The sequence below is a fragment of the Staurois parvus genome, unplaced genomic scaffold, assembly GCF_062004578.1.
Source record: "Staurois parvus isolate SC_StPar_1 unplaced genomic scaffold, SC_StPar_1.0 ptg000232l, whole genome shotgun sequence".
NCBI classification, from domain to species: Eukaryota; Metazoa; Chordata; class Amphibia; order Anura; family Ranidae; genus Staurois; species Staurois parvus.
The window spans coordinates 1,161,075-1,282,970 of NW_028318028.1; the positions used below are offsets into that span (position 1 = coordinate 1,161,075).

Below are 121,896 nucleotides of genomic sequence, written 5' to 3' on the forward strand. Positions count from 1 at the left end.
AGATCACCGATGCCATTACAAAAACCTACATGATGCTTCCTTGTCTGTCTGCAAAAAATAGACTTCTAGTGTGCATGTGCTGCCATGTTGAATGACCTTTGTAGTGTGCAGCTGGGTGCAATCTGTCATTTAGCACCTACATGCCTAAAATGCCATGCATGTTCTGCATCAGCAACTCTTCAATGACAGCGGTCTCCTACATGGTTCAGTAAAGTAGCTACAGTATGTACGCAGTTAGCTGGATATATGGACCCCATAAACAGGGTGCATGCCCACTTTAAATATATATAAATCCTCACCTTGCAAAACAACCCATTCCATTTAAAATAGAAATAAAAGACAAAATATTTATGTATACATATAAAAAACGTTATAAATACCCTGTTTTCCTCTATGCTGTGCTCTCCTGCCTAGTGTGATCATTTTTTAATAGAAAAGCACAGGGACAGGCAGGAACACCAGGGAATTCACACAAAGGAAGCGATACATAGACAACAAAATACTTTTCCAAGTACCTGGTACAGCAGGCACATATCAGGAATATGAAATGTTGGGTTTACATATTATTTAAACAGTTAGCAAAGTTTAAAAAAAAAGATTTCCCCCTACAAGGTAAAGGCGTGTGCTAGTATGCATCGCACCACTGATAGGGCTTCCATCTTTACCCGGCCTTCCTTCTGGGTTCCCGGGCTGTGGCTGCATGAATGGGAGAGCCATGATTACATCACTGGGACTCAAGGCTGCGGCACAGAGTTCTGAAGGAACGACACAAGTATGCTGTTCCTTCAGAGCGCATGGGCAGTGATGTCACCGGCTGCCTCCCAGTAGAATATCTCCTAAATGGTGCATGTTTAGGAGATATTCATTTTATCTACAGGTAAGGAGTTTACTAAAACTTTAATGTCCCCCTCACATGTCACTTGATCAAGCACAGGGGAACGCATGGGCAGCATCACTGTGCTTGAACTCATAGACATTTTCCCACACAATTCTACCATAGAAGATCTTCTGCTGGCACCTCTCTCAGCTACTTCTCTTAACTGTGGTACTAATTTCCTACTGTAGAGTAGAGCCCAGCTTCCCTTCGGGACCAGGCATGGCTGTGACTGTGCAGTGCAGTAAAGGGGTAACAGTCATCAGCCCAGCTTCCTCCCAGAGTCGGGGCCCTGGAACAGCTGTGACTCTGATTCCAAGTCTACTGTTCTCCAACCTGCAAGTAAAGCCTCAAAAGGCTGTGCTCCATTGGGAGTTGGAACTGGAAGAGCTGTAAGATGATGACACTGGGCTGGGAGAGTGATTTTGGCACAATGGACAGAGGCAGGGCAAACTTTTACAGTAAAGTTAAAGTATAACTAAAGGCAAAACGTTTTTCTTCAGTTTTGGATAGAGTGGAGGTGGATTAGACACCTGTTTGTTTGCGGTCTGTGCCCCCATTAGGGAGATTTACCCTCTCTATTTGTCCTGTTTACCATTGTTCTCAAAAATAAAAGAACATCCCAAATGTTGGGTTGTCCCCAGAACAGTAATTGAGGGGAAATCTTCCAGTGGGGATCTTAGTTTTGGTAACCTGGAAGGCCCCAATGGATTCCTTTAATTTGCAGGGATTTCTTCTCGCTACCTGTTTTAGCTATGGGATAGGAAGTGAAGGTAAATCTTCCCAAATGGGACAAAGATGGCAAAAACAACTGGACGGGGTTATAACTCTCTCTTACGCTATCCAAAATTTAAAAAAAAAAAAAGTTTTGCCTATAGTTCTACCTAAAAGACCAGGACAGGCTGAAGGTGAACAGAGGTATATGGCGATGAGCCAATCACAGTGATGGAAAGCTGTCTGTTAAATGGCCATATGCCTTTAGTTTAGCTAGTTTACCCCAATCACAGAACTAATTTACTTTAATTTACAGGTAACCAAAGGTTTCCGCCAATCGCTGAAAATAATGGCTTTTTTTCCAGGAAACACCCAACAGACACTGGAATGATTGCAAAAAAATTGTTACTGCACTAACAATTGAAGAAAGGCCGGGCAACAAACAGGATGAGCAAAGCACTGGGAATTGTGGTAGTACAAGGGCAGTAATGGCAATATATGAACCACATTCTTTTTAACTCTACAATACTGCATCAGCTTTCTGCCCCTGCCTGCTGTGTTAATGCGAGCAGTGAAAATTAAGTCACTACTTCAAACAGTCAATTGGCAGGCTGGTGTTTTAATGATGTTTTACTATGTAATTATTAGTATACAGTGTTTATATGAGCATAGTCCTTAAAGTGTAATTATATTCAGACTATGAAATACTCTCATTACATGCTATATAACAGAGTGTGCATAGTCACAAAGTTACTAGAGCATTAATTTTGTAAGATCTCAATGGAGAAATATATCATACTGGATCTCTATACTGAGATGGACTGGGTAATGTGTTAAGAACATAAGGATGCCCCATCGTTTGATGGAAATGAAAATTATCAACCTACAGAGGACTGAATTCAAAGACACCTGAAAATCAAAGTGAAAAAATTATGCAACAGGTTAGTCCATTTTGCTGAAATTTCATTGCAGCAACTCAAAATGGCCCTCAGTAGTTTGTATGGCCCCCACGTGCTTGTATGCATGCCTGACAACATCAGGGCATGCTCCTAATGAGACGACAGATGGTGTCCTGGGGTATTTCCTCCCAGATCAAGACCAGGGCATCACTGAGCTCCTGTACAGTCTAAGGTGCAACCTGGCAGCATCGGATGGACCGAAACATCATATCCCAGAGGTGTTCTATTGGATTTAGGTCAGGCAAGTGTAAGGGGGAAATCAAGTGGTATCAATTGCTTCATCCTTCAGGAACTGTCTGCATACTCTCGCCACATGAGGTATTGTCATGCACCAGGAGGAACCCAGGACCCACTGCACCAGCGTAGGGTCTGACAATGGGTCCAAGGATTGCATCCCGATACCTAATGGCAGTCAGGGTGCCATTGTTTAGCCTGTAGAGGTCTGTGTGTCCCTCCATGGATATGCCTCCCCAGACCATCACTGACCCACCACCAAAACGGTCATGCTGAACGCTGTTACTGGCAGCAAAACATTCTCCACACCTTTTCATGTCTGTCATGTGCTCAGGGTGAACCTGATGTCATCTGTGAAAAGCACAGGGCGCCAGTGGCGGACCTGCCAATTCTGTTGTTCAATGGTAAATGCCAATTGAGCTCTATGGTGCTAAGCAGTGAGTACAGGGCACATAAGAGGACGTCGGGTCCTTAGGCCACCCTCATGAAGTCTGTTTCTGATTGTTTGGTCAGATACATTCATGCCAGTGGCCTGCTGTAAGTCATTTTGTAGGAATCTGACAGTGCTCATCCTTTTCCTACACAAAGGAGCAGATACCAGTCCTGTTGATGGGTTAAGAACCTTAAATAGAACTGTCCAGCTCTCCTAGAGTAATTGTCTTTCTCCTGGAATCTCCTCCATGCTCTTGAGACTGTGTTGGGAGACACAGCAGACCTTCTGGCAATGGCATGTATTGATGTGCCATCTTCGAGGAGTTGGACTGCCTGTGCAACCTCTGTAGGGTCCAGGTATCACCTCATGCTACCAGTAATGACACTGACCCCAGCCAAATGCAAAACTAGTGAAAAACAGTCAGAAAAGATGAGTAGGGAAAAAAATGTCAGTGGCCTCCACCTGATCTGTGAAAAGTGAAAAAAGAGTCTTGGATGCAGATGATGTCTGGAGAAAATGAAAGCTAGTGCCAATAATCTTTGACTCCACCTACACCAGATTAAAGGCTCCCCCCAAAAAAATAAAAGACAGCAGCTTCAAATACTGGATATGGGAAATAAGGACACTTACCTGTCCAGGGATCCAGCATTGTCCTCAGCCGAACAGATTCTTCAATTGGCTTCAGGTGCAGGAGCCGGCATCTTCAGTAAGGGAAACCAGACGTGAAGCATTGCGGCTTCACAGCTGGCTTCCTGCTACACATGCACGAAGCGTGGTGTGCTTTGTGAATGGTTCTGCAGTGTTCTGGGACCTGTGAAGTATCTCAGAAGGCTGCAAAGGAAGGAGGGGGGCCGAAATTCCAACTCAGTTTGCTGCAGTGCATCTGACCGGAAGTGGGAGCAGGTACCTGTGAAAAACAGGTACCAGCTCCCCCCCCTCAAAAAAGTGCAAAATGTGGCAGTGGAGGGGGGGAGGAGGCAAACAAGTGGAACTTCCACTTTCGGGTGAAGTTCCACTTTAATGCACAAAAAATACACATTTGATGTTTAATAAAGATTTATAGGGAGCTATAAAACAGGTTTTTTATATGTATAATTTAATTTGAATTGCTCCTCTGAAACAGTTTTTTTAGTTAAGTCACCGGCACAGCACCAATCAGGGCTGTGCAGATAGAATCCTACTGTAGTAATAGAAGCCCCTACCAAGGATCTGTCCCTTCAGATACCAAAGAACAGGGAAAACTGATGTGCCCAAACAAGTGTGCTGCAGGAATAAGGTACTTAGAGGATATACAAAAACAAAATACAGTGGCATGATACAGTATATATGATTTATGTAAATGAATTATGGCCATTAAAGCGGACTTCCACCCAAAAGTGGAAGCTCCACTTATCTGCCTCCTCCCCTCCCTCTGCTGCCACATTTGGCACCTTTTAGGGGAGCAGGTACCTGGTTTTGACAGGTACACACTCCAACTTCCAGCCCTGTGAGAAACTCAAGAGGTCCCAGAAGACTGCAACCCCATCACAAAGCGCAGTGTGCTTTGCGCATGCGCAGTAGGAAACCAGGCGTGAAGCCGCAAGATGGTGGCGCCAGCACCCAATAGCCAACTGAAGAAACGGCTTGGCATGAGGACACTGCTGGATCCCTGGACAGGTAAGTGCTCTAATATTAAAAGTCAGTAGCTACAATATTTGTAGCTGCTGACTTTTACATTTTGAGGGGGGGGGGGGGGCTTTAACACTGTTGTTGTTTAGTATCCCTTTAAGGTATATAAGCATAGCCCTTCGGTTTACAGCAGTAAGCTCTGAACACTTATCTACCAGGAAGCCAAGGTGCAGGTTTTTTACTTTTTACAACACTGCGACTGATCCTGTGACTATACCATCAGGCAGCACCTCCCTCTTAGTCTGTTAGAAGCGCTACTGCAGTTGTTTATATCCCAAGAAAAGTGAAATTTCACTGTAAAATGCTAGTTGGCCTATATATATTGGAGAACAGTGATTTTGCAGGTGCCAAGTTCTACATTCCTTTAAGAGAAAAAAAAAAAAAGGAACACAATCTTTAGAAACACTGTTCTGTAGAACATTTCCTTCCCTTTTCTCATGCTGTGGTTAAACAGACTGGGAACTGGCTGTTCTAGAACTGAATCATAGTAGACAAAACAGAGAAGTGTGATTGACAGACTGAGAAGTAAGGAAAATCCCCAGTCGTTAAGGACAGGATGAAAGCCATGTCTGGTATAACTTCTGCCCAAAGTTTGTACAGTGACCTATGGCACACCCTTTTCTCCTCATGACGTTTCTGGGTCTTTTTTGGGGTTTGTTGGTCCTTTTCTTAAAACTGGAGGTGGTGACTATTCTCTGCTCTGGTCTATAGAAAGGGACCAAAAAAGAAATAAAGTCAAAAGGGGGTTAATGAAACCAAAGATATGTAAAACAGCTGACATTATGAAGAAGTTCAAACCCATGCTCTGGTGAACCAGGCCTTGGTTCTATCAGTGCCTTATTACCTGTCTGCAACACATTCCTCTGTAGAGTAACATTATCATCTCCTGACATACCTGACACGTGACATTGTCAGAGCTTTAGACACACATTTGGCTGTTTTTAGTTTGTTTAGAATTAAAGGATAAGTTAATCTTTTTTTTTTTTTTAATTTCAGCTCCCCTATGTACCATTATACATTATATTGCCCCAGTGGTGTATTTTGGTTTTGTGCTGCCCCAGGCAGGACTAAAATCAGGCACCCCCCTCCGCATCTAAATTTGCTCCACCCCTTCCTGTTTAAGATCCACACCTTCATCTGTAATCTCCACCCCTTCCTCTTTAGGCTTCACCTCTTCCTATTAGAGTCCAGCCCACTGACAACTATAGGCGCTATTTCTCCCATTGACAACAACAGTGGGGAGCTTTTCCTCCCACTGACAACAATGGTGGGGTGCTATTCCTCCCACTGACGCCAATGATGGAGAACTATTCCTCCCACTGATACCAATGATGGGGCACTATTCCTCCCACTGACACCAATGATGGGGCACTATTCCTCCCACTGACAACAACGGTGGGGCACTATTCCTCCCACACTGACACCAATGATGAGGCATTATTCCTCCCACTGACACCAACTGGTCCCTCACTTGATCTTCTTTGATCTTTGCGCTGCTGCTCGACTTCTCCTCTCCAAGCTCCGCCTCCTCTCTGGTAATTGGCCGCCTGTGTGCCTTTTCTGAGCTACAGATCCGACAGCCAATCACTGATGAGGAGGTGGAGCTTGCAGAGGGAGGGACAGGCTTCCAAAGGCTGCCCAGTGATCCCAGGGGTGTGGCCAGATGAGAGGGGCTGCATGTCATCCCACCCACATCGCAATCAAGATCCAGGAAGCGGAAGACACCGGACAGACACCCTCTGCACCCCTCCTCCAGCAGCGCCTCGTGGACCGGATCAAAGTGGGCACAGAGTCACGGACACAGTTAAGACACAGAAGCCCCTGTCCCTTTCCCACGGAAGTGTCCCCTCTGTGGGAAAGGGGGGGAGAGTGGCGCTGCCGCCGTGCCACCCCCCTGAAAAGTGCCGCCCTAGGCAGACGCCTTGTTTGCCTCGCGGCAAATCCGCCCCTGTATTGGTACGCCTGCCTTTACACGCACATGAACTTTATTGTCATCCCAGTATTAGTCCGTAGGGTTCAATATTGAGTTGGCCCACCCTTTGCAGCTATAACAGCTTCAACTCTTCTGGGAGAGAGGTCTACAAGGTTTAGGAGTGTGTCTATGGGAATGTTTGACCATTCTTCCAGAAGCGCAATTGTGAGGTCAGGCACGATGTTGTCGGAGAAGGCCTGGCTCGCAGTCCCCACTCTAATTCATCCCAAATGTGTTCTATTGGGTTGAGGTCAGGACTCTGTGCAAGCCAGTCAAATTCCTTTACCCATAAAATCACTCATCCATGTCTTTATGGACCTTGCTTTGTGCACTGGTGCGCAGTCATGTTGGAACAGGAAGGGGCCATCCCCAAACTGTTCCCACAAAGTTGGGAGAATGAAATTCTCAAAACATTTCTTGGTATGCTGACGCTTTAAGAGTTCCCTTCACTGGAAATAAGGGGCCAAGCCCAAACCCTGAAAAACAACCCCACACCATAATCCCCCCTCCACCAAACTTTACACTTGGCCCAATGCAATCAGGCAAGTACCGTTCCCCTGGCAACCACCAAACGTAGACATGTCCAATGGATTGGCAGACAGAGAAGTGTGATTCGACACTCCAGAGAACATGTCTCCACTGCTCTAGAGGAAGGGTGCTTTACGCCACTGCATCTGATGTTTTGCATTTCACTTGGTGATGCAAGGCTTGGATGCAGCTGATTGGCCATGGAAACCCATCCCATGAAGCTCTCTACACACTGTTGTTGTGCTAATCTGAAGGCCACACAAAGTTTGAAGGTCTTTATATATTGACTGTGCAGACAGTTGGCAACTTTTGCGCACTGTGCACTTCAACATGTGCTTACCCCGCTCTGTCATTTTGCATGGCTACCACTTAGTGGCTGAGTTGCTGTTGTTTCAAGTTGCTTCCACTTTGTTATAATACAACTAACAGTTGCCCGTGGAATATTTAATAGTAAGAAAATTTCATGGATGGACTTATTGCACAGGTGGCAAGCTATCACGCTTAAATTCACTCCTGAGAGCGACCCATTCTTTCACAAATGTTAGTAGAAGCAGTCTGCATGCCTGGGTGCTTGATTTTATACACCTGTGGCCATGGAGGTGATTGGAACACCTGAATCCAATGATTTGGAGGAGTGTCCCAGTACTTTTGGCAATATAGTGTAGCATTAATGTACTTCTTTTGCACTAAAGAAAAAGCTTTATATGTATTTATCCTACACAGCCCTTACCTCAGTATAAAAAAAACTTTTTACTTCTTCATTACTTTCTGGACAGACCTCAGGGCATGAAAACTGCTAATGCAGGCCATAGACGGATCGTTTATCAGCTGATTTTCGCACGAAAGAATAATCGGCCGATTTTTGCACTGTTAGTGGGACAAGGGCATCGGCCCATTTTCGCGGTTCCTCCTCGCTTGGTTATCGGTCATCCTGGAAAATTCGTGTAAAACAGCCAATTTTCGCAATCATTGGTGGCAACATTGGTTTACAGAACGAACAATGTTTCGTTTTTCGGACAAAAAATGCAGCAAAACACACAGTAAAAAACGTGCAATCCGCATTATGGCAAAATGTCCCATGAGCTACTTTGCCGCATGTAGCGCAGCCCACTGAAATCAATGGGCTGCCCTATGCAGGTCACGGGGAAAAATTAGTCAACTACGCTAGGTGTGAATGAAGCCTGCAATGGAAATTGGTTTGTTTACACAAGAACAATGAGGCTCCATTCACATCTGTGCATTTTCAAACGCAGACTGTACAGAAAATGTACGGTTTGCCTTGTGCTTCAGAAATGTTCTGCAAATGCACCAAAAAGCACAGCAAAAAATTAACCACCATTAAAGTCCCACACTCCAAAAACATGCTGGTGGGTTAATTGGATCCTGTCTAAATGGGCCCCAGTATATGTATGAATGTAAGTTAGGGACCTCAGATTGTACACCCCTTGAGAGTTAGGGACTGATGTGAATGTGCAATATATATATGTAAAGCACTGCGTAAATTGACGGCGCTATATAAGTACCTGAAATAAATAATAAAATACCGTATTTTCCGGTGTATAAGACGACTTTTTACCCGTTGAAAATCTTCTCAAAAGTCGGGGGTCGTCTTATACGCCGGTAACGGCATGCTGACACTTTTTAGGGGGGCGGTGCGGTGCCGCCGCCGCCCCCCCCCCTTCCAACAGAAGGGACACTAAGTACAGGGGTGGGCAGGGGCTGCTGTCTCTTACCTGGCTCCGGTCTCACGACGATCCGGTCCAGGAAGCGTGGCTGCTCCTTCCTTCGGTTCGTCCACTGGATGTTCGCGCGGCTGCTCGGCTCCGCCTCCTCACCGGTGATTGGCCGCCAGAACTGTAGCTCAGGAAAGGTACACAGGCGGCCAATCACCGGCGAGGAGTCGGAGCTGAGCGGCCCCGCAAAAATCGAGTGGAGATGCAGGTAAGTGTGCCGTGCTTAAGTGCTGCTGCAACCACATATGCTGGCTGCAGCAGCACCGTACTGGAACAGGAGTCAGCAAGTGTCAGTGGGAGGAATAGTGCCCCATCGTTGGTGTCACTTATACCAATGATGGGGCACTTTTCCTCCCCCACACTGACACCAACGATGGGGCACTATTCCTCCCCCCCCCCCATTGACACCAACGATTGGGCACTATTCCTCCCCCCCCACTGACACCAATGATGGGGCACTATTCCACCCCCCACTGACACCAATGATGGGATACTATTCCCCCCCCCACTCACACCAATGATGGGGCACTATTCCCCCCCCACTGACACCAATGATGGGATACTATTCCTCCCACTGACACCAAAGATGGGGCACTATTCCACTGACACCAATGATGGGGTGCTATTCCCCCCAATGATACTAATGATGGGGCACTATTCCTCCCACTGACACCAATGATGGGACACTATTCCTCCCACTGATACCAATGATGGGGCACTATTCCTCCCACTGATACCAATGATGGGACACTATTCCTCCCACTGATACCAATGATGGGACACTATTCCTTCCACTGACACCAATGATGGGGCACTATTCCTGCCACTGATACTAATGATGGGGTGCTATTCCTCCCACTGACACCAATGATGGGGCACTATTCCTGCCACTGATACTAATGATGGGGCACTATTCCTGCCACTGATACCAATGATGGGGCACTATTCCTCCCACTGACACCAATGATGGGGCACTATTCCTCCCACTGACACCAATGATGGGGCACTATTCCTCCCACTGATACCAATGATGGGGCACTATTCCTCCCACTGATACCAATGATGGGGCACTATTCCTGCCACTGATACCAATGATGGGGCACTATTCCTCCCACTGACACCAATGATGGGGCACTATTCCTCCCACTGATACCAATGATGGGGCACTATTCCTCCCACTAATACTAATGATGGGGCACTATTCCTCCCACTGATACCAATGATGGGGCACGATTCTTCCCACTGGTGTGCACTGGAAGAGGGGTAGTCTTATACGGCGAGTATAGCCCAAACACTACATTTTAAACAGGAAAAGTAGGGGGTCGTCTTATACGCCCAGTCATCTTATACGCCGGAAAATACGGTAAGTGAATGGGCTGAATGGGTTATAATAATATAAAGTATAAATGGGATTGCCCCACTAAATTGCTGATAACCAGGGATAACCATCTATTGACTGTCAGCTCGGAAGAAGGATTCTGGCTTGCGGAAAAATGGGGTTCGTACCTACAGGACAGGAGCTGACGGCTGCTAAATCTTCCCCTAGGAAAGTTACTTTGGAATGGGACAAAGTGGCTGGATAGCCATTGTACTTCCATACTTTGCACATTGAGAGGATGCCTCACTATCCTAGCACTGCAAAATATTGTCTACCATTGTTGCTTGTGGTTCCCGGAAATTTCCCCAATACGTTAAAGTGATTTGGTTCACTTGCAATTATTTATTATTTGTTCACATTGTTTCTGTTCTATTTTTTCTGCTTTTTTTTCCTCAGTTTTTCCAACCGAGTATCGTCAACTGCTTTAACCCAACAATCTCTATGGGACACTGAAATGTTCTTGATATTAGGTCTGTCTATGTATCCATTTCAAGGAGAGTTGAATATCGTGAGTGATTTTATGCATGCCAGCCATAGAGGGCTGCTATTGTTCTTCAGACCACTATATAGCGAACATGCCCTATCTAATTTGTATACTTTAATATGGTACTGAATATTGTGTCTATGAATGCACATGGTCTCAATAGCCCTTATAAACATAGTATGATGTGGAAAGAGGCACAGAAACTACAGGGGGATATTGTCTGTGTAGAAGAGACTCATTTCTCTACAATCAAACCTCCATGCAGTTCACACAAATTGTACCCACAGGTGCTTACAGCTAATGCTCCTGTGAAAAAACGTGGAGTTTTGATAGCCATAAAAAAGTTCTGTATCATTCTCTCTCCACTCGCTGGAGAGCGACTGGTTGAACCAGGTTGAGATACCACTGAGTTGTGTTGGCGATGTCAAAAGGAATTGGGCTCCTTACTGCATTATTTTTGGCAATGCCCTCTGCTGAATCAGATCTGGAGGGGAGTGAGGAACTTAGTCTCGCAGCTGACCTCAGTGGACCTGGGAACAGACCCATTGGCCTATTTATTACATCTCAACTCTGTGCCCTTACGTCATTATAGACGCTCCCTGATGGTTCACCTTTTGAATGCGGCACAGGCATGCATTCCAGACCTGTGGATGCAAACCACTCCCCCAACTATGAGTCATTGGTTTGCAAAATTGAACGAAATTAGATTGCTTAAAAAAAAGCCTGGATTCTTTCTTAAATACACAGAATATAACTGGATACTAACATTTATAGGTAACATTGATCCAGGGAATATCCGATTGCCTCTCGGGGGATCAGGAAGGAATTTTTTTCAAAGCAGGAGCAAATTGGATCATGCTTTGCTGGGTTTTTTTGCCTTCCTCTGGATCAACTGTGGGTATAGAATTATAACTTTTTTTTCGTTTTATGGTTGAACTGGTTGGACTTTTGTCATTTTTCAGCCAGACTAACTATGTAATTACGAAAAGTCTAACTGCCTCCCTTAACAATAAGGAAGATGTATTTCGGGAAACGTGGTGGCCTTGGACGTTATACACGTGCTTAGCACAATACCTGGACGTAATGCCTGCTATCCCTGAGCACGTTTGAGTCCTTTCTGGCATTGCTTGTTGGGTGTTAATGCCTACTTTGAACCCATTGAGTTGGCTGGCTCTATGGGGGAGTGGGGGAGTAGAAGGAGCAGGGGATTCTCCAGTACTGTCTGCGTGTTCCCACTCTGTCCTGTCTGGTCACTTCCTTTCTGGCATTGCTTGTTGGGTGTTAATGCCTACTTTGAACCCTTTGAGTTGGCTGGCTCTATGGGGGAGTGGGGGAGTAGAAGGAGCAGGGGATTCTCCAGTACTGTCTGCGTGTTCCCACTCTGTCCTCTCTGTCTGGTCACTTCCTCCCTCTTTGGTATCTCCCAATCCTCCCAACTCCCCCCCCCCTTTTTTTTTATCCCATCTGGGAAATGCTCAGGGCGCTACAGTGTGAATTCCCCCCCACCCTGAGAGCTATTTTTCAAAATGTTGTCATGGTCCCAAGATTTATGTTATCGAATATGCCTTCTATAATGAAAAAGTCTAATCCAGACTTTGTGTATTTCAGGTTCATTACCCTACATTTCCAGTATGAGTGGCATTATTTCAGTTTTTGACATAGACAATTTGTATCTAGTCTAATGTTATTGGTTACTGGAACAATATTGACATGTTGTGCCTCAATGCGCTAGTAAGGGTTTCATGCTAAGTGCTTGCTCATGCTTTTTGTTTACTTGTGTGATGGTACTTCTTTGTAAATGCACAAGTTCTAAAGAAAGAATTATAAAAAAAGGCAAGAAATGGTTGGGTCCACAATGGTGAGGGGTAATTTTTTAACAAATGCCTGTTCAATAGGGTATTGTGCATTCAAATGCCTGGGAGGGGAAAATAGCTTATCAGGACCAGCAAATGTATTGGATAGGTTTAGATCTACAAGAGGCTGTGGGAGCAAGGAAACACCACTCTCACCTAGGCAAGAATGGCAGCAGGTGTAGGAGCCAGAGTAGAACTTAACCAGTTGCCAGCCGCCCTATAACAGAAATACTGCTGCAGGGCGGCAGGGCTGCACAAACTCATGTACAGTGGGGAAAATAATTATATGATCCTCTGCAGATTCTTTAAGTTTTCCCATTTACAAAGAAATGAAGGGTCTATAATTTTTATAAGTGTGTTTTAAATGGTAGAGACAGAATATCAAACAAAAATCCAGAAACAATACACAATACAAATGTTATAAATTGAGTTGCAGTTCAGTGAGTAAAATAGGTATTTGATCCCCAAGTGAAACATGACTTAGTACTTGGTGGAGAAACCCTTGCTAGCAAGCACAGAGGTAAGATGTTTCTTATAGTTGGTTACCAGGTTTGCACACATCTCAGGAGGGATTTTGGTCCACACTTCTTTACAGATCTTCTCTAAATCCTTAAGGTTTCTTGGCTGTCGCTTGGCAACTCAGAGTTTCAGCTCCCTCCATAACTTTTCCATAGGATTAAGATCTGGAGACTGGCTAGGTCACTCCATGACGTTAAAGTTCTTTTACTCGAGCCACTCCTTTGTTGCCTTGGAGGTATGTTTTGGGTCATTGCCATGCTGGAAGACCCATCCATAACTCATCTTCAGTGTTTTGGCTGAGGGAAGAAGGTTCTCATCCAAGATTTTACAATACATTACCCTGTCCATCGGCCCCTCAATGCAGCAAAGTAAGCCTGTACCTTTAGCAGAGAAACAGCCCCAAAGCATAATGTTTCCACCTCCGTGCCTGACTGTAGGGATGGTGTTCTTAGGGTCATAGTCAGCATTTTTCTTCCTCCAAACACGGTGAGTAGAGTTAATGCCAAAGAGCTCAATTTTGGTCTCATCTGACCACAGCACTTTCCACAATATTTCCCTGAATAATTTAGATGTTCATTGGCAAACTTCAGAGGGGCCTATACATGTGCCTTCTTGAGAAGGGGGACCTTGCAGGCGATGCAGGATTTCAATTCATTGTTTTACCAATGGTTTGTTTGGTGACTGTGGTCCAACTGCCTTGAGATCATTCACAAGCTCTCCCCGTGTAGTTCTGGGCTGATCTCTCTCTTTTCTCATGATCATCCTTACCCCATGAAGCAAAACCTTGCATGGAGCTCCAGACTGAGGGCGATTGATGTTATTTTTTATTTCTTTCATTTGCATATATTCTCTTGTCTCCTTCTCACCAAGTTTCTTGCTGATGATCTTGTAGCCCATTCCAGCCTTGTGCAGGTCTACAATCGTGTCCCTGATGTCTTTTGACATCTCCTTGGTCTTTGGCCTATGGTGGTGAGGTTTGAATGAAAGAAAGAGATTCTGTGGACAGGTGTCTTTTATATACATAACAAGTTGTAGTTAGGGGCACCTTCCTAAATTGACAGGACTAATCTGTGTACCACATGAGCACATAGCCAGTCTGCAGGAGCCAGAATTATTGTTGATTGGTAGGGGATCAAATATTTATTTTACTCAATGAACTGCAACTCAATTTATAACATTTGTATCATGTGTGTTTTCTGGATTTTTGGTTGATATTCTGTCTCTATTATTTAAAATACACCTTTGATAAATATTATAGACCCTTCATTTCTTTGTAAGTGGGCAAACTTAAAAAATCTACAGGGGATCAAAGAATTATTTTCCCCCACTGTATATACATGTGATTTGCATTTCCAGGTAGGGGGCTCGCGCGCCGCCATTGGTGGCTACAGATGTCAATCACCAAATCCCGGCCAGAGATTCTCCGCTTGCACCCGGCGATCACTGAGTAACACTGACAGGGGAGAGGCCTGTGTGTAAACAACACAGGTCTCTCTCCTGCCAACAATGACTTGCTGCTGTGTATTTCTCTGCACAGCAGAGATATACACAGCAGCATGTTTCCCAAGTAAAACACACAGCACATGCTGTAAAACACAGCACAGCACACAGTTAACCCTTTGATCACCCCAGATGTTAATCCTTTCCTGCCCACTGTCATTAGTACAGTGTCAGTGCTTTTTATTAGCGCTGATCACTGTATTAGTGTCATTGGGATGTCAGTGGCAGTCAGTTCCCACCCAGTGTCAGAATGCCCACCGCAGTCCAGCAATCCCGCTATAAGTCGCTGATCGCCACCATTACTAATATGAAAAATAAATAAATGAAAATTCCAGTATATATACCGGCATTTGTAGACGATATATATTTCATGTAAACCAATTCATTTACATGTATTGTGTTTTTTTTTTTTTCAGCAAAGACATGTAGCGGAATACATTTTGGCCTTAATTTATGAATAAATTAGATTTTTTATTACATTTTTTACTGTATATGTTTTATAGCAAAAGGTCAAAAACATTGTTTTTTTTTTCAAAATTGTTGGTCTTTTTTTGTTTATAGCGTAAAAAAAATGCACAGGTGATCAAATACCATTGACAGAAAGCTCTATTTGTGGGAAAAAAGAATATAAATTTCATTTGGGTGCAGCATTGCATGACCACGCAATTGTCAGTTAAAGTAACGCAGCGCCATATCACAAAAAATGACCTGGTCAGGAAGGGGGGTAAATCCTTTGAAGGCAAGTGGTTTAGAAAAAAAAAAAAACTGCTTTTTTTACATTACGGAAGGGGGAGGCATGAGGGGGTTGGAGTGTAGCAAGGGCAGACTGACAACTCATAGGGCCCCCGGCCTATAGGGGATCATGGGGCGCCTGTGTCCTTGCCCAAACTCAAAAAAGCCTATGAAAAAGGTACCAGGGGCATCTCATGGGGCCCCCTACTGACCCCGGGCCCTCGGGCAGTGCCCGAGTTTCAAAATGGTCAGTCCACCCCTGGAGTGTAGGGAGGAAAATGGGATTTTTGACTTACCAGTAAGTCCTTTTCTTGGAGCACAGTACAGGTACAGGGTCGGAACATGCAGTTCTGCACTTCTGCCCAAGTCAGAATCACATTTTTGGGAATGAAGGTCTGCTTTAAGGAAACCCAGTTTGACCCAAACACTTAAGCTGCTATTACTGTCCACCCTATGAAAAAGCTAGTAGCTGTAATGTCATGCTGAGCTGACTTTATCAGAAGGTATTGAAGCATGTCAACCAGCAACCTACACATGAAAGGGGTCCAAGAAAAAATTTCAGTTTAAAACAATGATCTCATGATCCTGAAGTCTGACGCAGCTAAATACTCCACAGCTCACCAGTACTGTCTGTCTACAGATTTTAGAGATGCTAAGGCCAAGAACAGCCTTCTGCCAGTTACACACTTAGCAATGTTTCTGATTCAGTTCACTAAGCTGGATATTTATAGACAGCCAGATGTGATAGTGTGGGTGGCCAGAGGACAAACAGCCTGTTGTCCATTCTGCAGCCTCTAAATCATACACAGAACTGTTACCATTTGCATCACAGAACAGGGGTTTTTTCTGAATGCTAAAAAAGATTCTTGTTATACTCCTAGTTCCCTTTTTCATGACAGTTTTATTGTATACTCAGTAACTGGCTTAGCATTTTACATTCCATGGAATACCAGGTAGAGCGTTTCTAAAGTACTTCTGCCAAATTACTAAGTACTTGATCAAAATGCATTCATATATGTGAACTTTTTTAGCTTTCAGAATACTTTGTTGCTTTGTCACTGTATATGACTAATGGCTACCTTCCCTGTTAGAGCCTACAGCTGCCATAACACCACTGGCAACAGATCAAAATGCCTGAAATATGTTAGGAAGACAACACAGTACACAATGTAGTAGAGCATGACTGACCATGAATAAAGGAAACAGGTCATGGGAGAATTATGAAGGCTGCCATTATGAACCTCATCTTTTGAAAATACTAGTTAACGGTTATTTTGCGATTCATTGATTCAGAACAAGCCAGAAAGATTTCTGAATTTCCTGCCTTTACAGGAAGTTAAAATACTGCTGTGGGTTCATTAAACCCTGCAAGATGACCTCTGGAGAAGACTACAGGCATCACCATATATTCAGTTTACTTTCAAAGTACCCTGGGAGCGCCAAAAACCAGAATGCTGTATTTTGGGATCACAGTTTGTATGGATGCAAACTTCATAGTCATAGTCAAGAAGGAAGTATGTGGGTTGGACAAAGCACAGCCACATGAACATTTTTAAAATATTCTATAATGTTCTGAAGTTGGCCAGTTAAGCTTCCTTTGTGATGGGCCAATAGAACAGAAAAGAACAGGTAGGTTTTCAATCAATAGGGCTGGTAGATATTCGCTTACCAGATTGTCCTTACATTTCAAGACACTCATATTTGATAGCCAAGTTGCACCGAGCCTGCTATGTGCTGGCAATGGCAACTTAAAAACCTTACTCACTCCAGATTCAATTAATAGCCAATCGATTAAAAAAAAACCTAGATACAATGCCTTATGGTTCATTGTACATTTCTTGTGTACAGCCCTGTCGAGCTGTATTGTTAGGATTCAAGTAGTTGATGGCTGGATGGCGGTAAACCATGGCCCTACTGCCTATTTTTACCACTTCCCCCTGGCCACCTGTGTGAAACAGACCTAATAGCATTTGAATTCTAATTTTTTTTTTTTTTTAACACAAATGTCATGAGACAAATGCATATTGACAATGACAGCCTGCTTAGTAATCCTTCCTCTAAGACTAGCTATATACGTTTTGATTTCTCTTGTTCAACCCCCTGCCCACCCATGTTAAAAAACAGGATGGAGGAATTCAAACTGCTGTATTTAGTCAGCCTCAGCACCTGCGGTTGTCCGAATACTGGATTAGTAACTGAATCTGACTGAATCAGGCCGGGTGGTGCCAACATGGCCACCTATTGCTCAAATTTCAGCCAATACAGCAGAGTTAATTACCAATAATTGTGGTAGTAGGAGTTCTGTCGAAGGACATCAATTATCAAAGGAGCAGGGTAGGTGGGGATTTACTTTGAGTTTTGTTTTAATAATAATTTCTCCATAATCTCTTACAGCCAAGCTTGAAATGGGCTGTGACAATGGTTCCGATTGGGACTGTAACCCCTTGCCAAGTTGCTCTGTTCTCTTGTAGAAATACATCTCCCAGAATACTGCAGTGGCAGTAAGCCAGAGGTCTTTGTATCAAGATCAGTTATGTATTATTAGATAGGGGTGATTCTCAACCATGCATACTTACTTTTGTAGGCAAGCAGATTAAGATATGTGTCACCAGTTTGTCTTCCGGGTGTGTTAGATGCGTCAGACTCTCTGCTCCTCAAAATCAAATGCTTGGGAACATGGAACCACAGAATGCCATGTTATCAGAAACCGTGACTGGACAATTTCATAGTGTAGGGTAACCTAATGTACACAAGAAATGTCAGGACAGAAAAAAAAACAAAAAAAAGCAATGGACAAGTAATCAGAGTTCACTATATGTGATTAAACAGTAAGGGGCTCTTATTTGAGAGTGCAAATCCACACCACGACCTGCATTCTACACCCTATTCAATAAAGGTGGGCTACAGTATGATGTGATGCTTGTGATGCCCAAAATAGTTCTCTGTAACTGTCTATGTCACAGGAGGGACTTTTTTCCAGAGCACATGAATGCATAAAGTGGGAAGGAGGCAAAGATAGAACTTTCAGCCTGTATTCCTGGGACATTATGTCCCGACCCAAAGATCAAAAATGATCTGAATCCAGGGGACTATTGACATCCCCTAACTTGTAAACATGGGGTTGCTCCTTCATTGTGAGGACTTGCCTGGCTTAGACATCCAGAACTTGCCACAGAACTGAGTGGAGGACTTGTCTTTTGAAGCCAAGGTCTTGATAGGACAAAAGGAACTTTTATGAATTCTGGAAGCAGCTGAGTTTGCTGTGGGCATCTTGGCTTTCTTCTTACAAAGTAAGAGGGTGTCCTTTCCGCCTGTGACTTCCTTTATAAAAAGGTATCTGTCACAGACGCAACCCGTACAGGGTCTTTTGGAGGGGACTGCAGGCTTGCCTACTGACTATGGGTCCTGGCACTTGAAGGGGGCTCTATTTATTAGGAGGTGTGTGCCTGGGGTACCTTTTGGAGTAGTTTTACTTCGGATTCAAGTCCATGTTTCCCAGAAACATAAAGCATCTCAGAACTGGAAGACTCAGATACAGATTTGGGGCCTCTGTGCCCAAATTGGCATTGACTGCTTCAATCCCCTCCTAGACTCAGAGACTCTAAGCAGAAGATTATAATCATCTCAAAACAACCTGATGCTGAGGTCTCTTGCTTGTTATGTATAATCTGTTTATTAAGATGTTATGTATTTACCGTTAGGTCTCTTTCTCCCATTGTTAATTGAGTTAATTAGGTAACCTATTGTTTATGTCTGTTTGCTAATCCTCCTGATGTGATTAGTCTTGTGTCAACTTTACCTCCTTACCTCAATGTGTAATACTTGTTTTTAGTTTTCATGTGGTGACTGCCCCTATTTTTGAAATGTATAAAAATCTGTATTTCTGTTCAATAAAGCAGTTCCTGTTAGCACCTAAGCTAGTGTCGTCTAGTTCTAGGATGCAATTTCCAGCTATAATACCTTGTTCCTTTTTTCCAGCAGCGAGGAAGCAGCTGACAGAGGCACCCAGGCGAGATGTCAGGTGGTCTGTCACATTGGTTGCAACAGTGGGATGCTTCCAGCAGTCTGAGACATCCAAACCATCCACAGGATCTGAGGTCCGGTTAGCAGAAGAGAATAGGTACAGATACCAGCTGCCATGGAAGAGGAATTCGGAATTAGGCTGTGAGAGATGTGGATGCAGCACAGGGGACCAGTGCCAGAGCAGGTCCTGCTGGGAATGGTATGATTCTGTCCGCCGGCAACTCTGGGAGGAAATGCTAGGCCGCGAACATCACCACCAGGGAAAATTTCTCTCCTCCATCCATCCAGGAAGGTACTAGTCACAATATGAAGTGCGGGTGCTGTTATTGGGGGAACAGCCACACAACAAGTGAACAGGTGGGTTAAGCAGGCTGTTCTGGGCAGAGATACGGCTGGACGAGAGCTATAGAGTCCTCCCCTGGTATGAAGCCCAAGTGTGCCCGACGATGAAAAGCTTTTAGCCGGCGGCTTGGGATTGTTGTACAGGAGGCTGTCAAAGGACCTTGACTTTGGGAATGATCTGGGGTGGCATTTGGATGAAATCATGATTACAAAAACCAGATGATGAACATCTCGGAAGTGCTCTGGGCACAGAAAGATTTGGAGTTTCTAGCCAATAAGGAATGGGAGCTAGAGATCACCTACAGCTGGCTGCTACACATTGTTCAGCAGCTGGGCTGCACTCCCTTTGTCTGGGACTATCGAGAAGTACCAGTCGACAGCTGTAGTGTCGGCAATGGGGCCAAGTAACAGTGTGCTTTGCCCACCTCCATCTGCAACTATGGAAGTGGAGCTCTTATGGTGGATGCAGCAAGTGTTGACTCTTCTTGATGAACCTGTTTCTGCACCATACGAGTTTGGATGGAGGAATGCATCTGTCCAGCAGCTGGCTCATCTCCTTAGAGGCAGTTCAAGGACACGAGAGAGGAGGAAGCCATCCTCCCTCCCCAGCGGCAGATCAACAGTCCAGGAGAGGAGGTGGTCATCCTCCTCCCCAGTAGTCAGCCAGAGCGGAGGAAACTGTCTATCCTCCCCAGCAAAGATCCGTGCACCTTGAGAAATGAGAGTACCAGAGAAATGTTATCCCAGCAGCCAGATGAGGGTATGAGTGATAGAGCAGCCGGCTCATCTCCCGTGGTAGTTGAAGGTCTTTGGAAAGAAGGTAGTCGTCCTCTCTCCCCAGTGGCAGATCCACAGTCCGGGAGAGGAGGTGGTCATTCTCCATCCCTAGCGGCAATGTAGGGACTTGGGGGTGCAGGAAGTCGTCCTTGCTCCATAGCAAGGACGACTTCCATGGTTGCCCTCCCTCCCCAGTGGCAGTTCAAGGACCCAGGAGAGGAGGAAGCTGTCCTTCCTCCCCAGTAGCAGATCCATAGTCTGGGAGAGGAGGAAGCTGTCCTTCCTAGCCAACAGTCAGCCAAAGCAGAGGATGTGGGGATCCAGCTAAAGCGCTGGCAACAGGGCAGAACACTGCTGGCCTCTGTCTACAACCTACCACGTCTTCATGGCTCCAGCGAGTTGGGGCAGTAGGCCCTTCTACCCGGCAGCAGACTGAATCCCAGAACAGTAAAGACCTCCCAGCTGAAGCGCTTGCAGCTGGACAGAGGGTCCAAGACCTCTGCTTCACACCTACTGATAGCAATTCCTACCTGTGGCCAAGAATGAAGATAATTTGGCCTATGTGAATTCACTCTGCTGACTATCGCATGTATAGACCAGGTGGAGGTCTGGGACCTAGTCAACCTTGGAGGGGGGAAAATGTGACAGACCCAACCAGGACAGGGGCTTTTGGAGGGAACTGCAGACTAGCTTTTTGCCTACTGGTTATGGGCCCTGGCATTTGATGGGGCTCTATTCTTTAGAAGGTGTGTGCCTGGGGAATCTTTCACGTTTTACTTCAGATACAAGTGAATGTCTTGCCGAAACACACAGACTGTGACAACTGGAGGACCCAGATACAGATTTGGGGCCTCTGTGTTTTCTTATGGTATAGACCAGGGGTGGGCAAACTGTGGCTCTACAGCTGTTGCAGAACTACAAGTTCCATCATGCCTCTGCAAGTCATAGCTGTAACTGTCAGTTTTGTAATGTTGCAATGTCTCATGGGAAATGTAGTTCCACCACAGCTGGAGAGCCGCAGTTTGCCCACACCTGGTATAGATAACCCAAACCAACATTGACTGCTTTAACCTCATCTTGGACTCAGAGCAGATGTTAATATAATCAGCTCAAAACAACCTGATGCTGAGGTCTCCTGTTGTAATCTATTTATTAGGAGCCAAGTGAAAATCTTGGTGGGGGAAGATTGGTGTCTGTCTCTGCAGTAGCACAAGGTTACTGGGTGGAGCTCTACCTTTTGAATTTCTGAGGGATCTCTAAGGATTGATTCGGGGCTCAGTGGCATGCGCATGGGCCAGACTGCTAGCCATATATACTAGGGGTACACTGGAATGAAAATTCTGTTGCCAAAAATTCAGGATGCACTTTTCCCGAAAACCAAAACAGAGTTTTTACATTTTTTTAAATGAATGTGGCTGGCAATTTTGCACTGAAGGCACTAGGGGACATTTTTGCATTACAGTCTATGGGACACAACTTTGCATGAAAGTCTACGAGATTCAATTCTATACTGAAGTCAATGGGGGTGTGATTTTTGCATGAATGTCTATGGGACATGATTTTGCACTTAAGTCACTAGGGGGGATTTTTGCATTGAAGTCAATGGGGATGCGACTTTGCATGAAAGTCTATGAGTCAGGATTATAAAATTGAAGTCACTAGGGGGCGTTTTTGCATTGAAGCCAATGGGGAGGCGACATTTCATTCAAGTCTATGAGACACAATTCTGCACTGAAGTCACTAGAGGGCATTTTTGCATTGAAGTCAATGGGGATATGACTTTGCATGAAAGTCTGAGACGCGATTTTGCACTGGTCACTAGGGGGCGTTTTTTGCATAAACATCTATGAGATGCGATTTTGCATTGAAGTCACTAGGGAGCATTTTTGCATTGAAGTCAATGCGGATGCAACTTTGCATTAAAGCCTATGAAACGCGATTTTGCATTGAAGTCAGCAGGGGGTGTTTTTGCATGACAGTATATGAGACGCGGTTTTGCATGTATCAGCACCATTACCAGCAAAATGCAGAGAACTATTTTCAGCCGATATGTTTTACCACTGATATATTTGTGCATCCTTACTAAAAACAAAAACTGGATGCATGGACAGGCTCAAAAGAGCATAAGAGGCTTTAAAGGATACTCACAAACCTTTTGTCCCCTGGGTCTTTAAAGACTGGGATGTCCTTAACTACAACCCTCAAAGATTTATTGAGGCAGTAAATAGACGGATCTAACACCGAAATTTTGCACTTTTCGAGGTAAGCCTCCTCAAGTGGATACTGCTGAGCAACCTCTTAGGAGGAGTGTCCATTTTGTCTAGCAGCGGCCAGCCTACATACAGAACACATAGTAGGTTTCTTGTATTTGGGAAGAAATAAGATAGCCCTAACGTCAAACAGGAGTGTACCCCATCCACCAGAACCTTAATTATTTCTTTCAGCTTGGGAGAAATGGAAGGTGACTGCTGGGGGGGTTAAATTTACCTTCACTTCCTCATCACTAAGTTACACTGCTGTGATGGATGAGAAAAGGACGGACCAGGGGATGTAGGCTAGCAGTGCTTATGGCTTGCACACCCACAGTCTCTAGCAAAGCACAGGCTTTCCCCCTCAATGGATCTGCCACACAGGCTGAAAATTGCTCTCTAGTTAAAGGAAGACTGGGGTGTGTCTGAGGAGATAAGAGGAGACTCCGAGGTGTGGAGACTGACGTCCAAAGTACTGGAAGCAAAGTTTTCAAAGGAAGCCTGAATAACCTCATCATGGCCCAGTGCACAGTGTGTGCAGGCCTGTACCCTCATCCATTGTGTCCGATTTCTACCCTGGGGTGTAGGGATCTCCTAAGAGCCACTCATAACCGGGTGCTGGGTTTCAGCTGTCCCGTGTCTCACAGCTGAAGGCTGCTGGAAAACCAGTGAAGGTCAATGTGGTGACAAAGGCCTTAAAAAAAAAAAAAAAAAAAAAGGGAGCAGAGTTTACCCTTAAACAGTCTTGTCCTGCACACTATGCAGACAGAGCTGGCTGCTGCCCACCTGAATGTGGCACCACAGAAGATGCAACACAATTACAACAGGAAGGAGACTATGTCTCTGAAAATGTGACACACTTACCACACAGGGTGGGTGTGGGGGAGAAACAAATAAATGGGGTCAAACAGCACAGCATGGCCACAAACTATTTTTAAAAGTGCACAAGCCAGGTGCCTGGTGTCCAGGGACTGTGAGGGATTTGGTATGAAAGGTGTTTAAGAAGGTTCCCAAAAGGGAAAGGTGCACATTTTCAGACTCACCACTAATGTGTTGGCTCCATCCTTTGTAGGAACTCACCAGGAGGGGATTCCAGGCTTTGCCCACTTCACGAGGACATACCTCCCCTTCCATAAGAGTCTTCAGGCGCTGGGTCACAAAGATGCAGATCACCACTGTGCCGGACCTGTGGAGCACCCCGTAGCTACCTAAATTTTACTGTATTGCTGCACCAAGGACCAGAGTCAAAAGCAGAGTCTGATGCCAGAGGCAGTTTTAGAGGACAATCCCATGTCTTCCATGAGGCAAGGTCTGGGTATGGTTCCCCTAGGTCACAGGTCTCAAACTGGCGGACCTCCAGCTATTGCCAAACTACAAGTCCCATGAGGAATTGCAAGATTGAGTTACAAGCATGACTCCCAAAGGTAGAGGCATGATGGTAGTTTTGCAACAGTTTGAGAGCAGCCAGTTTGACACCCCTGTCCTAGGTGAGGCTGGGGGTAGGGGGACCAACCTGGAAGCAGCAAGAATTAGCCTTTGTGAAGCCAGGGTGAGAAATGACTTTTTCGTGTTAAAGTCTATATAATGTGAGTGTAGTCTATGCAATTTCAAAGGTAGAAATCAGAATCATAACCTAGAAACCTGCTCAGTTGAGATGTCAGCCATCACCTATGAACACTGACACAAAAACAAAAAAAACAACCAAAAACCACAAAAACCAAAACAACAAACAAAACAAAGAAAAAAAAAACAAAAAAAAACACCTGATGTATATGACATTAATGATTTGAATCATTTATCCAAACAAGTATGTTGCAACTAAAAATACAACTGATCTGCATACTTGCTCTAGGTCCATGTGCTCTCAATAGAGATGGACCTTGGGTGCACGATCCATGTGCTACTCTACATTGTGAAATTTAAAACACATCTTGATCAGCACACAGCCTTAATATATAACAAAATCCTTTATTGTAATCAGTTTAAAAACAGAGCAAAGTGATTGAATTGGTATGCTATGTGTCTGCTCCTATCCATGTATGTGACACATTATATTCTTTCGTAAAATCTTTGGTAAAAGAAAAACAACGCAAGGCAGGTGTATATATATTATATATATTATATATATATATATATATATATATATATATATATATAAAAATCTAATCACCTGTGAAATACATGCCTCCCTTAGTTTTTAAATGGATTACAATAAAGGGTTTTGTAATATAATCTGGCTGTGCTGATCAACTTGTGGTTTCATAAATGTGAGTCAGAAAGAACTAAGGCTAGTTGCCTATTTACAGATCATTGACCTACTTATTCCTCCCATGACAAGTCTACTTTAATTAAGGTTGCTTTCCGATTGGTTCCTATGGGTTGCTACACCTTATTGCTTGTTGTACCATATTATTAGTAGATTATATGCTTGCAAATGAGACAGAAATGAAACACAGCTGAGTTATTGTTTATTTCCTTTAATTTAGGACTCAAATACACAGGATAAGAGAAAAAAAAAAAAAAAAAAAAAAAAGGATAAATATCCTACAAAAGAAAGCAGGCCAATTCTAATTCAGTTGCTGAGGGGGAAAAAAAAAAGCCCAGCAGTCTCTTTTAGCCAGAAGGATGGGGGTGCACGATGGGGCTTGCAGAACCTCAAAAGCTAGAGAGTGCAGCCTGACAAAGATGCTTGTTCTAGTCCAAAAAGCACCAACAAGAGGTCCACCCTCTGCAGTGTTCCAGATGTCTGATCAAAGGTGGCCAGTCAGAATATATCCACCACAAACCATATCGGCCCATGTAGAGAAGTGCAAAAGATATTGAAGATTTGAGTAATCGGCTACACCTGCAGGCTGAAGAGATGTTGCTCCTTAATGTTGATTACACCATGTTTAGCAGTCTTGTGGCAGCAAAGTTTTGACAACAGGTGGTCTGAAGGGTAGCAGAGGCAGATCATAAAACTCCCTGGGTAGGAGGTGTTTTACCCATAATCTTTTTGGAACATTCCAACAGGGCATTGTGTATGTCCTTAGCACAGGTGATCTGGGACTTGATCATGCTCAGATACTGGGTGTATGGCAGGCTCTCCGTCTGGACGGCATCTGGTTTGGTGGCAGTAGGCACAAGAGTGGGGGAGTGCTTGGCGCTGTCATAGCTTTGAGAGAGACATTCATAGGCAAGGCGCTGTGGGAAAGGACAAATAAGACCACATTATGGCATCCCCTCCACAAATACACCAAATTCTTCCCATCATGCAGCCACAAGTAAGAGATCCTTCTAAAAATAAGGGATGGCACTGAGAACCTTTGCTTTAGAAAATGCTGCCTTACTCTTATGCAGCTCTTTGGTTTCAATATTTTCCTAATCATTTATCAAAGTAGGCACATCAAGAACGTTTGAAAAAGTTGAAGGTCTTATCCGCATACTTGTTCTTAATCAGCACGACAGGCAATTAGCATTTTCGGAAGCAGAGCTCAGCAAAGGCAGCCTTTGTATGGACTGCACCTGACCATTATGCAATCATACATTATACAGGCATGATGTGAAATCCCATCTCACTAATGTGTACAGGGGGAGATTTATTAAAACTGGGGAATGCAAAAATCTGGTGCAGCTATGTATGGTAGCCAGTCAGCTTCTAACTTCAGCTTGTTCAATTAATAAGGCCTCATACACTCAGGACATTTCAAAACACTCCTCTTTGCAGCAGCAGTCTGGCAGAAAAAATGGCTGAAGCTTGTCAAAGGGTCAAGCACTTGGGATTAAATTCATTTCACAGGCCAGAATAATTTATTCTGGCCACTGAAAGGAATTAACGCTCAAGTGCTAAACACACCTAGCACTAACACACATTTACACGTGTCAAGCATTTTTTTTTTTCTGCCATGACACTGCTGCTCCTGGACACACTGGTCCTGGGGTTGTTTTTTTTTTGTTCCCCCCAACCCCCCGCTTGTAAAAGCCACTGCCACTAAAAGCTTCTAAAAGTCTATGTGTGCATGGGCACATAGCAGGAATGTTCAATTCATATCGCCCGACACCCAGGACACATACTCCTGGACACCGGCAAGGTAGTAATTTTTTTTTCTTTTTTTTCCTTTAGCCCTGCTATGAGCAAGCAGCGGAGCTCACCTGTAAAGTGAAAGCATTCAGGAAGCAGAGCTACCATCCAACTGCTTCCACAAAGCCCACTATGGTGCCAACCTCTGCCCCCCTGCCCACTATATCTTCTGGACTCCGCTTGTCCATCTTGCTTCAGTATAGGGAAGAGGGGACACATCCACTCCCCTCCCCTTTTTGTCCTAATCCAGAAGTGATGTGACGTCACTTCCAGGTCCCCGTTGACAGATTCCTGGCGATCAAGGCCAGGAAAGAATGGAATGCAACGCGCACTGCATTACATGCAGTGGAGTCCAGGGGAGACATATTTTAGACCCTAGATGTCTCAAAAAAGAGAAACAGTCACCAAAAATCATCACATAGGGGGCTTTTTGTCTCCTATGTGATTAAAAAAATACATATTTTTTAAAAATTAAAGTTACACCCAAGCATATAACCCCCCCCCCATTTTTCAAGGTTCGCTATATATGTATGCATGTACAAATGTAAAAGCACATGCCGGGGCGCCTACGCATGAAAATGATGATTGCAATATGCGTTACACATCGCCAAGCACATCAGAATGAGAGCAATAATTGTAGCACCAGACTTCCTCCGTAACCCTAAACTGATGACCTATAAGGGGCTTTCAAAGCGTCACCTATAGAAAACTATAGGGTTACTAAAGTTTGTTGCCATTTCACGAGCGCACACACAAATTTAAGCTTTGTCATTTTGGATATCCATTTGCTCGATGAAACATCGTCTTTTCTATTTTACAAAAAATTTGGATAATTTATTGCTTTTTGTGCCCTAAAATTTTCGTGATATCGTGACATAAAAAACTGGAACTACCGCTATTTTATTCTCTAGGGTCTCTGATTTCAGAAAATATATCATGTTTTGGAGTTTTGCGTAATCTTCAGGCCTTAAATGATTTTTTTTTTCTTTAAATGTATGCAAAAAATGCAAAAACAGCTCTGGCAGCAAAAGGGATAAAAGAAAAGATCAACACTCCCCTTTGCTGATGAACACCCAGTCGGTGCTCATTGCACTGCTAGGTCTTGCCCCTCCCTGCTAGTCCCTGGCTGCAGTGCTGGAGACAGGCAGGGAGGGGAGGAGGAGATAAACCATGTTAAAAATATTAAAATGTTTAAGTCGCCATAAAGCCCCTTTTGTTTTTAAAAGCCCCAGACATTACTTAAAGCAAATTTAAATACAGTTAGGGTTAAAAAAAATATATTTTTTATTATCAGGACAAGTAAATTGTCATGAGGGACAAGTAGACTGAGACACCGGTTTAGTCCCTGGACAAGTATTTTTTTTTTTCAAAAATTTGCACACCCCTGACATAGAATAACACGGAGGGCCATGTGGAAGCAGTAAAACAACAATAGAACAAAAAAACACCTGACGCCCCTAAAAGTGGCTGCAAAAACACCCCATGAGCATGAGGCCTAAAACCTGGAAGCTGACTAGTTTCTTTGCAGAGCTGCACCAGATTTTGCACTCTCCAGTTTTAGTAAATCAACCCCACAGTCATCATATATGTTTTAGTGTATGTTGCAAACAATTCAGTGTTCTGAATAACCATATGCGTTGTAGGCCCATATAAACTAGACCATAGGATGTTGCAGTTGTATATATTCAGCTCAGGTGAAAACCTGGCACACTGCAAATAGACTTGACATATTTGGTGTTCAGCAAATTGCTATAGATGAACATCCAGAGCAGCACATATTATTACAGAAAGAGCTCTGAGGATTGGGGGCTGTTTGGAATACTTATAAAAACTATTCAGAAAGTTTAGGCAGGCTGTTGTGTCCCGTCAAATGAAAAATGTGAATGAGGCGTTAGGCCTAGAAAACACTTGAACATTTTGGAAAAGGTCAGAAATACCTACCAAGTGCTGCAAAGTGAACAAGCTATATTATATATAATTCCTATAACTTCCTATATATGGAAATATGTTTTCAGGTTTAGATCTAAAGTGGTTGTAAACCTCAGATGTGAAATACGAACAAAGTATATATATCTATAGTGTGTGCTTGTCTCAATCCAGAGTGCTGTCATTTCTATCTGTCTCATTCCTCTACCTCTCCCTATCAGCATGAGACATGTTTGGTGAGCTTTCCTGACACCAAGTCACACATCACAGGTTCCAGAAGACTGTGGGACCAATCACAAAGCACAGCGCTGCTCACGCATGCGCAGTAGGGAAGCGGCTATGAAGCCGGAAGGCTTCACTGCCAGTTTCCCTTAGTTAAGATGCTGGCGCCTGCACCCAAACCAGATTAAGGAAATCAGCTCAGGTGCGGACAACGCCGATCAACTGGCCATGTAAGTGTCCTTATAGTAGAATTCAGCAGCTACAGTATTTGTAGCTGCTGACTTTTAGTTTTTGGGGGTGTTTTTGAGACTGGAACTCTGCCTTAAGGGTTATATTGAGGTTTAGGGTTTACGCTTTTTTTGGGGTGTGGTAAGTATACTAAAAGGTGTGGGATCAGTGTGATGAAATTTATGGTGATTGAACTAGTCAAGTTGATTTTCAGAAGCTTAAAAAATAGACATTTGGGAAGGGGCAGGGGAGATATATAACAAAGGGAAACAATAAAATTATCAATGCAATAACACAAGTTCTATGTGTTGTTGCACTAGCCACATCAAATCTCTTGAAAAAGAAAAAAAATCAATGTTATTATTATACAGTATTTATATAGCGCCAAAAGTTTACTCAGCGCTGTACATTACAATGGGAGACAGTACACGAGACAGTACAGTAACAATACAACGCGATACACGAGGGGTTCAAGGGCCCTGCTCCTTGGAGCTTACAATCTAGGAGGGAGGGGAGAGTGGTAAAGGAGGAAATAGCTGTGGGGGATTGAGTGATGGGAAGAGTGGAGGAGATCAGCAATTAGGTGAGGGCTGGGTAGTCTTCTCTGAAGAGATGGGTTTTCAGGGTGCGCCTAAAAGATGAGGAGGGAAGGTGGACAGTCTGACGGGCTGGGGTAGTGAGTTCCAGAGGATGGGCCAAGCCCTGGAAACAGGCATGGGATGAGGAGACCAGGGAACTGGAGAGTAGGAGGTCTTGTGAGGAGCGGAGAGTGCGTTTTGGGTGGTAGATGGATATCAGGTTGGTGATGTAGTTTGGGGCAGTGTTATGGATAGCTTTGAACGTCAATGTTAATATTTTGAATTTTATGCGTTGGGCAATTGGAAGCCAGTGGAGGGATTGGCAGAGAGGGGAGGCAGATATGGAGCGGTTGGTGAGGTGGATGAGTCTGGCCGCAGAATTCAGGATAGACTGAAGCGGGGATAGCCTGTGTTGGGGTAGGCCGGCGAGGAGGGAGTTGCAGTAGTCAAGTCGTGATATGATAAAGGGAGTGAATGAGTTGCTTTGTAGTTTCAAGAGTTAGGAACGTGCGTATTTTGGAGATGTTGCGGAGGTGGAGTCTGCATGAATTTGTCAATGATTGGGGCTGGAAAGACAGATTAGAGTCTAGAATGATACCTAGTACTTTGGCTTGCGGGGTGGGGCTGATGGTGCCGTTAAATATGTGACAGTTTCTTTTAATGTCTGATAGTGTGCACCAAGCTCATCAAGCACTTGCACCAATGTTCTAAGTTAAAAATGGTTTTAAAATGTACACCATTACCACAGTGGTATCAATACTGTAATGTGGCAAGAAGCAGCACTGCAGGAGGGAAGAGCTGGACATGTATAGATGGACAGCACACCACTATAATGCAACTCAAATTATCCTGCAACCCGTATATGGTAAATAAATGCTACTAAATAAGCGTGTATATATAGAAATTGGCACATTTTTCTCTGTGTACTTTGTTAATCCCCCTGGTGTGTATATTCAAATCTGCAAAATGGAAGCGGTCAGGTAGCCGAAGCCTCTCATGAAATATGCCACTTTGTGACTCCTGGCTAACTTACCAACTCTGGAACACCAACGTCATACACAGAGTGAAGCTGAACAGACTTGGCTTTACTTTCCTAGAACTAGCAGCCAAGACAACAAATATTTTACACCATTTCTTTCTTTAAAGAACAGTCCAACCAGGATTCAGCCTAAATCATGCTGAACGGCCCAATCCTTGTCTGCATTGCAAACTTCTGAGTGCGTTTGTGTTCTCTTCAGCAACCCCCACACTCTCCCCCCATCCCAATGAGCTGCAAGGAATGTCAAGAATGTCCCACATATCCGGCTCAGCCTTGCACAGAACATTAACTCCAGCTGTATGAAGATTTACTGGGAGACAGAAAAGTGATGTGATAAACATGTAGAAACATCAATGCCTCCTAGTCCATACATCTCCATTCCAAACATTCCCTGCCACTGGCCAATGTCCCTGGAACACATTCAGGCAGACCTGACTATTGAGTGTAAGAAGCATGCTTGAGGAACACATCAGCAGACTGATTCAGCAATGACCATAATTATTACTTTATGTACACCTCTCTCTGGCTTTCCTTTGAACTGCACAGAATTAAAAATAAATAAATAATGCTTTTCAGAACTGACCGAAGACCACTTTATGTGCAGATGGCCCCAGGTTATCACCTGACTTGCGTAAACCTAATTTTACAGGGATGTGGACTGGGAAATACATACACATATGTCCTGTATTAACAAAGGCTTTGCTGTACAATCCAATTTTTTTGAAGGGCTGTTGTGGTTACCTTTGGCCCAACTTGTTTCTAGACTGTACTGCATTGTTCTGCAGTTCTGAAGACACACAGACAGGTGAGGGTAATCACCATTACTCTACCAACTATTCTAAAATTAGTAAAAGCCCTGGTTTTTTTTGGAGGGGGGGGGATTTAAAGTGCATCTAAAGTGTTTTTTTTTTGTTTGTTTCTTTAAATAATAAACATGTCATACTTACCTGTTCTGCACAATTGTTTTGCACAGAGCAGCCCCAAACATCCTTTTCAGGGGATCATCAGCCGAAGGAGGAATAGGCCAGGGAAGTGCTAAACACTCCTCTAAATATTACTTTATCTACTATTATATTATTATTATAATTATACAGTATTTATAAAGCGCCAATAGTTCGCTAAGCGCTGTACATTACAAAGGGGGACAGAACAATACCAATACAATGCGATACACGAGGGGATCGAGGGCCCTGCTCTTTCGAGCTTACAATCTAGGAGGGAGGGGATGGTGGCACAGTAGGCGAAAGCTGTGGGGGATGGAGTGGTAGGAAGAGTGGAGGAGGTTGGCACGTTAGCAGGGGGTGGGGTAGGCTTCCCTGAAGAGGTGGGTTTTCAGGGTGCACCTAAAGGAGAGGAGAGTAGGTGATAAACTGATGGGTTGGGGCAGGGAGTTCCAGAGGATGGGTGACACCCTGGAGAAGTCCTGGAGGCGGGCATGGGAGGAGGAGACCAGGGAACTAGAGAGAAGGAGGTCTTGTGAGGAGCGGAGTGTGTGTGTTGGGTGGTACTTGGATATTAGGTCGGTGATGTAGTTTGGGGCAGTATGATGGACAGCTCTGTACGTCAGTGTTAGGATTTTGAATTTGATCCGTTGCGCAATCGGAAGCCAGTGGAGGGATTGGCAGAGGGGGGTGGCGGAAACAGAGCGGTTGGAAAGGTGAATGAGTCTGGCTGCCGTATTCAGGATCGACTGAAGCGGGGATAGCCAGCGGCGAGGCAGGCCAGTAAGGAGCGAGTTGCAGTAATCGAGTCCTGATATGATGAGGGAGTGGATGAGCTGTTTAGTGGTTTCTGCAATGTTAGAGGTTTGTATTTTTAAAACAATACTAAAAAAAAAAAAAAAAAGGTTCACTTTTTTTTTTATTCTAAACAAACATGTCATACTTACCTGCTCTGTGCAATGATTTTGCACAGAGCAGCCCCAAAACTACTTTTCTGGGGTCCCACACTGGCACTCCTGGCTTCTCATCCCTTCCAAGTTCCCCCATGGAAAGCGGCTTGCTACGGGAACACTTGTGCAGGCTTGCTCCTGAGCCAGACTAACACAGTGAAGCCCGGCCCCGCCCTCACAGGATTTGATTGACAGCAGAAGGATCTCTCATTCCAGCCTCCATGTCCAGCGAAGAGAGAGACAGATGCTAGCACTCTGTTCAGGCACAGAGCTGGATTAAGATTAGGGTCAGGTAAGTATTTGGGGGGGGGGTTGGTCACAAAAGGTGTTTTGACAATGCATAAAAAAAAAAAAAAAAAAAAAAAAAGCCTTCTGCCTTTACAACCACTATAATTTCTTATAAAAATTAATATATCTTCTGTGAAGTAAATCCTGGAATGGTGCTTAGAAGAAGCTTCTGGAAATGTTGGATGTGTGTTTGAATATACTAGAACAATAACAGTGTGCAATTATTGCCAATTTACTACAGATCTCCCAATACATGTGTACTTTAAACTGATCTCATTTTCATGTGTGTCTAAAAAAAAAAAAAAAAAAGAGAAAAAAAAAAGTGAAATATAGTTGAAATTTTATATCCTCTTTTTGCTAGTCAATGCTGTGCTTCACACTAAGTCCAAACTGGATCTCATTTGCTAAAGCACGGTGTATCATAAAAAACAGTTTCACATAAAACCCTGCTTTCCCCATCTTTTTATATTTCAATATTTTTATTGAGAAACAAGCATATAAATGCATAAAACGAGATGGCAAACAAAAAGTCCACCTACATGGTGGAACGAGATATAGAATCAGAACACTGAGGCATGCAAAAAGATTATCGAAAGGTGGCTTTACAAATACACACAGAGAGTGCCATAACCAAGACGTACAGGTTTCATAAATCAAACAGAAATTGAACCAAAGGAATGAACCAAAAGTGACAGAAATAATTCAGCGAATAAAGTAGAAAAAGAGAGAAGAAAGAGAAAAGAAGAAGGAAATTACTCCTAAGGGGTGTACAATCTAAGGTGTACTATCAGTGAAGCAAGCCATCATTAGGCTAAAAAAAACAAAACAAACCCATCAGAGAGATAGCAAAAACATGAGGCGTGGCCAAAACAACTGTTTGGAACATTCTTAAAAAGAAGGAAAGCACCAGTGAGCTCAGCAACACCAAAAGACCCGGAAGACCACGGAAAACAACTGTGGTGGATGACCGAAGAATTCTTTCCCTGGTGAAGAAAACACCCTTCACAACAGTTGGCCAGATCAAGAACACTCTCCAGGAGGTAGGTGTATGTGTGTCAAAGTCAACAATCAAGACAAGACTTCACCAGAGTGAATACAGAGGGTTCACCACAAGATGGAAACCATTGGTGAGCCTCAAAAACAGGAAGGCCAGATTAGAGTTTGCCAAACGACATCTAAAAAAGCCTTCACAGTTCTGGAACAACAACCTATGGACAGATGAGACCAAGATCAACTTGTACCAGAGTGATGGGAAGAGAAGAGTATGGAGAAGGAAAGGAACTGCTCATGATCCTAAGCATACCACCTCATCAGTGAAGCATGGTGGTGGTAGTGTCATGGCGTGGGCATGTATGGCTGCCAATGGAACTGGTTCTCTTGTATTTATTGATGTGACTGCTGACAAAAGCAGCAGGATGAATTCTGAAGTGTTTCAGGCAATATTATCTGCTCATATTCAGCCAAATGCTTCAGAACGCATTGGACGCTGCTTCACAGTGCAGATGGACAATGACCCAAAGCATACTGCAAAAGCAACCAAAGAGTTTAAGGGAAAGAAGTGGAATGTTATGCAATGGCCAAGTCAATCACCTCACCTGAATCCGAATGAGCATGCATTTCACTTGCTGAAGACAAAACTGAAGGGAAAATGCCCCAAGAACAAGCAGGAACTGAAGACAGTTGCAGTAGAGGCCTGGCAGAGCATCACCAGGGATGAAACCCAGCGTCTGGTGATGTCTATGTGTTCCAGACTTCAGGCTGTAATTGACTGCAAAGGATTTGCAACCAAGTATTAAAAAGTGAAAGTTTTCTCGCTGCGGGGCACTTCTTTTCCATACCAGAAATCGGCCTTTGAACAGCTTTGTCAGCAGCGCCCGGGTGCCCCGGGCCTTATCTCCCTTCTTTATGCAGCCTTGAACAGACGCCCGTCGCATACTTCTCTTTCATATGTTGTTCAGTGGGAGCGTGACCTGGGGGTGGATGTGGATCCGGAGGACTGGAATAGAGCCTGGTCACTCATAGCTAAATGCTCATTCAATACCACCATGCTGGAGGCAGCCTATAAGGTATTGTTTCGTTGGTATTGGGTTCCGGCTCGTTTGGCCCAGGCTAATCCCGCTTGTAGTGATCGATGTTTCCGGGGTTGTGGCCATCGTGGCGATGTCTTGCATATCTGGTGGTCATGCCCGAGACTGGTCCGTTTTTGGTCTCGTGTATTTGGCCTCCTTTTCACGTTGTTTCATCTATCCATACGCCGGGATGCTCGGTATGCCTTGCTTCATTGCCCCATACCGGGTCTCTTTGCTCATCAGCAGAAGCTGGCGTCCTATTTGTTTCTGTCGGCCACCAGAACAATTGCTCAGGCCTGGAAGAGTCCGTTTGTCCCTTTTCAGGGGGTGCGGGATCGTATGACCAATATGATGCTTAATGAGCAGATGTCGAGCATATGCAACGACTCCCAATGTAAATTCTCGAAAATATGGGAACCATGGTTGCAATATGCCTTTCCCACGCTTCCTTTGGCTAGTATGGGGATGTACTGACGTTAGGCACTGGCGTTTGATGGTGGCGCTCCTGGATCTCTGCCCCCTCTTCTCTTTTTTTTCTTTTTCTCTCCTCTTATTTCTCTTCTCTTTCTTTCTTTCCATTTCTGTTAGTTTTTTTGGGTGATAGTTGACAGTTGCCTTTAATTGCAGTTAGAATTTCATTACCGTCATTGTAACCTATGTGCCATTGATAGCCCCTGCGTGGGCGTACCTTCTGCCTTGTTGAAGTTAGAGCACTGTTTTTCTTTTATTATTATGTTTTTTATCTTATCGGTGCAATTGATAGCCCCTGTGGGGGCATGTTTTGTCGCCTCTGTTTTATACTGCTTAAAACTAATAAAAATTATTGAAATACAAAAAGTGAAAGTTTGATTTAGGATTATTATTCTGTCCCATTATTTTTGGTCCCTTAACAAGTGGGAGGCACATATGCAAACTGTTGTAATTCCTACACCGTTCACCTGATTTGGATGTAAATACCCTCAAATTAAAGCTGACAATCTGCAGTTAAATCACATCTTGTTCATTTCAAATCGATTGTGGTGGTGTATAGAGCCAAAAATGTTAGAATTGTGTCGATGTCCCAACATTTATGGCCCTGACTGTATAGTCATGCTGTGTCTGTGCTATAATCCAGCAATTCTGAATGCTCAGAGAAAACAAAATTATCTGCATGCCTCTTTTTTCTGTATCTAAATAAGGGATAATCCACCATTTTTTTTTTTTAGGTTTAAGTCATAAAGTCCCTAAAACCAATGCCGTTTTCACCCATCTCACTGTATGCTAAAGGATTGCGCTCCCATTTAAAAAAAAAAAAAAAAAAAAACACACAACACCAGGTCCCTTGTAACAGAGACCCTCCCAGCGCTTCTAGACAGTCACAGTCAGCTGCACATGAACTGACAGAAAAATGTTTTTTCCCCTAGGGGGAACTTAGAAAGGCAGGAGCATTTGACATGTATCCAGAGCATACCCAGCTAAGTTGCATTTAAAGAGGTTCAATAAGCTCTCTTTGAATTTACCACCTCTGTATCTTTACATTAGGAAACCCATCTGAATTACGTTTGCATAAATTTGCAATGAACAGATCATTACATGTGCAACTACCTTTTAATCACTGTGAACATGTACACACTTGAAATGGGCAAAGGCAAGTTTTAAACTAGTTAAGCGTTACTTTTGACCATCGGACAGGACTGAAAGCTGGCCCTAGCAGTATCAAGTGATTTAAGGTTGAACTCCATGCAAAACAGCTAAAAGCGTGATTGACCACTCTTAATAGGGAGTCACACACTTTCTGGTAAGCCTTGCATGCAAATACAAGATACAAAGTGTAAATAAAAAAAAAAACTTGAAAAATAAAATGTAAATATTATATTAGTATATATTTTTAATATGAAGCATGGAAACCACAGTTTTACCTGCCAAAAGATTTGTATTTCACATCTGAAACATGCCTAGCTCTGCCACACAGCCCAGCCCTGTCTGGGAGGCCACAAGACTGATTTTTCTCTGCTGTAGTTAACATATTACTAAACTCAAATGCAAAAAGCAGTGGTAATTAATTCACAATAGACTGCACACAGATATCCAGGGGTGTGCTGACAGCCGCAACCGGGAAACCTGTACAAAGCAATGAAAGACTGACCATGGGAGCAGCTGTCCATTGGTGTTCGGAAGCAATTGCACAGGGAGAGATTACCTGTGGTTAGGGACTGATGATCATTCCAGGATGCAAAATGATCATTACATGAGCACTGTAGCACACCTGATGGGCTGCTTTTGGTTTCTCCCTCTCCTAGTTTGAGCCGCTTTGTACAGGGGATTGCAAGAGCTTGATATTCAGTCAAAATCAAGGTACTTACACTGACTGCATAAAAAAAAAAAAAAAAAAAGTTTTAGCCCTGGCTCACACTGGTGCAACTTGTCAGTTTCAAATCACATAACAAGTTGTCGGCAATGGAACAGGTCAAAATCGGTGCCAGTCAAACTTTGCCGTGCCGCACCGATTTGAAAAAAAAGGTTCCTGCACTATTTTTTGCAATTTCAGGTGCAACTTGCATACACATCTGTGCATGAACTCGCACTGATATGAGACTTTGAAATAGTGCAACTTCAAGTGGAGTTCCACAATTTCAAAGTCGGATTCAGTGTGATCCAGGGCTTTGACTGCTTTAAAAGGGTTACGCAAGTCTGAAAGAGACAGCATAAATGGAGCAGCATCCCACACACGTATGTGTTGTATGTGAAATACACGTATATTATGCAGATTCCTCAGAATTCACATTTCTATGGAAAGACTGGAGGGATTATAGAAAATAAAGCTTTCCAACTGATTAGCAGCTAGCAAGTCAGGAAGTGCCAAAATTAATCAGTTTCTTGTCTGGAATTAGTGATTGAAGGTAGGGTTGTGACCTAGCAGTGTGCCAGGTTCCTGGGTTGGTCAGCAATGAGGTCATTTTCATCGGAAGGCAGTGATCACTACTATAGCATACTGTTGACAGAAGAGGTGCTGAACACCAGTGGGTGGGGGATAGAAGCATTGGCAGGTGGCCAATCCAAGTCACTTGGATTATGTTTCCTATTACATATTGTAAACTATGGGCCGCAATGAACTCTGCAGCCTAAAAATATAATGTCTGTTCTTTGGGTAACTTGTTTCAAGCAACCTGTTTGGTTACAAGGACACGTGTTGATAAAAAACAGAAAATTGTACCGTAATTTTCCTTTCCTGGTGCCTATCCATGGCAGCATACCTGTGGTAAGCTCCACCTTCGACTCCTCCCTCAGGACCAGTGATAGATAGATAGATAGATAGATAGATAGACACACACACACACAGTTGTGTTCAAAATAATAGCAGTCAGACATCAGTAACCTGATCAATCACTGTTTTTGGCAGAAATGATATTTCTACATGGCAAATAATTTACTAGCAGGTGTAGTAGAGTACCGTATTTTTCGCCGTATAAGACGCACTTTTTCTTCCCCAAAACTGGGGGGGAAATGTCAGTGCGTCTTATAAGGCGAATATGGAGCGGCCGGTCCGGTATTTCCACCGCGGCCGTGTCAGAATACCGGGCCGGCCGCTGAGCTCTGCAGCGGGACCTTACCTGTTCCTCTATCCAGCGGCGTGCTGTCTTCCCGGCTTCTGTAGTGTGGGCACTGGGCATGACAGCTGGGTGCCAAGTGCGCATGCGCAAGAAGTGGTGCGCTTTGTGAATGGTAAGGCGGCACCAGGGACACATGACAGATCCCAGAAGCCGCCGGACCAATCACAAAGCGCAAGTTCTTCTCGCTCATGCGCACTGGGCACCCGGCTGTCATGCCGAGCGCCATTACAGAAGCCGGGAAGACAGTGCGCGGCTGGATCGAGGAACAGGTAAGATCGGGTACCTGTCAAATTCAGGTACCCGCTCCCCACCTCCCCAAAGGTCAGCAGTCATCTGTACTGTCCGCAGTCTCTGGTCATCCCTGTGCTGTCCGCAGTCTCTGGTCATCCCTGTGCTGTCCGCAGTCTCTGGTCATCCCTGTGCTGTCCGCAGTCTCTGGTCATCCCTGTGCTGTCCGCAGTGTCTGGTCATCCCTGTGCTGTCCGCAGTGTCTGGTCATCCCTGTGCTGTCCGCAGTGTCTGGTCATCCCTGTGCTGTCCGCAGTGTCTGGTCATCCCTGTGCTGTCCGCAGTGTCTGGTCATCTCCTGTACTGTGTCTGCAGTCCATTAGTTCAGAATTTTTTTTTCCTGTTTTCTGCCTCTAAAACCTAGGTGCGTCTTATGGTCAGGTGCGTCTTATACGGCGAAAAATACGGTAATAGAAATCCAACAGACCCAACAGTCATGACATGCATGCTGCTGATTCTGTGTAATTGAATCACTAATTGAAAGGGGCATGTTCAAAATAATAGCAGTGTGGAGTTCTATTAGTGAGGTCATTCATTCTTTGAAAAACAGGTGGCAATTATTGTCCTTATTTAAGGAAGGAAGGCAGCAAATGTTGTACATGCTGGTTACAGTGCATTTCTCTCTGAAATTCTGAGGAAAATGGGTCGTTACAGACATTGTTCAGAACAGCGTACCTTGATTAAAAAGTTGATTGGAGAGGGGAAAACATATAAAGACATGCAGAAAATGATAGACTGCTCAGCTAAAATGATCGCAAATGCTTTAAAATGGCAACCAAAACCTGAAAGACGTGGAAGAAAGCGAAAAGCTACCATTCGAATGGATAGAAGAATAGCCAAAATGGCAAGGACTCAGCCAACAATCAGCTCCAGGAAGATCAAAGAAGGTCTAAAGTTACCTGTGAGTACTGTTACAATTAGAAGACGCCTATGTGAAGCCAAGCTATCTGCAAGAAGCCCCCACAAAGTCCCACTGTTGAAAAAAAAGACGTGCTGAAGAGGTTACAATTTGCCAAAGAGCACATTGACTGGCCTAAAGAGAAATGGCGCAACATTTTGTGGACTGATGAAAGTAAGATTGTCTCCAGCCACTAGACCCAAAAAGAACAGTTTGTCAGATGACCCCCAAACACTGAATTCAAGTCACAGTAGACTGTGAAGACAATGAAGCATGGTTGCGCAAGCATCATGATATGGGGATGTTTTTCATACTACGGTGTTGGGCCTATTTATCGCATACCAGGGATCATGGATCAGTTTGAATACATCAGAATACTTGAAGAGGTCATGCTGCCTTATGCTGAAGAGGAAATGCCCTTGAAATGGGTGTTCCAACAAGACAACGACCCCAAACACACCAGTAAACGTGCAACATCTTGGTTCCAGACCAACAAGATTTACGTTATGGAGTGGCCAGCCCAATCCCCGGATCTTAATCCAATAGAAAACTTGTGGGGCGACATAAAAAAATGCAGTTTCTGAGGCAAAACCAAGAAATAGAGAAGAACTGTGGAATGTAGTCCAATCAACCTGGGCTGGAATACCTGTTCACAGGTGCCAGAAGTTGGTTGACTCCATGCAACACAGATGTACAGCAGTTCTCAGAAACAGTGCTTATACAACTAAATATTAAGTAATTCAAAGGAAAGCAAAATCTTCAAACATTTTTCAGTTTATATAGTGAATGTTTGAGTTTGTAAAGAAGAATACAAACACTGCTATTTTTTTTGAACAGTCTAATATTCACTTTTCTTCAAATTTTTTTTAGAGGAACAACACAAATTTGATATATTTTTCTTCATGTTTTGATTTGGAATAGAATGTGTAGTGTTCCAAATGCATTTGTGTGTATGGAAATAAAAGCTATAAGAAGGATTTTGAGCTTTATTTTTTTTCAACACACTGCTATTATTTTGAACACAGATGTATGTATGTATGTATGTATGTATGTATGTATGTATGTATATATATATATATATATATATATATAGATAGATAAGCACCAGGAAAGGAAAATTATGGTAAGTATGGTACAATTTTCTGTTTTCTTGGTGCCTCCGTGGCAACATACCTGTGATAAATAACTAGCTGAAAAGGGTGGGATCATGCTTAGAAAAAAGTTTTATTCGAAAGATAGGAAGATTATCATTTTGTGCAGGCAATGGCTGCCCCGATAGCTTGTCTTCCGAACTCTACAGATGAGAGAGCCCCTGGGTCCACTCTGGGTGGGTGAATGCATAGGCCAGGTTGCATGCCCATACACTCGAGAGGGCATCTATTGCTACTGCCTGGGGGTGAGGCAGGCATGAAATGAACCTCGGCACCTTGGAGTTGTCTACCGTGGCAAAGAGATCCAGATCAGGAAGACAGCATAGATTCATGATCCAATCAAATATTTTGGGATGCAGAGACCATTCGTTAGCGTGAACAAACTTTCGGGACAAAAGGTCCATCTTTGTATTTAGGAGGCCTGGCAAATTGACTGTGGTTAGGTCCATTAACTTTCTTTCTGCCCAAAGGATGATGGGTTCCACTTCTCTCAATAAGGACCTGCTGTGGGTTCCCCCCTGAAAGATGTATGAAACTGCCACCCTGTTCAGATAAGGACTGGCTTGCGTTTGATTAGAAACGCCAGGGCTATCAGAGCAAGAAAAGCTGCTCTAATTTCCAGAATATCGGAGATGATTCTTGTTGCGTGAAAAGCCCATCTTCCTCGAACTGACACCTGGTCACAGTGTGCCCCCCAGCCAATCACACTGGTGTCTGTGGTAACCACAGTTCAGGAGATATATCCCAATAGACGCAATCTTGTAAGCATTTCTCTCTTCGTCCACCACCGTAGTCCCCTGTGCATTAGACTTGTCAAACGTATGGGCTGGGATAGGTACAGATTGTTTCATTGTCTTACAAATCTAATTGAAAAGTGCCTCAGGTGCCAATGGGCCCAAGGAACCATTGGGATACATGCTGACATCACCCCTATCAGACTCAGTTCGAGGATGTCAGATGGGACTGTGTCCTTACTTTCTTCATCTTCTGAATGATGGCTGTCATTTTCTGAGGGGGAAGGGACACTAACCCCTTGGAAGTGTCCAACAGGGTGCCTAGATAAATAATTTGCTGTTTTGGGATAAGTTGACTTTTTGTTTCATTTATCACCCATCCGAATTCTGACAGTGTGGAAATCTGAAGTTCCCTGTGTTCTGTTAGTTGGGCTGGATTCTTCACTAGTAGTAGGACATCGTCCAGGTAGTGATATGCTCTGAGCCCAATCTCCCGTAGTGGGGTTAGGACTGCAATCAGCACTTTTGTAAAGACTCTGGGAGAAGTACATACAGTGAAGGAAATAAGTATTTGATCCCCTGCTGATTTTGAATGTTTGCCCACTCACAAAGAAATGACCAGTCTAAAAATCGAATGGTAGGTGTATTGTAACACTGGGAGACAGAATAGCAACATTAAATTCAAAGGAAATGCATGTCTAACAAATTATGCATGGATTTGCATGTTCATGAGGGAAAGAAGTATTTGATCCCCTTCACAAAACATGACTTAGTGCTTGGTGGCAAATCCCTTGTTGGCAATTACAGAGATTAGACGTTTCCTGTAGTTGGCCACCAGGTTTGCACACATCTCAGGAGGGATTTTGGCCCACTCCTCTTGGCAGATCCTCTCCAAGTCATTAAGGTTTGGTGGCTGACTTTGGTAACTCGAACTTTCAGCTCCCTCCACAGATTTTCAATCAGATTAAGGGCTTGAGACTGGCTGGACCACTCCAGGACCTTAATGTGCTTCTTCTTGAGCCACTCCTTTGTTGCCTTGGCTGTATGTTTTGGGTCATTGTCATGCTGGAACACCCATCCATGACCCATTTCAATGCCCTGGCTGAGGGAAGAAGGTTCTCACCCAAGATTTGACAGTACATTGCCCCGTCCATCGTCTCTTTGATGTTGTGCAGTTGTCCTGTCCCCTTAGCAGAAACACCCAAAAAGCACAATGTTTCCACCATCTGACCACAACACTTTCAACTAGTCCTCCTCTGCATCATTCAGATGTTCAGTGGCAAATTTCAGACGGGCCTGGACATGTGCTTTCTTGAGCAGGAGGACCTTGCTGGCACTGCAGGATTTCAATTCTTTGTTGGCGTAGTGTTACCAATTGTTTTTTTGGTGACTGTGGTCCCAGCTGCCTGGAGATCATTGAAAAGATCCTCACGTGTAGTTCTGGGATGATTCCTCACTGTTCTGATGATCATTGAAATTCCATGAGGTGAGACCTTGCATGGTGCACCAGACCTAGGTAGACTGACAGTTGTTTTGGGTTTCTTCCATTTGCGAAGGACTGCACCAACTGTTGTCACCTTCTCACCAAGCTGCTTGGCGATAGTTTAGTAGCCCAGTCCAACCTTGTGTAGGTCTACAATCTTGTTCCTGACATCCTTGGACAGCTTTTTGGTCTTTGCCAGGGTGGAGTTTGATTGCTCCTGTGGACGGGTGTCTTTTATACTGGTAACAAAATTAGATTAGCAGCTCTCCCTTTAAGAGACTGCTTCTAATCTCAGCTTGTTACCTGTATGAAAGACACCTGATAGCCAGAAATCCTGCTGAATGATAGGGGATCAGATATTTATTTCCCTCATGAACATGCAAATCAGTGCATAATTTGTTAGACATGCATTTCTTTTGAATTTATTGTTGCTATTCTGTCTCTCAGTGTTAGAATACACCTATCATTCAATTTTTAGACTGATAATTTCTTTGTAAGTGGGCAAACATTCAAAATCATCAGGGGATCAAATACTTATTTCCTTCACTGTAGACCAAAGGGCAAATTCCGGAATTGTAGATGAATCTGGCTAACTGCAAACCTCAGATATTTGGGTGGGAGTATGGGTATATACAAGTACACGTCTTGAAGGTCCACTGACAGCATTCAGTCTCCGGGTTGAACGGCATGGATAATAGCCTGCAGCGATTCCATCTTGAAGCTCTCCAAGACTATGTAATGGTTTAATTTCTTGAGGTCTATTATGGGTTTCCAACTGCCATTCCTTTTGGGTACCAGAAATAGGTTGGAGTAAAAATCTGAAAACCTCTCTGATGGAGGAACAGGTATTACCGCCTGCTGTGCCTGTAGGGAATGCAGAAACTGCAGAAGTACCTCTCTCTTCTGAGGAGACCCTGGTATTCTTGTGGGGGTGAAGAAGTCATGAGGTGGCCGGCCTGAGAAAGCCCCCAAGTGGCTGAACTGGACTGTCGAGACCCCAGGGATCCTGGCATCTTTGCATCCAAACCTTGCAAAATGCCTCAGTCTAGCTCCTATTGGGATCGCCTGGGCTGGCCTGATGTCAAAGGACTAGGCAGTGCCCTGCGGGTTAGGTAGAGCCTTTTGTTTGTGTGCTTCTCCAGGCCTTCCTAGAGTCTCTGCCCTGTCTGAACTGCCTGTAATCTCTGCCCCTGAACTGCTGAGATCTTGAAGTAAATCTCCTACTGCATCTAGGTCTTGTGTCTTGGGGAAACAGGCCCGATTTTCCTCTGGTAACATGGGAAATCGCCTTATCCAGCCGCTCTCTAAACAGTGACTTAGCATCAAAAAGGGATTTTACACCAATTTTGTTTTGACGCCCTGTCGGCTGCCCACGGCTTCAACCATAAGGCCCGCCTTACCATTGCAGCATTGATCTTGCAGAACATCTTATTGGATCGATAGCTGCTTCACCAATGAAGTCAGCTGAGACCTTGAGCGCATCCAAAGCCTTATGTTTTCCTTAGGAACTCCCTACTAGATAGCCACCTCTATGTTGTCTGTCCATACTTGCAAAGCATTGGAGACAGATGTCAGTACAATCGCTGGCCTGCAGGCATTTCCGGTCATCTGATAGGCCCACTTTAGGTCAAGATCCATTCATCTGTCTAGGGGATCTTTGAACAAAGTTGAGTCATCCATAGGCAATGTTATGTTTTGTGCTAAACGGACCACCGCTGAATCCACTACCGATGGACCATCCAACGTTCTGGAGTCTGCTTCCGAAAGTGGATATAGCTCGCCCAGGTGATTGAGAGAAAATCCTCTCAGTCCTCTTCCATTCTCCTTCTATGACGTCCCTGATTTCATCCATCAGAGGAAAGTAGGCGCTTAGTTTTTTAAGAAATGGGAAGTAGCTCTTTGATTTCCTTTCTGGGAAATCAGCTTCCTCCCAACCAATGGCAAGCTTGACTGCCTGGACATAAGGGTGAACCAGGGAAAAGCTAAAGCCTGAAGGATCCGATTCATCCGAGGAATCTTCTTCTCCAGATTGTTTAGATGGCCGGTCTGCTATTGGGTGAGAGGGTTTGCCTGGTAACAGCGCATCTGATGCCGCCTCTTATGGAAGATGTGATGATAGCTGTGACGGATTATCTGCTACAAGTTCTAAGAGTGAATGTTTGACCACTTTTTTTTTTTTAGTAGGTCCGCAACCTGCTGGCTCTCTGCACCTCTTTCCGCTGCATAATCCCTGAAGCAGTCTCTGCAGACTAGCTTGCCCGGTAAAAATGCCTGGCATTTTTGAGGTCTAGGGCTTGGGGAGTGTGAGGATTGTTGTCTTTTGGCAAAAGAACGAGCCCCAGTCGAATGTTATCTGGACCTGGAAAAACGAGCTTGGCTCGGGCTGCCTTCGTTGGGTTCCTCATGGCGCCAGATGGATGTCCTCTTGGACCTATTCTGGCGTACAGGGCTGAAATACATAAATGTACCAACATAAGCGCACTCTTTTTTCCACTTACCCAGCCGGTGCCCCTTACATTTGAAGTAGAGAAGGGACTTGATTGGGTGGCGAACGGCTCATTTTAAGCAGAGGACAAAAAAAGCAGCTATAGGACAAGAAGATTTAGATTACTGTGTCTCTTCTTTTTTTTTTTGGGGGGGGGGGGGAGGAAATGATAAAAGAGTGCATGGGAAAAAGGAAGAGATCTTCTGTCCAGTCCATTCTGGGACTTCTAGTCCTCATTGTCACTAATACAGTCACCCCCCAGCGGCCCCTCACCCTCCTGTCGCCAGCAATCGGGCCCCCTGCCGAGGGAGCATCCTGCTCCCCTGGCCGAGCGCCAAAAAGTCGGCGCCCCTGCTGTGGGAATCCATATGCAGGCTCCCTCCTGGGTTCAGAGATGCGTGGTCCTGAGACACGGGGGTGGGGGTGTCCGTTGCCATGGTAACTCAACGCTAAAGCAGGCCATAAATTTTTTTAAAAAAGTCTCTTGATTTTTCTTCTGATAAGCGAAAAATTGGTCGGCCATACAGCCAATTAGAACACCATTTAGAACGAAAATCGGCGGATATATCCTCTGTAATTGTCACCTCTACAGGAAATGATGTTGTTTTTTGGGTGGAAATGCTGTCGTGTTTTGTCGGAAATGCTGTCGTTTGGTGACCTTTTTGTCCCTCCCTCTTTTCGTATTCTATCGGCAAGATATCAGCAACGTTTCATTCCTACGAATTTTCTTCATTTATTGTATTAAAATGCCCAAATTAACCCGCAAAAAACCCCCAAAAAAATAAACTGGCCCATAGTGGATGCATGTTATTCTGCATAACAAACACAAAGATTACTGCACAGAAATCCATGACATACTGTCCTGTTTACACACCAAAACTTTTGACCTTTCTCCCGGATAAGAAAATTAGTTCCCTAAGAAACTTCCAGGTCATCGCATATGCGCATTAATTTGTCGTTTAGAAAATCAGGGGATAGTGCCATGAACGGGAAGAAATTTGGTCGTTTTCTAAAAATTTTCCAGCTCCAACAATATTCGAAAAGACATAAAATACGAAAATCCGCAGACAAAATTGCCCATACACGAACAGATTATCCGCGGACTTTAAAGTCGTCCGAAAAATCGCAGGATTTTTCACAAGTCTATGGCCGCCTTAAGTCTCTGGTTACAATCACAACGCACCCGGCTCTGTACTTAAGACAGAGCTGGGCCCAGGTCCCGGGTGTTCTCCTGGCTGCTGTTAGTGAGTGAGGTCTGAGTTTTGGCCAGCCTCCTCATTGGTCCAATCCCTCTCCTCTGACTGGCACAACTGCCTGCCAGTCTGCTGCTGGATCTCTCCCCTGTGTGGGGTTAACTCTCTGCTGCCTGGAGCTCCTCTTTATGGATGAACCCTCTGTTGCCTGTGAGCCTGCTGCCTGGCTCTCTCCCCTTTGTGGACTTAACCCTTTGCTGCCTGTGTGGATTGGCCCTGTGCTGCCTGTGTGGACTGTAACCCTCCGTGTCCGGTTCCCCACATCCAGTAAGTGGGTTAGCCCCGTGCTGCCCGAAAGACTGAGCCCAATTCTCCCCATGAACCCCAATTCCCACAGAAGCTCCACCCCACTGTCGTATTGAACCCTGTGGACTACCAGCCCCCTGTTGTTACATATTGCCTTCCAGAGAACTTTATTGTGTTGCTGTGTCTGGTGTTGATCTGTGGACTAACGGATCTATTGTCTGTACCCCGAAAAACTCCCCAATAAACGCCCGCACGTTGGGTTCCGTGCAATCTGTCTCCATGTGCTCTCTCTCTGCGCTCCTAGTACGTTACAACTGGTTGGCAGCAGCGGGACGAGAGCACTCAAGATGGCGGGTGAGAGTCTGTATACGATGGAAGCGAAGGTCCCGGAATATCAACACTGGACGGCAACCAACTTACAAGAAAAGGCCAGAACTTTGGGCCTCAATTACAAGTGACTTAATAAAGATCAGCTGGTCCAGATACTGGAGGAAGCCAGCCAACGGGAAGAGTCGGGCACAACAGGGTCCAAGCGGTCTCGAGGGAAGACGGACCAGAGCTTCACAGCACAAGCGGCAAGAGCCCTTGGGTCATCTGGTACGAGGAAGATATGGCCATTCTAGGGGAGGATGCTGTAACAGCGTATACCCAGAGATGGACGCGGTTCAACCATTTTGGCTTCAACCTCCATCTTGGCAAAGGGATTAACCATAATGACAAATGTATTTCTCCCTCATTCTTCCCCCCTCCCTTTCTGAGAGTCCCAGCGACATTTGGCCAGTGTGTATGTGTGTCACAGAAGGGTCATATGAGCTATAAAGCCCCCCAAGGGAGCCAGGCCCTCCCTGTCCATAGAACCTGCAAATTGTAACACCTCGTAAGAGATAAGGCAAGCTTTCCCAGGAGTTGAAAGCGATTCCAACCTAATAAACCTAACTCAGCTTATGTGACAGAATCAGATAAACTTTTCAAATCCATTTTTCCCCTATGTCTCATATCTTGGAATATGAGAGACTTACATAAAAACCAGACATATCGTCAGATTGGCTAAGAAAAGAAACAATTTGATGGGTCACTTGCCTTCTCTCGCATACACAGGAAAGCAGAAAAGTAGATCTCGTGAACCGTTCAGTATAGAATTACATATTTAATCTCTAATCAATCCTCAGACGTGTCTGCATAATAATCTACCCGCGGGTGGAATGTCACTTGTGCATAGGAAAAAGTTATGAGCCCAAATATGAACTACACGAGATTTTGGTTCTAGTTTAAGTCGACACCCAGACCTCCACGCCTACACGGGGTATTGGTCCTTGACGTCAGAGGCACCCCCCGCTGGGGAACTACAAATTGGGCTGTCAGGCCTAAGAGAAGTGAGTTGAAGACGTCTCCCATTTTAACATCAGTACCACCTGGGGAGACCCGTGCCCTTTCGCTCTGAAACTTGGATCTGCTAACCCAGGACTTTGGCAAGTACCTTAACCTTTTCACCTCTCTGATATCGCTGTGCTGTCTCTCTCTCTCTCTATATATCTACATATCTATCTATGTTACATCTTTTTCTGTAAATATTTTTATTGCACCCGTTTGACCTTTTTAGTAATAAATCTTTCCTTCTGAAAGCGTTAAACTGTTTCTATAGCGCTTTATTGCAATTTACAAATTCCTGCCTCTAAAGAGAACGCTACTGTGTTTGTTTAACCCTCTGTATAACCCTGGTATACAGACGATTACCTCAACCATTATAGTGTTATAACGGAGATCGCCGAGTTTCCTCTCTGTACAAAAAGGAGGTGGTGGCAGTGTGAAGGGTTAATTGCGTAATTAACTTGACCCAGTAACAATCGCTTAGGCTGCTGGTACATCGATTGTGGTCCAATTAGCTGGAAAATCGTTGTGCAGGGTGCAGCTGAGTGTGGCATTGTTTCGCACGTGACATCGCGGTTTTAGATTGGCTAGTCCTTCGGTCATGAGTTTGGTGAGAAGGTCTAGGGTCTGACGCCGCGATCGTGACAGATACCACCACATAAAGGAAGCTGGCGGCCATTGAAAAGGCTAGAAAGAGACAGAGTGAGAAGCTGCAAAGAACCAAGCAGCTGCCCCTATACCTGTCCCTGTGGCACGGGAGGCACGGAGAATATCCAGGAAGGACTTTAAGCCCTACCAAGAGCACACCAGAGATGTGTAAGGGTTCTTCCAGGACTTTGAATACCAATGCAAACTACTAGAGGTCCCATCCAAAGACTGGACTCGCCATGTGGTAGGGCTGCTTGATGGAGGGGCTGCTGAGGCCTACTGAATTCCGATGGCTGAGCATCAGGGAAAGCTATGGACCGAAAAGAGGTTGGCCCAGGCCTTTTATTGGCCTGGGATGTCCCAATTGGTAGCTCGCTACTGCCGTACCTGCGATACCTGTCAGCGACATGGAAGAACGGGTGGCCCTCTACAGTCCTTACCCATTATTGAGGAGCAGTTCCAACGCGTAGCTATCGACATTCTGGGAACCTTAGCTCGCCCCAGCGCACCGGGAAAGCAGTACATCCTGACCATTGTCATCTATGCTACTCTATCTATGCTACTCGTTATCCCGAAGCAGTCGCCCTGTCCAGCATCACAGCTCCCAAAGTTGCAGAAGCCATGGTTACTGTCTTCACACGAGTGGGCTTCCCTACTAAAATCCTGTCAGATCGGGGGACTCAGTTCATGTCAGGCCTTGTTCAGTCCCTCTGGCAAACCTGTGGAGTGCGGTCCATCCGGACAACCACCTATCACCCCCAGACAAATGGACTGTGTGAACGCTTCAACGGGACCCTGAAGGCCATGCTACGGGCCTTTATAGACTTAGAGCCAGACTGGGAACGATACCTGCCCACCTCCTCTTTGCCTACCAGGAGGTACCCCAGGAATCTACCGGATTTTCTCCCTTTGAACTGCTGTATGGGCGGAAGGTTACCCTCCTGAAAGAATACTGGGAGGGTCAACTACCAGATACTGGGGTCCCTGTGGTGCCCTATGTCTTGGAACTGTGTGAAAGGATAGGACAACTAGCCAGCCTCGCAGCTGACCATCTCCAAGCAGCCCAGGCCCGAAAAAAGACATGGTATGACCGCAAGGCCCACACCTGGGAGTTTACTAAGAACCAACAGGTCCTCATGATTGTCCCAAATCCCCAGAACAAACTGCAATCCACATTGGAGGGACCCTTCCGAGTCATTAGGAAAGTGAATGACACTAACGATGTTCTTGGACTAGATGATCGGGGGAGACGGCAAAAAATCGTGCATGTCAATATAATCAAGGAGTACCATGACCAAAACTCCCTTGTTATAGCCATCTGCCCGATACCCTGCAAGGAGGATGAAGAGGCCGTACTGGATCTTCTGGAAGCAACACGCCATCCAACTGATGTGCACCAGGTGCCCCTGGGTCTGCAGCTGAACCCAGGACAACAGAGGGCCATGAATGATATCCTGGGGCAGCGCAGTTCCGTTTTTTCTGCCCAGCCTGGAAAGACCACTATTACCACTCACCATGTGGAGACCCTGGGAACCTGGCCCCTCCAACAAGCTCCATATCATGTCCCCGAAGCCGTTAAGAACACTATGAGAGAGGAACTAAACGAAATGCTGGATCTGGGAATTATTCAGCCCTCACAGAGCCCCTGGGCCTCTCCTGTTGTTCTTGTCCCCAAGAAAGATGGCAGCATCCGCTTTTGTGTTGACTAGCAATGCCTCAATGACCACACGGTTAGTGATGCCTAGCCAATGCCCCGTATTGATGACCTTCTGGACTGGCTGGCTGGAGCCTGCTATGTCACTACCCTGGACTTGAGCAAGGGCTACTGGCAAATCCCCTTATTCGCAGAGGGTCAGGAGCGCTCCGCCTTCATCACCCCCTTCAGTCTGTTTGAGTTTCTCAACATGCCCTTTGGCATGAAGAATGCCCCTTCCAGCGCACGGTGGATCAGCTGCTGCAGGGCTGTCATGACTTTGCCTGCGCCTACCTTGATGACATCACCATCTTTAGCAAAACCTGGGAAGGCCACCTCAGGCATGTGAGCCTTGTCCTGGATTGAACTGCAGGGGCCAACCTCACCATTCGACCAGACAAGTGCCAGATGGGGATGGCGGAGGTGCAATATTTAGGACACTGGGTGGGAGGGGTAAACAGAACCGGCTAAAATAGAAGCCATCAGGGAATGGTCCACCCCCCCAGACTCAAACAGGTTACGGCTTTTCTGGGCACTGCTATTACCGCAAATTTGTTCCCCATTTCAGCACAATTGCGAAACCCCTGACGGATCTCACAAAGAAGGCCATGCCCCGGATGGTAACCTGGACCCCGGCCTGCCAGACTGCTTTTGACCTGCTGAAAGAGGCCCTTTTTCATGACCCCGTCCTAGCAGGGCCCAACTACCAGCAAAGGTTCCACGTGCAGATGGGCAGCCTCTACTTATGGGCTGAGGGCCGTCCTCAGCCAGGTAAATGAGGAGGGGGAGGAGCACCCTGTGGCCTTCCTTAGCAGGAATCTACTAGACCGGGAGGTCGCCTATGCCACCATAAAGAAGGAGTGCCTGGCCATAGTATGGGCGTTGAAGAAATGTCAACCCTATTTGTATGGCCGGGAGTTCACCATCTTCACGGACCATAACCCCTCACCTGGCTGAATCGGGTCTCAGGGGATAACAGCCGCTGTTGCCATGGTAACCCGACGCTGTCTCGGGTTACCACGGCAACGCGCAAAGCAAGAAAGCAGTTGGGATATTGTAACATATATAATCTTATCCCAATATTTGTAGGTACTTGGCTTTAAAGTTCCCTTCACCCTCCCTGCTCGCAATCTTCTGGGACACATGACAGCTCCCAGAAGGCTACGGGACCATTCAAAAAGCGCACTGCTGCTCGCACATGCACAGTGGGAAGCCAGCTGTGAAGCCGCAGGGAACCAAAGCTGGCTGCCCACAGTAAACATGCAAGCGACGGGGACCCGAAAGCTGGTGATGAACCAGTTCGGTTAAGGATAGCGCTGGATCCCTAGACAGATACATGTCCTTTTATTAAAAGTCACCAGCTACAGTATTTTGTAGCTGCTGACTTAATTTTTTTTCAAACAGGGTGAAGAACCGCTTTACAAATGAGGCCATGTACATCTACTGGCATTCTGGGAATACTCACCAAACAAAGCTCCAACTGGTCACACAAGGCATAGAATTCCTCCAAGCTCTTATCAAACCTCTGAACTGGGACATCTGAAATTTTCCTGTGTGAGAAGAAAAAGGAGGTGAGTACAGAGCACTCACACAACACACTTCTGGTGAGAGAAGAGACAGGAGAGAAGCACAGAGCAGACACACAGCTTCATACCTGAAAGAGAAGAGCTGGGGCAGGGGGGCGCGCGCATACAATTGGTACTTGTTGAGATAGAGAGCAAGAAAGCAAACAGACAGGAGGGGAGCACAGAGCATACACAATGCACTCTTCTTGTGTGAGGGAGGAGACTGCTGGTAAGCATAGAGCAGGCACACAGCACTCTTCCTGTGAAGCAGAAGTGATCGGATGTGAGCACAAAGCATACCCACTGCACTCTGTTCTGTGCCCACACTTGTCTCTTCTCTTACAGGTAGAGTGCTGTGTGTCTGCTCTGTGCCTCTCATCTCTTCTCTTACAGGAAGACACACAGCACTATTCCTGCAAAAAAAACAACAGTGGAGCACAAAGCATACACATTCCACTCCAGAGAGAAAGGGAGTAAAAAAACAAAAAAAAAACCTCCAAAAACAAAAAAAAACACAAAACAGACAAGAGGGGAGCACAGAGCATCCATATGGCACTCTTCCTTTGTAAGAGAAGAGATTGGTGGCCAGTACAAAGCAGGTATACAGCAATCTTGTATGAGAGACAAAAGACTATGTGAGCACACAGCATTCAACACAGCACTCCTCCTGTGAGTGAAGAGACAGGAGGAGAGCACAGAGCTAACACAATTAACTCTTCCTGTAGGAGAGAAGATAAGCAAGGCAATTAGAAGCCATATACTGCAACGCGTGCATGTCTTTTTTTCTCTCTTATATAGCACCGTCAATTTATGCAGTGCATATGCATGTATATATATATATATATATATATATATATATATATATATATAAATAAAAATAACATTCACATCGATCCCTAACTCTCAAGGGGTGTACAATCTAAAGGTCCCTAACTCACATTCATACATACATGTACTAGGGCCAATTTAGACAGGAGCCAATTCACCTACCAGCATGTCTTTGGAGTGTGGGAGGAAACAGGAGTACCCTGAGGAAACCCACGCAGGCACAGGGAGAAAATGCAAACTCCAGGCAGGTGGTGCCGTGGTTGGGATTCGAACCAACGACCCTAGTACTGCCAGGCAGACGTGCTAACCATGTAGCCACTATGCTGCCCCAATCAAACAACATTACAAAAATACACTTTTGTAAAAAAAAATAAATAAAATGCAAAATAAATCACCCCTACCCCATTCTTACTAATTTCTGCAGAAAACATGATTCAGCCCTGGTTCACACTGATGAAGTATGGAATTCACAGCGTTTTCTGTGCAAATTCCGCACCGAATCAGAATAGCACCCCGTTCATGCAAACCACTGTGGGTGTGAAAGCGGTCCACAAAGCGCGGTGCGATGTGCAGAATCGAATCACATAGGTGTGAATACCTATGCAATCTGATTCTAGTTTGGACCAAAAAAGGGTCCTGCACCTTTCTGGTGCAGGTGGAGTGTAATTAGAGCCATACAAAATGTATGGCTCCAATCGCACCGCACATGAATGCGATGTGGTTCCTGTGCGAATAACATGCGATATACAGCACCGCATATATGTGACCCAGGATCAGTATAAATAATTTATCAATGCAAACAAGATTCTGCATATAATAAACTATGCTCAAATCATAACCGGTCTCCCAACATGATTATACAATTACAATCAAGAACAGTATTGCATCAGAACACAGGACGTACTTCATTAAAATAAACCAATAATGATCATGGTTATATAACCCTGATAACATTTACATTCTACTCAGTGCAACTCAAAAGCACAGCGTACTTCATAAAGAGAACAGATTCCTGCTAATCAAATCAAAGAAAAAGCATTATTTATCCAATACAAGGACAATAAATGTACTATCTTCTTAGCATTAAAAAAAGTCTCCAATGATAAAAGAAGATATTTTTGGTGAATGGCTAGCCACAATAGGCAAGTGTCTGCCTGACATCAACAGATGAGAAGTATTCTGTCTAGAGATAGAATCCATCACTGCCGCTCAGGCAAGTTGACCATACCCTTGGCAGGATTGGCTAGGCTGCAGTTTGGAGATTCTGTAAGCAGTGATGGCCTCTGACTGTTAGAGGCACTTATTTACACCCCTGGGACTGAGCCATTTATGATACAAGTGCCCCCCTTAAACCAGGCAACATCTAGAATCCATAATCTGCCAGAAAGTGCTATAAAGCAGAAGTAACTTTGGTAAATAAACATTTGCCAGCAGGCAGGGCTTTTTGATAGGAGAGACCTTTTGACAGCAGTATATAGCGGTCTTGTGAGTTCCATCAGTGTCCAGTTGAGCACTGGTTAAAGCTTGTAGAAGTTTTCATTCTGCTAGCACTGTCCTATGAGGCTGTATAACCCCTGACCCTCTATCTTAACAGTGCAGATTGGCCCTGTGCTGATCACATACACCCTCCCAAAGAAAGAAAAACGGAAAACTAAGCAATACACACTAAATTGAGCATGGGCAGAGTGACTCCTAGAACTCTGTACTATCAGCAGATGGATTGGGGACAGTAGAAGGGGAGGATCCGAGAAGACAGGATCAAAAGAGCTTTTTTACATAATGAGGAGGATTAACACCTTAGGTTCCAAAGTGAAAATAATAAGCATTCTTTACTGCATATACAGACTGATTTTACTGTTGTGGGTTTAGTAACATTAACTCAAAAAGAAGCTTCTATTGTGCTCAACCACCTTCACATCTCGAAATCCAATATTTTATTTTTTAGCTGCTGTGATCCCACTTCTTGCTAGAGAGCAGCCACGTTTGTTCTTCAAGATCCCACTGTGTAGGAAGAAACCTAACCACCCTCTCTTGCTCACTTCTGATATAGACTAGGGACTATAGGATCTACAGTGTTAATAGAGCAGTCCATATGACCGAAACTAGCATACACTACTCATTCCAAACAAAGCAGAAGTGAGGGGAAAAGGAGAGGCTCAAGAGCTCACAGAGGATGTTACAGTGAGGCAGAAAAACAAAGAAACACTTTAATAAAAAACAGTCTACCTGGCCATTAAGCAGCACTGGAATGAAGGGAAGGCAGAAGACATAAGCCACCAAACGGGTGGGTACAAGAGCTGTTCTACAACAGGCAAAAACGATTTTGACTTTTTTAAAGTGACTGACGGTCACTTTATTGAAATCTCTTCTGTTTAAAATAACATTCTTAGACAAAATACATGTATGAGTTTTCCTTGCACATAGAAGAGAAACTAGTGTGCAGTTCAATAACTGACACCCTCACATTGAACATTTAACCATCAATGTCATGTTGATTCCCAAACACACAAAAAAATAAAAGGAGCTCAGAGAAAGCATACCGCAACTCTTCCTTCCCGAAAATTGTTTAAATGTGAAATGGTTCAGATCAGCCATAGAAAGGAATAAAAATAATATAAAAAAAAATCTAGACATGGTTCTGGTAAAAGAAAAAAAAAAGGACACATGGATGTATTTTTTTTCTTAAGAACAGAACAAAGTGTTTTTCAAAAGTACTTGTCACTGTGGTTATGGGGAGAGTTTAGATAGAAATTGCGTTTAGTGAACTTCTCTATAAGACGCGGGAAATCCAGCCTAGACTGTTCCCAAACATTGCATAAGTGTAAGAATCTTTAACCAAGTAAAACACACATTGCTAAAAAGAATATTGCACAACTGAAATAAAAAATGAATGCGTCAAAAATAAAATAAAGGCAACACCATTTCCAAAATCTGATTGAGTAAGGGAGGGTTATGACCCATGACTTTTTTCCCCCCATCTTTGTCTCATTGGGAAGGGGGTGGGGGGAGGCTTTCCCTTCACTTTCTGTCCTAGTATTACAACAGGAATTGAGAGGAAATATCCAAAGGGAGGGAATCCCTGTCACCAAAACTAGTGTCCCCATTGGAAAAATTTCACCTGTTCCAATTATGGGGACAACCCAAAATGTGGGTTTTTTCATCCACTTTTGGCGACAAGACAGAGAGGGTGAATCTACCTAACAGGAGCACAGGCAGCAATTAAAAACTGATTTTTTTTTACCTTTGATTATAATCAAAGTGGTTGTAATCCCTCACATATACCCAAATGAAGTGACTGGCCTCAGGTGATACACAGATGAATCAAATCCTCCTATATAAGTTGTACCTGTTTATTTGCAGCCACCTATCCTGTACAGCCTTCTAAAACTCAGATGAAAAATTATTTTTCATAGACCTACAAAGACAGGGGGCAGGAAGCTGCAGTTACACACTGTACAAGAACTCAGAGCCGATTGGAGGGAAGGGACACACTTCCTCCACACAGCAAAAGAGCTGAGGCTATCAATGAGCTGGAGGTCCCTCCCCGTCACCATTTTAGCTCTTGGTGTCAGGAAAACTTGTCAGAAGTGATTCATGTTGATGGCAAACGAGACAGCAAAAAAACTAGAAAAGCTACAATTTCTGGGGAAATTGTGTGAAGTGTTCTTGCCTCCACCAGTAGTCTACAACTGGAGTGGGCGGAGTAACTGGGTGGAGTGGCTGGAGTGAAACAAAAACGAGAAACGCACCAACCTTGCGCATTACCTCAGTAACAAAAAATGTATTAATTAGAAAATGGTACTCACAAACAGAGAATAAAATCAGGCATGTAGTCCTCAAAGGGACTTCAAAGATAAGGAGCCGGCGCGAATCCCATCATGGGGGTAGACACTCAGTACAGCTGATGCGTTTCGAAGGCCATGCCTTCTTCATCAGAGCTCTGATTTTCTAATTAATACATTTTGGTTACTGAGGTAATGCACAAGGTTGGTGCGCTTCTCGTTTTTGTTTCACTTTGCAGTATTGGTTGGGCTTCCCCAGCCTTGTTTGAAGCTTCAAAACCTTATATGCACTGGTGGTCGCTTTTTCCAGTTCTGGTTCCATCCATTTGCCACCCGCCTGGGTCCTACAGCGCAGGAGAAATCGCGTCTGGAGTGGCTTGAGTAACTGTTGTGTGGTTGGAGTGGCTGGAGTAACTGTGAAAAGGTTGGACTGGGCAGAGTAACTCTGTGGAGAGTTTGGAGTGAGTAAAGATGGTAAACATTACACTAACCAATTGATTGATCAAATTTAAAAAGTGCACATGGCAAGCTTGATAGAATGAGAAATGCATTTCAACTATTAATTATTTATAGTTTTAAAAACTATAAATCCTACAGCGAAGAGCTTTATATTGTGAGAATCACAAGACCCAGACCTACATTTTGATACATAGTAGGTCTCTGAAATATTAAAAATGAAGGCACAGTCGCAGTTTAGAAATTGCCCTTCAAATTTGAGATGGCTAGAGTGGAGTTTCAATGAATGTCAATGGGCAGCTGGAGTTGCAAACAAATGGTCATATTGTGAAAACTATCAGGACTGTGGCTTAGCCGTGGACATTTGTAGTGGCAGCAGGGATAGCTGAACGTTTTGATATAAGATTTGTGTAGGTGGGCTTGAAAATGAGGGAGTGATGGCAGTTTAGAAATCATGTCCTGATTTTTCAGCTCACACTCTAGCTTTTGTCAGCTCCCACTCTAGTTTTGAACATTCTGCCATTCATTCCTATGGGACCAATTTCACCACAAAAACGCTGATATTGCGTGAACCATTCGGGGAAACGTTCCACAAAGTAATAGCACACCAATCAGGAACAATCCGCATGTTTCGGTACAGTACTGTCTATGTAGTGTAAAAACTGTGGGAGGAGTTAGGGTGGTAAATTTGGCTATAATAATAAGAATATATATGTGAGATAACAGTAAGTGGTCTTGCCATGCAAGAACACAATGACACTTGGAGTGCACTGGAGTGAGGTAAGTAAACACTACAGAAATATGTGCTTTGTTCAGATTTCATGTTTGAGGTTTACAACCACTTTAAATTCATTTTGTTCTCTAAATTATAGTTCACAGCTTTTTTTCCTTGCGACACCAGCAACCTCTTTCTTGTCCAGATGTCAGAGGAACATGAAGTAAATGAGAAATTCCCCAATGAGGTATAAAAAAAAAAAAAAAAAAAAAAAATATTAGACACCTGAAGGAAACTTAACTATTCCCCACTCTATAAAAGAAAAGAAAATTGAAACTGCATGGGTGGCTACAACGTGGCACAGAACAGCATTCATGACATGAGCGCCATTCCATGCAACACTACACTGTTAAATTGCCCACAAGTTAATTTTTTTTTTTTTGTTCACCGGGCGAAAAAAAAAAAAAAAAAATGCACACACACAATTCCTCTATCCACACAACAAATGACGTGGATGGAGGAATTCCAACCTCTCACCAGGAGGGACATTGTATTGTCTGACACCAACTCCTGCTGCTGTCAGAATACACTGGTCAGCGACTGCAGTCAGAGATCAAGATATGTTTTTCTGCATGCCACACACTGAGCAATATTCGGCCGGTTCAGCAGGGGCTGACTAAGATTCGATCAGTGTATGGCAAGCTTTAGCAAAAGTTACAATGCAACACTATTTTAGAAGCTGGAGTTTGACTTAAAAAAAAAAACAAAAAACTGCAAGTGTGGAAATATGAGAAGCGGTCTTAGCAGATTTGTATTTAGGGGTGTAGGCTTTTGGTCTGTCAACCTTATCCTCGCTCATTACTTCGTGAGTCAGTGACCTGGGAAGCATAAATACTTTCAATGTCATAATAGAAGACTGCATTTCTACCACTCTATGCACTTGCATTCTATGGATTTTAAATGCATTAACAACCATGCGTTTGTGAGTGCTACTTTTGCAGATTCTAAGTATTATTTCACCTCAGTGGGCTGAACGAAAAAAAAAAAAAAAAAAAAATATGATTGAAGCCGCAGCTGCGGATAGAACAGCTTTTATTCGAAAAGGGCAGCTGAACAAAAGTCAAACGATAAACAGACTTCTTTTCCACTGCAATGGTCACACAGGGATCAAAATTCTGCTGAACCCTGCTGAACTGTCTGAATTTCAATCCATCTATGGCCACCTTTATTTAGATTTCAGCAGTAAACAGTCTCCCACCGAACCGCTGGTCTTAGAAGAAACTGGTCATAAGAGAAATACAGAAGCCATCATTGCTTTCCCCCTTGTGAAAATGTCATGCTGTCCATACACTATGAATTTCATTTGGTTCCTGATGAACTGGATGAAATTCGCTACATGTGCGGCCCTGTCAGCCCCTTCTCACCCAACATCCTTTGATTCAAAAAAAGAAGAAGTAGCTGAAAATTTTTTGTCAACCAAACTGCATTTGGTTAGATGCAGCTGCTGTTTGGGTATTCTGACAGCTGTCACAGGAAGCTTTCTAAGTACAACAGCTACGGCAGGGGTTTCATTCATTCACACTTTACTGTGTAGTAGATGGAGGAATCCAGCTGACATTTTGTTCATCCTACAGGTTGAATTAAAAAAAATAAAAATCTAAACCATGTATGGACAGCTTTTATTTGTCTGACTTCAGAGCTGTGATGTCACGGTCATTGCCAGGAATGCAGCAAATGAAGTCAGAATTCCGACCTGGCAACAAGCATTTTTAGTATGATGTCTGTATGGCAGACTCATGCAACAGAAATCCCAGCATCAGAGAAGTGTATAGTTTTTTCTTTTTTAAATCATATATGTGAAAGATCAGCTAGATGTAAATTATGTTTTTAATGCATGTATGCATTTTTTTTTTTTTTTTTAAAAGTGGTTCTAAAGGCAGTAGGATTTTTACCTTCATGCATTCTATGCATGAAAGTAAAACAAACAATACAAAAAAACCAAACACGCAACAAAAACACCACACACCTTCGGTGTGCTGCTCCCCCCACAGCCCCCCCATACTCACCTAAGTCCCCTTTTGATCCAGTGATCAAGCCCCAGCTCTCATTGGCTAGGAACAGAAGCCATTGGCTCCCACTGTTGTCAATCACAGCCAGTGAGCCAAGGAGAGAGCAGGGGGTGGACCAAACACTATGTGTGTCTTATGGACACAATGAACAGGGCTTGAAAGCAAGCATGCACCAGTGCCCCATAAGAAGCAGCTTGCTATTGGGGAACTGCTCAAGGGGGAGGAGCCAGGAGCGCCAGCAGGGGACCAGAGAATGAAGAGTATTGGGACTGCTCTGTGCAAAACCACAAGTATGTTTTTTTTTTTTTTAAAACAAAACCTTTAATAGATTTGTAAGCTCCGAGGTGCAGGGCCCTCCTTTCCCTCTTGTATTGAACTGTATTGTTGCTGTATTGTCTCCCGTTATATTGTAAAGCGCTGAGCAAACTGTTGGCGCCATATAAATCCCGTATAATAATAATAATAATATCACTTTAAAGCTTGTTTATATGTGTAATTTGCAATTGTACATTATATGGCCAAGTTTGTGAACACTTATGCACCACACACACACTACATACACAATTCTACTTCCTGTTCTGCTTTTTCTCACAATATGCGTATATGAGCTAGTGAACTCACTAAAAACAATGCACTGCCTATGGAGCTTACTTCAGCAGTTAAGAGCAGTGTTTGCTCACTCTAGGAGACTAATCTACAGTTCTCTATAGCCAATACAACAGGGAAGAAGTATAAAACTGTCAAAAATATCACATTAAATATTACTTTACAGTAAGCATAACAATGAACGGGAAACGTTCTCTTTAAAAATACACAGAACTTCCCCCTTTAAAAGGTAAACTATTGCCATGCTTATCGTCATGTAATTCTCAAGTGTGCTGTGCCCAATTCTTCCTTCAAATGACTTATTGTTTCACTACAATCACTCATCTTCTTTGACAAGACAAACAGATACAATTTGTGCACTATTTTCAGTCTTTTTTTTTTTTTTTTATTTAAATTATTCGTTTTCCATATGAAATACATGTTCCACCATTACTTTCATATAACATACAAAACCATGAGTTATATCCCATTCTATCTATATTCCCATTACCCCCCCACACCTATCTACTACCCCCCCCCCCCCCCCCAACAAATAAAACCACTCGTTCTGCATTTCTCTATTACATCTTTTCCTAAGTAAGGAGTATACTATTTTCAGTCTGTTAGACCTGTCTAGTAATGCTTGTACTGGGAAGGGAGGTGGGGGAAGAGTAAGGTCAGCTCACCTTTCAGTTGTATCAAGCTGGTCCTACAGCACTCGGGTTCCAGGCCACTTGATCTGAAGGCGCAGCAGCACTACACAAATCAGGACCATGTAGCCATCATTGCCCACAATGTAGCTCACCTTTTAGTTGAACTGAATGGGTGCACTGCAACCATGTGTAGTACAGCAAACAAGGTGTTAAAGCAGGCAGCATTGTGGTGTTTTCTGACCACCTGCTTTAAACCCTTGCACTCCGCAGTAGCATGTAGTTGCGGGGCGCTTGCAGGGTAGCCCCATTTACTTGAATGGGTCATGATTGTCAGGCGGTAGCACCCACCAAAAGCAACAGGAGGATCAATTCCTGTTGTGGCATGTGTACATCTTTGGCTGCTGCCTCAGCAGCTAAAAGAGGTAGGGATTGGGGGTGGTAAAAGTGTGACTCAACCGCAGGGATTTACCACACCCCAAACTTTACTTGTGAATGAGCCCTAAGGGTGCTGCTGCTGAATGCAACTCAAAGGGCTCATTCACAAGTGCAGTAGGCCAGCTGTTCCGCTGTAAAGGGATCAAGCACAGTGTGTTTGACAAGTGGTGACAATATGTTGCCTCCTCACCACTTGATTTAAACACTATTTCTGTGCCATGCACACGTCTGCGACACGGTAGTACACCAACTAGAGGTTTAAATCAGGTGTGAGGAGGCGACACTGTGCCCGGTGATCTTTAACTTCTCCCATGTTGTTCAAGTAGATCTCCACTTTTTAAGGTTGCCTACCCCTGCTCTTGGGGCACTCGTGAATGATCGCTCCTGAACCATGCTGTGTGTGCCCATAAGACACTCAAAATGGGGCTTGGTCCCTCCTTTATTGGCTGTGGTTGACAGCAGCAGGAGCCAATGGCTCCCGCTGCTCTCTCTCAGCCAATGAGGAGGCAGAGACTCAGGAGAGCAGCAGCACTTGTGCACATCGCTGGATTGAAATCAGGCTTGGGTAAGTAAGGTTTTTTACCTTCATGCATACAAGGTAGAAATCCATCAACCTTTAGAACCATTTTACCCCTCTGCTATACATCCTACACATTTTTCGCAAAACAATTGCACAAAAATATGGATTCTTGGTTCACATATATTGCAATACATGCTCAATCTGGCCTACTTTGGCCAGTAGATGGTATCCTTTTGACACAGTTGGATAGCTTGACTGTGTACTGCTAATTATACGATTCCTAAGTTTGCTAAGAATATGTAGGACATATAGCAGTATGCAGAGATTTAGGATTCTCAGTGTCAACATGTAGTCATGCTCCTTTAGCGCCTTGTGTGTATAAATACACATACAGTACCTTTATCTATATACTTTTTTGAATTTGAGCACAGACATCAAAGTGTAGGTCAGTGACCAGATGCGAGTCTGTAACCCCACTGTGTCTGTTTGCCCTATAGTGGCATTATATGTTCATTAAATTATGCTATAAGCAAGCATTTGGCATTTGGCACAGTAGAGTAGGGACTGGCCAGAGAAAGGGGTCATTCTGCACAGTTGGTCAGCTTTTTTCCACCCCAAATTTGCACCGACTGCTAACTTTTTAGAACCAGTTTTTGGGGGTCTACCTCTTAGTTTCAAACACGCCAATACAACTACAATCACCTTTGTTGCCAGGACTAATGGAGTGATTCATCCAAACACAGACAGCAATAAAATCCCTTCACCTTATTCCAAAAATCTACAGAAAATGTTTTCATTTTAGATATAATTTAACAGATGAACTGAAAAACCAGAAGCTGTCAATTATTAAAAGCTAAAAGGTACATATGACCACAACATTGGGGTCAAGCTGTGACACGTCTTAGTTGAATCATGGTTGAGTAAACTGCTTGATCAATCTCAACTCGATGACCTGCAGTGCTACTACGCAATGTCTGAGGTCCAGTGTTCAGGTACATGGTGCCTGGTGAACCTTTTAAAATGAGTTCCTACAGTATACAAAAGGCCTTTATTTCAAGAAAAGCTTGACCCAAAAATGTTTTCCATAGCTGCTGAGAATGCTGTAACAGACTATAGTAGCTTTGCTACCTACAGTAAGCTACGCTGTCTTCCTGCACTGGTACAAGCAACTTTCCTTTCGCTGCAGGAAAGGGACTGCTCTTGTACACCATCTCTGCCATTTAGGAACAGCCCTGTCTTATTATCCAACAATAAGGCTTTCACTGATTGGCCAAGGTAGAGAGCTGGGCAGATGATGTCACAATCTCCACTCCAATCTCCAAGGCAATCAGAGAATGACTTGGGATCACTGATAAAAATACAAAGCTGTTTCTGAATGGCAGAGGTGCCGTACAGTCAACTCTCTTTCTGGCAGCAGAAAGGAAGTCACCTATACCTGTGAAGGAAGATGACATAGATTACTGTGTGGCAAAGTTACTGCAGTCTATTACAACATCCTCAGCGGCCATACCATTCTGCCACAATTTGTCTGGGCCAAGCAGCCCTAAAGGGAATATAGAAAAAGAAAGCAAACCTGGAGTTCTGGTTTAAGCTCAGCTCCCTGTCATGCATATTTTAGATGCCAGAGAGTGTAGCTAAGGGCCAGAGGGGGACTTAAAAGGATAAGTAAACCTTCAGGAACATGTTACATGTTCCACCTGTTTATAGGGTGGACCATGCAACATGTTCCTGTAACTGCTTGGTGATCTGCTACCTCTGTGTGACACAGTACAGGCAGAAGTTCCCCCATACCAACTTTTTAAAAAGATCCCGGCCGTACGGGGCTCCGCCCAAACAGCCATGTCATTCATTCACAAAGTTCTGTGAATGAATCAACTACAAGTATGGATATCCTTTGCAGCTGTCAGTTTGTAGTTCTCAATGAACTACCATGGCGCTGTCGAGCACAATAGGTAGTTCATTGATTCTTCCTGTCAGAGCATAACTGCCTGCCCATATGATATATGCACAGGCAGATTAAATCTACAGTCTGCAGGAGTCCTGCAAGGCACCAGCGATCTATTGAGAACAGGCAAAAAAAAAATAATTGTAAATGCACTTTTTTTCACCTGCAAAAAATGTGCATTCATTATTATCTTTTTTTTTTTTAACCTGCAAAAAATATGTGCATGTATTTATTTTTACAAAAGGTGCACTTTTCCTATACTGCATCTGAGTACCACAAAACAAAAAATAAATTTTTAATATTCATAGCAAACTCATCCACCCATCCATGTCTCCATGCTTTATTTTGCTGAGAAATAACTTTCAAAAATACCCCCTAGCATTTCTGGCCATGCACATCTTGAGTAAGGGCAGATGATTCATGTAGCATTTACTTCCTGGAAACCATCTGCCATTAGCTCAGGCATACAGGCAGGAAGGTGTTTAGCTCTCCTAAAGACTCTTGGAATGTGTGACATCATTTGTCTAGGCCAGAAACCAGGAAGTAACTGATAAAATGTAAGATAAAACTATATAAGATATACTTTCATATCTATTTTCAAAGACAAATGAGGTCATACATTGCAAGAGTCTTTAGGAGAGGAGGATGGGTTTTCCAGCTAAACACCCTCCTGCCTGTATGCCTGAGCTAATGGCAGATGGTTTCCAGGAAGTAAATGCGACATGAATCATCTGCCCTTACACAAGATGTTCACGGCCAGAAATGCTAGGGGGTGTTTTTAAAAGTTATTTCTCAGCAAAATAAAGCATGGAGACATGGATGGATGGACGAGTTTGCTATGAATATTAAAAATGTTTTTGTTTTGTGGTGCTCGGATGCAGTATAGTTCTACTGTAAAGGAAAAGTGCACCTTTTGTAAAAATAAATACATGCACATCTTTTTTTTTTCCTCTGCAAAAAAGGGAATCTAGTAAGGCTGGCCATACACTATACAATTGTCTGTCCAATTTCTGCCAAATTTCAATTAGATTTACCTTTACTCATGTAGTGCAAGGGCCTGCCTAATTGGATGCAATTGAAAATTTTGTTTAGGTTTGACCTCATGTTATATGGTTTTTGGTAAATCTAAAGAAACATTCTCAAGAAAATTGTATAATGTGTGGCCAGTCTAAGTAAGTATAAGGGGAGGGCTGAGGGGGTAGCTGCACACTGAAGGTTTTTTTTACCCTACTGCATAGAATGCATGAAAGTGAAAAACTTTCAGCCCTTAGAACCCCATTAAGGGTGCAATGTTGAGTGATCAATACAGTATGTCTATGATGAACCTTGAGAAAACTAAAAAAGCTAGGATTGCACTGATACCATTTTTTTTTTCTGGCAAGTACGAATATCGATACTTGTAATCAAATATTCAATACAAAATGAATGGGCTCAAATCACACTGAAAAGCATTGCATGCGATTTGAACAGAAATGCAGTATGATTCCTGTCTGAATCACATGCAGTTTCCCTGCAGTGCGATTTGTGCAAATGCTCAGTATGGGTTCAACCCTAAATAAAAACAAACAAAAACAAACAAAAAACAACACCACTGTACCCTCATGTATCCAATCAGAAAAAATATTTTCCTGTCTACTGTAAAGCAGTAAAACAACCATTAACAAAAAATAAAAAAAAATCAGAAACTAAAATCTAAATATGCTTTTGTGTTCTCCAACACTTCAAAAACTTGTGAGACTCCATACAACAAAAAGGCTGAAATGTAAAACTTCTGCTTCCTTTTCAGGAACTCTTAGGGTTGCAGTGCCACCTTGTGGTACATTCAAAATATCACACATGAAATCGGATGAAAATACAGTGAAACAAAAATAAATATTATGCCAGTACAAACTGTTCAAAAAGAACTGTGTTCTAGTTTTAAATTTGAACTCAATAGGAGGAAAACATACTCAACTCATAGCTCCAATACTTAACCACCCGTTTACCAGCCTGCAATTCCCTTTCATTACCAGGTCATTTTTTAGTTCTCAGTGCTGCGACAGTTTAACTGACAAATCCTCAATCATATGACACTGCACCTAAAAAAAACTTGATCCAAGATTGCAATGAAGGATTGTTTATGTGGTGGATAAAGAACCTCAAACAACTTCCAGAGAAATTCAAGCTGACCTTCAGGCACAGGGTACAACTGTGTCAGCTCGCACGATACATTGCCATCTGAATGAAAAGAGACACTATGATAGGAGACCCAGGAGGACCCCACTGCTGACACAGAAACAAAGCCAGATTGAAGTTTGCCAAAACTTATGTGAGGAAGCCAAAATCCTTTTGGGAGAATGTGCTGTGGACAAACGAAACAAAAATTAAAGCTTTTTGGTAAAGCCCATCATAGTTTTCAGAAAAAGAAATGAGGCCTTGAAAGAAAAGAATTCAGTCCCTTCAGTCAAACATGGTGGAGGTTCACTGATGTTTTGGGGTTGCTTTGCTGCTTCAGGCATTGGATTTCCTGACCCTGTGCATGGTGGCATTATGAAATCTGAAGACTACCAAAGAATTCTGGGGTGCAACGTAGGGCCCAGTGTCAGAAAGTTGGGTCTCTGTCAGAGGTCATGGGTGTTACAGCAGGGTAATGACCCAAAGCACACTTCATAAAGCATCCGGAAATGGTTTCAGACAAAGCGCTGGAGAGTACTGAACTGGCCAGCAATGAGTCCAGATCTCAAACCCATAGAGATCTGTCCAGAGTAAAGATAACCTCCTCTTAGACAACTGTCACTGGAACAAGTGCCCACATTTGAATATTTTCCTTCACCTATTCCTTTGATAACCCAAAATTTTAAACTTCCCTTACTTTCAGTCCCAGCAACAATGATCACCAGGGTAAAGTGAGGGTGAATCTTTCTAAATTGAGGGCTAGTGTGTGTGGGCATGATGCGACTCCATCCCATAAGAAATACAATATTACAAACCCAAAAAAGGGACTTTGTGAGACGCACCAAAATTTTATCAAAATCTTTACATTTTATTAAAAATTAACATGTTAAAAAAGCTCAGAGTATAAAAAAAACTTTCATACACATACAAAGAATGATGATGTACATATATCATGAGACCATGTGCACTTCCTCAGGAGATGTAAGAACTCATGAATGTCTATGAGGGAACCAAATCCTAATCCACGAAGGGTAAAAAAAAGACTGCTTTTGCAGTCTTTATTATCTCCATTCCTGGTTATTGCAGTGAATTTTTTCAATTTGGTAATACCTCACAATTTGTGTGTGTGCGCGTGCGTGCGTCTTACAAATCCACCAGGGGTGGTTGGGGGGTTTGAAACCAGCTGAATGCTGGTCCATATATAGAAATTATAGCAAGGATATGCCAACTGCTCCACACTGTCTCGAATTGTGAGGCGAACCAAACCAAATTGAAAAAATTCACTGCAATAGCCAGGAATGGAGATACTAAAGACTGCAAAAGCAGTCTTTTTTACCCTTTGTGGATTAGGATTTGGTTCCCACATAGACATTCATGAGTTCTTACATCTCCAGAGGAGGTGAACATGGTCTCATGAAATGTTTGGAGATCCTTTTCTAGCATGAATTTTTCAAGATACGTAATTACTCATGATATACACTCACCAGTCACTGTATTAGGTACACCTTGCTAGTACCGGGTTGGATCCCCTTTTGCCTTCAGAACTGCCTTAATTCTGTGATTCAGCAAGTTGTTGGAAACATTCCTTAGAGATTTTGGTCCATATTGACATGATAGTATCATGCAGTCACTGAAGATTTGTCGGCTGCACATCCATGATGCAAATCTCCTGTTCCAACACATCCCAAAAGGTGCTCTATTGAATTGAGAGCTGGTGACTGTGGAGGCCATTGGAGTACAGTGAACTGTGTTATGTACAAGAAACCAGTTGGAGATGATTTGAGCTTTGTAACATGGTGCATTATCCTGCTGGAAGTAGCCATCAGAAGAAGGGTACACTGTAGTCCTAAAGGGATGGACATGGTCAGCAACAATGCTCAGGTAGGCCATGGTGTTTAAACGATGCTCAAGTGGTACTAAGGTGTTCCAAGAAAATATCCCCCACACCATTACACCACCAGCCTGAACCGTTGCTATAAGGCAGGACAGGTCCATGCTTTCATGTTGTTCACACCAAATTCTGACCCTACCATCTGAATGTCGCAGCTGAAATGGAGACTCATCGGACCAAGCAATGTTTTTCCAATCTTCTATTGTCCAATTTTGGTGAGCCTGTGCAAATTGTAGCCTCCAATTCCTGTTCTTAGCAGACAGGAGTGGCACGTATGGACAGCTTTTATTTGTCTGGCTTTAGAGCTTTGATGTCACGGTCATTGCCAGGAATGCAGCAAATGAAGTCAGAATTCCACATATATTATTTAAAAAAGAAAAAAACTATACACCTCTGATGCTGGGATTTCTGTTGCACGAGTCTGCCATTAGACATCATACTAAAAATGCTAGTTGCCAGGTTGGAATTCTGACTTTATTTGCTGCATTCCTGGCAATGACCGTGACATCAAAGCTCTGAAGCCAGACAAATAAAAGCTGTCCATACGGTTTCAAGGTTCAACATGTTGTGCATTCAGATGGTATTCTTCATACCTTGGTTGCAACAAGTGGTTGAGTTACTGTTGCCTTTCTATCATCTCAAACTAGTCTGCCCATTCTCTTCTGACATCAACAGGGCATTTTAGTCTACACAACTGCCACTCACTGGATATTTTTCTCTTTTTCAGACCATTCTCTGTAAACCCTAGAAATCGTTGTTCGTGAAAAGCCCAGTAGATCAGTTTTTTAAAATGCTCAGACCAGCTTCTCTGGCACCAACAACCATGCTAAGTTCAAAGTCACTTAAATCTCCTTTTTTCCCCCATTCTGATGCTCGGTTTGAACTTCAGCAAGTTATCTTTACCTCATCTAGAGGCTTAAATGCATTAGAGTTGCTGACATATGATTGGCCGATTAGCAATTTGTGTTATCAATCAATTGAACTGGTGTACCTAATAAAATATCTGGTGAGTACAGTCATGGCCGAAATTGTTGGCACCCTTGATATTTTTCCTGAAAATCAAGTATTTCACACAAAAAAGGTATTGCATTAACACATGTTTTGCTATACACATGTTTATTCCCTTTGTATGTATTGGAACAAATATAAAACAGAGGCAGAAAAGCAAATATGACATAATGTCACACAAAACCCCAAAAATGGGCTGGACAAAAGTATTGGCACCCTTAACTTAATATTTGGTTGCACACCCTTTGGAAAACATAACTGAAATCAGTCGCTTCCTATAACCATCAATAAGCTTCTGACACCTCTCACCCGGAATTTTGGACCACTCTTCCTTTGCAAACAGCTCCAGGTCTCTCTTATTGGAAGGGACACCTTTTCCCAACAGCAATTTTAAGATCTCTCCACAGGTGTTCAATGGGATTTAGATCTGGGCTCATTGCTGGCCACTTCAGAACTCTCCAGCGCTTCTTTGCCATCCATTTCTGAGTGCTTTTTGACGTATGTTTGGGGTCATTGTCCTGCTGGAAGACCCAGAATCTTGGACGCAAACCCAGCTTTCTGACACTGGGCCCTACAGTGCGACCCAAAATCTTTGGTAATCCTCAGATTTCATGATGCCTTGCACACAGTCAAGGCACCCAGTGCCAGAGGCAGCAAAACAACCCCAAAACATCATTGAACCTCCACCATATTTTACCGTAGGTACTGTGTTTTGTTCTTTGTAGGCCTCATTCCGTTTTCGGTAAACAGTAGAATGATGTGCTTTACCGAAAAGCTCTATCTTGGTCTCATCTGTCCACAAGACGTTTTCCCAGAAGGCTTTTGGCTTACTCAAGTACATTTTGGCAAACTGTAGTCTTGCTTTTTTATGTCTCTGTGTCAGCAGTGGGGTCCTCCTGGGTCTCCTGCCATAGCGTTTCATTTCATTTAAATGTCGACGGATAGTTCGCGCTGACACTGATGCTCCCTGAGCCTGCAGGACAGCTTGAATGTCTTTGGAACATGTTTGGGGCTGCTTATCCACCATCCGGACTATTCTGCGTTGCAATCTTTCATCAATTTTCCTCATCCGTCCACGACCAGGGAGATTAGCTACAGTGCCATGGGTTGCAAACTTCTTGATAATGTTGCGCACTGTGGACAAAGGCAAATCTAGTTCTCTGGAGATGGACTTGTAACCTTGAGATTGTTGATATTTTGCCACAATTTTGGTTCTCAGGTCCTCAGACAGTTCTCGTCTCCTCTTTCTGTTGTCCATGCTTAGTGTGGCACAGACAGACACACAATGCAAAGGTTAAGTGAACGTCTCTCCTTTTTATCTGCTTTCAGGTGTGATTTCTATATTGCCCACACCTGTTACTTGCCCCAGGTGAGTTTACAGGAGCATCACATGCTTGTAACATTCTTATTTATCCCCAGTTGTGAAAGGGTGCCAATACTTTTGTCCAGCCCATTTTTGGAGGTTTGTGTGACATTATGTCGAATTTGCTTTCTTTCCTCCCTTTTTTTGTTTTGTCCCAATACACACAAAGGGAATAAACATGTGTATAGCAAAACATGTGTTAATGCAATACGTTTCGTGAGAAATACATGATTTCCTGGAGAAATATCAAGGGTGCCAACAATTTCGGCCATGACTGTATATGTATATCATCATTCTATGGATATGTAAGAAGGTTTTTTTTTTATACTCTGAGCTTTTTTTAACATGTTCATTTTCAATAAAATGTAAAGATTTTTATTAATTTGAGGTGTCTCACAAAGTCCCTTGGGCACTTTTTGGGTTTTGAATTAGGGTGATTCTTTCCTGTAGGAAAACATTGAGAAATAAAAACCTGACAAAGGTTCTAACGCTTGCTTCATCAATCCAGGAAAATTGTGCCAGCCACTGGACTACATTCCCCAATATAGTCCTACAAAGAATATTCTAGGGAGCGTGGGGACACATTTCTGGCACCTAGTGAATAGTTTAGAGGAACGTATGGATAATGTAGTTCAGAGAAGTGAATCCAAACAACCAATTTACAGCAATGCCTTAGCTCTCACTAGGACAGGAAGAGATAGGGAATATTCCCAATGGGGGCATGAACAGCTATAGCACTCATTGTAACCTTTACCCTCTCTAACCAAAATGTTTTGGCTAGCGTACCCCTTCAAAGCCCAACTAGATTTATAGTTTAAATCACATTTCAAATGCATCAAACAAATTGCATGAAAAGCCCTATAGTTAGTTTTCTTTAGAAAGCAACCCGAGTAAAAAAAATAAATAAATAAAAAAAAAAAAACCTGTCCACTGCCAGCATACATCAGAAAAAGATTCCTTGATTTATGTGGAAGCAGTGGACTCTGCAGAGGTTCAAAATGCAGCCTGCTAACACAGAGCTAGAGCTCCCCAATCAGCAGGCAGCGTGAGCTTTGCCGATTGCACAGGTATAGGTCATACTCAGCAAGGGTGTGTTAGACCCCTGCAGAAAGACCACTCCTTCCATAGAGAGCCAGGGTCCTTCTCTGCATGCTGGCAGGAGACAGGCTTTTCATACTCTTTTGATGCACTATGAATATATTTGGCCAACTGAAATTTCAATTTGATTTTAAGACAAGTGTAAAAAAAAAAACAAATACACCATGGGCAGCACAGTGGCTAAGTGGTTAGCACTTCCACCAAGCTGCACTAGAGTTCTCAGTTCAAATCAAAACCATGGCACTACCTGAATTGAGTTTGCATGTTCTCCCTTTGCCTGCGTGGGTTTCCTCCATGTACCCTGGTTTCCTCCCACACTCCAAAGACATGCTGGTAGGTTAACTGGCTCCTGTCTAAATTGCCCCAAGTATGTGTATAAATGAATGTGAGTTAGGGACCTTAGATTGTAAGCTCCTTGAGAGCAGGGACTGATGTGAATGTATAATACATATATACAGTCATGGCCGAAATTGTTGGCACCCTTGATATTTCTCCAGGAAATCATGTATTTCTCACGAAACGTATTGCATTAACACATGTTTTGCTATACACATGTTTATTCCCTTTGTGTGTATTGGGACAAAACAAAAAAAGGGAGGAAAGAAAGCAAATTCGACATAATGTCACACAAACCTCCAAAAATGGGCTGGACAAAAGTATTGGCACCCTTTCACAACTGGGGATAAATAAGAATGTTACAAGCATGTGATGCTCCTGTAAACTCACCTGGGGCAAGTAACAGGTGTGGGCAATATAGAAATCACACCTGAAAGCAGATAAAAAGGAGAGACGTTCACTTAACCTTTGCATTGTGTGTCTGTCTGTGCCACACTAAGCATGGACAACAGAAAGAGGAGACGAGAACTGTCTGAGGACCTGAGAACCAAAATTGTGGCAAAATATCAACAATCTCAAGGTTACAAGTCCATCTCCAGAGAACTAGATTTGCCTTTGTCCACAGTGCGCAACATTATCAAGAAGTTTGCAACCCATGGCACTGTAGCTAATCTCCCTGGTCGTGGACGGATGAGGAAAATTGATGAAAGATTGCAACGCAGAATAGTCCGGATGGTGGATAAGCAGCCCCAAACATGTTCCAAAGACATTCAAGCTGTCCTGCAGGCTCAGGGAGCATCAGTGTCAGCGCGAACTATCCGTCGACATTTAAATGAAATGAAACGCTATGGCAGGAGACCCAGGAGGACCCCACTGCTGACACAGAGACATAAAAAAGCAAGACTACAGTTTGCCAAAATGTACTTGAGTAAGCCAAAAGCCTTCTGGGAAAACGTCTTGTGGACAGATGAGACCAAGATAGAGCTTTTCGGTAAAGCACATCATTCTACTGTTTACCGAAAACGGAATGAGGCCTACAAAGAACAAAACACAGTACCTACGGTAAAATATGGTGGAGGTTCAATGATGTTTTGGGGTTGTTTTGCTGCCTCTGGCACTGGGTGCCTTGACTGTGTGCAAGGCATCATGAAATCTGAGGATTACCAAAGGATTTTGGGTCGCACTGTAGGGCCCAGTGTCAGAAAGCTGGGTTTGCGTCCAAGATCCTGGGTCTTCCAGCAGGACAATGACCCCAAACATACGTCAAAAAGCACTCAGAAATGGATGGCAAAGAAGCGCTGGAGAGTTCTGAAGTGGCCAGCAATGAGCCCAGATCTAAATCCCATTGAACACCTGTGGAGAGATCTTAAAATTGCTGTTGGGAAAAGGTGTCCTTCCAATAAGAGAGACCTGGAGCTGTTTGCAAAGGAAGAGTGGTCCAAAATTCCGGGTGAGAGGTGTCAGAAGCTTATTGATGGTTATAGGAAGCGACTGATTTCAGTTATGTTTTCCAAAGGGTGTGCAACCAAATATTAAGTTAAGGGTGCCAATACTTTTGTCCAGCCCATTTTTGGGGTTTTGTGTGACATTATGTCATATTTGCTTTTCTGCCTCTGTTTTATATTTGTTCCAATACATACAAAGGGAATAAACATGTGTATAGCAAAACATGTGTTAATGCAATACCTTTTTTGTGTGAAATACTTGATTTTCAGGAAAAATATCAAGGGTGCCAACAATTTCGGCCATGACTGTATGTAAAGTGCTTTGTAAATTGTTGGTGCTATATAAGTACCTGTAATAAAAATAATAATAATGCCTTATGCAGAATGAGCTATAATGGTGACATATTTAGCAGTCAAGATGGAAAAAAAAATGTTGGTCGAGTATGAGGAAAAACAGACCAAAACAGAAAATGGATGTCCAAAAGAAGGTTCACGGATTTGTTTCTGAAATGTACTTACTGTGACAACGTAATACATTTCCTCAGATTTCTGTTACAGTTTTATAAAATTAACAGTGAAATCAATCATGGAATCAAATCTGGTACCTTTCTATGATCCGGATAAAAGGAATCCATAGTTTGAAGCTGAAATTTAGGTACAGCAATTTTTTAAATAGTTACATTGCCATACCCGGCATTTAGCTGTATTATTTATTTATTTTACAAAATCCCTGTAAAACACTCTTTTTCAACACTGTGCATCAATAAGAGATAAGCTCACTGAAGTGTCAGATTATGGTCAAGCTTGTACAACACAAATACTTACTGCCCATTATCAATATTTGTGTTCTGGGCCAGATTCAGAGCTGCGATTTTCATGAGACTCTAAAAAACAAGGAGCACACATATAAATATTACACTTAAATAAGTAAATATCAACTGTGGAACAAGTAATTGGAACAGCAGTCGTACAGAGCACAAATGTATAAGCATTGATTTGTAATGAGGGTTTTAAAATCTGTGATCTTTTACCTCCTCCCGTAGCAGGCCGGCGCGCTCTCCCCTCCTCCTCCCGTAGCAGGCCGGCGCGCTCTCCCCTCCTCCTCCTCCCGTAGCAGGCCGGCGCGCTCTCCCCTCCTCCTCCTCCCGTAGCAGGCCGGCGCGCTCTCCCCTCCTCCTCCTCCCGTAGCAGGCCGGCGCGCTCTCCCCTCCTCCTCCTCCTCCCCCCGTAGCAGGCCGGCGCGCTCTCCCCTCCTCCTCCTCCTCCCCCCGTAGCAGGCCGGCGCGCTCTCCCCTCCTCCTCCTCCTCCCCCCGTAGCAGGCCGGCGCGCTCTCCCCACCACCTCCTCCTCCTCCCGTAGCAGGCCGGCGCGCTCTCCCCTCCTCCTCCTCCCGTAGCAGGCCGGCGCGCTCTCCCCACCTCCTCCTCCTCCCGTAGCAGGCCGGCGCGCTCTCCCCTCCTCCTCCTCCCGTAGCAGGCCGGCGCGCTCTCCCCACCTCCTCCTCCTCCCGTAGCAGGCCGGCGCGCTCTCCCCACCTCCTCCTCCTCCCGTAGCAGGCCGGCGCGCTCTCCCCACCTCCTCCTCCCGTAGCAGGCCGGCGCGCTCTCCCCACCTCCTCCTCCTCCCGTAGCAGGCCGGCGCGCTCTCCCCACCTCCTCCTCCTCCCGTAGCAGGCCGGCGCGCTCTCCCCACCTCCTCCTCCTCCCGTAGCAGGCCGGCGCGCTCTCCCCACCTCCTCCCCCCGTAGCAGGCCGGCGCGCTCTCCCCTCCTCCTCCTCCCGTAGCAGGCCGGCGCGCTCTCCCCTCCTCCTCCTCCCGTAGCAGGCCGGCGCGCTCTCCCCTCCTCCTCCCGTAGCAGGCCGGCGCGCTCTCCCCTCCTCCTCCCGTAGCAGGCCGGCGCGCTCTCCCCTCCTCCTCCCGTAGCAGGCCGGCGCGCTCTCCCCTCCTCCTCCCGTAGCAGGCCGGCGCGCTCTCCCCTCCTCCTCCTCCTCCCCCCGTAGCAGGCCGGCGCGCTCTCCCCACCACCTCCTCCTCCTCCCGTAGCAGGCCGGCGCGCTCTCCCCTCCTCCTCCTCCCGTAGCAGGCCGGCGCGCTCTCCCCACCTCCTCCTCCTCCCGTAGCAGGCCGGCGCGCTCTCCCCTCCTCCTCCTCCCGTAGCAGGCCGGCGCGCTCTCCCCACCTCCTCCTCCTCCCGTAGCAGGCCGGCGCGCTCTCCCCACCTCCTCCTCCTCCCGTAGCAGGCCGGCGCGCTCTCCCCACCTCCTCCTCCCGTAGCAGGCCGGCGCGCTCTCCCCACCTCCTCCTCCTCCCGTAGCAGGCCGGCGCGCTCTCCCCACCTCCTCCTCCTCCCGTAGCAGGCCGGCGCGCTCTCCCCACCTCCTCCTCCTCCCGTAGCAGGCCGGCGCGCTCTCCCCACCTCCTCCCCCCGTAGCAGGCCGGCGCGCTCTCCCCTCCTCCTCCTCCCGTAGCAGGCCGGCGCGCTCTCCCCTCCTCCTCCTCCCGTAGCAGGCCGGCGCGCTCTCCCCTCCTCCTCCCGTAGCAGGCCGGCGCGCTCTCCCCTCCTCCTCCCGTAGCAGGCCGGCGCGCTCTCCCCTCCTCCTCCCGTAGCAGGCCGGCGCGCTCTCCCCTCCTCCTCCCGTAGCAGGCCGGCGCGCTCTCCCCTCCTCCTCATCCTCCTCCCGTAGCAGGCCGGCGCGCTCTCCCCTCCTCCCGTAGCAGACCAGGGCGCTCTCCCCTGTTTTGCCTTAACACTGTACGCACAATTATTAGGCAAGTGAGTTTTTTTTTTACCAAAACATCATTATTATACATATTGTCCAATTCTAAGCTGTATGCACTTGAACGCTTATTGGATTTAAGAATATCAGATAGCATATCAGTGTATTTGTGTAATGAGAGAGGCTGTGGCCTAAGGAGGAGATCAACACTCTGTAGCAAGGTGTTCATAATTATTAGGCAGCTTCTATTCCTCAGGCAAAATGGGCCAAAAAAAAAAAAATAAATAAAAAGATTTGACTCTGAAAAGTCAAAAATTGTGAAAAGTCTTTCAGAGTGATACAGCACTCTTTAAATTGCTAAGATATTGGGGCGTGATCACAGAACCAAATGTTTAAATTGCAAATAGTCAACAGAGGCACAAGAGACAAGTTGAGGTAAACAAAAAGCACAGGCTAACTGCCAAAGATTTGAGAAGAATCAAATGTGAAGCTACCTGAAACACAATATCCTCCAGTGCTGTCATATTCCAGAACTATAACCTACCTGGAGTGCCCAGAAGTATAAAGTGTTCAGTGCTCAGGGATATGGCCAAGGTAAGGAAGGCTTAATCCCGACCACCACTGAACAAGACACATAAGTTGAAACGTCAAGACTGGACCAAGAAATATCTGGAGACAGATTTTTCAAAGGTTTTATGGACTGATGAGATAAGAGTGACTATTGATGGACCAGATGGATGGGCCCATGGCGGAGTCAGTAATGGGCACAGAGCTCCACTTTGACCCAGACGTCAACAAGGTGGAAGTGGGGTAACTGTATGGGGTGGTATTATTAAAGATGAGCTAGTTGGACCTTTTCGGGTTGAAGATGGACTCAAAATCAACTCCCAAACCTACTGCCAGTTTTTAGAAGACACTTTCTTCAAGCAGTGGTACAGGAAAAAAAATCTACATCTTTCAAGAAGACCATGATGTTTATGCAGGACAATGCTCCATCGCATGCATCGAAGTACTCCACTGCGTGGCTAGCCAGTAAAGAACTTAACGATAAAAGAATGACATGGCCCCCTTCCTCACCAAACTTGTGGGCCCTTCTAATGGGAGATTTATGCTGAACAGTGTCTGGGAGGCTGTGGTTCCTGCTGCACAAAAAGTGTCAACAGATCAAGAAACTGAAAGACTTCACAAATGAAAGGCTTATGACTTATTGAAAAGGGTAGCTATATTGGTCACTGATTTTTTTGTCTGAAATATCAGAAGTGTTTATTTGTAAATTTTGAGTTGTTTATTATTCTCACTGTAACAGATGAAAACAAACAAGTGAGATGAGAAAATTTTCGTTTTTCATTTAGTTGCATAATAATTTTGCACACCGATAGTTGCCCAATAATTGTGCACACGTATTCATCAAAGCGAAAACCTCACTTTTACTTTCTTAAATATTCAGGTTTGTGGTTTATTAACATTTTTAATTGTCCGAGAGCACTGAAGTTGCTCAATAATGAAATTAATACTCCAAATAAATGCCTAACAATTGTGCACACAACTCAGTTATACTTTAAAGACAGGAACTGGTGTGAATGTACAGCTTTGTAAAGATCTGTAATAAATAACAGGAAATTTCCCTTCACTTCCTGTCCCAGAGAAATCACAGGATGTAAGATGAAACTTGAGGGGGATTCCCTTCTGAGATTTTGCAGATAAGAAGTTCCTCTAAGTTCTCCATTAAAGATTTATTCATCATCCAAGTATCTTATGAAAAAATGCAGCTGGGAGTCAAAGGGAACACAGGCAGACATTGCTGGTAAGCTGTATATCTGTATAAAGTGCATCTCTAAGAAAAACATTTTTGGGGGGAGTTTTGGACAGTGTTAGACTGTGAGGTTTTAATTGTTGCCTGTGACCCCACTGGAGAGATTCTCCCCTCTCTATGTGTACTGGTGAGAATCATCACTGAGACAAAGTGATGGGAAACTGATGATTTCACAGTTGCCCTCAGATGAAAAGGTAAGAATGATTCAAACAGTGGCCACACATTTCAATGTTGTTATTCAATCAATGTTCGATTCAATCAAAGTAACAGAACTGTCATATAACCATTAATTTCCCTTCCAATCGGTTTAGATCAGATTCAATCAAACTGAGTTGATAAGGGGACTATCAATTTGCATTGATCAGCAGCATTGAGACGTTCTGGTCATGAATCTGATTGTATTTCAGTTAATCAGATTATGACACTGCATGATGGAAACAGATGTGATCAGGGTGGATAAAAATCAATCATTTTTAAAAAAAAAAAAAAATCAAACAAAATCAGATTTTTTTTATTTAAATCAGATTTTTTTTAAATAAAATGCTTTTTGAGGAAAATATATTACCATCCAAAGGTTATTCCATCATGAAATAAAGATTCGTTTTTTAATTATGTAGAATAAGGCTGTATATGTTGAATTTTTTTGGTAAATAAATTCCATGAATCCATTCACAATGTCATGCTCTTCCAGAGGTTTTTGTAAGATTATTGGGCAGTTTCTCTGCCTACAAGATATTATCACAGATGTTGGTTTACTTTTGCAGTTCTCAAAACTGAATTTGACTCAGCGGAGATCACATGCCTCTTCTTCACAGCAAAAATGTTATAACATGAACAGAGTTAAGAAAAAGACCTTAATCCTAACTTCTACAAACCTATGAATACAGAATCAACCCCTTCAGTGCTAAGTTTCAAGACGTTCAGTGAATAGAATAGAAACAATATTTTTCTGATTGTTTGGAGTGGAATAGATCTGCACAAGAAGAAAGTGAAACTAAGTGTGAGGAGGAAGGGGCTGACAGTCTAAGTTTCTTAAAATATATAGATTTTGTTTAGCCAAATTAGTTCACAAACATGGATGTTTAAGCAAATCACATATGCTGGAATGTTATTGTTTCAGTTGAATAAATCTATTTAAATTGTTATTATTAAGGTAATGATTATTTTTCTCCTTCCTAAATACAACAGAAAAGTTGTCCAAATATGAATGATTAACCTATTAAACTGGGGATAAAAAAACTAATATGAAAAGTTGTTATTCTAAAAATCTTCATCTACTTGCATATTAAAGTTATACCAGCAAGAATTAGTCTTTATGTAGAAAACTAGGATTTAAATCAAGCCTTACTGACTAGTGATTTAAATCAGTTTGATTTAAATCAAATCCACCCTGGATGTGATTGATAATTTACGATGGTATCTTCCAACCATTGCTTAACATCCACTTCCCTGTGTGTGGCAAAATGGCGTGTGTGAGCAAAATGGAAATCGATCATTTATACAAGTGTGTATGGCCACCATAAGACTGACCATACACTATACAATCTGATTGTACATTCTTCTTTAGCTTGACCAAAAATTATATGAGATGTGACAATTTACTTGCCAGAATACCTGTGGCATAGCACTACTGTGATGAGACACACAGCCATTAGCACTACAGCGTGTTCTGCCATGTTCTAACTTGCACACGTATGGGTTGCAGAGCAGCTGACTCAGTCTTTATGGAATAGTAAAAGAAATCCTGGATGGCTGTACATTAACATAGCAATCCACAAGGCCATACAGTGGAGGGAAAGAGCAAAGTTAACGCAGTTCCCGTGTTTGCACTTATTCATCAAGAGGTCATGAATGCGTGAACTGCTATGGCCAGAAATCCTGGATCGCATACATTTACATGATGCAGTGCAGAGCGGCCACCCCGCCACAGTATATCAACATTGAGCAGTCCGCTAGTGGTTAAAGCTCAATTAAAACCATTCATGTAAGTTTCCCAACATAAATACATTCAAAGCATGCTGGGAATGCCAACTGTCACAGTTGCTTGTGCTCTCAACCAAACTGTCAAGCCATCAAAAGGACTGGTTTCACATGATCACATGTGCAACACCATGGCAACTGCAGATCAAACAGAGGCTAAGATGGCAGCTTTCCTGGCTGTAAAGGATAGGAGGGTTTGGTTCTACCTAAAGTGCCTGGTCACACTGGGTGTGAATTAGCATGTGATTTGCAAATCGCATGGCAAGTCGCACCCTATTGTCCGATAGCGATCATATCGGTGCAGTTCTGACTTGGTAAGAGCCACACCAATTTCTAAAGTAGTGCATGCACTACTTTTGCTGCGATTTGCATAGACATCTGTGTCACGTCTTGCAAATCGTACTTCAAATAGGCATGTCACCTGACTTTGAAATCAAGCAACTTCACTGTAAGTGGCACGATATCAGAGTTGGGATAGGTGTGATCGGGGTGTAAGGCTTCATTTAAATGTCCTGGTCAGCCATGGTACAGCATGTATCTTACGAAAAACTGCAGCTGAGAAAACAAATGTGCAGCCTGCACCCAAGTATGATGATATTTCCCTATCTGCAGGTAACTGCTGGCTGTAAGAAAACTCCTGAACAGCAGTGGACAGCTGCTGTCAGCCTGTCATTGCTTTGTACAGGCTTCCTGGCCATGATAGCCCCGAGGTATGTGGACAATCGGCTGCAATTTTCTGCACCACAACCAACTCGGCCCGAAAATCTGCTCAACTCCTGTTCTGGAGACGACTAACATTTCCCCTCACTTCCTGTTTTGGAGAGGTCACTGGTAGGGATGAGCTCAGGCGTTTGATTTCTAGTCTGAGCCCTGCCAGGAAGGTGTCACCAGTACGACATCTGCGGCCAGGGCATTCCCCACCCAGCATGCACACTTGTACAATGCACATTCATAAATGCAGCATCAAGGTGGGGAATGTCTCCCCTGCTTATGATTGGCCCAGCACAGGTCGCACTTTCCTGGTGGGCTCAGACTAGTATCCATACATGTCTGAGCTCTTCCCCAGGTCACCAGTACAAATAGAGAGGGGACGGGTCCTTTCACACGGGATGGACCTGTTTAGTGGATCCACTTGCTCAGTGGGGAATCTCTCCGCTGATCCATGCTGAGCAAGCAGATGACAGCTCTGTGTCTGCTCCACTGCTGCAGAACAGACCAGAGCTGCTTGCTCTCCTCAAAAGGGGGGTTGGATGGAAATGGACCACCTGTCCATTTTCATCCAACACGATCCGACGGACAGGGAACTGAATCCCCATCCACCCCTTTTTGGCGGATCGGATGTTGGCAGATGTAAACAGACACATATTATTTTATTATTATACAGTATTTATATAGCGCCAACAGTTTGCTCAGCGCTGTACATTACAATGGGAGACAGTACATGAGACAGTACAGTGCAATACATGAGAGGTTCGAGGGCCCTGCTCCTTGGAGCTTACAATCTAGGAGGGAGGGAATAGTGGTACAGGAGGAAATAGCTGTGGGGGATGGAGTGGTAGGAAGAGTGGAGGAGATCGGCAATTAGGTAAGGGCGGGGTAGGCTTCCCTGAAGAGATGGATTTTCAGGGTGCGCCTAAAGGTGAGGAGGGTAGGTGACAGTCTGATGGATAGGGGTAGTAAGTTCCAGAGGATGGGGGAAGTCCTGGAGATGGGAATGGGAGGAGGAGACCAGGGAACTAAAGAGTAGGAGGTCTTGTGAGGAGCAGAGAGTATGTTTTGGGTGGTAGATGGATATCAGATCGGTGATGTAGTTTGGGGCAGTGTTATGAACAGCTTTGTACGTCAATGTTAGTAGTTTGAATTTTATGCGTTGGACAATCGGAAGCCAGTGGAGGGAATGACAGGGGGGGGTGGCGGATACGGAGCGATTAGTAAGGTGGATGAGTCTGGCCACAGAATTCAGGATAGACTGAAGCGGGGATAGCCTGTGGTGAGGTAAGCCGGTGAGGAGGCAGTTATAGTAGTCAAGTCGTGATATTATCAAGGGAGTGAATGAGTTGCTTAGTAGTTTCTGGAGTTAGGAATGGAGGTATTTTGGAGATGTTGCGGAGGTGGAGTCTACATGAATTTGTCAGCGATAGGACCTGGGGCTGGAAAGACAGATTGGAGTCTAGGATGACACCTAGTACTCTGGCTTGCGGGGTGGGACTGATGGTGGTGTTGTTGGTCGTGCTGGAGAAGTCGGGGGGGTCGCGGGCTGAGGGGAAAACTACGAACTCGGTTTTGGAAAGGTTTAATTTGATAAATATCCGTTTATACCCTCCGCTCCATAGGGGAGAATGGAGGTTCCGATCGGGTCCTCCTAAAAAACAGGCAGGTGGACCTGATTGAAACTTCCTTGTGAAAAGAGCCCTAAATCACCCCAAAGGGGACACAGACAGCAATAAAAACCTGAACAGAGGGTCTAACCCTTCCACACTCAATCCAAAACTAAAATAAATCAATACAAATAAAGTTGTTTGGATAGAGTAAGGCAGGCCATACATGGGTCGAATTCTGAACAAATTTCCTTTGTAGAAAATCACAAACAACCAAATCAATCCATCAAAAAGTGTCAGACACTCAAAAGGGATCTTCAATACCTCCGGATCATACAGCTGCACCTCCAGTAATGTTGTGTACCTTATCCAGTGCAGAAAATGCAGCAAAGGATCTTATGTTGGCGAAACAGGACAGAAGTTGCAAACAAGGATGAATTTGCACAGACATACCATCAAGGAACATAAAGAAGATGACTTTTGCACACCTGTGGGACACCATTTCGCACAACCAGACCACACTATGGAAGACCTCAAGATCTCAGTTCCAAAAAGGGATTTTCAAAACTGTTCAGGAAAGGAAAACCTTTGAACTAAGAATGATAATTCTATTTGACACAAGAGATAACGGCCTGAATTTGGACATGGGATTCCTCACTCATTATCCAACAATTTTACGACCCCCTCTGTGAGTGTTGTCCCCCCCCCCCCCCCCAGTCTTTGCTTTTGCTGTGTCTTATCTCTAATCCTAGTCTGATAACCATTGCTGTGTATATCTGTTTGTTTCTTTCTGGGTTTTTTTTCTCCCCCTTTCAACATCTCTTCTAACATTCTGCTAAAACTTTGTAGTACTGCCTGGACCTTGAGGTCGGTGGACACTCCCCGAAAGCTTGTCCTCAAAATTGTATGTTAGTGCAAATAAAGTATCACGTCAGTACTCAATTGTTTCTTTAAAAAATCAGAAATTTTATGCGTTTTGTAATCCGATGGTGCCACCATTGCTTTCAAAATTCGACCAACCAAGCCTTCAAACTTCACCCCATGTTGTTACAGAAAAGAATTTTCATGGCTGGGAATCTTCTCTTCTTTCCAGGTCACAGCTAGCACACATTTCTTTTTCGATTATATTTCTTGCACAATTCTCCCATCTTTGATTAGAAATGCTTTTGCTTTTTCAAACATTTTCCAACATGCTCGATCACTCAAATTCGATGGCCGCAAGAAAATCGTCCACTGCTGCGGCCCTCTAATGGTGCGCAATTCAAAGACAATTCTAAGTTATGATTTTCAAAAGAAACATTTTTCGGAATCCGACCCATGTATGGCCAGTAGAAGGAAGGGGCTGCTTTTCTTTTTTTGCCATCTGTGTCCTATGGGGGGGGGGGGGGATTTCTCTTTACCTCCTGTCCCGTAGCAAAAACAGGAAGTGAGAGGAAATCCCTCCACAATGAAAGAATTTCTGGTTATCAATAGAACTAAGGTTCCCATTGGCAGATTTGCCTTCTATTCCTGTTCTGGTGACAACCCAAAATTTGGATTTCCTTTCACTTTCGGTGGTAACAGTCTTCAGGATAAATCGGGTGAATGACCACAAGAACGATAAAACTAACAGATATCTCTCTCCACAACTAAGAAAAAAATTGCCTTCAGCTCTACGTAGAAGAATATGAGGTGTGCGCACAGCTGTGTGTTCATAGTTCCCTCGTGGTCGTGCCTAGGTAGAGAAGGATGACAGCCCTATAACATGCAGCGGGGCCCCGCCCCCAGCATCTCCTGGGAGACAGTCACCCCTAGCAACCACAGGCCTGCTTTCCATTTCCCAGCGAATATTATTATACAGTATTTATATAGCGCCAACACTTCCCTCAGCACTGTACATTACAATGGGGGACAATACACTAGACAGTACAATAACAATACTACGCAATACACGAGGGGTTCGAGGGCCCTGCTCCTTGGAGCTTACAATCTAGGAGGGAGGGGATAGTGGTACAGGAGGAAAAGCTGTGGGGGATGGAGTGGTAGGAAGAGTGGAGGAGATCAGCAGTTAGCAGGGGGTGAGGTAGGCTTCCCTGAAGAGATGGGTTTTTAGGGTGTGCCTAAAGGAGAGGAGAGTAGGTGATAATCTGATGGATTGGGGTAGGGAGTTCCAGAGGATGGGTGACACCCTGGAGAAGTCCTTGAGGCGGGCATGGGAGGAGGAGACCAGGGAACTACAGAGAATAGGCGCTGACTGGCCGCTGTGGTCACCTGTCCTCTCTAGCCCCCTCTAGTGTATACCAGTGATAACCGCCTCCCGCTCTCCCCTCAGCCCGGCGGGTACCTGGAGACTCTCCTTCAGCTGCGGGATGAGCATCCTGTACCTCTGCACCGGGTCAAAGTCCTGCTGCTGCTGTGGCATTCCCATCTGCTGCTGAGCTGCCCCTGGGCCAAGCTGAGGCCCAGGAGGTCCGCCGCCCACAGGTGCCTGAGGACCCATCGCTGGGTTCATGGGCGCCGCCATTGTTCTGTGACGAGATCACGTGCCTACCGCTCTCAACCACAGACGCGTCGGTAGGCGGGCCCTGCGACTCCGCCTATCTTTATTCAACAATAGCTAGCGCTTCTACGTCCAAACAACAAGTCCCATGATTCCGTGCGGCACGTTCAGGACCTTACGTCATGGGTGGCCTCTGTTGTGCCTGTTGTGTGTGTGTGTTAGAGGAGGCGGAGCGATTGAAGGACTGGGGATGCAGACGGCTATGGGTTGTGTGTTCTAAGCTAGCATGGCGCCTACCATCCAGACTCAGGCCCAGCGGGAGGACGGACACCGGTAAGTTATGACTTGTCTTGCGAGCACTATGTGGTAGTAGAGACGGTTGTTGGAGACGTCACCCTCCCGGCTCTCTGAGGGCTCCGGGGATCACACGCAGGGGATCTCCTCGGACACCCCAAGTCCATTTGAAGTGTGGGGGCAGAGCCGCCAGGACTGACCTATTCTGGAAAATACCACTTTCCTGGCTGCCACCCGCTCTAATACATTGTTAGTGGCCAGGAACAAGCATGCAGCAAGTGAAGTCAGCTCCTGGGCTGTGTGCTCGGTCAGTGGTCGGAAATACCGCATTTTGTAGATGTGAATGGGGCCCTTATGTAGAACTGAGCCCAAAACCCTTTTGTATTCATTTTGGATAGAGTAAGGGAAGGTTATAACCCCTGTCAGCTGTGTTTTTTTTGGCATCTGTGTCCACATTGGGGAGATTTCCCTTCACTTCCTGTCCCATAGCCAAAACAGGAAGTGAGAGGAAATCCCTGCAAAGCTAAGGACAGACCTGGTTGTCACGAGAGCGACTGTCCCATCTGTTATTGTTCTGGGGTTTTCTTTAGTGGTCACCAGGATAAATCGTGGCGGTGAATCTCCCTAATGGGGGCACTGAGGGCTATAAAAACCTGACGGGGGTCTAACTCCTCTCTATCCAAAACTAAAACAAAATAGGACACGAGTTCTGGTGACAGCCAAGTGTTTCCCTCGCTTAGGAGGGATTTCCTCTCACTTCCTGTTGGGCTATGGGAGAGGAAGGGATGGCTTCCCATGGGGACACAGATGGCAACAACAACCTGGTATTGGTTATACGATTGTAAGCTCTAAGGAGCCGGGCCCTCTGATTCCTCTTGTACCAAACTGGATTGTTACTATATTGTCTGCCTTCATGCTGTAAAGCGCTGCGCAAACTGTTGGCGCCATATAAATCCTGTATAATAATATAAATCCCGTATAATATTACTATACAGGATTTATAGAGCCAACAGTTTGCTGAGCGCTTTACAATATAAGATATAACCCTCCCTAAGGTCTAGTTCACACCATAGAAACACAGTCCAGATGCGTTCCGGATGCGTTTTTGCATGCATGTATTTGATGCGTTTCAGCGCATTTTTTTCCCCTTTTTTTTAAAGCGGAGTTCCACCCAAAAGTGGAAGCTCCACTGCCATACTTTGCACCTTTTGGTGGGGAGGGGGAGCGGATACCTGTCTTTAGAAGGTACCCGCTCCCACTCCTTGCTCACTCAGCTGCTGCAAGGTGAGCTGGAAGTTCGGCCCCCCCTCCTTCCTCCCGCAGTCTCCTTCACGGGTCCCAGAGGACTGCCGGACCATTCAGAATGTGCAGCGCGACTCGCGCATGCTCAGTTGGCACCCGGCTGTGAAGCCACAAGCAGTTGTGATGCTGGGCAGAGAATTCATGGCGCAGGTGAGCACATCGTGGGACCGAGGGGGCAGGTAAGTGTTTGTTTATTGATAGTCAGCAGCTGCAGTTTTTGTAGCTGCTGACTTTTAACCACTTGTCCTCCAGAGGATTTAAACATCCCCAGTGACACCAGTTCAGTGATCAGTGCTAATAAAAAGCACTGACACTGTACTAATGGCACTGGGCAGGAAGAGGTTAACATGTTAGGCGATCAAAAGGTTGTACTGTGTGTTTCACTGTAAGCACACTGCTTTGTATGGCTCTGCTATGCAGAGCCATACAAAGCAGTGTGCAGGAGCTGACAGGGGAGAGATCTGTATTGTTTACATACAGGCCTCTTCCCTGTCGGAGATGCTCGGCGATCACCAGGTGCCGGGGAGTAATCACTGTCCAGGACTCGGTGATTGACAGCCAAGGCCGCGAATGCAAATTGTGTGTGTGTGTGTGTATATATGTGTGTGTGTATGTATGTATGTATGTATGTATGTATGTGTGTATATATATATATATACACAGTGGGGATCGAAAGTTTGGGCACCCCAGCTAAAAATTTGTATTAATGTGCATAAAGAAGCCAAGGAAAGATGGAAAAATCTCCAAAAGGCATCAAATTACAGATTAGACATTCTTATAATATGTCAACAAAAGTTAGATTTTATTTCCATCATTTACACTTTCAAAATAACAGAAAACAAAAAAATGGCGTCTGCAAAAGTTTGGGCACCCTGCAGAGTTAATATCTTGTGCTGCCCCCTTTGGCAAGTATCACAGCTTGTAAACGCTTTTTGTAGCCAGCCAAGAGTCTTTCAATTCTTGTTTGAGGTATCTTTGCCCATTCTTCCTTACAAAAGTCTTCCAGTTCTTTGAGATTTCTGGGCTGTGTCACGCACTGCTCTTTTAAGGTCTATCCATAGATTTTCAATTATGTTGAGGTCAGGAGATTGTGAAGGCCATGGCAAAACCTTCAGTTTACGCCTCTTGATGTAATCCCCCGTGGATTTCGAGGTGTGTTTAGGATCATTATCCATTTGTAGAAGCCATCCTCTCTTTAACTTCAGCTTTTTCACAGATGGCATCAAGTTACCATCCAAAATTTGCTGAAATTTTATTGAATTAATTTTTCCTTCTACTCGTGAGATGTTCCCTGTGCCACTGGCTGCAACACAACCCCAAAGCATGATTGATCCAACCCCATGCTTAACAGTTGGACAGAGGTTCTTTTCATTAAATTCTGTGCCCCTTCTTCTCCAAACGTACCTTTGCTCATTCCGGCCAAAAAGTTCAATTTTAACCTCATCGGTCCACAGAACTTGTTTCCAAAATGCATCAGGGTTGTCTATATGTTCATTTGCAAAGTTCAAACGATTTTTGTGGTGAGGACGTAGAAGAGGTTTTCTTCTGATGACTCTTCCATGAAGACCATATTTGTACAAGTATCTCTTTATAGTGGAATAGTGTACCACAACTCCAGTGTCTGCCAGATCTTTCTGGAGGGATCGTGCAGTCAAACGTGGGTTTTGAATTGTTTTTCTCACAATCCTGCGAGCTGTTCTGTCTGATATTTTTCTTGGTCTTCCAGATCTTGCTTTAACTTCCACTGTTCCTGATGACTGCCATTTCTTAATTACATTCCGAACAGAGGATATTGACATCTGAAAACGCTTTGCTATCTTCTTATAGCCTTCTCCAGCTTTGTGAGCGTCAACTATTTTCAGTTTCAGTTTTCTAGACAACTGCTTAGAAGAACCCATGGTGCTGATTGTTGGGGCAAGGTCAGATGAGTCTGGGCATTTAAAACCTTTGAGATTGACATCACCTGGTCTTCCCAGACGATGATTGAGAACAATCCATGACACTGGCAGGTCTCAGCTTTGCAAAAGGGGCAGTGCATGCTATAAATTCTGCAGGGTGCCCAAACTTTTGCAGACGCCATTTTTTTGTTTTCTGTTATTTTGAAAGTGTAAATGATGGAAATAAAATCTAACTTTTGTTGACATATTATAAGAATGTCTAATCTGTAATTTGATGCCTTTTGGAGATTTTTACATCTTTCCTTGGCTTCTTTATGCACATTAATACAAATTTTTAGCTGGGGTGCCCAAACATTCGATCCCCACTGTATATGTGACTTTGCGCACCCCTGCCGCCCTGTAACAGTATTTCTGCTATAGGGCGGAGGGGAAGCGGTTCATAAACACAAAACTGACTGGAACTCCGCTTTTACTCAGCCCTGGTTTAGACTAGATTCAACTTTGAAATTGTGCAACTTCACTTGAAGTCACACAATTTCAAATTTGCATGTCAGTGAGACTTCAAGTACGGCTTGGCAGACATCTCTGCGGCTTCATGCACAGATGTCTATGCAAATCGCACCTGAAATCGCATAAAATAGTGCAGGAACTGCTTTCAAAATTGGTGCAACACCAATGGAGTTTGCGTCACACCGGTTTGAAGGGTTACATTGCGGACAATAGGGCGTGGCTTGTGGAACTTTCAGATCACATGACAAGTCGCACTGGTGTGAACCAGGGCTTAAAGTGGAATTTCACTCTCTCAATCAATGTTGACTATTTAGGATTCTTATGCTTCTAGCATTTGGTAAATAGGTAGGAATTATATTTACTTGTTTTAAACAGTTTTTTTACATCTCTTCAGTTACTTCCTGGTTTCCATGCTTAGGCAAATGATATCATTACATCCTAGGAGTCTTCGGGAGGGGAGGAAGGGTTTTCTCAGCTAAGCACACTCTCCTGCCTGCATGCCTGAGCTAAAGGCAGATAGATTCCTGGAAGTAATTTCTACATGAATCATCTGCCCTTACTCAAGATGGCCATGGACAGAAATGCTAGGGACTGTTTTTTTTTAAAGTGATTTCTCCACAAAATAAAGCATGGAGACATGGATGGATGGGGGAGTTTATTTTGAATATCAAAAATGAATTAAATGGCGCTGAATGACGGCTACATCACGGTTATCCAGTTGTGGGAGGACGTCCTCCCACATTCACCCGGCGTTGTTCTATGGACACAACTGATCACATAACTAGGTAAAATGCCAACCACAGCGGCCTTTTACGTGATCAGCTATGTCAAATGACATAGCAGATCACAAGGTAAATACAGTTACCGGTTATCAGCAGCCTTTTGAGGAACATATATGTCACAGGACATCACCTGATTAGCAGTGCCACCCATCAGTGCCCATCATTGCTGCCTATCAGTGCAGCATCATTAGTGCCTCCTCATCAGTGCTGCCTATCAGTGCAGCATCATTAGTGCCTCCTCATCAGTGCTGCCTATCAGTGCAGTCTCATCAACGCACATCAGTGAAGGAGAAAATTACCTGTTTGCATAATGTAATAATAATAGAAACAAAGAAGAAATTTTTTTTTTTAACTATTTTTTTGCTCTTTTTGTTTATAGTGCAAAAAATAAAATACCTAGTGGGGATTAAATACCAGCTCTATTTGTGTGAAAAAAAGATAAAAATTTCATATGGGTAAAGTTTTGCATGACTGCGCAATTGTTGTTCAAAGTGCAACAGCACTGAAAGCTGAAAATTGGCTTGGGCAGGAAGGGGGTATAAGTGCCCGGTAGGCAAGCGGTTAATAAGGATGTGTGCGTTCTGGTGTGGTTTTCCCCATTCCAGCATGTTCTACGTTTTGTTTCTGGACCTGGAATGCACTGGTGTGAACTATGCCATTGGAAACCATATAACCTACTGTCCATGCATTTCTGATGCAGAAAAAAATGCACTGGACTACATGCGGTGTGAACTGGCCCTCAGGGTAGGTTCACTTGCAGTTCAGGGGGGTGGTAAAAACATGTAGCTGAGCTGTGCTTTCTCTTTCCTCTTGACTGCTTTCTCTTAAAAGCATAGTTCAACTTTACTAAAAACTGCCTATGCAGATCAGGCGTGTCTGTAGATAAAAGCAAACTGCAGTTCTGATTAAATTTGGTTAAAGCCCTTGCTATAGGTGTTGGGCATTTACACAGGTAGGTAGATGTATTTTATTGTAGTAAAAACTTGGCCTGGTTCAGACGTACTACGGTCCATTCAGCATGGTTTCCTATGGGACACATTCACATCTATGCATTTTTGGAAAGGGTCAGAAACTTTTTTTAAAAGCAACACAGTGTGTTTTTGGTTTAATAAACTTCAATGGACACACGGCAGAAACACATGTAGTGCGTTTTTGATGCGTTATGCGCTTTTTGTTGGGGTGTTTTTTTTTTCTATTAGTAAAGTATGACAATTCTGTTCATGCAGTGCAACTTTACAATCTCTGGCACTCAAGTTGCATCAAAGTTTCATCCAATTTGCACCAAAGTAACATAAAAGTAAATACACTGCTCAAAAAAATTAAAGGAACACTTTGAAAACACATCAGATCTCAATGGGGGAAAATATCATACTGGATATCTATACTGATATGGACGGGGTAATGTGTTAGGAATGTAAGATTGCCACATTGTTTGATGGAAATGAAAATGATCAACCTACAGAGGACTGAATTCAAAGACACCCCAAAAATCAAAGTGAAAAAATGATGCTGCAGGCTAGTCCATTTTGCTGAAATTTAATTGCAGCAACTCAAAATGGTACTCCGTAGTTTGTATGGCCCCCACGTGCTTGTATGTATGCCTGACAACATCGGGGCATGCTCCTAATGAGACAACGGATGATGTCCTGGGGGATTTCCTCCCAGATCTGGACCAGGGCATCACTGAACTCCTGGACAGTCTGAGGTGCAACCTGGGGCTGTCGAATGGACCAAAACATGATATCCCGGAGGTGTTCTACTGAATTTAGGTCAGACGAGCGTGGGGGCCATTCAATGGTATCAATTCTTTCATTCTCCAGGAACTGTCTGCATACTCTCGTCACACGAGGCCGGGCATTGTCGTGCACCAGGAGGAACCCAGGACCCACTGCACTAGTGTAGGATCTGAGAATGGGTCCAAGGATTTCATCCCGATACCTAATGGCAGGGTGCCATTGTCTAGCCTGTAGAGGTCTGTGCGTCCCTCCATGGATTTCCCCCCCCCAGACCATCACTGACTTACCACCAAAACAGTCATGTTGAACCATGTTACAGGCAGCATAATGTTCTCCATGGCTTCTCCAGACCCTTTCACGTTTGTCACGTATTCAGGGTGAACCTGCTCTCATCTGTGAAAAGCACAGGGCATCAGTGGCGGACCTGCCAATTCTGGTGTTCAATGGTAAATGCCAGTCGAGCTCTATGGTGCCGGACAGTGAGCATAGGGCCTACTAGAAGACCTCGGGCCCTCATGCCACCCTCACGAAGTCTGTTTCTGATTGTTTAGTCAGAGATCTTCACACCAGTTGCCTGCTGGAGTTCATTTTGTAGGGCTCTGGCAGTGATCATCCTGTTCCTCTTTGCCTAAAGGAGCAGATTCCGGTCCTGCTGATGGGTTAAGGACCTTCTATGGCCCTGTCCAGCTCTCCTAGTGTAACTGCCTGTCTCCTGGAATCTTCTCCATGCTCTTGAGACACAGCAAACCTTCTGGCAATGGCACGTATTGATGTACCATCCTGGAGGAATGGACTGCCTGTGCAACCTCTGTAGGGTCCAGGTATCGCCTCATGCTACCAGTAGTGACACTGACCCTAGCCAAATGCAAAACAGTCAGAAAAGATGAGTAGGGAAAAAAATGTCAGTGGCCTCCACCTGTAAACCATTCCTATTTTGGGGGTCGTCTCCATGTTGCCCATCTAATGCACCTGTTGTTAATTTCATTCACGCCAAAGCTGATTAACAACCCCCTCTGCTACTTAACTGACCAGATCAATATCCCAGGAGTATAATTGACTTGATGCTATACTCTGACTAAAAAGTGTTCCTTTAATTTTTTTGGGCAGTGTACTTCCCTATTGGCAAAAAAAGAAACACAAAACGTGCCTGGAAATCGTGTAAGCCTAGCCTACGTGTCTCTTCTGCAATAAAAAGCCTGCATGTTCACAGGTTTATTTTTCTAGCTCTAGTTCTAGGTTAAAGTATAACTGAAGGCAAAACTTTTTTTTTTTTTGCTTTGGATAGAATGGAGATGGATTAGAATTAGTCAGGTTTTATTTCTCTCTCTGCCCCCATTAGATTCACACTCTCTATTTGTCCTGTTTAACGTTATCATCAAAAGTAAAAGAAACCCCAAATTTTGGGTTGTCCCCAGAAAAGTAATAGAATGGAAATCTTCCAATGGGGACACCAGGGGCGGACTGATCATTTGGAAACTCGGGCACTGCCCGAGGGCCCGGGGTCAGTAGGGGGCCCCATGAGATGCCCCTGGTACCTTTTTCATAGGCTTTTTTGAGTTTGGGCAAGGACACATGGTGTCAGGGCTCCAGGTATGACCAGAGGTGTGTGGACTGACACAGGGAAACGCAGGCTTCAGGTATAGTAAAAACAATACAATTTATTAAAGACTAAACAATACATAAACACAGTGCAAACAAACCAAACCTCCAACAGATAGCAATAAGAACAATACTAAACGCAGTCGGGCAGGCCGGGTCGGTAGCAAACGGGCAGGCAAGGTACAAGGAGCAGGCGGAAGAGTAGTCAGGAATAGCCGAGGTCGGTACAGGCAGAGTTCGTGCAGAGTCAGGATACAAGCAGGCAGGATCAGGATGCAGGGGCCAAGGGAAACTATACACCAAGCCCCTGACTGCAGGCCTGGCTACTCCTTAAATACACCTCCTGCAATCAGCCTCAGGTGATGACTTGATTGCAGGAGTGAGCTTCTGGCTGCTGAGACCACCCGCTGGCCAGCCCTGGTACTGCAGCCCACATGGCAGGTGAGTCCCACCACCAGTGGTGAGTCCATTCCTGACAGTACCCCCCCCTCAAGGAGCGGCCTCAGCACGCTCCAAACAGTCTGTCAGGAATGGACTCAGCACTGGTGGTGGGACTCACCTGCCGTGTGGGCTGCAGTACCAGAGCTGATCAGCGGGTGCTCTTAGCAGCCAGATGCTCACAATCAGCCAAACCTGGGGCTGATTACAGAAAGGTGTGTATATAAGGCATGACCAGGCCTGTGCTCTGGGCCTTGGTGTATGTTTTCCCATGAGCCTCTGTACCTGTATCCTGTGTTCCTGCTTCGTTGCTGACCCGGCTTAATCCTGATCTCTGTTGACCGTCTCCTGTTCTGACTACTGGCTCATCCCTGACTATTCTTCTGCCTACTCCTATGCTGTTTGACCTCCTGTTGCTGTACCTTGGCTTGTGACCCGTTTACTCTTTGCCTGCTGCTCTGTACTGATCTGCCTCCACCGTTACTGAACCCGGCTTGTGACCTTGACCATTCTCTGCCTGCTCCTTTGGTACCTTGCTGCCCGCACGTTGCTGACTTGGCCCGTCTGACCACGCTAACTACTCTGCCATCCATCCATCCATCCTGCACGGATCCAGCCGTACCTGCACATACCTCTGGCGGATCCCTCTACCACTAGCAGGTGTACTCAGGGGCCGCGACCTGGTTCCTGTCTGCTCCAAGTCCATCCCCACCATCAGGGGCCCTGGTGAATAAGCAGGCTGGGACTTAGACTCCGCGCCCTGGAGAATCCTGTCCTGGGGACCACTAGAGGTACCACCAAACGGTCATTACAGAACCCTACGGCCGGCCTGACCGTTCCACCTCTCCAGCCCTGACTGCGCCTGTGTTCCTGCACCTACTAAGAGTAGTGAAAGGTTGGTTTGTTCCCTGTGCGTTTATATATATATATATATATATATATATATATATATATATATCTGGGTGGCTAATAATAACTGTATTATACTGTACCTGAGACCTGCATTTCCCTGTGTCAGTCCACACCTTTCTGGTCATTCCTAGATTCCTGACACAGTCCTTAGTGGGCAAAATGTTCCACCGCCTGGGTCAGGTAACTGGCTGGATATCAGGGGCTGGCACGTCAGGCTGGTCAGCGGACAGAGGCACGTCAGGCAGGTCAGCGGACAGAGGCACGTCAGGCTGGTCAGCGGGCGTCGAGTCACCTGGCACGACAGCGGGCGCCGAGTCACCTGGCACGACAGCGGGCGCCGGTTCACCAAGCTCGACAGCGGGCACCGAGTCATCTGGCACGACAGCGGGCGCCGGTTCACCAAGCTCGACAGCGGGCACCGAGTCATCTGGCACGACAGCGGGCACCGGGTCACCAAGCTCGACAGCGGGCACCGGGTCACCTGGCACGACAGCGGGCACCGAATCATCTGGCACGACAGCGGGCACCGGGTCACCAAGCTCGACAGCGGGCACCGGGTCACCTGGCACGACAGCGGGCACCGAGTCATCTGGCACGACAGCGGGCACCGAGTCATCTGGCACGACAGCGGGCACCGGGTCACCAAGCTCGACAGCGGGCACCGAGTCATCTGGAAGAACCGCGGGCACCGAGTCATCTGGTTCGACAGCGGGCACCGGCTCACCAAGCTCGACAGCGGGCACCGAGTCATCTGGCAGGACGGCGGGCACCGAGTCATCTGGCAGGACGGCGGGCACCGAGTCATCTGGCAGGACGGCGGGCACCGAGTCATCTGGAAGAACCGCGGGCACCGAGTCATCTGGTTCGACAGCGGGCACCGACTCACCAAGCTCGACGGCGGTCACCGAGTCACCTGGCACGACGGCGGTCACCGAGTCACCTGGCACGACGGCGGTCACCGAGTCACCTGGCACCAGGCTGGATCAAGAACACCAGGTCATCAAGCTGGATAGGATCATCAGGCTGGATCGGGCCATCAGGCTGGGTAGCGTACACTGGGGCATCAGGCTGAACGGAAGGCGGATTCTCAGACAGCAGGCTGACCGGTTTGGATACTGGTAGGATGGTACTGGTTGGAAAGAATTTTCACTTCTTCTTGGGTTTAGTTACTGGGACACTGCAAGTAAATGCAGGTCTGTAAATGGATGGAGTAGCTGGGGACAGAGAAGAGCTGGAGGATGGAACAGAGGAGGGAATAGTTGCTAAAGCGTCCTTTTTTACAGGGTTAACGGCAGGATAGGTGCAGCGAGTGGGAACAGGGTACTGACGTGGTAGATAACGGTATATTGGGCTGTAACTGGGGGTGCTGTCGGGAATGCCAGAATAGCTTTGAGCAGAGGAATGATTAGAAGCAGGACTGGTTTGTTGCAAGCTGACTGAGGCTGGGTGTAACAAATCTGACCAGGACTGTAGTATTAATTGAACAAAACTCAGCTTACACATAGCCTGTCTGACTAAAGACTGCACTGCGTTTATACACTTCACTAGCACATGTGGTGAACATGCTGAATAATGTTCCCAGAAGCAATCCGGATCATCCTCCAACAACCATACCAGTGATTCTATTTGATCCACACTGAATGGTGGAAGAAAGTCATTCCTGCTTTCAGGGGTATTAGATGAAGCCAACTCAACATAAGCCTGAATCAATGGTTGCACCTCAGAGAACTCCGTGCCCTGATCTAATAGGGAATGAGCGACCCGTATGCATTCTAGCAGCTGATCCCTGGTATACTCCTGCAGAGTCTGATAGGCATATTCTCTGTCATCTAAGACTAGCAAATACAAGTATATAACCTCCTCCGGATGGATCCTTCACAACAGCAAGCCAAGATGGCTTCCCTGTGCAGCCACTTCTGGTCAGGAATGGCCTTGGTGTAATGTCAGGGCTCCAGGTATGACCAGAGGTGTGTGGGCTGACTTAGGGAAACGCAGGCTTCAGGTATAGTATAAACAATACCATTTATTAAAGACTAAACAATACATAAACGCAGTGCAAACAAACCAAACCTCCAACAGATAACAATACTAAACGTAGTCGGTAGCAAACGGGCAGGCAAGGTACAAGGAGAAGGCGGAAGAGTAGTCAGGAATAGCCGAGGTCGGTACAGGCAGAGTTCGTGCAGAGTCGGCATACAAGCAGGCAGGATCAGGATACAGGGGCCAAGGGAAACTATACACTAAGCCCCTGACTGCAGGCATGGCTACTCCTTAAATACACCTCCTGCAATCAGCCTCAGGTGATGACTTGATTGCAGGAGTGAGCTTCTGGCTGCTGAGACCACCCGCTGGCCAGCCCTGGTACTGCAGCTCACATGGCAGGTGAGTCCCGCCACCAGTAGTGAGTCCATTCCTGACACGGTCCCCATGATCCCCTATTGCCCTGGGGCCCCATGAGTTGTCAGCCCGCCCCTGGGGGACACTAGTTCTGGTGACCTGGGGGTCCCCAAGAGATTCCCTTAATTTGCAGAGATTTCCTCTCACTTGCTGTTTTGGCTATGGGACAGGAGGTGAAGGGAAATCTCCACAATGGGACACAGATAGGAAAAAATAAACTGATAGGGGTTTTAACTCTCCCTTTCTCTATCCATCTACTTTAAAGTAGAGCTCCACCCAAAGTTCCACTTCAAGGGTTCGTCCCCCACTCCCCGTTACGGATTGGCACCTTTGGGAAGGGGGTACCTGGATTTGACATGTACCCGCTCCCACTTCTGCGATTGCCTAAGCTGTATTTGATCACCACTGGGTTTTTTAATTTTTACACAATAAACAAAAAAAGATTGCCAATTTTGGGGGGGAATCAAAATTTTAAAATATACAATATCATAAATTTAAGAAATCAAATTTCTTCATAAATTTAGGCCAATATGTAATCCTGCTAAATATTTTTGGTTAAAAAAAAAAATTTCCGTATATTGAATGGTTTGCACAAAGGTTATAGCGTCAACAAACTATGGGATATATACTGGAATTTTTATTTATTTTATACTAGTAATGACAGCGATCAGAGACTTATAGGGGTACTGCATTGTTTACATCTACAGAGCTCCTTTGTGTCTCCTCCTCAAACAGTGGGTGCCAACACCCGTTGAACAGCTTATGATTTGACTAATCACAGCAGAAGTGTCGCACTTGCACACTCCCTACCCGGGAGTGCAGAATCACGTGTGCGTGCATACACGTGTATGTATGTATGTATGTATGTATGTATATGTGTGATTCTGCACATCTGCACAGAGCAGCCATCCTGTGTAGGGCGGTTGACAAGTAGATGAACCATATTTTAACCTACTGGGCACTTTTTCTCCCTTCCTGTCCAGACCAATTTTCAGCTTTCAGTGCTGTCACACTTTGCTCGGTCATGCAACACTGTACCCATATGAAATTATAAAAAAAAATTTTTAGCTTTTTTTTTATGGTATTTAATCACCACTGGGTTTTTTGATTTTTTGCTCTATAATAAAAGATTGAAAATTTTGAAAAAAAAAGTTCTTTGTTTCTATTTCTATATAATTTTGAAAATAGGTAATTTTTATCCTTCACTGATGTGCATTGGTGAGGCAGCACTGATGGGGTGGCACTGGTGGGCATTGATGAAGCACTGATATGCAGCACTGATAGGCAGCAATGATGGGCACTAATAGCACTGTTGGGCACCAGGGTGGATTTGATTTAAATTACTAGTGAAAAGGCTCGATTTTAAATCATAATTTTTAGAGAGCAACTGTCATCTCTGTCCCGCAGCAGCTCCTCCTCTGACCCGCTGTTGACTCAGACAGTCCCATTCACTGTAGAAAACTATCTTTTAGATCGAGTTTTACTCAAAAAGCATTTAATTAAAATACATTTGCTAAAAATCAAAAAAATCCGATTTAAATTAAAAAAATTCTATTTTTTTGGGTTTTTTTTAAATTGATTTTTGTCTACCTTGTTGGACACTGATTGTCACTTTTGGGGCTGCACTGATAATCTGTGCCCTGATTATCCATGCAGATGTCTCCTTTGACAACCGCTGGTTATCGGCGGTGTTTTCCCCCACTCTGTGACAGTGTGAGGAATGTACTGCCGATAACCGGTAAGGGTATTTACATGGTGGTCACCTGTGATTGGGCACAGCTGATCAAGTGGTAAAAGGCCGCTGTGATTGACCTTTTACCATGTAATGGGATCAGCTATGTCCAAAGATCACAGCAATCACAGACAGCACCGGGGGTGCACCACTGGGGGGCATGCGGGGGGGAACGTTCTGGGAGGACATCATATGACTGCCTCCCAGAACTGGACGACCACGCTGTAGCTGTCATTTGGCTATAGCGTGGTAGGTAAGTGGTTAATCTGTCTTTTTTGCCATATGATTCCCATTAGGGAGATTTCATTTCCTGTCCTGTGGACTTAACAGAAAGTGAGAAGATATATTCCCTATGTGAGGGTATTTCCTTTTAGTTGTCACAGGAACATGTGTCCCCATTGGAATGTTTCCCCTCTATTCCTGTTCTGGTGGCAACTCGAAATTCTATGATTTGCCTCTCCCTTTCATTCCAAGTGACATTGCTGTTCAGGACAACTAGAGTGATTGAATCTCCCTAATGTGGCCATACACAGAATTATTTTTTATATGGTCATATTTTTAATTGATTTATTATCTGTTTGGAAATATAGTCAAAAGATTGTTTGGTGCACTATACACGTAACAATCATATTACATTATTTAATTTCCTACAATTCTATTTTCTGTCCAGACTAATCAGACTATCGGAGTAATTTTGATTAGAGCAATGTCTTGCTTGAAATCAATCGATGACACAATATGGGTCTTTTCAGTAATTCACAGATCATTATTTACATATTTTTTGTACTATATACAACAAAAAAAGACAATTTTGAAAAAAAAGAATATTTTTTACTTTCTGCTATAAAACATATTCAATAAAAAAAATCTAATTTCTTCATAAATTTCGGCCAATATTTATTGTGCTACATATTAAAAAATCCCTATAAACGTGTTTTGGTTGATTTGTGCAAAAGTTATAGCGTCTAAAAACTATGGTGTGTGTGTATGTGTCTGTGTGTGTTTATGTGTGTGTATATATGTATATATGTGTGTGTGTGTGTGTGTGTGTGTGTGTATGTATGTATATATATATATATATATATATATATATATGTGTGTGTGTGTGTGTGTGTGTGTGTGTGTATATATGTATATATGTGTGTGTGTGTGTGTGTGTGTGTGTGTGTGTGTGTGTGTGTGTATATATATATATATATATATATATATATATATATATATATATATATATATATATATAATTGCATCAATCAGCGACTTATAGTGGGACAGCGATATGGTGGCGGACAATCTGGCACTTTGTGGGAACCAGTGACACTAATGCACTGTTACTGTACTAATGACACTGGCTGGGAAGGGTTAAACATCTAGGGCAATCAAAGGGTTAACTGTATGTAGTCCAGGGCCCCATTTTTGGTGTCAGTGGAAGTAATGGTGTCCTTTTTTGGTGTCAGTGGGATGAACCGTGCCCCATGGTTGGTGTCGGTGGGAGGAACCGTGCCCCATGGTTGGTGTCGGTGGGAGGAACCGTGCCCCATTTTTGGTGTCAGTGGGAGGAACCGTGCCCCATGGTTGGTGTCAGTGGGAGGAACCGTGCCCCATGGTTGGTGTCAGGGGGATGAACCGTGCCCCATGGTTGGTGTCAGGGGGAGGAACCGTGCCCCATGGTTGGTGTCAGGGGGAGGAACAGTGCCCCATGATTGGTGTCAGGGGGAGCAACAGTGCCCCATGATTGGTGTCAGGGGGAGCAACAGTGCCCCATGATTGGTGTCAGGGGGAGCAACAGTGCCCCATGATTGGTGTCAGGGGGAGCAATAGTGCCCCATCGTTGGTGTCAGTGGGAGGAAAGTGTCCCATTGTTGGTGTCAAGGGCCAGATAAAGGCATTTAAAGGGCTGTAGTCTGGGGACTGCTGCCTAAAGCTGGTTCTAGATGGATCACAGTTCAGCTTAGATCAGCCATATGGCTATTAATTTTCGACAAAATGACTGTTGGAAAGCCGTCAATGCGATTAGTGGCTGCAGCCAATGGCACAGCAGGGACAATTCCTCCATTCACCTCGCTTGTGTGGATGCCGTTCGATCAGCTCGCTGGCTGATCAAAAAAGAGAATCCTCTATGGCCAGCCTTAGTTTCATGTTCTACATTGCAGTGCATTGTTTACAGCAGTGCGCTGTGTAGTCACTGAGCTCCTCTGAATATTTTACTGAGAAGCACAGTTTCTGTGGCCATTATGAGGGGTGTCAATGGTTTCCCCTGGATTTTCAATTCATGTTGTATTATGAAGAGTTTAACAGAGTGATAACATTGAAATCTCAGCAAGAGGTACTTTGTTTTCTGTAAGAAATATGTCCGCCTCTATTTACTGCAATACCTAATATCGCTCTGTTTTGTCCTCCCAGGTCCAATGCCCACCGGACAGTTCCAGAACGGTGAGTTGTTCACAAGATCTATTATGTGGGGGTTAATTTATAAAAAAATGGGGGTGTGGCTCAAAGCAGCCAGATTCCAATGGTCATTGTTTGACACAAAGTTTGAAGTGTTTTTTTTCCACCTTTGTAGCCTGTATAGGATAACACCTATTGTTACATATTCCCATGCACATAGTTTAAAGTGTTACTAAACCCACAACAGTCAAATCAGTCTGTAGATGCAGTAAAGCATGCTTTTTTTACTCCCTGTGGAACCTAAGGGGTTAATCCTCTGCATTGTGTAAAAAGGCTGTTTGATCCTGAATTCTCTCATCCTCCCCTTCTTCCAGTGTCCCTCTTTTATCTCCTGAGAAGACATATTGTGTGGAGTCACTCTGCACATGCTCAGTTTGGTGTGTATTGCTAGATAGGTCAGGGGTTCTGCATCCTCCTAGAGCAGAATGACAGCTCCTATGAGCTTTAACAGGTGGTCAGCTGGACACTGATAGTCACAAGACTCTAGTAGTTGATGAGAGGTATTTAGCAGTTTACATTTACTAGAACAATTTTATTTTCATGTCTTGTGTACTGTGGGAGACCAGATATAGTGAATGCAGGGTCCTGGGTTTAGTAAAATTTTAAATATATTTAGTAATTGCTGCTTACTTTTTTAAAATCCTAATTGGCTTCCTCCTTCTATGTAATGTTATGAAGGGTGCTGGGGAGTTATGTTTGCCATAGAGATCCATGTCTATACTGTGCTGGGAGATTTCCATTATCAGTTGTAATCTGGATGTGCACAGCATCTGTCCTAACAAGGGATAAGGTTCTCAAGGCTTGGGTGGTACACTGCATTTAAATGCTCTTTAAGAAAAAAAACCTCTTATCTGTGCCTCAGTGGCACATTGGAAGCTATTCCAAACAAACAAAGCTTTCTGTCCTATGTAGAAAATTGCTCCAAAGGAACAACTAGAAGAGGAAGAATTTTTTTTTTTTCAATTATTATTTGTAAGTATGTATGTTGAATGGGAGCACATAAAAGTATATTGATGTTTCTCAAATTTGACTGCAATTATGGAAATCTTTAAAGTCAACCTTTTTGGTTGATCCGTTTTAATCTGCCAGTGTTTGGTAGAAAAGTTAGTAATGAAAGGACAATAAATTTTACTAACATTAGTCTTATCTTTATCAGTCAACAAAGAGGATCTTTAAGAACTCACTTCTTCTTGTATTCGCATATCCAATACGTCCTCTTTGTAACCTTTGTGTACCTTGCAATTCCTTCTCATCCTAACTGATCCTTCAGAAAGTTTTTTAGACATATAGGGTTGTAACAACTTGTTAGGGGACTGTAACTGTTTTATTCTCAACAATAGTGAGGGTTAGATCTATCAGCCTGGTATAAACACTCAAAGTCCAGTGATGTACCGGTATGTAGCTGGTCCTTGTTGAGTATATATGCGATCTCCTCCTCCTTCCCCCCCTTTTTTTTTTTTTTTTTTTTATGCAGCCCGTGGGCTGAATGGGGAAAAAAAAGGAGAAATCTCTGCCAGAAAGAATGTGTGGCATGCCTACCATTAGAATATACTCGCCCTGCATCCACCCACTTCTAATGGTGGGCGCACATGAAAGGTTTTTTTTTTTTTTTTCTGAACGAAAAAAAAAAAGAACCAAACAGATTCCTCTTCACATCAGTCAATTTGGATGATGAAATCTTTGCCAAAAATATTTTTTTAAAAATATATTCTGAAACACAGGAGTGATCCACTCACTGGCCACCTCAGGCCCCCATGCTTGGGCAAGTATGCTCCTTCTTTTCTCATCCAACAGCACTGCATGCACTGACGTATATTCTGAGAGCAAGACCCTGTTGCTGTCAGAATAAACATATTGGTGCTGCAGCTGAATGGCATTTCTGCAAAGAAAATAGTAATGATTAACAAAACAGTAACTCAATAAAACATTAACAAAAAGTAACTTAGTAAATAACGACAACTATTTTTGGTTTTATTTATTTTTTACCTTTTTTTTTTTTTTTTTTTTTTTTAAACTAACATCCAGATGGTAGGGTCTCTTAAAATGTGATAGCCAGTTTCCTGACTACCTAACATAGTTCAAGACCCTGTGTGTATATATAAGCCCTAGACTGCGCTGTATTAATAGTCCACTAGTGTATGGTAGCGACAGAAGCAGTCCTTGAGGCAGAGACCAGGTTGGCCAGGACAGAAGGGACAAAAAAAGTGGGTGTCGTGCCTAATTCCGTGTCTGCTACTGACACATCTTTTTTGGGGTGTCTTTTGGGTTGGGGTACCAGGAATGGCATCGGGAAAATGCCTCTCATGCAGCCGGCTCACTTCATCTGGGTTGGGGGTTTGGGCCACAGCACCTTCTGGCTACAAAGGGCTGTGATGATCTGTTCCTGGAGTTTTAGAACCACTTCATCCAGTTGCTTTGTAAAGCACAAAAGCTTTGTACAGAGCCAATTGAAATAAATAACCAGGCACTTTTTTTTGTACCAGTGTCTGGCTTTTCGGGAAATTAAGTACGGCTTCATCATCTGGTCGTTGAAGTCCACCCCTCCCATGTTAAGGTTATAGTTGTGGACACAGAGGGGCTTCTCAACAACACCAGCTGCCGTGGAAATTTGGATGGTCGTGTCTGTGTGAATGGAAGACAGGACGAAAACATAAAATAAATATAAATCACTATTTCTACCCAATTACTTTTAAGCACACTTCACCTCTACCCTTAAAGGTGCACAAATATTAACATAAATATGCTCAGTGAAAAAATAATAAAAACCCTTCCTTAAATTATAACCATAATTTCCAATTAAAGTCCAAAATATAAAAATCAAAAACCAAAAAAAGGATGAAAACATCCCATTTGTCCTTCCACTTAACTTCTATAAATCCATAAAAATTTTTGTTCTTGCCACTCTTCCATAAAGGCAGATTTGTGGAGTGCACGACTAATAGTTGTCCTGTGGACATATTCTCCCACCTGAGCTGTGGATCTTTGCAGCTCCTCCAGAGTTACCATGGGCCTCTTGGCTGCTTCTCTGATTAATGCTTTCCTTGCCCAACCTGGTAGTTTAGGTGGACAGCCATGTCTTGGTAGGTTTGCAGTTGTGCCATACTCTTTCCATTTTCGGATGATAGATTGAGATGTTCAAAGCTTGAGATTTTTTTTTATAACTTAACCCTGCTTTAAACTTCTTCACAACTTTATCCCTGACCTGTCTGTGTTCCTTGGCCTTCATGATGCTTTTTGTTCACTAATGTCTAACAAACCTCTGAGGGCTTCACAGATCAGCTGTATTTATATTGAGATTTAATTACAAACCGATGGACTCTATTTACTAATTAGGTGACTTCTGAAGGCAAATGGTTCCACTAGATTTTAGTTAGGGGTATCAGAGTAAAGGGGGCTGAATACAAATGTATACCACACTTTTCAAATGTTTATTTGAAAAAATGTTGAAAACCATTTATCATTATCCTTCCACTTCACAATTATGTGCCACTTTGTGTTGGTCTATCACATAAAATACATTTACATTTTTGGTTGTAACATGACAAAATGTGGAAAGTTTCAAGAGGTATGAATACTTTTTCAATGCACTGTATTTGTAAATGAAGCTTCGTACATTGTCATTTTCTGACTTCAGGGAATTCTACATTCACTTTCCTAGGGCTAGTAGTAAGCATCGTGGGAACTCAGACAGTGGCATCAGAAGAGTGTGCGGTTTCTGTATTTTGTGTTCATATTCCCAAGCCTGGGTAGCTTTTCCTGTATAATATGCACTCCAGCTTCAGTTTGTACAGTTCAGAGTTCTTATTTTTAAACTGTTTCTCTGTCTTTCTGCAGGTCTGGAGTTGTATGTCGGGTAAAATACTGCAATACATTACCTGATATTCCCTTTGATCCCAAATTTATAACATACCCCTTCGATCAAAACAGGTAAGTGAGTGCCACAAACTGTAATGTTTGCCGAGATGCCAGTTCTCTTCTGATCAGGCCTGATGTCTTCTTCCAGATTTGTGCAGTATAAAGCCACATCTCTTGAAAAACAACACAAACATGATCTTCTAACTGAGCCAGACCTGGGAGTCACCATTGACTTGATCAACCCTGATACATATCGCATAGACCCCAATGGTGAGTAAAGATGCAGGACCACGTCACTTCCTGCCACCAGTGACCCTTTCTTTTAAGTTTACAATTATCCCTTGGACAGGATATATAGCAATTACACTTTCCTGCAGGCTTGACTGAGAACATTTTGAACCACTGACATCAGTTTCAGCCTTGAGTGCTCATCCCTGCCTTTTAACAGACTTAAGTGTTTGTTCCATGTTTGTATGTGTTTTGAATGCTGTACCATAACAGTAATATTGTGCAAACAATTTCTGTGCTGTCTGTGAGCTGTCAGGTGTCTAAATAAAATCCTTGTCAGAATGCTGCCATAGGTAAGTGTTCATTCCTAGCAGTCAGGTGGTTTCAGGACAAAATAAGCAGATAAGGAGTTTTGATTTCACTCTGACTTTCTAAATAGTGACCCTGTGTTTTTTTTTTTTTTTCTTTAAATTGTCTATCCTGAAAATGGTCTCTCTCAATGAAACCTTGGCAGATCTTATCATTTTCTTTTCCTAGCAGTCACTTTTCTCTGTGGCCAATTTACCCCACACCCTATACAACCAGCTGGCAAGGAAATGCTCACCTCAGATTATTGCTGGGTAAATCATCCACAGCAGTTAGTGCTTGAAATCACAAAGGGGATAAATTGCTTGTAAACAGGACTTTGTAAAATATCCTGGATTGAAAGATTGTTTTCCAAACAGCTTGAATAATTTAGTGCACCATTGGTGCAATTGCGGCCCCAATAGGTGCGCTTACAGTGTTTTACCTGTAATTTAATGCAGTTCATTCTCTTCACCATCCATTGACAAAAAAAGTAACAAACCTAAAGCCCAGAAAAAAACTATTTTTTTTTTTTTTTTTTACTTTGATCAGTGTTAAAAAAAAAAATAATACTGTAGATTAAAAGTAAAATGACAATGAATTAAAATTGTGATACAATCAAAAGGGTTTTTTTTTTAATGTTGCATTTTATTAAAAGGTAGAAAATGGTTAAATTTAAATATTATTCTAAAAATTAGTCATCTGGAAAATAATTGCAAAATAAAGAAAAAAAGTAGGCGCTACTACTTTTAAATAAGTGAAAGTGACTCAGAAAAATGGAAAAAAGGGAGTATACGTGGTGTGAATAAATACAAATTGTGGGCAGTCGACTGGGACTCCTTGCGGCCTCTCAGCTGGCTGCCAACTGCGCATGCGTCCCGTGATTTGTCCTGCAGTCTCCTTGGACATCTGACATGTCCCAAGAGGCTGCATGGGAAGGAGGAGGGTGAGGAACTTCAGCTCCATTCACCTAGGCAGCCAGAGTGGAAGGAGCAGCGGTTATCTGTTCAGAATCCGGTACCTGCTCCCCTTCCTCCCTCCAAAAGACACTTCAAACATGGAAGAGGAGGAAAAGCAGAACTTCCCCTTTTGGGTGTAGTTCCACTTTAAGTCACAAAACACGTCTGAAACCAGAATATATATCTTCCCAAACACTGTGCTCTTAAACAATAGTGGAATGTTTTAATCGAAATGCTGTGCACCGCCACATGTGGGGAAGAAATGCTCATTCACCAAACCTTTTATGACCTGTGAAAGCCTGCCAAGCCTTTATAATTTAAACTACTAAGGTGGAGACAAAGAGGATCCAGTGGCACCATAAGCTCTAGTACTACTCTCATGGATGACACATGACATATTTCCAAATTTATAATAGTCTCAGTGTATTATATTTATTTGAATAGAGACATCATAAAACATAACTTTTGTACTCCCATTTATTTGTGTCTCTGAGGCAACAGCTCGAACAGCCTTCAATAAGCTAGTAGTGAGGGCAGCGCCGTTCACATCCACAGCGTGCGTTCCACAGACTGGAAATCGTTCCTCAGATATGACAACAGCGGCCCATCCTCAATCCATTTCGCAAACATACACCCTCAGGAAGCATAGCCTCCAGTAACTTATCTAATTGTATTCAATCCCCCTTGAATTTAAAAGACCAGTAAGATGGCAGAGGACAAATTTTTGCGTAATGCTTTGAGGCTAGGCTGCTGCCCGTATATTTGGGTCTTGGTGACGTCCTATTAAGGGAGCGAGTTCCCGTCTGTGGAATGCACTCCTTAAAGCGGAGCTCCACCCAAAGGGGGAAGTTCTGCTTTGACTGCTCTCCCGCTCCCCATTAAGGATTGGCACCTGTGGGGGGGGCGTAGTCTTTTGAGACACGTGACAGATCCCAGAAGACTACAGGACCATTCATGAAGCACAGTGCTACTCGTGCATGCACAGTGGGTACCCGGCTGTGAAGCCGCAAGCTATCACAGCTGGGTTCCCACACTGAAGATGCTGGAATCCAGGATGGCTGGCGAAACGGGCTGCGGGGGACACACCACAGTTTTTGTAGCTGCAGACATTTATTTTTTGACAGGTGAGTGGAACTCCACTTTAAAGTGGCTGTAAACCTCAGACATGAAATATGAACAAAGCATAGCCCTTTATAGTGTGTTCTCCTCACTGAGCTCTGCAGAATGTAACTTCAGCTCTCCACCTCATTTTTTTAACTGCTCTACAAGCTTTATAAAATGAGCACTATGAAATGTATGTAGAGAAGAGATTACAGCAGATAGACAGGTACAACTTATGTGGGAGGATTTGTTTCATCTGTGTATTACCTGAGGCCAGTCACTTCACTGGGTGAATGTAAGCGTTTACACTTTAAATGTGGTAGCTGCTTTGATATTAATTTTTTCTTCCCCCAAGAGTGTTTGTTTTTGTTTTTTTACACGATCATGGTTTGCACTTTGTATCAAAATAAAAATAAATGTACCTTTTAACATTTCCTTTAAGAATTAAAGCTTAACTGAACCCGCACTGTTTTAACTATTTCTCAAAAGAAAGTTCAGATATGTTCATTAAACGTATGACCAAAGCCTGTTTGGTCATACTTCTCATGTGGGTCACAGCAGTGCACTTTTGCATCCCTGTGGCCCAGAATCAGCTGACAGTGAGCTAAAGTCTGCTGTCTGCTGACGTCCGAGCCGCTTCAGTCTCTGGATGTATCCAATAATGTCGGGATTCACCCAGATGCCTGACTGGCAGCTGTCTCAGACTCTAAGAGCACTGCTGAAAGCCTGAGCCATCCGCTCCTGCCCCCTCCACAGCCTGGCGCTCCACTGATCACTGGAGGAGCAGAGCACAGAAGGGTGACTGACAGTTACTGCTCTGTCCAGAGTGGACCAAGAATGAGTGATTAGCGGTCACTTGATGACTTAGTTTGCAGGCTTAGAGATGACCGGGTGCAGCTGCATCATCGGATCGATGGTGCAACCATAGAGGTGAGTATGTATGTTTGTTTTTTCACTTCCCACTCTTTTCCTTTTTAAATACTTTTTGTCAAACTTTTTTGCATTGTTTTCATTTATACTCTGCCTACTAGCCCACACACAGTGTTTGCTTCTGGTGAGAACAATCACAGTTGTCAGCTTGCTTGTCTACTCTCAACTGAGCTTTCCAGCCCTCAGATGGGTGGTGTCACAGCTGATCATATGTGCAGTACAATGGCAACTGCAGATCGAAAAAGAGGCCAAGATGGCATGTCCTCAGCACAATGGAGGGTTTAGTTACACCTTACAGAATGCATCGGCTTTTTCTAAATTTAAATTGATAATAAACATACAAAATTATTACTTTTAATTGCAGTCCCCCTGGATATAGCTGACGAGAAGCTTCTTGAAGAAGAAATTCAGGCACCCACCAGCTCCAAGAGGTATTGTTTATAACTTTGTGCTTGTCATCTTTCCACGAGCCCTGTCATTTTAATTCCTCTTACTTTACATAAAGGACCATTTAAAGTGGAATTCCAGTCTATACCCAACTACTCCTCCCCCTCCTGTGTTAGGACACTTATACTGACTAACCTGTGTAAGAAAGATAGGTATATACTTGCCTATTTTCTGGCTGCTCCGGTTTGGTCATTTGATCTTCACTGTGTTTGCCAGCTGTGGCTGTAGGAGAGAGAGGAGAGCATTTGACAACGGCTGGTAAAGCCTGGAGTGGTGACGTCACTCATATGCTCCTATGGCCCATCTGTTGTCGCTCTCTCCCTTTCCCAGCAGTCACTGCTGACTGACACAGGGGAGCCAGATCATGCGTCTAGACTAGTACTTTTCTCGTTTAAACATTTTGATATGTTTTCCATTTTCTCTTGTGAATAAAATATAGGTTTATGAGACTGTTTTATGTAGATTTTACACAGCGTTCCATCTCTTTTGAAATGGGGTTGTAATAGATTAGGCATAATGGTTTCTTTCTTCATCTTCGGTTGTACATATAGGTCCCAGCAGCATGCTAAAGTAGTTCCATGGATGAGAAAAACTGAGTACATCTCCACAGAGTTCAACAGATATGGCGTCTCCAATGAGAAGCCTGAAGTCAAGTAAGTTCAGTGTTGTTGATTGTTTTCCCATGCTCCTTTGCGGCTTTCACACTTCATGTTAGTTTAACCCTGCAGTGATTGTGTCAATGCAGGATCGGAGTGTCCGTCAAGCAGCAGTTTACAGAGGAGGACATCTACAAGGACCGAGACAGTCAGATTGCAGCTATCGAAAAGACATTTGAAGATGCTCAGAAATCTGTGAGTGCAATATGTGATGAGCCTGTCATACTGTCTACATCAGTGTTTCTCAACCTTTTTACCTTTAAGATACCCTGGGAAAAAATTTGAGATCTTAGGGAACCCCTGAAATGTTGTTCATATCTACAGCTCATGGAATATTATCAGTGAGCTGTTAATAATAATAATAATAATAATTTTTATTATTTTTAGACATAACATTAAATAAAAGAATAAATATTAATACGTACCTATTTAATGTAAAACTTGTGCTTTTTTTTTTTCTGCAGAGATGCTCCGTTCTGGGTCCAACTTGAGATAAACAGTGTGTGGGGTAGCATCAGGACACGGGGTTTCAGGGGAATACACTACATGATACACAGAATATAACTGGATACTAACATTTATAGGTAAAGTTGATCCAGGGAATATCCTCTCGGCAATCATGCTTTGCTGGGGTTTTTTTGCCTTTCTCTGGATCAACTGTGGGTATAGGATTATAACTTTTTTTTTTTCTATGGTTGAACTGGATGGACTTTGTCTTTTTTCAGCCAGACTAACTATGTAACTATGAGGGGGAAGCAGGGCACATTACACGGGACAGACGGTTGGGCACAGTGTAGGGTGGGACACAGCAGGGCACACAACAGTACTGGCTTCAGTGGTGGGTTTCTCAGTCCTCCAGTGGTGTGCTGTTTCCCGCCAGCCCCTCCTCCTATCCTGTCCAGCACAGGTGATGTCACATACAAGCACCCAGGATGGGAAGGAGGGACCAACGGGGAACAGCACGCTGCGTCCAATAGTATGCTAGCCACTTCCCTGCCTAACTGCATATGTCAAAGCAAACTGCCTGTCAGCTGCCTAGGACTGACAGGTAGATCGTCGCAGAACCCCAGTAGAGGAACACATTATTAACGCTGTTAATTTCTTCTCTTCAGATTGCTCAGCATTACAGCAAGCCTCGTGTTACCCCAGTGGAGGTCATGCCTGTCTTCCCTGACTTTAAGGTATAGTCTTGAAGAGAAATGCCTGGCAAGGCCTAATATAAGTTGGCTGCCCCCACTATCCAGAACAAAACTGCACCTGTGCTAAAGACAGAAGTTCTTTTCATTTAACTTTTTAACCTGAATTGTACAGCATTCAATACAGCCAGTGTTAAGAGGGTTCCTCTGGTGATTTTGGGTGGGAATACAGCCTCTTGTGAGATAAATCCTGTGCGCCCAGAGTGTATGTGTTTGTGTATAATGTACATGAGGCTTCATAGAGAGGGAGGATCTGAGATCGGTAAACATGCCTACCTGCGGTCTAGGTAGGAGTCATGGGTCACCAGAGAGGTGAGTAGAATACCTCTTTTTCAACTCTTTTGAGTTTATTCAAGCAGTCCCTACAGACAAAGGGGATTTACTTGAACAGAACACAAGAAGCATGTGCCCTTTCAATCATTTATTCAAGAAAAATATTACTATATGCACTGTTGAAAAAGTAAATACATCCTTGGTCTCAGAAGCCTTAGCAGAAATGGCTTCTTGTAAGCTCATTGTATAACTGCTCACCGTGCTTCGATATCTGCTTGATCTATGCACCTCCATGTGGTGGTCCTTCAATGTTTGTGGGATTCCTTGCATGATCTGTCCATTTCAATTTCTGGATTTGCTAGTGTTCTTTGGATTGCTTTCTTGATGAAGCATCCACTTCTGGTGCAACCTAAACTTTTGGACAGATGACCTCAAATTTTCATGAAGTACACATTTATATGATGTAGAATTCATACCTGACTCAATGACTGCAAGCTGCTTATTCCTTCAACAGCTAAGCAGCCAAGCCAAAACATTTTTACCACTGTGCTTCACAGTCTGTATAAGATTCTTCTCTTGAAATGCTGTCTTCGGTGTGTGTCACACGTCTACTGCTGCAGTGGCTAAACAGTTCTTTTCTTTGGTTCATCAGTCTACATTACATTGCTCTAGAAGGACGGTCCTTTTCTACATAGTCTCACGCTAATGTTATAGCATACTTCCATGCAGGTTGGATTGGTGCAATCTCTTGCCTGATTGTAGATGAATGCACTTTGACACCAACTGTTGCAAGCATTACTTACAGTTCCCGCAATGGAATTTTGGGGTTATTGGCGACTTCTTCTAGCATCAGTCAGCTCTTGAACTGAATTTGCTGGAATGGTTAGTCCTGAACAAATAGTCACTTTTAGATTATTCTCCCTATAGTGGACTGATTATTTATTCTTATTATGTGTCTATTTTATCAAAGACTTTGCCAAACTTCTAGGTACCCACAATTTTTTTTTACGGAGCTTTTTTTTATATTGGTATGATGACATCGAACACATTAGCAGAGTATAGCTGACCCTAGATATCTGAGGTGTATATATAGGGCAAGTTCATTGATCTGTAATCTGGTACCCCTAAATCTAAATGTATGTATTTTTAAGTGGTGGTAAATGTGAGGGTGTACGTCCTTCCTTTTTTTTTTTTTTTTTTTTTTTTCCCCACATGAATAATCTTCATTTTCATTAATTTAGATTATGAGAATGAATACACCATATCAGTTTTATGTGTAGATTGTTCAATTATATCACTTTATTGGTTGGAACTGTTTGAATGAAGATCTAATGTTTGTTCAAATATGTTGAAGTCATCAATTTCCATGGGATGTACTTGCTTTTCAAAAGACTATTTTCTGAAAGTAGGGACCTTCTAGAGTAAAATGTCGGTAGTTGCAATGGTTTGTGTCACACAATATTTGCGCTACTGTTAATCTAAAAGATAAGGTTCTACATAGATACCAAATATATCAAGCCTCAAAATTTTGTGGACCAACGAAGCAGTGAAAAACTAAGACGCCCAAAACTTCATAGGTGTTTCTTTTTAAAAGCCTTTACAGCTCATTGAGATGGCATTAACCATGAATGAGGGTCCGGGAATTATTGCTCTCACTTTTGAGTGCGTGGTAAAACCTGATGTGTCACGTAATCTTCATGTTAATGCACTTAGAATTTTTTATTTTTTTTAAACTCTTACAAGAGGGCTGACAAGCCTTCTATGTGATCTCATGTTAAAGGTCACAGGTTTTTTTTAGCAGACCCCTGTCACCTTTGAACTCCGCTGAAGCCATTTGAGTACAAACCATGCTTTATTGGTTTCTTCTCCAGCCAGCCTATGGTTTTACAACCCAGAGGTGCTCAGAAATGAGCACTTCAGAGTTCATGCTTCACAGGAAAGATCAGAAAGTGGATGTTCAATGAAGCCAGAAACAGCCAAAAGTCTAGTATTTTCAGGAATTCTTTGAAATGCTGAATATTTAGCTGATATGTTGCATCATTGCAGATTCATTCTTGACATTCTTTTCTATGTTATAATCGTTATTATGGTTCAATTTCTAGATGTGGATTAACCCCTGCGCTCAGGTCATATTTGATTCTGATCCTGCACCTAAGGAGGCCACAGGATCTGCAGCCCTGGATATGATGTCACAAGCCATGATCAGGTAAGCATCCATCCATGTTCACTGTGCTGCAGTTTATAAAGTACAGGATCCTGTAGACCTAAAGAGTTAGCCTGTGGGGAAAATAATAAAAAAAATCAAACAACTTTTTGCAGAAAAGTTATAGCTTATATATCACTCCAGTGGGCAGGACCCTCAAGTAGTGCTTTCACTGCTTCCAAGAAATAAAACATCCCACAAACAACATAATGCTGGGCATTGTATCAGTAGGCACAATCATTAGGAGCAGTCCAATAGCAGAATCCAGCTTTTAGTGAGTACATATTTACACATGGACTCCAAGCAGGTCTGGAGCGAAACAAGAATGACACGGTCAACAGAAGTGCCTAAGCTGCCCCTTTTGTAATATATCTGTTGGCTAAGTGGAGTAAAATGCACTACAAACTTTTTTTTTGGTTATGACAGCCCTTGTAATATCCCTTGTGATAGAAAAAAAAGCAGTGACAGGTCCTCTTTGTTGGAGAGATCTGAGGTCAATAAGACAATGTAAAACATTTGATCCAAAAATAAAAAAAAAATTGATCTAATAGAAAAAAAAAATTGGCCTTGTGTACATTGGACCAGAACTGGAAGTGACGTAATGACATCGCTGCAGTCCATCTAGACCACAGAGATGAGAAGACCGAAAATGTAAATAAACAATATTGTTACATTTTGCTATAAAACATACCCAATAAAAAGAAATCTTCATAAATTTAGGCCAAAATGTTTTCTGCTACATGCCTTTTGGTAAAAAAAAAAAAATCCCAGTAAGTGTATAGTAACTGCTTTGCATGAAAATTATAGCATCTACAAACAATAGTATAGATACTGGGGGGGAAATAAATATAAACACACAGTGAAGGAAATAGGTATTTGATCCCCTGCTGATTTTGAATGTTTGCCCGCTCACAAAGAAATGATCAGTCTAAAAATCAAATGGTAGGTGTATTGTAACACTGAGAGACAGAATAGCAACAAAAAATGCAAAAGAAATGCATGTCTAACAAATGACGCACTGATTTGCATGTTCATGAGGGAAATAAGTATTTGATCCCCTATCATTCAGAAGAATTTCTGGCTACCAGGTGTCTTTCATACAGGTAACAAGCTGAGATTAGAAGCAGTCTCTTAAACGGAGTGCTGCTAATTTCATTTTGTTACCTGTATAAAATACACCTGTCCACAGGAGCAATCAAGCAGATTCCAAACTCTCCACCATGGCAAAGACCAAAGAGCTGTCCAAGGATGTCAGGGACAAGATTGTAGACCTACACAAGGCTGGACTGGGCTACCAAATTAATCGCCAAGCAGCTTGGTAAGAGGGTGACAACAGTTGGTGCAATCATTCGCAAATGGAAGAAACACAAAACAATTGTTAGCCTCCCTAGGTCTGGTGCACCATGCAAGATCTCACCTTGTGGAGTGTCAATGATCATAAGAACAGTGAGGAATCATACCAGAACTACACGTGAGGATCTTGTCCGTGATCTCCAGGCAGTAGGTCCACAGTCACCAAGACAACAATTGGTAACACACTATGCCGACAAGGATTGAAATCCTGCAGTGCACGCAAGGTCCCTCTGCTCAAGAAAGCACATGTCCAGGCCCGTCTGAAGTTTGCCACTGAACATCTGAATGATACAGACGAGGACTGGTTGAAAGTGTTGTGGTCAGATGAGACCAAAATTGAGCTCTTTGGCATCAAGTCTGCTCGCCGTGTTTGGAGTAGGAGGAATGCTGCCTATGACCCCAAGAACACCATCCCAACTGTCAAACATGGCGGTGGAAACATTCTGCTTTGGGTGTGTTTTTCTGCTAAGGGGACAGGACAACTGCACCGCATCAAAGGGACGATGGACGGGGCAATGTACTGTCAAATCTTGGGTGAGAACCTTCTTCCTTCAGCCAGGGTATTGAAAATGGGTCGTGGATGGGTGTTCCAGCATGACAATGACCCAGAACTTACGGCCAAGGCAACAAAGGAGTGACTCAAGAAGAAGCACATTAAGGTCCTGGAGTGGCCTAGCCAGTCTCCAGACCTTAATCCCATTGAAAATCTGTGGAGGGAGCTGAAAGTTCATGTTGCCAAACGTCAGCCACCAAACCTTAATGACTTGGAGAGGATCTGCCAAGAGGCGTGGGCCAAAATCCCTCCTGAGATGTGTGCAAACCTGGTGGCCAACTACAGGAAATGTCTGACCTCTGTGATTGCCAACAAGGGATTTGCCACCAAGTACTAAGTCATGTTTTGTGAAGGGGATCAAATACTTATTTCCCTCCTGAGCATGCAAATCAGTGCATAATTTGTTAGACATGCATTTCTTTTGAATTTGTGGTTGCTATTTTGTTTCTGTGTTACAATACACCTACCATTCGATTTTTAGACTAATCATTTCTTTGTGAGTGGGCAAAATTTTTTATTAGTAATGGCGGCGGATAGCAACTTATAGAGGGACTGTGATAGTGTGGTGGGTGCATTCTTACACTGGGTGGGTACGGACTAATTGATACTGACATCTCCAGTGATCAGTGTTTTGCAGGAAGATAAAAACCGACACATTCCTGCTGACAGAAGAGAAACCTGTGTTGTTTAAATTCACAGATTTCTCTCCTGTCAGTTGCTCCATCAGTTAACGGGTCACGGACATGAATTGCTGGCTGAGACATGGTGATTGACATTTACAGGAGCCAATGCACATGCCCACTACCTGGAAAAGCAAGATCACATATGAATGTATGTATATATGTGTGTGTATATGTATATATAATGTGTGTGTATGTGTATATATATATATATATATATATATAATGTAATTCTGCACAGAGTGGCCACCCTGTTGCAGTAAAGTTGCTATAAGGCAGACAGCAACTGGTTGTAAAGTGTAACTCCAGCCCAGTTATGTAATTTAGTTTGTAAAAAGGGGACAGGTTAGAAACCTTGGTCAAATTTGTACTGCTTGAATCTCATTTGGAAAGATGTTCCTGTTGGTTGATTTTCCACTTGTAACTGAGATAGAAAGTGAATGGAAAATGATTAGTGGGGCAGATGCAACAACACACCTGACAGGTGCTAACCTTTCCCCACTCCACTAAACAAAACAAAATTGCTGTATGTTTTTATGTTTATGTAACCACCACCCCTTGAACAAGAAAAAAGAGTGAAACCTAGATTTTAACCCTGTGTCATTTTCCATTTTGGTCTATTCCAGAGGCATGATGGATGAAGAAGGAAACCAGTTTGTAGCGTATTTCCTGCCGGGTGACGACACCATGCGGAAACGAAAAAGGGACCAGGAGGAGGGTCTGGATTATATGGCTGAGGACATGTAAGTGAAGAAACTAAACACAAATCTCTTCTTTTTGTAGGGCTGCCCTATTATTTCTTTTATAGACCTGTTTTTATGAAATGGGAGATGCATGTTTTATTTTTTTAACTTGTGCTTTTAATATAAAGATATGACTACAAGATTGCCAGAGAGTACAACTGGAACGTCAAAAACAAAGCAAGCAAGGGCTACGAGGAGAATTATTTCTTCATCTTCAGAGAGGGTGATGGCGTTTACTACAATGAGCTGGAGACAAGGTGAGCTCCTCTTTATGGTTTGTGTGTTTATGATCCAAGAGTTTGATACGATTCCGGCTGTGTGTTCCATTGTGACTTTGTTATTGTTGAGAGGTGTAAACCTGATACAGAGTCTTGCTTGTTTGGTGCAGAGTGCGTCTCAGTAAGAGGAGGGTGAAGGCTGGAGTTCAGTCCGGAACCAATGCTGTCCTGGTGGTGAAGCACAGAGACATGAATGAGAAGGAGCTGGAGGCTCAGGTAGGACTGTGTTCAGTGATGTCAGATGGAGATGGAAATCTTGGTGGTATATCTAGCAGGTGCTTAGAAAATAAGGCAGTATATATTATGAGTTGCCAGAAACCATTCAAAATATACAATCATGTTTTTTTAAATTTGGAGTTGAACAAAGCAAAGGTTTTGCTTTAGGGGCCATGTAGGTCAGAGCAAGAGGTTTGTTTTTATTCCCCACTCCTTAGCTACACATACTCCCCTTTCATTCATCTTCTTGATGCTCCATGAGCCAGTGAGTGAAGAAAGAGACCAAGAGCTTCAGCATATAGATGATCATGTGATGTCCCTATTGTCTCATGTGAAAGCACTGATTTTGGGTACTTGGCCATGGGAGTGAGGAGACCATCCTAAGCCCTATGTAACCTCCAACTAGAATGATTCAGAATCTACACAGAGCTTCCTTTCCTTGCTCTTATCGGCTGAACAGAGAGTTGAGTGATTTCTGCTGGGGAGGGAGACATAAAATGAAAATCTGTTGCATTTCCCTTCATAGTCAAAGCAAAAGCTCTCCTTTAATGGTTTACATGTACTAGAATGGAGCACAATCAACAGGTGGCTTTACTTATTTTATCACTCGCCTTTATCCGCATGCATGATCTTTTCTACTTGTAGCCGTGAAATGTGGAACATTCTCTAATGCAGTTAGTGACCTCCTGATAGACAGACATTGGTGGTTTAAATGGCCCCTTCCCATACCATAGGTGCTGCTAATATGATGGCTCTTTGACCACAGGAAAACATTAGAGGGTGGGTCAAACTGACAGCTTCCTGATAGAGGACTTTATTGAACCCTGAGTGTTGGGGCTTAAAGTGGTTTTAAATCCATTCCCCAGTGAAGTGACTGGCCTCAGGTTCTAAACAGAGGTGAAACAAATCCTTCTACACAAGTTGTACCTGTTTATCTGAAGTCTTCTCTACATTCATTCATTAAGCTTGTCTGAGCTTTCAAAAGACCAGGTAGAGAGCTTAAATTACACACTGCAGAGCTCAGTGAGGAGAGAGCTGATTGGAGGAAAGGGACCCCCCCCCCCCTGCCTCCACACAGCACACAGGAAGAGTGCTGAGGCTCTCAATCACAGGTGTTGTGCTGGAGATTCCTCCCCATCATATTTTTTTCTCTTGGTGTCAGGACTGATTCATGATGATGGCAGTGAAATGAAGCAGCAGAGGGAAATTACACTTAGTGGTCTTAATTGAGACAAGTACACACTGTAGCGGGATATGCGTTCATATTTCGTGTCTGCGGTTTACAACCACTTTAAGGACATTTTAAGATAAAAGAATATTCCTGCAAGCAGTTGTAGGTTGGGTCTATACAGTTCAGCGGATGGTGTATGCAGTATTTATTTCTAGTCCAGGTGTGCTTTAAAATTTACCAGTGACCAGAAAATGATCTAGTCTTCCACTTTTGAGAATACTAGTTCCCTGGCTGTCATGCTGAGGCTGTAGCTATGATCACTGTCCCCAGATGTCTAGAGAGTATAATGATAAGGAATTCTGATACTTATTTACTACATGCTTGTTTTGGGACTTATTTACTACATGCTTGTTTTGGGGGTCTGAGATGTAAAATATGAATACCAGATTTGGCCAGGCAACTAGCATTTTTAAGAGGCCAACAAAGGCAACACTGATATTTCTCTGGTGACAGGGGTACTTTAAAGTGTACCTGTGTCCAGATGATGTACATTAAAGTATTTACATATTTTTAAAAAGCAGTAACAAAGCTTAAGTGTTCTTTCACGTGGCCATTCATTACAGCATAGTGGCCGTACAGCGTACAGTGCGCCTGTTGTGGCTCATGGGAGCTCTAGCTGCAATGTAATTTTGATCATTGACATGCATTACAGGATTTTTGTTTTTAAAAAAAATAACACCCGTGCATGTGTAAAATCAAGTGCTGGAACCATCACTACAGGCGTGTTTACTTTGTATGGCCATACACCTTACACCCCAGTCACATCGGGTGCGATTTGCAGGCCATACGACTTGCATATAGTATGCCAAGTCGCACCCTATTGTCCGCTATTAGAGCGGTCATATCGATGCGGTTCCGACTTGGTCGGAGCCGCACCGATTTCTAAAGTAGTATATACACTACTTTTGGTGCGAATTTGCATAGACATCTGTGTCAGATGTCTTGCAGATCGCACCTTAAATCGGCGTCTCACCCGACTTTGAAATCGTACGACTTCTGTGTAAGTCGCATGTTTTCAAAATCGGCTTTGATGTGACATGGGTGTAAATGTACACATTGAATTTGAATGTGTCAGGCACACTTTGTCCAGTAGGGGGAGCCATTGTATATGTTGCTGAATTCTCTCCTCACTTGCAGGAAGCCCGCAGAGCTCAATTGGAGAATCATGAGCCAGAGGAAGAAGAGGAGGAAATGGAAGTGGATCACGATACTCAGGGATCAGGTATGGTCTTTTTATGGTTCTGTGTAGACTGCTGTATATTAATGCCAATGTTACCACAATTGAACTGGTTAGTATGTAAGCTTTGTTCTGGTTAGTTTTTAGCCAGTGATGATGGCAGCACAATGCCCCATAGGGCTACAGTGAGAAACTTGTTTAGGTACAATTGAACAGAAAATTGTGGCTAACATTGTATGTTACTGATATGTAACGGTCCCTGTTCCATGTACTGTATATATTCAGCAGCACAGAGCGCACACAGTGGTGATAGCAGACTCGTACACAGGCTCTTGTTCCATGGGAGCACCTGAAGTCTGCAATTGGTAGAGTGACAACACAGATTAGAAGAACCTCGGGAATAACTTACATTTGCTACTAAGGCTTGTAATCCCTGTCACAGTCTATTGGTGATTTAGCAGTAACCTGTAATGAAAATTGGCAAAATTTCAATGCAGATCTAATTTATGGCATTATGAAGCCTCAGAATAAATGCAATGTAATTGTCTGAATAAGCCAATATAATATTTGAGGATTGCTGTTATAATTGTTTATGATGACATATGCGTGTACCACCCTTGTAATTTGTGAATTATGATGCTTTTTATATTACAGTGCATCAATTCTGAACACCATGGGGGAGATTTACTAAAACAGGTGTACACAGAATCTGGCGCAGCTCTGCATAGTAACCAATTAAGCTGGAAGCTGATTGAACAAGCTGAATTAGAATATAGGGCAGCTCTGCATACTAATCAACCAGCTTCTGTGTGCACCAGTTTTAGTAAATCTCCTCCAATATGTGCTTCTTGATCATACTATGGACAGGGGTCATTCGCCCCTCATGTTTTCCTTAGTGTTCTCCACTGTTGGCCAACGGGCCCTCAACTCTGTGTTCCATTACTGGACTTTGCTAGTTCAGGCTAGAGGTCACCCAGTTTAATGTGCATCAAGACTCGGAACACATCCCCCCCCCCCCCCCCCATCTTCTATGAAAGCTCACGGACCAAGAGTTGCCCACCTACCTTTTGGGACAGGGAGTAGAGCATTCCTGTCCCCAACCTTCCCACACTTCTTGTGTCTCTTTCCCAAGCTGTGTTCTGCATAAATCACACATTATCTGACTTTCTATTTTGCTAGGCTTGTCTGACGTCCACAGTCAGGTAGGAGACATGTTTGTCAAAATTGGTGGTCTGATAAACAAACCTTGTTTTGTGCAGGAAAGGGTAATGCAAACAAATTAAAGATGGACATCATTGCGTTAAACTTCTACAGCCGATTTGGTACATAATGTATATTTTGCTAGCATTGCTGATTACCAAGTGATTGTGTCTCCCATAGATGCAGAAGACGGAGAGAAGGGCAGTGAGAGTGAGAAGGAAGGCAGTGGCGGAGAGGCCTCGGGAAGTGAGAGTGAGAGAGAGGATGGCCAAGAGGAGAAGGAAGAGGAAGAAGAGGATAAGGAGAGCAGTGAAGAAGACAGAGCTGCCAGGGACAAGGAGGAAATCTTTGGCAGCGATGATGATGACAGTGATGATGACGTGCAAAATGAAAGTGGAGGCGAAGCAGAGGAAAGCGGCAGTGAGGAGGAAGAAGAGGAAGACAAAAACAGAGGACGGAGAAGCCGCAGCGCTAGCAGCAGTCCGTTTGGGAGTGACCGATCCCAGCAGGAAAATGAAGAGCAAAGTGGCAGTGAGCAGGGCTCTGCCTCCAGTGATGGCAGCGATAGCGACTGAATACACATCCTGCTCAATATCCAGTTTTGTAAATATTTGTTATATTATAATTTTAGTTCAATAAAAGTTTTCACGGTTTAAATGTAATTGTATTTGCAGTAGAATGTAAGAGATCGGGACTCTTTTATTCTGACATGGTGAGTGGCGTAGAGGAAGGAGAGCTGTCACCCTGTCACTTTTCCCTGGCTAGCTAAGCCGGAAAGGAATGTATTGCAATACATTCAGTGGAGCCCAGAGGGGACATGCAGGGTCTTTTAGACCCTGTAGGGTTAGGAACTCATGTCCTCTCTTTATTGCTCTGTGCTCCTGCAGAAATGCAAGTTTGACTTCCTGTCTCAGTGACCACACAGGAAGTGACTGAAAATTTCCCCTGTAAAGATAAAAAA

General features: G+C 43.9%; 2 protein-coding genes and 2 pseudogenes across 2 annotated transcripts; 1 reads left to right on the plus strand and 3 right to left on the minus strand.

Annotated features, from left to right (window-relative positions):
* Positions 1-25,423: 25,423 nt before the first annotated feature.
* Positions 25,424-85,341, minus strand: MED29 (mediator complex subunit 29). Its single transcript, XM_089679801.1, has 4 exons — positions 85,111-85,341; positions 74,784-74,842; positions 52,576-52,660; positions 25,424-26,155 (listed from the first exon to the last, which is right to left on the minus strand). The coding sequence occupies exons 1-4, from the start codon at positions 85,288-85,290 to the stop codon at positions 25,925-25,927; spliced, it is 555 nt and encodes a 184-aa protein (XP_089535927.1). The 5' UTR covers positions 85,291-85,341; the 3' UTR covers positions 25,424-25,924.
* Positions 41,344-44,430, minus strand: LOC149460229 (uncharacterized; annotated as a pseudogene).
* Positions 44,526-46,339, minus strand: LOC149460230 (uncharacterized; annotated as a pseudogene).
* A 120-nt stretch (positions 85,342-85,461) lies between the features above and the next one.
* PAF1 (PAF1 component of Paf1/RNA polymerase II complex) lies at positions 85,462-121,592 on the plus strand. Its single transcript, XM_089679799.1, has 14 exons — positions 85,462-85,599; positions 101,267-101,296; positions 105,146-105,238; positions 105,315-105,436; positions 109,094-109,160; positions 109,728-109,829; positions 109,922-110,027; positions 110,945-111,013; positions 113,404-113,507; positions 116,717-116,833; positions 116,962-117,090; positions 117,222-117,327; positions 119,696-119,780; positions 121,116-121,592. The coding sequence occupies exons 1-14, from the start codon at positions 85,553-85,555 to the stop codon at positions 121,508-121,510; spliced, it is 1,572 nt and encodes a 523-aa protein (XP_089535925.1). The 5' UTR covers positions 85,462-85,552; the 3' UTR covers positions 121,511-121,592.
* The last annotated feature ends 304 nt before the right edge of the window (positions 121,593-121,896 follow it).

Coding starts and splice junctions, on each gene's coding strand:
- PAF1 (XM_089679799.1), top strand. CDS start 85,553: ATGGCGCCTACCATCCAGACTCAGGCCCAGCGGGAGGACGGACACCG. Junction 109,830..109,921: donor AATGAGAAGCCTGAAGTCAA/GTAAGTTCAGTG, acceptor GTGTCAATGCAG/GATCGGAGTGTCCGTCAAGC. Junction 110,028..110,944: donor TTGAAGATGCTCAGAAATCT/GTGAGTGCAATA, acceptor TCTTCTCTTCAG/ATTGCTCAGCATTACAGCAA.
- MED29 (XM_089679801.1), bottom strand. CDS start 85,290: ATGGCGGCGCCCATGAACCCAGCGATGGGTCCTCAGGCACCTGTGGGC. Junction 74,843..85,110: donor AGCTGAAGGAGAGTCTCCAG/GTACCCGCCGGG, acceptor CTTGTTTTTTAG/AGTCTCATGAAAATCGCAGC. Junction 52,661..74,783: donor ACAAATATTGATAATGGGCA/GTAAGTATTTGT, acceptor CTTCTCACACAG/GAAAATTTCAGATGTCCCAG.